A 144,179-nucleotide genomic window follows, 5' to 3' on the forward strand; every position below is an offset into this window, starting at 1 on the left:
TCAGACATGCACACATTTGTATCAGGAAATATTTATTCATGTACATATTCATTCTTTTTTTAAATTCAGCAAAAATTGTGACATATGCTAGTATAATGAGATATATATCATTTAAAGAAAAAAAGATTAAACAAAACAAAGTTCCTGCCCTCGTGGAATTTAAAGTCTAAGGAAATAGGAGAATATTCAGCTATTAAAGGGAAAATTACAATGTGATATGTTCAATGAAACACGATATACAGGGCATTGATATTTTATGTGGGTCAGTCAGAAAACCCTGGGTAGAACTACCTGAGAAAGCAATGTCTAAGATCAAGCCAAGAATATGGCTAGACAGGAACCAATTTGAGGGGCAGGTTGAAAGAGAACAGTGAAATTTTTTGCTAACTTTCAAGTGATATATAATAATCATCAATACAAATTGAAGTTTTCTATATGTCTGGCAATACACTACACAAATTATCTTTCTTAATTACTAAAATGAATTACAACAATCTTTAAACAGATAAAAATAGGTGCAGAGATGTTAATGCAGTTCTGTTTACAAGGTAACACAACTAACGCAGAATTCAAATCATGGCCTGAGAAACTCCAAAAGTATACTCTTTATCATTGAGCTCTTTTAAAACAATCACAGTATTAAGCTAACCTAAACATCCAAACCCAGTATATGTCTGGCTTTTTACTTTGATCATCCAGCAAGGTTCTAAACTGATGCATGTCTAGGACTGTGGTATTATGCCCCAGAAAGCAAGTGTTTGTGAAAACCTACTCTATCATGGTGTAGTATTATGTGGAGTAGGTTGGAGGAATTCATATGGGTTCTGAGGGAAAGTATGAAGGTTTCAGGCTTTCAGGATAGGGTTAGTGTTCAAGAGAAGTAGGAGTCACAAGGCAAATTATAGAATAATCATATATAATAATACCTATTTAACTATTTTGCCTAAAGCATATCTGTTTCTTAAATCAGCTACTTTTTAATGAAAACCAGTTGGTACTCTTATACATTTAGCAAAGTGAAATACTTTATTCTCTACCTAACTAAAAAGTTTCAAGGATACAATATGTTACATTATACACTCTGTTACATTACACCAAACAGGTATAAAGTATTTTATGAGAACACCTAATGTTTATAATTAACCTGTACAATAGATTTAAATAAAATAATACTGATATAATAAGAGCTCTACCTGTGGATTTGGATACTAACACAGATAGATAGATACAGATAATATCAAGATTTATACAGATATCAGTAGCACAGTTTAATATGGAGAATCAGCATAATCTGATTGGTATTCTGACTCACATTTCTAAAGTTTATCTTTAGATAATCATAGCATCTCATTGAGTTCAGTTTTCATAATTATAAAGTGTAAATATGAGTTTCTATCTGAAGAATTAAATAAAAAAAATGGGAATAGATATAAGAAAAGTAGTTCAAAATTTGTATCATATTCAATATCTGATAAATAATATTACTACTGTAAAATTTACCAGCCCTCTACTGAGCAATGTGACACCAAGGTGCATAAAACAAAATATTTGCAAAATTTATCTCTTCCTCTCATATATATATAATATCTTATATTATATATATCTCATTATTATTATGTTTATATATAATATATCTTATAATAACAAAATATATTAGTATATTATATATATATATATATGTATATATATATATATATATAACATCTCTCTCACCTTCATATATAGGGATTCCCACATATATGGCTCAGTGACAGACGATCTACCAGTCAATGAAGGAGCACAGGAGATGCAGGTTCAATCTCTGGGTCAGGAAGATCTCTTGGAGAAGGAAATGGCAAGCCACTCCAGAATTCTAGCTGGGAAAATCCCATGGACGAAGGAGCCTATTGGGCTACACAGTCCATAAGGTTGCAAAGAGTAGGACATAATTAAGTACTGAGCATGCATGCATGCACACACAAATATATATATATACACAACTAAAATTCAATAGAAGACGATGGAGTTAATAAAATATGGAAATATAATGAACAAGAAATTTATAAAAGGAAAATACAAATGACTAATAAGTAACTTTTAAAATGCAAATTTAAACAATGAAATATCTGAAAGAGTGAAAATATCTAATGCTAACAAAGATGTTAGGAAATAAACTATAACGTATTCATTGAAACAAGCTTTTAATTATCTATTAAAATTTTAAAGTGTTTTCTTTTTACTCAGCAATTCTGCTTGTAAATTTCTAATAGAAAATCTTATAGTTTAGGTAGGTACAAAGGTAGTCACTATTCTTATTATTTATGTTGAAAAGGAAGTCTTCTAAATTCCATAAATATAAAATGCTTTAACAAAATATCTACAATGCAGAATAGTATTCATAGATTTGAAATAGATGTACAGATATTAACTGCTTATCTATCAATAGAATTTCTCTTCAAGATAATTTATACTGAAAAATGTACAAAGCTATGATTCAAGAATATCTTTGTAAAAACATACATTCACACACATACACACACACAACTCCAAACTACATTTGTGAAAGTATATTTCTATAAATGCAATGTAAAAAAGGTTGTTTTAACATAGAAGATATAAGAAATGCACAGGAAAATAAATCTAACCCTTGTTAGTGAAGTAAAAGTCTCTCAGTCGTATCTGACTCTGTGACCCCACGAACTGTATAATCCATGTATTCTCCAGTCCAGAATACTGGAGTGCGTAGCCTTTCCCTTCTCCAGGGGATCTTTCCACAACCCTTGTGAAGAGAATTACAATTTACAGTGATGTGGGGTGAAGAAGATATTTCACCTTATACCCTATTTTTTAAAATTAAAAGAAGACTATTAAGTAATGTTTCTGTGATTAAAAAAAGATAGATTTCAGATCTTTCGGGAATTTTGCTGTAATTTTGAAAAGAAGCAGGCTATAAGCTGAGAGCTTGGACATGAACTGTGAATACCAAAATTTATTTATGGTGCTTAACATTCTTATGGCTTCCTTTCTATTTTTCAAATAAAATACTTTGGAATATAAAGACACAATGTGAATTAAAGAAAACTATTAGCAATCTTTCAGTATCTTTAATTATCATTATTGTTAGTGAGAGATTATAAAATGGTAATAAGGCATACTATTGTGTATTTAGTAATCACTCCTAAATTTTGGAAGCTAATAATGAATTGGCTTATTATTCTTGAGTTGACAAATCCCATCCTGGACAAGGGGCTATAAATATATATGGCAAAAGCTGTACCCCTCAGTGAAATGCCATCTCTGGTTATCATAGCAAAGTGAGGTATCTACTTCCTAATCATTTATTATTGTGATTAAAATTCTCTTTTCCACACATCTCTAACTTTTCTTATTTAGGAGCAAAACTGACAACATATCTTGGTTTTGATAACTCCAGTCTTCCAGAGATCCTCTGACAATGCATTTCATCTTCTATAATGCAAGAGACAATAGCTTTGGAATTTGAATCAAAATTTTGATTATTTCCCTTTAGGGAAGGCTTTTCTATTTTATCGATTTGGCTCTGCACTACTTGAAGGCAAGGATGAAGTCTTGGCTATCTTTCAATTCCTGCCACTTAGCATAGTGTCTGCTATTCATTATATGTTAGCTGAATAAATAAATGCTTTACCTAAGATTCAATAATAATGATATAAGGCTAAGGATCTTCAAATTCGGAACCAAGAAAACAACATTAGAATCCTGGACTTATTGTTTATAAAGTAGGCTACATTCAATCTGTCCACTGCCTTGTCTTCAACTAGGTATAAGCATGCTTAACAGATAAGGTTGCTGGTAAGATTAAATGAGAAAACTAAAGGAAATCATTTATATATTTAAGATGATTTTAAACTATATGCCTTGCAATATCTAGTCAAAGGAGATATATTACATAAGTTGGATAGAGTCCCTACTCTAAGGAAGCTACATTCCCATGAAGGAAACAGGCATTAATGAAATAATTATATGATTATTTATAAAGAGTACAAGGAATCTGAATTTTTTTTTTAATAAATGTAGAACATTCCCCTAATAATATAAAGGACAAGTTATGAAGTATGAGAGAGGTTTATCAAAGGAAGAGCAGGGTGATACACAAGAGAGGGCTGATGCACACTGTGCGTATAGCATTCTCAAGGCAAAGTAAAGAAGGGGGGAGGTAGATGAATTGAGAGGGGCTAGATTAAGCATAAGATAATGTACAGAAGACTCGGGCAGGAGATCAGGTCTGTGTTAGATAATAAATTATAAGGAGGACAAAGAGAAAAATTACAATGACGATGAAGATGATGCCAATAATAAAACAATTCTCAGAAAAAAAAATTAACTGCAAATCATCCCTGTATGAGGACTTCCCTTGTGGCTAAGACAGTAAAGCGTCTGTCTACAAATCAGGAGACCGGGGTTCCATCCCTGGGTCAGGAAGACCCCCTGGAGAAGGAAATGGCAATCCACTCCAGCACTACTGTCTGGAAAATCCCATGGACAGAGGAGCCTGGTGGGCTACAGTCCGTGGGGTCTCAAAGAGTCAGACATGTCTGAGCGACTTTACTTTCATATCCTCTATGATATATGCTGTAAAGTTACAATTTATTAGCCTATGTTCTTTAGGTTTGTCTAGCTACTTAACTTCCTGATCTTCACTTTGTATAAGTATGTGTGTATGTTCAGTGACTCACTCTAGCTCAACTCTTTGCAATGCTATGGACTGTAGCCCACCAGACTCCTCTGTCCATTGTATTCCCCAGGCAAGAATATTGTAGTGAGTTGCCAATTTCTACTCCAGGGCATCTTCCTGACCCAGGGATCAAACTCATGTTTCCTGTGTCTCCTGCATTTGCAGGCGAGTTCTTTACTGCTGATCTAACGAAGTAAGGACAGATCCAGCCATCATCACCATGGAAGCAACCAGTAAAATCAATGGTTCAACTCACGGCCATGGTGGGTAATTAGTTATCTTGATAATTCCCTCGACTATGTTTTTGTTTAGAGAGAAGAAGTGGGAAAAGAGGGGGAGAGAGAATAACAGGATCTGACAGTTGATATCATTCAGTCTTGATAAACTGATTCAAAGAAAATAAGTGTAAATTTAATTGATTCCAAGAAATATTCATTGAACACCAGTTTGGAATTTAGTTTGTGCTAAAACCTTTTGCACAAGAACAAAACAAAGTCACATTATAAGGCCACCTTTCTGAATGCAAAGAATTGTCTGAAATGAGATATCGTCTTGGTTAAAGAGACAGATAAAATTAAATTCCTGTTTGCAAATATATTCTCAATTATCTTGATATGTATGGCAAATATTAAGTCTAGTGCTTGTAATATCTAGAAAGGTTTAGCCCATATGACCCTGTCAATAGCTTAAGCGTCATAAGGTAGTAGTTAAATTTCATTTTAGCATAAAAATACGAGAAATTCAAACCAATTATAAAAGCATTTCATCTAAAAGCACAAATGCTCAAAATGTCATAATATTAATAACTAGTATATTGACCATTTGTGGCTCAAATTGTGTGGCTCTGAAAGTTCCTATTAAAGTGTTATCTATGTATATAAATTATATGGCAAATGAGTTACAGTATTAGCACAGCAAATCTTCAATACCAAGTTTCAAGCTTAAGAGAACTGTGGAAGATAAAACGTCAAGCTACCACTCCTTTGATCTTATTACTGAGGTTCGTGATTACAGATCACAATATAAAAATATAGCCACCTATACTTTACACAAAGGAGGATCAAGATGTTAAGTAGCTTCCCCAAACACCCAAATCACAAGCTAAAAGATCACAACTTTATAGCACATAATACAAAGTTTCTCAGAAAAGGGTGCTTTGCTTTAATCATATGCTCTTTCAAATTGTAACTTATCCAGAGGGTGGGGGAGGGAAAGTTGGGTTACATATTCACTCTACACAGTTCTGCATAATAAGGAAAATGTTAATTATCTAACAGCATGTTCACATTTTCTACTAGTTGGCAAGTACAGAATTTTGGCTGCTATCACTTCTCCAATAGGTATTGGAGTTTTACACATTTGTTATCAGCACAGAATTTGTCTTGTCTAGTTGTACTGCCTACATATTCCACTGTTCCAGGAGTCATTTAAGCATATAATAAATTGAGTTTCAATGAGCTGGAACCTCCCGCTTCAGCCTATTTTTCAGCAAATTATTTTCCAGCTGTAGCTTCAGCAGGAGTTTTTCCCACTCTTGAAAAGATGGCTATAATGGCCACATATTTTATATGCCAATTCTAAAATCATTTTAATCGGCTAGTTATTATGCATTAAATCAGTGATGAGCAAATTTAAAAAGAGTTCACATCACTCTATGGATATGGCAAGTATCTTTAATAGACTTCTGTGTTTTGGCACTAAAGCCTGATATGACAAAAACAAGGCCAATATAGTTGGGGCTTTGCCATAGAGCAGGAAAAATGTTGTTTTGCCATTTACAGTATACTTTTCTGCATACTGATGTTCCAACAAACATCACTGGAGTATGAACAAAGTATTGATGTTTGAGGATCAGAAAATTTCAAATTCTGACTCGAGTTTAATCACTTGTATCTGCTCCCATTCAAGCACAAGTTCTCTCCTGAAGCAAACAGATATGAAGGGTATTCAGATTAACCAGACTGAGATGGATATTGTATTGTGGATCACCAGAGTATCCTACTTAGGATTCTATATACACTTGGCAATAGCCTAAATGGACATATAGGTATAGCAGCATCTATGTATCTATGTAAATCTATATATCAATTGCTATAAACATATGTAGGTCTGACTATATATCTATCTGCATGTAGCTATAGTGTATCTGTATACATTTATACAAATATAGCTATAGATATAACTATGTGCTGTGGTGTGCTTGTTTGCTCAGCCATGTCTGACTCCATGGACTATAGCCCACCAGTCTCCTCTGTCCATGGGGATTCTTCAGGCAAGAATACTGGAGTGGGTTGTCATATCCTCCTCCAGGGGATCTTCCAAACCCAGAGATTGAACCCAGAATTGCTGGTGGATTCTTTACCCTCTGAGACACCAGGGAAGCCCAGATATAACTATGTTTATATATAAATAAATATGTTAGGATACATCCAACACTAGTCATGTGTAGAAAGAGATACCAAGCATTTTAGGGTCCATTACTGTCATTTTTCTGCGGTAGTTCTCCCCATACCTTACTTTTCTTTCTTTATTTGAGAAAGTCTTCCCACTTGTAGGTGGATCCATAACAAATGGCAGAGAAAAATGGGAAATATAGACAGAAATTAAGTAGAATATGTGTGCGTGTGTGTGTGTGTGTGTGTGTATGTGTGTGTGAGTGTGTGCATGTGTCTTTAAGTTTGCAGGGCTATTGAAAGAAGTTGCAAGATATATTTCAATCAGGGAGTTGAAGAAAACTGCATTTAAGTACTGACAAACCTAGAAATTAAAAGGAAAACTGATAAAATGTGACCCCAGAATTTTTCTGTGGATGTACCTTAATTATTATGAGGATACTTCAAAGTTTACCAAACATTCCAGGTGCCATTTCAGGCTGCCATCTCGGTTCTAAAGGGAATGCTGTCCTCTGCATGGTTGAGACTGTGGAGCTCTGAATATTAGCCATTTATGGCAACTTGGTCAAGTGGGAATGTAACTTGCCAACCTTGAATTTACATTTCCTTATCAGTAATAAATGTGTTTTGAGTTAAATAATTAAGTTCCTTTCTAGTTCTAAAGTGTTTTCTTTCATTTGGGAAGGAGATCACTCTGTTGCTGATTATCTTACTCCAGTTCAGTCAACTAATAAATTGTATCAGCAGGGTTTGAGTTCAGGATTTTGTCATTGTTGCTTGTTGTTTAATGCCACATGCCTCTAAGAGCCATTGCAACATTACTTTACATGAGTGTTCTCTGTTCTGATGAGTGCAGAGCCTAACCTGCTCAAGAGAATCAGCAAATAGAAAAATTTCCAAAAAAATTAAAGCTTTAAATAAATTGCTTGTTAATATAATCGTTTCTGCATTTTATCTTTCTGAAGTATTCTTCTAAACAACACTGCTTTAGGTATTTTGTTCTACCATCCTACAACCTATCTTCTATATCGTCTTCTTTTTATCATTCTGTATTGCTTTGTTTCATTTTTTCTCCTTGGAGTTTTATGTTGACCAGCTACAACCAGGGACCATATATACTATAATGTCATTCTGCAAGGAATTTCATTCTCTTTGCTTGGTCTTTATAAACTGACTATTACTAGTCCATCTAAATTCTTCAGTTTCAGTTCAGTTCAGTTCAGTTCAGTCGCTCAGTCGTGTCCGACTGAGACCCCATGAATCACTGCACATCAGGCCTCCCTGTCCATCACCAACTCCCGGAGTTCACTCAAATTCATGTCCATCGAGTTGGTGATGCCATCCAGCCATCTCATCCTCTGTTGTCCCCTTCTCCTCCTGCCCCCAATCCCTCCCAGCATCAGAGTCTTTTCCAATGAGTCAATTTGCATGAAGTGGCCAAGGTATTAGAGTTTCAGCCTCAGTGTCAGTCCTTCCAACGAACACCCAGAACTGGTCTCCTTTAGGATGGACTGGTTGGATCTCCTTGCAGTCCAAGGGGCTCTCAAGAGTCTTCTCCAGCACCACAGTTCAAAAGCATCAATTCTTGGCGCTCAACCTTTTTCACAGTCCAACTCTCACATCCATACATGACCACTGGAAAAACCATAGCCTTGACTAGACAGACCTTTGTTGGCAAACTAATGTCTCTGCTTTTTAACATGCTGTCTAGGTTGGTCATAACTTTCCTTCCAAGGAGTAAGCGTCTTTTAATTTCATGGCTACAATCACCATCTGCAGTGATTTTGGAGCCCCCAGAAGCAAAGTCTGACACTGTTTCCACTGTTTCCCCATCTATTTCTCTTAACCAGTTTAATTCCTTTTCATTAGTTTTTAAACTCTCATGTATTATTTAGTTGGTAAATATAGTGAGTGATTACAATATCAACATTTGGTCACTGTTTTACTGACCATTCAATAGCCCACTTTTAACCCACTGTGGGCATATGCCATGTTTTCCTTTAGGGCTTCATTTCCTTCAGCACTTAGTACAATACTGAAAAGTAATCAGTGAATGTTGACAAAATTAAGGAATGAATTCACTTCCCCTCTCAATATTTTCTAACAACAACCTTCTCCATTTCTCCATTTCACAAAGCTGGGAAGAGGAAATCACTGAGTAAAGAAAGCAGAGATGACTCTATGTGCTCCATTTTTGCAGTAATAAATTGGTAGATTGAGAGACACGTTGAAAACCAAATTTAACTTAAATTTCTAATTTACTTTAACCATTAAGAAACCGGATCACTAGGTCTTGATGAAATCAGAGTAATCATTCAACAATGTAACTTTTATCCCACTTAAAACATGCTTGTGGCAACTTTTTGACCCAAATATTAAATGTTCAAAAAGTTCTACTTGAAATTTGTTTGAATACCTGTATGAATTGATCTGAATTCCACCTTTTTTTGTTGTTGTTGTTTTTATGTTCATTCCCTATTCTCCAGATGCACTAATTTAATATTCTCAGTTATAAAAAGTTGAAATCCACAAATTGCCTGGAACTAGTTCTCTCATTCTTGCCTGGAGAATCCCGGAGACAGGGAAGCCTGGTGGTCTGCCGTCTATGGGGTCACACAGAGTCGGACACGACTGAAGCGACGTAGCAGCAGCAGCAGTTCTCTCATGGGCCTGAAATGCTTTTCCCTTTTAATGGCTAGTTTCTGATTATATCCTGGATCTAAGCCTAAACACCATTTCCTCAGAGAAGCTTTCTCTGATCATTCAAAATAGCTACCCAGTCATTATCAATCTTATAGTCTATTGTAAATCTTTTTGTAGAATGTATAATGACTTTGTAGAATGTTTAATGATTTGGTGTTTGTTTCTGTCCCTCTCATCAGAATATAAATTTTGTCTTAAGTGGTGGAGAAAAGTAATTAAAGGCATGGGTTGTAGAGTCAGACTGCTATGGTTAGGATTTAGACACCAACACTTCCTAGATGAATTACTTTGGGCAAGACCATTCCCTTCTCTTAAGATTCAGCCTCCTCCTGAATTAAAAAAATAATAATAATAACATCTATCTCAGAAGGTTGTTGTGAAGATACAATGACATAATGCATAGATCACAATAACGTTACTTGTGATTATTCACTATCAGATACCCAGTACATATAGCAGTGCCTAGGGCCTTATAACTTGATAAATATTTCGGTTCAGTTCAGTTCAGTTGCTCAGTCATGTCTGACTCTTTGTGACCCCATGGACTACAACATGCCAGGCCTCCCTGTCCATCACCAGCTCCTGGAGTTTACTCAAAGTCATGTCCATTGAGTCAGTAATGCCATCCAACCATCTCATCCTCTGTCGTCCCCTTCTCCTGCCTTCAATCTTTCCCAGTATCAGGGTCTTTTCCAAAGAGTCAGTTCTTTGCATCAGGTGGCCAAATTATTGGAGTTTCAGCTTCTACATCGTGATAAACATTTATGAGATCAATAAATGAATGAGCCTAATAACTCTGGATATTATTAATAAATCATGAAGAAAGTAAACATTTCTTCCTATAAGCTTTCTATACTTCCTGTCACATTCTCTCTCATCCACTCAGTGTTCAGTTTTTCTTCATCACTTTCCCCGCTCTCTCCCTTAGCATCTTTTTCACTCTCCACTGGCTCTTAATAGGCTCTGCATATCAATAACCTCATGATTAAAACAAACAAACAAACAAACACACTATTTATCCCTTTCCTCTTTTTCAATGGCTAAACTTGTCTCCATTCATTCCTAAATCTATTACATTATAGCTTCTATCTCATTACTTTCCTGGGATTGCGGCTGACCAGGCCAGCAGAAAATTTCTTTGTTCTTAAGTCCATGAGACAATTTCTAATCTTCATCTTACTTAACTTATCAATTGCAGTTTATTCTTAGATAATGCATAGGCAGTGAAGCCAGAGAGATCTGAATTAAACTGTGCTTCACACATTAAGGAATTTGAGGCCTTGGGCAAGTTGCTTAATCCTGAGCTTCAGTCTCCTCAAATACAAAATGATAATGAAACTAATCTACCTTTTTAAATTATTTACTCAACATACATTTATCAAGATCCCACTCTGTATTAAGCCATGTTGCAAATATTGGCAGCAAATGAGTGAGGAAAAAAGATGAAAATCCTTTCTCACTTGGATCATGCAGTCTAGTGGCCACAAAACAAAATAAACAAACAGTATATAATGTTATTACTTGATAGGAGGTGAAACAAAGTAAATACAAAATGATGAGTTGGTAGGGAATTCTGTTTTAGGCAGGTGTTGCCATTAGAAGGGTGTGTTTTAAACACAGACTTGAAGGGGGTGCAAATGTTGGTGGAGGGAAGGAGCAAGGATGAAGGATGCTCCAGACAGAGAGAACACAAAGTAGAGAGATGCTCAGATGGAGGACAGAGAACCTGTTCAAGGAACTACCAAGAAAAAAAGTAGCTATAGTAATGAAAAACAGAAATAAAGATAAAAAAAATCAGAAAGGTAATTTGGAATGGGAGGTAAAAGAAACGAGATCATTCATGGACTCGGTGGCAATCACAAGAATTCTGATTCTACACTGAGCAAACAGGAACCCACTGGAGTGCTTTGAAAATAATCAGTTTGACTGCTCTCTTGCAAGCAGGACAAGAGAAATAGCAGAATGGCCACCATAATCAATGTGAACGAAAATAGTAGTTTAAATAAGAGTGATAGTGATGGAAATAATAAAGATACCAGATTGATGATATATTTTAAAGGTAGAGTCAACTAGGTTTTCTGATTAGATGCAGTGTTTGATAAAGTGAAGTCAAGGACAACTCGAGCTTTGGGTGATTGAGAGAAAGTATGTACTATTTACTGTAATGGGGAAGATTTCAGAAAGAACAAACTGACTTGGGGGAGGTGATGAAGAGCTCAATTTTGTTGATGTTAACTTTGAATACCTTTGCTAACTCCTATAATATCAGTGCCTACTCTCTAGTTACTCTCTATTAGAAGTTTGAAAATGCTTTCTGGAGAATCTGACCAAATTAAGAGATACAAAAAAATGCTAATCTAAGAAATCCCTTAAAAATGACCTGCCCAGTAAGCATACAGTGAACAAATGGCACTTACCTATACATAGCTTCAAATCACCTCTTAACTTTCTTAATCTAATCATGAAAAAGCAACAGAGATTACCAAATATCTGAAAAAATTCTCAATAGGGAAGGCAGATACCAGAACCAGTCAATTCAATTTAAAAAAATGAATGAAATAGAAATTTTGCAGAAAAGAAAACTGTTATAATTACCTTCAGGTTAATAAATGTGGATGTTAATTTTGAATAATTATTTAGAGAACAAAAATGGTCCTTGTTAATTAAAAACAAAAAAAAAGAAAACAATAGCAATAAGATTGAAAATTAACCTTTACAAATTCATGAAATATATCAAACCTGCAATAACAAGACAAAAGACAAGAAAATTACAGCATATGATATTATCTCACATTTGAATAGGAAAAGCTAAAAAAATTGTGAAAAGAAAAAAAATTATAAAAAATAACAAATAAAATATTTTGAGAAAATTTCCAGCCCTAAATGATACGAGTTTCTGGGTTAAAGGTCCAACAGATTATCTAAAACAACTAGCAAAAATATGAAAATTCCAGAAACATAATGGCAAAGAGGATATTCTAAAAGTTTCCAAAGAAAAAATTATAGGTCAAAATGCAAATTATTAGCAATCAGAAGGGCTTGAGATTTATCACCATCACTTTCACATGCTAGAACACAATGGGGCAATACCTTCAACATTCTAAAGGAAAATAATCTCTAATTTAAGAATCAAAATTTAAGAATTACATACTCAGCACTACATTATATATCAAGAGGAGAGCATAGAAGATTCATTTTAAGTTACATAAGAACTTTAAAAAGTGTACCTTCCATACCATTATTTTTAAAGAAATTGGAGAATGTGCTTCATCAAAATAAAGGTATTAAACCAAACTAGAGAAATATATGGCATGCAGAATAACTGAGCCAAGAGAGAACCTAGTCAGGTTTATTATAATGAAGAATGAATAGAAATATCTTTCCATTATACTTTCTTGCTATTCTTCCAGTTCCCTATTCTCTTAACTGCAGTATATTCTAGCTCCCAGTTTATTCCACAATTTGCCTCTTTATACTCTGCACATTGCTGCTTCCATGACCCAAGCATGTTTATCTATCTCCTTATCATCCTTTAGTATTTAGTGCAGAAATACCCAACTTTCTACCTACTCCCTAAAAAACCTTTAGTGATGCCCTAGCCTGAGAAAAGTGACTGAACTGTTCAAGCCTTGAGGGAAGTGTTAAATATTCTGTACTGTGTCTCCTCAATTCTGACTTTTCCTACTGAACTAAATATTCCTTGAGGGTAGGGGTCATGTTATATTGTCTTATATCTCTGGCATCCAGTCTGATGCTCAATAAGAATTGAATGAATAAATGAAGGAGCAAATTTATTACTCAGAGATATACATCAGATTAAGGAGTTGATTAAGTTCCAAAGTGATAACAGAACTAAAAATAATAACCTATACCCCTATAGCCAGGATTTATTAAGTCCTTATATATTCTGTGAGTAGCTAACTCACAATCTCGTACTTAAGTGATAGATAGGGATTTGAACTTCTGTCTGATGAGCTCTTGTGTTCAAGCTCTGTGTTGCTTTGTAACTCTTCTGAGAAGAGCAGTTCTAGTGCACACATACATAAAGGCCAATTAGGGCATCTTCTTTCAGAGAAAGATATGTTTTATAGCAAAAAAAAAAAAAAAAGGAGTCTATGAACTCCAATTGTATGAGAACAGACAATTCAGTATATTCTTTTTAAACTGTTGGAAAAGGTTAAAACAAACAAACAAACAAACAAAAAACACCTTTCTTCCCTAGATGAGAGTTTTTCTGACAGAACTGATCCTGGAGGTGATTTTATGGCGATGTTATAAACCTCTGTGAAGAATGTAATAGAAATGCTGACAGAGCCCTCCTTATGATGGGTTTGGAAGGTACAGCTATAAAACAGAAGTAATTTCTAGAATTTGGAAATTATGCATGCCTGTAAAGACAAACATATTTACCATAAATTGAAGCCCATACCTGCATGGTGATAGACTGGTTCCCACTTAATTCAAGGTCAGCAATAACTTTAAAACAAATTCTATTAAACTCTCATCAAGCTGTTCAAGTTAAAATTAAGGGAGGAAAACTCTCTGCAGAGCACTAAATCATGCAAAAATTTAAATAAAATCAGCTAAAGGAAACTAGCACCAAATCCTCCCTTTAAAATGCTTCTTCTAAAGCAGCAAAATAATTCAATACTTTGAAAGCAAAAATAGCAAGAGCTTGTGAGTATTTTACAAACAAACACTGAATCTGGTTTTATAGAAAATGATAATAAAATAAGTTATCAATAGTACAGTCACTCGTCAATTGAGGTCTCTGACCAAACTTGTTAAATGTCTGTCTTCTATGGCCAGAGACACAAAAGAGAAGATTTCAAAGAACACAGTTAATCTATTGACACTCCTGCTGTGGGTTTTCTGTTCTACTCAAGCACAAATGAGTATATGTTTTCTACTTACGGGTTTCCTATATGGTTTTTTCTCTGGTTTCCTCCCCTTAAGGTCATGCTCCATAACACTCACTTTCTGGCCCTTTTATCCTCAACCAATCTCATCCATCTCTTGATTTTGCTGCATGCATAATGTATATTTGAAAGATCTTGTAGGATGTGTAAGTAAAGAGAGCTGTATTTGAATTCTGTGTGTATAATTGATTGGATAAGTCTGGGCAAGTTTTTTATATATCTGCAATGCTCATTGGTTTATCTATAAAATGAGGATAAATAAAACTTCCCAATATTAATAGAAATGCCCAGGAAAATCTGATGTTATGGGCCAATGGCCCACTTGTTTGGGGACATGGAAATGAGAGATTTTATTCACTTTAGTCATTCAAATATTTAAATATTATAATTAGGTAAGGTGAATATCTTAAAAGCAGACAGATGCCCTTAGATGGCAATGAAGCTTGATAAAGGTAGATACTAAGGCTAGATTTGAACTCTAAAAGTTTCTCTAATATTTTGCAAAGATTTTTTCAAAGCAATGGTAGTTTATTTGGGTATAGACAAAGTCAATGTATCTAAAACCTAGACATATTTGATAAGAGACAGGACTAAAGGCAGAAAACAGAGATCTCTAGAATTATCTCTCAGATGCACTGTGATAATAGGACACATCACATACAAGCTTTTACTGTAAGTTACTGTTTCCGTGAAGTCTGTGCTGTTCTTTGTTTTAATCCTGTGACAGCACAAAGCCTGACATCTAGCAGGTATCAATAAGCATTTTTGAGTAAATAAAAGAATGGAGTATAGTCAAGACATCCAAGCAGAGAGGCTTTTGCTAGCTGGGAAAGCAAGCTGAATGGTCTGGAAAGAGCTGAGATGGAAATGAGGAGATTTGGAATTTTTTTCCTTTATTTAATCTTTTTTTTCACCCTTTTTTAAGAGTGAAAAAAATGTATATTTGAATGCTGATGAGACTAACAGAGTAGAGAAAAACAGATTGATAATAGAGATGAAGGAGAAAGAACTAAAATAAATATGACTGACTGATCAATCCCTGAAAGGGACAGCAAACAGGATCTCTGTTTGAGAAAGGGGCAGAATGGTCTTTGTTTCCAGAAAATCCACTTTCTCTACCATCAGAAGAGGTAGAGTTCAAGAAGTAGATAGGTTCACATTTTCATTAACTGGAAGCTGAAGTTGTTGTAGAAAGCACAACTGCCTAGGGTCTGAAGGTTATAAACATTTTCGGGTGCTTTTAAGAGAAAAGCTCAAAATTACAGATACAATTTAAGTATAAGTCCTTGGAAAGAATCTGTAAAAGTGGAATTAAATCTTGGAGTCACATCTCATTAGCTATGTGAATTTGGGCGATCTATCAATCTCTCTATGCCTAGACTTTCTCATCTTTAAAATGGGGACAGACCTAGTATCTATCCATCTCGTAGGATTTTGGAGGTGACTGGATAAAATAGCTCATGTAAAACAGCAGTGAAAAATCATGGAAAGGATTAGATACAACAATCCATGTAAAGGTAATTTATGTAAAACACCTAGTTACTTCCCAATAAACACTGATAATTATTATTAGACAGAGGCGCTAAAGCTATGTAATATGAAGGACATAATAAATGTTAGTTTCTACTCCAGATAGATAAGTCATTTTAAAGATATCATGTTATGCCTCATTTGAAACCTAAAGAATTCCTAGCAAATATTAGGCACACAAAATATATATTTTTTAATTGTTATTCCTCCCCTGCTCCTCTTCCCACTTCTCTTGCTTTCCTCCTTCTCCGTTTCTATCACTAGGATGATATAGAAGCAGACAATCTATATGTGAACCCACAAGAATGCCCTCCCTGAGGCTAGGAACTGTGTCAAATCTGAAATAAAGACCATTCATTATGCACATGATAGCTATTCAACAAATTTTTGTTGTTAAGAAAATAACCAGTATTATACTATCATTCATCGTTCAAGAATCTAATAAAATTTGAATATTAAGAATTGCTCCAGAACCAACGGGGAATTTAGTGACTGTCTAGAGTATACGACATAATTCTCTTTCATTGTAGCACTAAGTATGGGCACAATACACCCGAGGCTGACATTGAGTCAACATTCAGCAAATGCTTTACAGATAAATGGTTCCTCATAAGAGAAGGAAAGGTGACTGACTGGAGTTTTTATGCACACCACTAAGTTCTTAAAGAGAGAAAGCCTACTAGGCATTCTGTATCAGAAATTATTAATTTTGATAAGTCTGGCACCAAAAGAAATGCAAAACAATGCTAAAAATTTCTTATTTCCAATACCCATAACCAAAAGGCTGTTCATTCAATTTTCTGTAGTGGCACATACTCAAATGATGCATTAAACATTTAGCACTGTTGTTCTCCAGGTTTTATTAATGCTCACTAACTCATTTATTCTCATGCTGATAATCTTGCCTGAAGCATCTCACTTTTTGTAAGGTACTAAGTGACTTGGGTTGCAACCAAATCTGCAGTAACTAGTGAGCTGAATCTGTAAGAAACTATTGGGGTACTTTATTACAGAAAAAATTCAGAATTCTGAGTATTTACCTCAGAATATTTCTACCCACTGTATGTCTATGCCTGTCCAATTTGAAGGAATAAAGGAGAATCCATGTTTATTTTTTAAAGTTTTTTTTTTTTTTGGTAAACTCTGTTGGGTTGAGTGATCCCCAATATGCTCTTTGTAATAAGTGAAATAAAAAATGAGAAACAAGAAATAAGAAAGTGGTTGCTTCTAATGAAAATATACATTTTTTTCCCACTAAAAGACATTGCAAAAACTTTTATTGAGTAAAATTGGATGTTGGATAAATCTATTTCTCAATAAGTTTGGATAGAAAATTTTAAGTATTTGAGATAAACAAACTTAAAGTCAGTCAATATATAGGAAGGATAACAATGTATAAAATACCAAATCACAATGAAACTGATGCAAGCCAGAGCTAGTTCTCAGTAAAACCAGATTCTGGTCAGAAGCAGTTCCTGCTCTTTTCATTTCTAGTCTTTTAGAGGCTACTATGAGGGTATTCCTAGTGGTGCAATGGTAAAAATCCACCTGTTAATGTATTAGAAGCAAGGGACTTGGGTTCGGTCCCTGGTTTGGAAAGATATTTTCCAGTCAGAAATGGCTACCCACTCTAGTATTCTAGCCTAGAAAATTCCATGAACAGAGGAGCCTGGTCACTACAGTCCAGGGGGTTACAAAAAGTTGAAGTGCCTGAGCATGCACACACACGCACACACACAAACACACACGTACATAAGGGCATTAGTCACTGGAATTATGATTTGATACTTAGCATGCCATCTTATAGTGACAAAGAACCTGCCTGCCAATGCAGGAGACATAAGAGATGCTGGTTTGATCTCTGGATCAGGAATATTCCCCTGGAGAAGGGCATGGCAACCCACTCCAGTATTCTTGCCTGGAGAACCTCATGGACAGAAAAACCCTACGGGTGGGCTACAGTCTATAGGGTCTCACAAAACAGTCAGACACAATTGAAGCAACTTAACACACACCATTACTTTGCTGACTAAGGTCCGTCTAGTCAAGGCTATGGTTTTTCCTGTGGTCATGTATGGATGTGAGAGTTGGACTGTGAAGAAGGCTGAGTGCCGAAGAATTGATGCTTTTGAACTGTGGTGTTGGAGAAGACTCTTGAGAGTCCCTTGGACTGCAAGAAGATCCAACCAGTCCATTCTGAAGGAGATCAGCCCTGGGATTTCTTTGGAAGGACTGATACTAAAGCTGAAACTCCAGTACTTTGGCCACCTCATGCAAAGAGTTGACTCATTGGAAAAGACTCTGATGCTGGGAGGGATTGGGGGCAGGAGGAGAAGGGGACGACTGAGGATGAGATGGCTGGATGGCATCACAGACTTGATGGATGTGAGTCTGAGTGAACTCCGGGAGATGGTGATGGACAGGGAGGCCTGGCGTGCTGCGATTCATGGGGTTGCAAAGAGTCGGACACGATTGAGCGACTGAACTGAACTGAACTGAACTGAACACACACCCACCTGATATCTTACATCAGAAACTAAAAGTAGATACCGTATTGTCCATCTCCTTGATTTAATGAAAAAGTTTATGAAGCTCAGGGAGCTAAGTGTCAACGAGTAACTGACAATGAGTCAACTCAGCTAATTTGAGCACTGTTATGGAAAGTGAGGTAGTGATAGGAGATAAAAAGGTTACACCTTGTAGTTAAGCACTCGAAAGTTGAAATCTCTTACAGACCACCGTGAACAGTGTATTATATGGTGTGTTGTGTACTATTGCTTAGCCAGGAGGGTATTATCGAGTTAATATCCAGCTTTTGTATCAGCAGAGAACTAGGGACCACACTGCCCTTTTCCAGCCTGCTTCAATCTTTACAATAAAAAATCAAAGTTAAAGCAATATTCAATATCTAGGATGCATTTGTGAGTAATGAATTTGATATAGCCAGAGGCTTGAAAAGAAAGTGAAAATGAAAGTGTTAGTTTCTCAGGCATGCCTGAGTCTTTGCAACTCTATGGACCACAGCCCACCATGGGCATTTGGTAGGGTCACATCCTCTGTCCATGGGATTCTTCAGGCAAGAATACTGAAGTTGGTTGCAATTCCATTCTCCAGAGGATTTTCCTGACCCAGGGATTGAACCTGGGTCTCCTGCTTTGCCAGCAGACTCTACTGTCTAAGCCACCAGGGAAGCCAGTTGAGAAGAAAAGCCATATATTTATTGTAAGTCCCTAAATGTGTTTAGTTCACAGACAAGCTGGGGACTTTGTGAAGAAAGGGAGGAAGTCGTCATAATAAGGATCACAGCTAAACAAGTAACCTCCAGGATGGAACTCCATAGGTAACACTAACACATAATGTTGACCTTAAGGAAGTTAATACATTCAGACTTGATCCATGCCAAGGTCAATGTCCAAGAGGATGTTATCTGGTAGACAATAAAGTGAGGGCTTCTGTAAGGTTATAAAACTCAAAGTCAAAGGAATCTAGTCCTTAAAACCTCAGAATAACCTTTTGGGGACAGGCAGAGTTACAGAATTTAATGAGAGAAAAGAGAGAAGCATCCAAGAAGGTAATTGACAGAATAGAGACCACCGTTAGGGCACCACCTAAGGAAGTTGGGGCTTTGAGAGGGACTTAAATTCCTGAGGGAGACAGGAAACCAAGGTAGAAAAATAGCCCTACAAACTGGGATTCAAGCATCAAGTTTGGGGTATTTAAAGTGCTAAGACTGCAAAAGCCTAAGGCACTTCCACTCTGACTCATTTTTATGGACTGTGGAAGCTCATAAAGTGCTTCCTGAGTTGGTCGGGAGAGACTAAGGAACAGAAAGTGACTAAGTCTTTAGGAACAGTTGGAATCCAGTTGGTCCAAGTTGGATAGGGGTTGATCCCAACAACCCACAAATCCTGAGCAAGATTTGGCAGAGACTGGGTCATAACCAGATGAATGAAAATCACTCAACAGAGAAGAAATACACAGCTGAATTTCACTGGAATTGGAAATGAGTTCAATTTTGTCTTATACTGCTTTTAAAATAAATATACTTTTCTTCCTGAAATTCCTTTTGAATAAGTCTTACACATAACAATGATAAAGCTATATCCAGGTATTATCACACTTTTTTCTAGCACTTTCCTGCTATTTCATGTATCTGTTCATAAAATCAACACTTAAAGCCCAATTTGGGTGCATGTGTGTGTTTCAAGGAAGGTTCCAGAAACTTAACATCAAAATGGCAAAGCTAAGACACAGGCATAAGAAACCAATCATTCTTATGTACATTCTGTATGAGAAGCTAGTCAGTAATCTGGCCAACAAAAAAAGTAAAGAGGACTTCAGGGGCAAAACAGATTTATTTTCAAAGTGGAAATTATCTGAATGATGGCCCTAGATGGAAATTACTTTTTCCTACCTAAAAACAAGATAAATTTTGCTAATATTCTTTTACATTTTAAAAAACAACATTACTCAGAATCCTCATCAAGGGCATTGTGAGGAAGTTAGCATTATGTTATAGGATGGAAGCAAAAACTATATATTTTCTCAATGAGAAAATAATAAGATAAAATCCAGATAAAAAGCTACTATGTAATTTTATATAAATATGTATTTTATATAAATATCTATATATTTATCAGAAGGCAGTATGAGAATTATAGGAGGTCAACACTTACAAAGGCAGTAGAGAAAGCATCTTCATAGAAGAATTACCAGGGATCATTTTAATTCTACCTTCATTAGCTGTGAAATCTTGTGTTACTATAACCTTATTTGCCTCAGTTTCCACATCTGTAAAATGGATATTACAAAGCAGCTCATCCCTCATAGAGCTGCTGAAGGGATTAAAATTAAGTAATCCATATAAATAATTCATATACAATAATTTATGGTTGTCATTAAATAACTTTTAGTTGCTATTATTAAAGCAGATTTCAAGGAGATGTTCAGAAATTCACCAAAGAAATTAAAACTCATGTTAACACAGCAGTAAATTAGGAAGTCAGCATTAATATGCCCATCTGTATTCACTTGCTTGTCAAAGACTTGCTTACTAAATAAGATAATCCATTTATCAGACCTCTCTAATTAATAAGAACACTGCTCCTCTCCCTGTGCTCTTTTATCAAATATATGACATTAGTGGCAAAATGACATGAGAGTGATATAAAATTACAACATTAACAGGCGCTGAATAAATAAAACCTGAAGCAAAATCTTTCCTGGTGCCAAGAATAGACTAGCTGAGATGCGAATGGATATTTCAGAACTGAGTTTAGAACAACAGTAAATCATAGAATTCTGGCAGAACACTAGAGAAGATACTTTTCAAAACAAAACTGAAATATTGGTGAGGATACACAGCTCTGCTATTTCATTGTGAATGACAAGGCGAGTCTAATAAAGTAGCTGATTTATTGGAAACCTTACCACATTTTAAGGGGAGGTGGTTTTACTGACTCTCTTTACCCACTACAGAACCTGTGCCATTGTGCCAAAAGAGGGTTTGATCTTTACTCAAGCAAAAATCAATTTCTTCTACATAGGAAATTCAGCCTTCACTCCTTTGAATATAAAGTTTTCAACATATGCACTATAACTAGCATATGTTCATGTTGAAAAAGTGAATCAATTTTTATAACCAATGATCCTGGTTGCTTGTGTTATGTAGGAATGTGGTTCTGTTCCGTTTAATACCATTCTTTCCACCTCATACACCTGCTTTTGCTAAATTGACAAAGGGCACTGGTTTCCTTTCATTTCTCTAAACACAGAACCATAGTACATTTCATGGAAAAGAGGGATGAGGCAGAGAGGTTTGCGAAACTTGGCCATTTCTTGAACTGTATCTTTGTCTACTGTACTCCCAAATATCTCAGCTTAGGCATCCAGTTATGCAGTCACTAAGAAAATTAGCTACATTCACTTTTATTTGTAGCCTTCTTTCTGACTAAAGGAACCATGTTGGGCTAACAACACAAGCATATTAATAAACAGTCCCCAGTTTTCTTCCTAAGAACCGATTCACAATTTTTCCTATTAGATTTGTTTTTCTTGTCCCTGCCTCACATCCCTCCATGCCATCTATCTTAGTTCATAGAAATATATTTCTTATTGTCTAATAGTAAGATTTTGATTCTCCTTTTCAGACCTTGGTTAAATAATGGTCCTTCAGAAATAAATAGACTTTCATTTCCATTTTGGTGGCAACCTGATTTCTTTGAAAAATTTGCAGAAAGTACTGCAAGAAGATCCAACCAGTCCATTCTGAAGGAGATCAGCCCTGGGATTTCTTTGGAAGGACTGATGCTAACGCTGAAACTCCAGTACTTTGGCCACCTCATGCGAAGAGTTGACTCATTGGAAAAGACTTTGATGCTGGGAGGGATTGGGGGCAGGAGCAGAAGGGGACGACCGAGGATGAGATGGCTGGATGGCATCACTGACTTGATGGATGCGAGTCTGAGTGAACTCCGGGAGATGGTGATGGACAGGGAGGCCTGGCGTGCTGCGATTCAGGGGGTCGCAAAGAGTCGGACACGACTGAGCGACTGAACTGAACTGAACTGAACTACAAATGTTTATAATCTTTGCTTTAATGCATTGTCTACTTATTGGACATACCTCATAAATATCCTGCTTCAGTTTTCATGAAATAATGATGTATGGACAACAATTAAGTAATTTCCTAGTTGATTTTGTAACATTTGATAATCCTGACAATATAATACATTAGCCATCAAAAATTACATTATTAACAAACTGTCAAAAATCATACATTGCTGAAAGTAAGGAATTATTTTCATTGTTTTAAATGTTGATTTTTAATCTCAACATAAATTAAAAGGATTTTGATGAAAGAAATGATGTTTCAACAATCTAGTTTAGGAAGCTACTAATTTAAACAGTGTCACTGATGTGATAGATATTGAGAAGCTTTATATTTTATATTTTAAAATTTGATTTTAAAAGGTAGCTATTATCTATGTTACTGATTTTCAATCTTTCAGCAACAAGACTCCTAAGACAAACTGTCACAGTAATATCAAATATAAAGATACATTGTAAATCTGAAGTCTGTTCTATAAGTGTCACCACTGGTCATAACACTGACTAACGCATTCCTAAAATATTTGACAGGATCCAGCATATCTCTTCCTGAATATTACTTGTCTTCTATTTCCTCATTTTGGCAAGTTTCTGGAATTCAGAATTATTTTGCCTATCGTATCATTTTGCTATTCTTGTTTGTTTTTCTATTGTTCTTTCTCACCCTTACAAGATTCCCCTACTTTAATTAAATGTGGATATTTAATATTTACTTGAAAGGGAAAATATAAAGAGACTCTAAAAAGATACTGAGGCAACAAGTTTTCTCTTTGCTAATATAACTCCTAACCTGATGATTTTGCTAATCTTTTGTAGAATGCTGTAAAGCCTTTATTAGTATTTGAATTATTTTTTACATTAGAGAGATGGGGAAAAGGAGAGAGTATGAAAAATAAGATTCAATTAAAAATTGAACTCAGAAAGTCAACTAATGTAGCAGATCATCCCCAAACTGCATAATCTATTACTGTTGAAAAATACTAATCTTCATAAATCTAATATTTAGCTAGAATTTCAGAAAGTCCTATTACTTAGAAAAATCCAAAGCAGGTCCTAGGAAGCCTTAACCTGGTAGGATTTTATGCAAAATCCTTTTAGGGAAAATGGTTCTTTCACAACTATAGCAACTAAAAATGACTCAGGTATTATGTTCACATGGTCTGGCAGACAAATGAGCTTTTAAAAGTCTTATAATGTGACTATCTATGAAAGAGCTTTTATTCCCCCCTTTTAATGAAAACATCCCCTCTTCCTCACCCTCTTGAGCTTTTTATCCTCTTGACATCTACAGACATCCTTAGGATGAGATCATGCTACCTATATAAATGGTGAGCTTATATAATATTATCAAGATGCCATGTCCACTTATCCAGATGGTTTTGCATATGCAGTTTATAAAGCATTTATGCAGCTTAGAGTAAATTCTAGATTTACCAAGTTTCATTTGCCTTACCCTTATCTCTCAATCACCAGTGATTGACATCAAAGTAGTCCTATATGTGTGAATACATAGAAAACACCAAAAATAATCAAATATTTAAAAATAGCTTTATAATGAACTACAATGTCTATAATTTCTGCTAATAAAATAAAATACTTTTCAATTATTATATTTTAATAAAAATAATACAGAAAAAGTTATTAATCTTACATTTTTTCATAATGATATATAAAACAATTCAATTCATAAGGTCTGACTAAGAAAGCATTATCCAAAAACAAACTCATTTTTGAGCAAAAATATTGGCTGTTTTTCTCATTTATTTTCTCTTAAATGCTCCTTTGTTCTTGTTTGGCTTCAAGGTTAGATTGTGTCTTTGCTAAAATTAAAATTACATAAAACAAAATGTCATGCATCTAATTCAGACTATATCTTCAATGTCTGAATAGCAAACATTTTAGAGACAATAGAAATTGGAAAATGCTCCTGAATACCATGAACTTTCGTGCTGAGAAACAGCACGGACTACACTCATACACCACATTATTTCTCAAATATTCATGGATCACAAGTATATCTGACCTAGAAGATTAATGCAGCTTTACTCTATTTTCCCATTATTAAAATCTTATCTCTATTTTCTTTTTCTTATTTCACTTTGGAATAAATATCTCACCATAATTTGAATTGTGAAAATTTAAGGGAAGAATCAGAAAACCAGACGTGAACTGTAAATGAGCCTCTAGTAGCACAATCCAGCACTTGTGCATCGGAAAGAGTCAGGTATCCTGAAATTTGGCAAGTTCTGTCAGTTTGTCTTTTCTCTTATATCATCGCCAATAACAAGAATATGTAATAATTACAATTAGCCCTTGAACAACATGGGTTTGAACTGTATGTGTCCACTTACACAATGATTTCTCTCAACAGTAAATACTACAGTACTACAACTATACACAGTTAGTTGAATCTGCAGATACGGAGGGCTGACTATAAAGTATATACAGATTTTTGATGATGTGAAGGATTAGTGCCCCTAAATCTCATGGGGTTCAAAGGTCAATGGTACATCTATAGTTTTAAAAATCTCCTTTTTTTTTAATGGTTTTGTATTTTTGTTAACTTTTATTTTATATTGGAGTATAGTTGAACAAAAATGTTTTGTGCTTCAGGTGTACAGCAAAGTAATTCAGTTATATATATACATGTATCTATTCATTTTCAAATTCTTTTGTCATTTAGGTTGTTATATAAACTCCTTTATTCTTATCCATACATTTTTTTCAGAGCTACTTGAAGAAAACGATCTCAAACTTGAACTAGATGGTTGCTTGTTAATATATGTCCTCAGGTTAAGGTTAATTGTGCAACTTGCTAACTGAAGGATCACATCAGTCATCAGCCTAAGAAAATTAAAAAAAAAAAAATCCTGCCACTAATTTAATGGCATTTCTGTCTGTCTCTTGTCACACAGCTAGTTTATATTGCTTTAGTCAATTCATTCAAGAAGATTGATTATTTTTGGATGGCATTATGTACTTTAAATTGTAGTACATCAATTTTTTTGTTAAGAACCATAGGTCTTATTAAATACATAAAATATCCTCTTTTTAAAAATCTGAACACAATCTGTACTTTAGTTAGTAATACAGTATCACATGTCAATTTCCTTTTTTTTTAACAGCATAATATTCATTTATATTTTTAGAACTGGATTAGAAGTTTTAAGCCTCATTTAATTTCTTTTAAAAATCACTAAAATAATAAGTTTTCTAAACTTTTAGCAGTAATACTAAATGCTGTTATAAATGGAACTATATCAAAGTTTTCAGGGAATATAAATTAGAAATCTAGCATTCTTTTCATTTTAGTCAAACAAGTGGAACCAAATGTCATAAATTTTTTGTCTGACTCTTTGTGACCACATGGACTAAATCATAAATATTTTAGCTAAGCAAAAATTCATATTTTTTCTTAAAAATATATTGAATGATGTCATACATACTATTCATATATAGGTATGCATACAAAAGCTTTTCTACTACACTTGATAAAGGCTTGAGAAAGAACAACAATAACAAAAAATAGACAGTAACTGAAAAACATAAATTAAATGAAATTGGAGTACTGAATATGAAATAGAATTGGTGAAGCAAATTAGATAAAAATAAAAGACCATCATATAGTCCAGTTGTTTTTAAACATGGCTGCTCATTATAAACATATCTGGAGATTTGGAGAAAAAATACAATACCAGCGCATTTACATTTTTCAAAAAATTCCAAGATAATTCTAATGTGCGTCTAGATTTTAAAAAGTGATTACAAGTTTTTTTTTTATTTAATGTTAGTTTTAGTGATACAGAATTCTATTATTTTCTGTTGACCACTCGATACAATGGTATTAAAACAAATAATAGTTACATAATCACAATAATATGTTTATCAGCTTTCACAATCAACAGTCAGACAAAAAATAAAAGATAATTACAATCACAAGCCATAATGGAAACATGATTAACATAAAACTAAAAAATAATTGGGCATCTCTGGTAGCTCAGCTGGTAAAGAATTCACCTGCAATGTGGAAGATCCTCTGGAAAAGGGATAAGCCACTCACTCCAGTATTCATGGACTTCTCTGGTGGCTCAGGTGTTAAAGCATCTGCTTGCAATGTGGGAGACCTGGGTTTGATCCATGGGTTGGGAAAATTCCCTGGAGGAAGGCATAGCAATTAACTCCAGTATTCTTTCCTGGAGAATCCCATGGACAGAGCAGCCTGTTGGGCTATAGTCCATGGACTTGCAAAAAGTCAGACATGACTGAGAGACTAAGCACAGCACAGAACATAAAATAATTACATATGATTTGGGCAGTTAAGTAATGTGTTAAGTAGAAGTGCATACATGCACAGGTTTTCATTGACCCAGCCAGTCTATGTCTTTTGATTGGTGTATTTAGTCCATTTATATTTAAGGTAATTATCAGTATGTATGATCTTATTACTGTTTTCTTGTCCGTCCCCCCGCCCCCCCCAACCAGGTCTTTTCCTTTTCCTGTATTTCCTGTCTAGAGAAGTTCCTTTAGCATTTGCTATAAGGCTGATTTGGTGGTGCTGAATTCTCTTAACTTTTGGTTATATGCAAAGCTTTTGATTTCTCCGTTAAATCTGAACAAGAGTCTTGCTGGGTAGAGTGTTATCTTCCCTTCTAGCCTGTAGAGTTTCTGTTGAGAAATCAATCAGCAACCTTAAGAGAATTCCCATGTATGTTATTTGTCATTTTTCCCTTGATAATATTTTATCATTGTCTTTAATTTTTATCAATTTGATTACTATTTGTCTCAGTGTGTTCCTCCATGGGTTTATCCTGGCTGGGGCTCTCTGTACTTCCTGCTGAGGCTGCTAAGTCGCTTCAGTCGTGTCCGACTCCGTGCGACCCCATAGACAGCAGCCCATCACGCTCTCCCATCCCTGGGATTCTCCAGGCAAGAACACTGGAGAGGGTTGCCATTTCCTTCTCCAATACATGAAATTGAAAAGTGAAAGTGAAGTCGCTCAGTTGTGCCCGACTCTTAGCGACCCCATGGACTGCAGCCTACTAGGCTCCTCCATCCATGGGATTTTCCAGGCAAGAGTACTGGAGTGGGTGCCATTGCCTTCTCCTCTGTACTTCCTGGACTTGGTTAACTATTTCCTTTACCATGTTAACAAAGTTTTCAGCTCTTATTTCTTCAAATATTTTCTTGGATTCTTTCTTTCTTCTCCTTCTGGGACCCCATATTATGTGAGTGTGCACTTAATGCAGAGGTCTGTTAGGCTGTCTTCATTTTTTGTCGTTTTTCATTCCTTTTTCTATACTCTGTTTTGTGGCAGTGATTTCCATCACTCTGCCTTTCAAGTCACTAATCTGTTTTTTTGCCTCAGTTATTCTGCTACTGATTCCTTCTAGTGTATTGTTTGTCTCTGTTTGCTTTCTCTTTAGTTTTTCTAGTTCTTTGGTAAATATTCCTTGTATTTTCTCCATTATTTTTCCAAGATCTTGGATCACCTTCACTATCATTATTTTGATTATTATCATTATTTTTTTTTCTGAAAAGTTGCCTAGTTTCATTTCATTTAGTTGTTTTTCTGGGGTTTTATCTTATTCCTTCATCTGGGAGATAACCCACTGTCTTTTCATTTTGGTTAACTTTCTGTGATGTAGTTTTCTTTCTGGCAGCTATAGGATTATAGTTCTTGCTTGTCTGTCTACCCTCTGGTGGATGAGACTAAGAGGTTTGTGTTGGCAGATTAGAAGTATGTGTGTTCATCTCCTCCTGCTAGAGCACCAAAATTGCAACTGACTGTTGAACAACCATTGACAGGAGTGTGTTGGAATACAACAACAACAAAGATACCTCTCATCCAAAGACAATGGAGAAGCCACAGCAGATGGTAGGAGGGGCACAATCATGATAAAATCAAATCCCATACCCACCAGATGGGCAACCCACAAACAGGAGATCAATAATGTCAAAGAAGTTCTCCCACTGTGAAGGTTCTGAGCCCTACATCAGGCTTCCCAGCCTGGAGATTCAGCAAATGGACTGGGAATCCCAAGGAAATCTGACTTTTAAGGTCAGCAGGATTTGATTGCAGGACTTCCACAGGACTGGGGAAAAGAGTGATGCCACTCTTAGAGGACACAAACAAAACCCTGTGCACACCAGGACCCAGGGGAAAGGAACAGTGACTGTAGAGGAGGCTGAAAAGACCTACCTGCTAGTGTTGGAGGGTCTCCTGTGGAGGGGTGGGTCACCAGTGGCTCACCACAGGGACAGAAGCACAGGCAGCAGCAGGCCTCTCGGCGTTAGCCCTCTTGGAGGTCACCATTAATCCTACCATAGAGCCTGTAGACTCCAGGGCTGCTTGCCTCAGGCCAAAGAACTAACTGGCAAGGAGGGCAGCTTCACCCATCAGCAGACAATTGGACTGAAGCTTGACTGAGCATAGCCCTGCCCACCAGAACAAGACTCAGTTTTCCCCAGCACTAGTCCCTCCCCATCAGGAGGTTTACATAACCATCTTACCTTCATCCACAGAGGGCAGACTTTTTTATTTTTTTTAAGATAAACGTGCAAAATGGGAATTGTCAAACAAGAGTTGAGAATGTTGTATTTCATAAGCTTATTTGACCTCAGTTTCTTTTACTAGAGGAAAACTTAATAATATTGTCTCAATTTAGTATCTCCAGTTTCTTGTGTCTCAGTACAGTGACTGGTTGGAAGAGACCACGTGATACACTATAGTACTATACAACCCTGCTGCCTGACTGATATTTTACCTTCTCTGTTCCTCAGATTCCCTATTGGCTAAACAGTGAAAGATTACTGATACCATTATAGTATCTACCTCATAGGGTTGTTTTGAGTTATTGAACCTACTTCATAGGGTTAATGATGTGAATTCATTAATTCAATTATTTAGTCACTGTGCTTAGAACTCTATTTAGCACACAATAAATGCTACATGAGTATTCAGTTCAGTTCAGTTCAGTTCAGTCGCTCAGTCGTGTCCGACTCTTTGCGACCCATGAATCGCAGCACGCCAGGACTCCCTGTCCATCACCAACTCCCGGAGTTCACTCAGACTCACGTCCATCAAGTCAGTGATACCCCAGCCAATTCATCCTCTGTCGTCCCCTTCTCCTCCTGCCCACAATCCCTCCCAGCATCAGAGTCTTTTCCAGTGAGTCAACTCTTCGCACGAGGTGGCCAAAGTACTGGAGTTTCAGCTTCAGCATCATTCCCTCCAAAGAAATCATAGGGCCAATCTCCTTCAGAATGGACTGGTTGGATCTCCTTGCAGTCCAAGGGACTCTCAAGAGTCTTCTCCAACACCACAGTTCAAAAGCATCAATTAGCTATTATTATTGAGCAGTACTTACTTTTAGCTCCTTTAAATAAAATCTCATCAAGTTAGAGGTATTTATCTTTCTTTATAATTGCTACTGAAGTTATCTGTCAATGTTGATGCAGTTAAAAAAAACCACACAATTACGATGTTTATACTCAGACATGTAGTTATGGACTACAGCTTCATAACTGTAGACTCATTTATTTCAAAATACCATAAACATAAAATGTTAGAATACATGTTTCTTTTGTCACTCTCCATGTTATTGAAGACCTCTGTCTTTGTCATTACTACCAACAATAAATGACAGTAAATTTGCATTTTGCTAACAAGTGTTTGTATTAAAAGGTTTCTTTGGATTATACAATTAATCATTTTATTTTTCTCTTTGAACTGTCAACATTTGTGGAGCCTTTATAATTCTCTCCAACTTGAAATTCAATTTCTGATATTTTCCCCCATGCTTGGTTAGTTTCTTGTTTTCAAATAACTGATAAGTTTGACATGCCCTATTTAAAATTATGCAGGGATTTCCATATTTTTCTAATGTGTGATATAATGCTAAAATATAAAAATGCCATGTCAGTTGCTCTCCACAAAAATTGTTCTCTCTGTGGAAAATAATATTCCTTTCAATATTTTGAAATACAGCTACCCTAGAAATTTTAACAGTACATTAATGTCATGGAGATAGCTTATAAAATGGATCCTCACAAGAAGAGCAACTGTGATTGAATGTCTTGAGGATGAATGAGTTGTTGTAGTCCTGCACATAACATAAAATTACTTTAACTCCAATCAGAATAAAATAATTGAATATTTTAGCAGCCTAATCACTGTGGGCAAAATGTTGCCTATATTTAAAAAAATCAATTAACCAAAAGGTAGGAGAATAATACATTTTGTTATAACACAAGATACTTCTCAGATCATCTTATATATATATATATATATTTGGAGAACTCTATTTTTCTAACACTTCAAGGCCTACTTTATGAAAAAGTGAAAATACAATACATATATATTTAATATAGGGGTTCCCTGGTGGCTCAGCAGTAATGAATCTGCCTGCCAATGCTGGAGATGTGGATTTGATCCCTGGGTCAGGAAGATACCCTAGAGAAGGAAATACTAATCCATTACAGTATTCTTGCCTGTAAAATCCCATGGACACAGAAGCCTGGAGGGCTATGGTCCATGGGGTTGCAAAGAGTCAGACATGGCTTAGCAACTAACAAAACAATATTAAATAAATATTATATCCTCCAGTTCCTGTGAATATGATAACTATTAAATTTATTAAATTAAATGCCCTCTTTTAATCCAACTTGCACAGAAATATACTTAAAAGAGAGTTCATCATAATTTCATTTCTAAGAGCAAAGTATTAATCAGTTCAGTCACCCAGTCATATAGGGCTCTTTGCAACTCCATGGACTGCAGCACGCCAGGTTTCCCTGTCTAACACCAAGTCCTGAAGCTTACTCAAACTCATGTCCATTGAGTTGGTGATGCCATCCAACCATCTCATCCTCTGTAGTCCCCTTCTTCTCCTGCCTTCAATCTTCCCCAGCATCAGGGTCTTTTCCAATGAGTCAGTTCTTCGCATCAGGTGGCCAAAGTATTGGAGTTTCAGCTTCAACATCGGTCCATTTAATGAATACTCAGGACTGATTTCCTCTAGAATGGACTGGCTGGATCTCCTTGCAGTCCAAGAGACTCTCAAGAGTCCTCTCCCAGCACTACAATTCAAAAGCATCAATTCTTCAGCACTCAGCTTTCTTTATAGTCCAACTCTCACATTCATACATCACTACTGGAAAAACCATAGCTTTGACTAGACAGAGCTTTGTTGGCAAAGTAATGTCTCTGCTTTTTAATATGCTGTCCAGGTTTGTCATATCTTTTCTTCCAAGGAGTAAGCATCTTTTAATTTCATGGCTGCATTCAACATCTCCAGTGATTTTGGAGCCCCCCAAATTAAAGTCTATCACTGTTTCCACTGTTTCCCTGTCCATTTGCCATGAAGTGAAGGGACTGGATGCCATGATCTTAGTTTTCTAAATGCTGAATTGAGCATAGTATTGGAAGTGGTCTAAGTGTTTAACAACAGGGAGTGAAGTGAAGTGAAGTCACTCAGTCGTGTTCGACTCTCTGCAACCCCATGGACTGTAGATTACCAGGCTCCTCTGTCCACGGGATTTTCCAGGCAATAGTCTTGGAGTGGATTGCCATTTCCTTCTCCAGCCAGGGGTCGAACCCAGGTCTCCCACATTGTAGACAGATGCTTTACTGTCTGAGCCACCAGGGAAGCCCTCAACAACAGGAGACCCACACAAATTAAGATAAATCCACACAATGAAAGAAAAAGCAACCATAAAAAGCATACTAAATAAAAATATTTTGTAATTCTTTCAATTTTACTAGCTTACACATATAGCATATATGTATGTCCATATATCCATATGAATTATCTAATATAGTTTTAGAGGTAGACAGAGTTAAAAGTATACATGTGTAAATATAAAAGATTTGTGGCCAAGTGCTTTGTATACACTGAACTAAGAAGCTGGGGGGAATTAATTAATTAACTTAAGTTTACACATCTAAGTTTATTTTGCAGGGCTTCAAAATCACTGCAGATGGTGACTGCAGCCATGAAATAAAAAGACACCTGCTTCTTGGAAGAAAAGCTATGACCAACCTAGGGAGCATATTACCTCAGATATACAGATGACACCACTCTTACGGCAGAAAGTGAAGAGGAACTAAAAAGCCTCTTGATGAAAGTGAAAGAGAAGAGTGAAAAAATTGGCTTAAAGCTCAACATTCAGAAAACTAAGACCATGGCATCTGGTCCCATCACTTCATGGCAGATAGATGGGGAAACAGTGGAAACAGTGTCAGACTTTATTTTTTGGGCTCCAAAATCACTGAAGATGGTGATTGCAGTCATGAAATTAAAAGACGCTTACTCCTTGGAAGGAAAGTTACGACCAACCTAGATAGCATATTGAAAAGCAGAGATATTACTTTGCCAATAAAGGTCCGTCTAGTCAAGGTTATGGTTTTTCCAGTGTTCACTCATGGATGTGAGAGTTGGACTGTTAAGAAAGCTGAGCACCGAAGAATTGATGCTTTTGAACTGTGGTGTTGAAGAAGACTCTTGAGAGCCCCTTGGACGGCAAGGAGATCCAACCAGTCCATCCTAAAGGAGATCTGTTCTGGGTGTTCATTGGAAGGACTGATGCTGAAGCCAAAACTTCAATATTCTGGCCACCTCATGCGGAGTTAACTCATTGGAAAAGACCCTGATGCTGGGAGGGATTTGGGAGCAGAGAGAAGGGGACGACAGAGGATAAGATGGCTGGATGGCATCACCGACTTGATGGATGTGAGTCTGAGTGAACTCTGGGAGTTGGTGATGGACAGGGAGGCCTGGCATGCTGTGATTCATGGGGTTGCAAAGAGTTGGACATCACTGAGCAACTGAACTGAACTGAAGACAGCATATTAAAACACGGGGACATTATTTTGCCCACAAAGGTCCACTGAGTCAAAGCTATGGTTTTTCTAGTAGTCATATATGGATGTGAAAGTTGGACTATAAAGAAAGCTGAGCGCTGAAGAATTGATGTTTATGAACTGTGGTATTGGAGAAGACTCTTGAGAGTCCCTTGGACTTCAAGGACATCCGACCAGTCCATCCTAGAGGAAAGTAGTCCTGAATATTCATTGGAAGGACTGATACTGAAGCTGAAACTCCAATACTTAGGCCACCTGATGTGAAGAACTGTCTCATTTGAAAAGACCCTGATGCTGGGAAAGCTTGAAGGCAGGAGGAGAAGGGGACAACAGAGGGTAAGATGGTTGGATGGTATCACCGACTCAATGGACATGAGTTTGAGTAAACTCTGGCAGTTGGTGATGGACAGGGAGGCCTGGTGTGGTGCAATCCATGGGGTCTCAAAGAGTTGGACATGACTGAGCAACGGAACTGAATACATCTATGTTAAGATTCAACTCAAGTGTGTCTGCTCTCTTGAGTACTATGTTAAACTCCCTATTTGTGGACTAAGAAAAAAATTATCATAAGGAATGATAATTGGTATTTTTATACAGAAAAGTTTCACTAAACATATTGTAAAGGAAAGAAAAAATTATAACAAAATTTAATATTTTTCCTGATAGAAGCTAACATAAATAAAGAATTACTTGGAGGAATAGTTATGCTTACTGTCTCACATCTTAATAGTTTTTATTAAGAATCCATTAAATTCTTCTTACTTCATGTTTCATAAATATCACAGGTTATTTTTATATGTTTTATTATTTCATTATTTCCAGTTTTTCAGTCTTTTGGGACAAGAGTGCAACTTGTAACCAAGTAATTGTTAGGTTTAAGCAATTGTACTACACTGAAATCTAACATCACAGCTTTTAATTTTGGCATTAAGTAAAAATACAATCCCTGTTTGTCAGTTTTGAAATGCATATTTGCATAAGTGCACCACTCTGATGGAGGGTCTTAACAGTGGGGGATGGAAGAAAGGAAAAAAAAAAAGAAAGCAAAGGAAGGGAAAGGAAGCCCCACCCCTCAAAAAACAAACAAACAAACAAAAAACCAAGAGAAAGAGAGTTGAGTTCAATATAGTAAGTGTTTACACTCTGGGAAAAATCATGCCCCAGGATAAAATGTGACCTGTGCAAATGATGGAATATTTTGCAGTCATAAAAAGCAGTGATGTGCCAATTCATGTTACAGTGTGATTGAAGTCTGAATACGTGATGCTATGTGAAAAGAGCCAATCCCAATGTTTGATCCTTGTGTTTGGAAGATCCTCTGGAGAAGGAAATGGCAACCCACTTCAGTATTTTTGCCTGGGAAATCCATGGACAGTAGAGTCTGGAGTCCTACAGTCCACGGAATCACAGAGAGTCAAATACAACTTAGTGACTGAACAACAACAAAATAAGTGAATGCATAGAGACAGAAAGCAAATTGTGGTTGCTAGTGGCTGAGGGAGCGAGGGGTATGGAGACAGATTACCGGATGAATTAATATTAGATTTTCTTTGGAGTGATGAAGATATTTTGGAACTAATTAGATGCTGTGGTCACACAATGTTATGCATGTACTAAATATCACTGTTTGTAAACATTAATATTATGTGAAAGTTAAACTCAATAACCGCTTTCTTATCCGTTCATCTGCTGATGGACATCCAGGTTGCTTCCATGTCCTGGCTATTATAAACAGTGCTGTGATGAACATTGGGGTACATATGTCTTTTTCAAGAAAGCTGTGGTACATATACACAATGGAGTATTACTCAGCCATTAAAAAGAATACATTTGAATCAGTTATAATGAGGTGGATGAAACTGGAGCCTATTATACAGAGTGAAGTAAGCCAGAAAGAAAAACACCAATACAGTATACTAACACATATATATGGAATTTAGAAAGATGATAACAATAACCCTGTATGCGAGACAGCAAAAGAGACATAGATGTATAGAACAGTCTTTTGGACTCTGTGGGAGAGGGAGAGGGTGGGATGATTTGGGAGAATGGCATTGAAACATGTATAATATCATATATGAAATGAATCCCCAGTCTAGGTTTGATGCAGGATACAGGATGCTTGGGGCTGGTGCACTGGGATGACCCAGAGAGATGATATGGGGTGGGAGGTGGGAGGGGGGTTCAGGATTGGTAACATGTGTACACCCGTGGCGGATTCATGTTGATGTATGGCAAAACCAATACAGTATTTTAAAGTAAAATAAAGTAAAAAAAAAAAAAAAACTCAATAACAACAAAAAAAAAGAATTAGAAAATACATAAGTGCAGGTTTGATGTGCAATTCATTGTAAAAATATAGTCAATCTTAAAGAATAATGATATGCTATATAGTGGGTTACATGTGTCTATGTGTCTATAGACTTGTATACTTGAAAGTATAAAGTTGATCAAAATTTACAGTCGTGTAAATTTTGGGCAAATGAAGAATAACATCAATCAATAAATAAAACAGTAATCGAGCAAGTTTAATATCATGTTTCATTTCTCTGTTTTACTTTTACTATTACTGTTCATTATGGCCTCTGTCTTCACTGCTGCCTAACAACAAATGACAATAACTGTGAATTACCATATGTATGACTTTCATAAATTTTGCTGAGCTTTACATGCAGAACTGCTAGTATACTGAAACCTATGATAGAAAGAAAGTCTCACTTTCACAAATTATACTTAACAACATAATATTGAAACCAAGAATAAAATCAACACATGGGGTTATTTTTTTCTTCCTGCTTTGAATACTATTCTTTGGTGACTTATGCTTTAGAAGATCTTAAGTGATTCATATAAGTTGTACCTACCACAGGATAGCCTTATTTCACAGAATATTTTCTAAAGTTCCCATTATTGCCATGTGAATAAAACCATAACTTTTTTCAGAAAATGTATTAAGTATGCTTTTTATAAAAGAATCACAAACTTGAATTCTTGCAGAGCTAAAGCAATTGTCTTAAATGAGTAAAGAACGATTGCTAAAGAGGAGAGGCAGGGAAAGGAATTCAGTGGAAGTTGCCCTTTAAAGGAAGCACCTACAATCCATTTCTGGTCAGTATTTGCTACATGGAAATGGAATGTAAGCTCAATTCCGCTTACTCACAAGACGGATATTCTCATTTCATATGAAAGTAGCCAGCTTCTACATGTTAACAAGTAATTCTCTTTTTTAACATTATAAAAAACCACCAAAATGTATCTGTGAGATGATTGTGTCCAGGGAATTGCTGTTTATGTTTAAAACAAACAAAGGCTTCCCTGGTGGCTCAGAGGTTAAAGCATCTGCCTGCAATGCAGGAGACCTGGGTTCGATCCCTGGGTTGGGAAGATACTCTGGAGAAGGAAATGGCAACCCACTCCAGTATTCTTGCCTGGAGAATCTCATGAATGGAGGAGCCTGGTGGGCTACAGTTCATGGGGTCACAAAGAATCACACGACTGAGCGACTTCACTCACTCACTCACTCACCCATTTGGATGGACACTCCATTCAGCCAGGTTTAAGTCAGTGTTCTACCATAGCAACTACTTTTTAAACTTAAATCCATAGATAGGCTAAAACCAATGGCACCCCACTCCAGTACTCTTGCCTGGAAAATCCCATGAATGCAGGAGCCTGGTGGGCTGCAGTCCATGGGGTTGCTAAGAGTCGGACACGACTGAGCAACTTCACTTTCACTCTTCACTTTCATGCATTGGAGAAGGAAATGGCAACCCACTCCAGTGTTCTTGCCTGGAGAATCCCAGGGACAGGGGAGACTGGTGGGCTGCCTTCTATGGGGTCACACAGAGTCGGACATGACTGAAGTGACTTAGCAGCAGGCTAAAACCAAGTACACAGCACTAAACTGTAAAACAGGATATATTTAAGACAAGAAATATCAACTGTTTCAGAATTAGTCCAGGAAAATATGACTGCATTACTTTAGATGAACAAAGGCAAATATAAGAGGTAACCAGGAGGAGTTTGGTTAGAAAGTAACTGAAATAGCAACAAATTGACCTCAGGGGTAATAGATAATTTTTAAAGAACAGTTATTTGTTGACACAATGCTTTGAGTTGAAAAATCTTATGATACACATTAGATATATTAAAAAAGGAGAGGAGAGATATGCAAATATGTTCATACCAGCTACAATACTATGTAGGTTGTCTGCTTTTATTATGTGTTATTTTATCATGAAATGAACCCATCAACACAACAAAAAGATCACTTACTGAATGGGAAAAGATATTTGCAAATAATATATTCCATGAAACATTCAGAAAACTAAGATCATGGCATCTGGACCCATCACTTCATGGCAAATAGATGGGAAAACAATGGAAACAGTGAGAGATTTTAATTTGGGGGGCTCCAAAATCACTGCAAATGGTGACTACAGCTATGAACCTAAAAGACGCTTACTCCTTGGAAGAAAAGTTATGACCAACCTAGACAGCATATTAAAAAGCAGAGACGTTACTTTGCCAACAAAAGTCCATCTAGTCAAAGCGATGGTTTTTCCAGTAGTGATGTATGGATGTGAGAGTTGGACTATAAAGAAAGCTGAGTGCCGAAGAATTGATGCTTTTGAACTGTGGTGTTAGAGAAGACTCTTGAGAGTCCCTTGGACTGCAAGGTGTTCAAACCAGTAAAGGAGATTAGTTCTGAATTTTCACTGGAAGGACTGATGCTGAAGCTGAAGCTCCAATACTTTGGCCACCTGATGCGAAGAACTGACTCATTGGAAAAGACCCTGATACTGGGAAAGACTGAAGGCGGGAGGAGAAGGGGACAACAGAGGATGAGATGGTTGGATGGCCTCACCGACTCGATGAACATGAGTTTGAGCAAGCTCCAGGAGTTGGTGATGGACAGGGAGGCCTGGCGTGGTGTGGTCCTTGGGGTCGCAAAGAGTCAGACATGACTGAGTGACTGAACTGAACTGAAGCTGATGAGAGGTTAACATCCAAAATATACAAAGAACTCATACAACTCAGCATCAAAAACAAACAATTCAATTTTTGAAAAATGAGCAGTAATCTGAATAGATATTTTTCCAAAAAATGACTAACAACAGATGGCTAACAGGCACATGTAGAGATGCTCACTCATCAGGGAGATGCACATTAAAAACCACAATGAGATACCACCTTACACTTGTCAGAATATCTATTATCAAAAAGACAACAAATAAGTGTTGGTGAGGATGTGGAGAAAAGGTAACCTTTATGCATTATTGAGAATATAAATTGGTATAATCTCTATGGAAATCAGTGTGGAGATTCACAAAAAATAAATTAAATTAGAATTACGATACATGTATGCATCCTCAGTTGTTAACTTTGCAACCCTGTTCACTGTAGCCCACCAGGCTCCACTGCCCATGAGACTTGCTAGGCATGAGTACTGGAATGGGTTGCCATTTCTTCCTCCAGAGGATCTTCCCAACCCAGGAATCAAATTGGCATCTCCTGGGTCTCCTGCATTGGGAGGTGGATTCTTTAACACTGAGCCACCTGGGAAGCCCTAGAACTAATATATAATCCAGCAATTCTACTCCAGAGTATTTATTCAAAGAAAAGGAAAAGACTAATTAGAAACGTATCTATACCCCTATGTTCATTGCAGCATTATTTACAATAACCAAAATATGGAAGCAACCTAAAGGCCCATCAGTAGAGGAATGAATAAAGAAGGCGTGATGCATACAATGGATATAACAATGGAACATTACACAGCCATAAAAAAGAATAAAATCTTGCCATTTCTGACACTATGGATGGGCCTAGAAGGTATTACGTTAAGTGAAATAAATCAGATTGAGAAGATTAAAGCTATACGATTTCACTTATATGTGATATCAATCAAACAAATAAATGAACAAATAAGACAGAAATAGTCATCGATACAGAGAACAAACAGGTGGTTGTGAGAGTGGAGCAAGGAAGGAGAATGAAAGAAATAGATGAGGGAGATTAAATGTTATAAACTTCTAGTTGCAAAACAAATGAGTCATAGGTATAACATGTACAGTGTGAGGAATAAATAATAACCATCTAACATCTTCATATAGTGATATAGCATAACTAGACTTTTCATGGTGTTCATTTTGAAATACATAAAAATACTTAATTACCATGTTGTGTAACAGGAACTAATGTAATGCTGTAGGTCAGTTATAGTTTAAAAATAAACAAATGAGTCTGTTCTCTGTGTATGCATCTCTATTCCTGTCCTGTAAATAGGTTCATCAGTACCATTTTTCTAGAGTCCATAAACATGTGTTAACATACAGAATTTGTTTTTCTCTTTTTAACTTACTTCACTCTGTATACCACGCTCTAGGTTCATCCACCTCAATAAAACTGACTCCAACATGTTCCTTTTTATGGCTGAGTAATATTCTGTTGTGTGTGTGTGTGTGTGTGTATGAAACATACCTTTTTATCCATTCATCTATAAATGTAAATCTAGATTGTTTCCATATCCAAGCTATTGTAAATATTGCTGCAGTGAACAGGGGGTGGATAAATTGAGAGAGTAATACTGAAATGTATACATTATCATATGTAAGATCTATAGCTAAATAGAAGTTGCTGTGTAACGCAGAGAGCTCAATCCAGTGCTCTGCGACCCCCTAGAGGGGTGGGATGGGGTGGGGCTAGAAGAGAGGCTCAAGGGAGGGGACATATGTATAGTTCTTGCTCACTTATGTTGCTGTTGGCAGAAACCAGCACAACATTGTAAAGCAATCATTCTCCAATTTAAAAATACATTTTAAAAGACAAATGCATAGAAAAAAGAAATCAGATGTGTGGTTATCAGAGATGGGGTTGTGGGAGGGAAAACTGCATAAATGCAGTCAAAATGTACAAACTTGCAGTTAGAAGATGAGTAAGTACTAGAGAGGTAGTGTATAGCATGACAAATGTAACTAACACTGCCATAAGTTATACATGAACCTTGTTAAGAGAATAAACCCAAAGAGTTTCCATCACAAGGAAAATTATGTTCTTTTAAAAGTTCTTTTATTTTGAATCTACATGAGATGAATGCTTACTAAAGGTATTGTGCTAATCATTTCATGATATATATAAGTCAAACCATATGCTGTACATCTTAGACATAAGCAGTGCTGGATGTCAGCTATATCTCAACAGAGCTGAAAGAAAAAAAGCTTGTTTGTAATGACAAACTTTGCTTAAGGACTGAAAGTGTGTTTTTTCTCCTTCATAAGTGTGTCTGAACATTTATTATAAGAAAGTATGTTTGTTAAAATATTTGTTGTAGAAACATGTTTGTACTCACTTCAAAGTTGTAAACTGTGTTTACCATAGTAGGTTGATTTTATCCACAAAACGTTTGGGTAATTAATTCACTATGACATCACTGATCTAGCTTTAATTAACTCAACCTGTATAAAGATAGTGTGGAACTATTTTTTTTTTTAATTAGAAGCATAGCTAATGACACATTTACTCTTTTAAGTAAATATTAGAAAAATACAATGTCTAACAAAATAGCTTTAAAAGCACAATACTTAATCTTCATTTGTCACTGTACCTAAAAGGCTGATATGCACTACACATGTAATGAAATAAATTTAAACAGAATCTTGATGATTCAAACAAAGGTATGGTATCAAGATGATGGAGTATAACAATAACAGTAAATTATCTACTGGTAAGATATTCCTTAAATATCATACTCAATTCTGACAAATTTTAAGAAACATTAAATAATAAATGTGTACTCCTAGTAACTCCCCTTGCTCCCACACTCCCTTCTACCTTCTCTCCCTTTCTTCCTCCCTTCTTCCTTCCTTCTAGTTATTTCTTTCTTTTCTTTCCTTTCTTTTCTCATGGCATTACTTTGAAAATCTATTCTCCTTTCCCCAGTTGTATAGAGAAAATTATGACCAGCTCTGGTCAAAATAATGTACCCTCCTAGCTTGGCCTTTTTGTCATGTCTTATTTTCAAGAAGATACTTAATCTATGACACAGTTTGCTCATCTATAAAATGGGAATAAGAGATCTTTGATCATAGAATCTAATTTATTCTTCACAACAACTGTATGATCAAGGAACTGCTTTTATTTGCATCATACATAGGTCATATATTTCTATATCTATAAATATACATAAAGTATATATCATATATACATATATAAAACTACCTGATAATAATAAAGGTTCAAAGTATAATAGTTATTATTATCATTGCTATTAATTATGTTTACTGTTATTATATTGCTTTTGTGACCTATAGGTAGACAAAAGGAACTTCTAATAATTGTTTGATTATTCATAAAGGAGACTGATTCTTAGAAAACTTGTTTAAGTTATCTTCAAAATGTTTAACATCCTCAAAAGTGAATAGTGGAATCAACCACCTATATTTTGTAGATGTTCATTAAAGAATTAATTTCTAAGTAAATATGGACCCTACTGTGCCAAAAAGCTCTTCAGTGTTATGATCCAGATAAGCTGATTCAGAGACTACATTTTCAATTACATGGTGATGGTTGTGACATGGGATTCCCCAGGTGAAGTAAGTAGTAAAGAATCTATCTGTCAAAGCAGGTAGACGTGGGTTCTGTCCCTGGGTTGGGAAGATTTCCTGGAGGAGGGAATGGCAACTCACTGCAGTATTCTTGCCTGGAGAATCTATGGACCGAGGAGCCCAGTGGACTTCTGGTGGGCTACAGTCCATAGGGTCGCAAAGAGCTGGACATGACTGAAGCAACTTAGCATGCATGCATGGTTGTGACATGTCCCAGGTAACTCTGTAAGACAGTGAGCTAAGGACTTCAGTGGTGATATTCATTAACAAACTCACAATAAAAAAATCGCTGGTATTAAATAATGACAAAAATTTAAACATATACTTTGAGTATAGGATTGGGCACAGTTTCTATTCAACAATGGAAATGTTATCTTGTTTATTGTCTGCATCATTTTCCAAAAATGTTTTTGAGGTGGCTTAATTTACACAATTACAGTTATAACACAAATTACCATGTAGAAAACTATATGTAACTTTTGGGAAATAGTTTTAGCAAACATTTGTCCTCTGAATTAGTTTAAAGATTACTGTAAGTTGAGTGAGTAGCTGTAACATTTTACAATCCATCAGCTTAACTCACCTCCCTCAGATCTCCAAATTTCAGCTTCCTCTTTGTTCCATTTCCCTTGGTTTCCTATGCAATGTGACACTGTATGTATTTTGGTGTGATTTTACTCATTTGGAGTTTGGGGGAAGCAGGCAGGATGAGAATCGGTAGACAATTTGATATACACAATGTTCTGCACCTCCCCAGAGATGCTATCAGAGATCTTTCTTCCTTATTTTCTTTCACTGAACTTGACTTTAACATGGTTATTGAACTCTTTTTTTCTTTCTTCCCAGTAGGTGGTATAGGTTTTACACAGGCATTCAACAAATCCTTCCTCCATGCCAAAGAGTTCATTAGATTGAATTCAGAGTTCTCCTTTCAATGGAGTTAGAAAACTTCAAACCATAGATATTTCTGTTATAAACAACACATTTTTATATTTTTATAAATATTCTCAAACCTAGAACAATCTTAATAAAATTAAATTAGCCTAATTTCAATTTCAAATATTACATGACATTGATTCATCAAATGACCACTGTGGAAAAAAATGTAATCTAACAAATTTAAGCTCTTTTCCTTTGGGGAACCTGAGAGAACTATAATTAGGAGGATTAAAAGTTATGATTTTTTAACTATGAGATATAGTTGAAAATAATGTAATTATTAAATAAAATTAAGAGAACAACTTTCTTTCCTTTCCTTTAACTTTAGTCTAGTTTGTCCTTGTCCCAAAGCTATTGGTATTAGAGAGGGACAAAGGAAAAGACAAGAAAAGAGATTCATTCTTTCCATGGAGATCAGAATCTGTACTGCACAGCAGTATTCAAAGATCACAGAACCCTGCTTCTGACTTCTGTGAAAAATCACCAGCTTGTTTTTTTAAAAATATACTGCCAGTTGCAGAGGGATATTTTTGTAAATAATTAAATTAATATAAAAATTATCACACATGAATACTGCAACAATGTCAACATGCTTTATACAAAAGCTTCTAAATAGATACTCTTAATTTTGATATCATCTCATTGCAGATCAGTAATAAACAGTTCTTAGATTGGCATCAGTTAACAGGTCACATGTGAATAGGGAATATGAATATTTGGGACTTCCCTGGTGGCTCAGATAGTAAAGAATCTGCCTGTAATGCAGGAGACCTGGGTTTGATCCCTGGGTTGGGAAGATCCGCTGGAGAAGGGAATGGCAATATACTCCCGTATTCTTGCCTAGAGAATTCCCTGGACAGAAGAGCCTGGTGGGCTACAGTCCATGGGGTTGCAAAGAGTTGGACACAACTGAACAGTAATGCTTTCACTTTATGGTTATTTAAAAAATTTAAGAAATAACTTCTACTAAAAGGCTGCATGTTTCATAATCAATTTTAAAAATCTTCTTGGCGGGGGGTACTTCCTACCACTGAAAAAAGAAATCAATTGAGGTTGATGTATACAATGACAATATCACAAAAAATAACACAACATTTTATTGCTCACAAAACTCTATGACAATTATAGAAAAGTGATTGCCTGACTCTCATCTATTTAGTGGTTGGACACATGGTATAGAAGAGGCTAAAATAGCTTTCTGAACTTGAAAGTAAATTTTTGGTAATTTATCAGAGCCCCTGGAATTTTTTGTATTCTTTGTTCTAGACCAGTCAGCCATTAGCTGAGTATGGTGTTCTATAAAATTTCTGTCAGCTTCCACCCAGAGCTTCCATCTTCTGTCCATGCAGTTAAATGAATGGCATCCAGAGGAAAGTTTACCATTGAAAAAAAAGTGTTTAGTTTCAACTTTTCAAACCAAATCAATACTAAGAAAAATGTTCTTAAAGTTAAAAAAAGAGATAAGTTATTGAGATGTTTTTCTCTTGATTATATGGCTCTCCATAGTTTGGATGTTCATATTAAGTCAATGAATTTTTTAGAGTTATTATTACTATTTCATTATCATTTCCAATTTTTTTTAAAAAAACATGAACTATGTACTGAGATCTTTCAACAGACATTTGTTTTTGATCACATATAATCTGAATATTGAAAAAGACAGCATATTTGTTTAAACTATAAAATGCCTTTAAAAGATTCTCAGAGTTTACTGTAATAAAATATTTCTTATAACTGGTATCAGAAAAGGAACTCCTCTTACATTAAAACAAAATTCACAATAGGAGAGTTTCAAAATGTAGCCTGCTAAAAGGCAGCAGTCTTGACATCAGTGAGAGAACTAGTGATCTGACCAATAGGTCCCAAGGGAGTTGAAATCACACCATAAATATTGTAATGCTCACTTTCCATTATGCATTGCATTCGTTCATTAATTTCAACACTACACAGGGAGGCAGATGCCAGACAAAGAACATAGAACATTGACCGAAGGGAACTCTCAGATGTGACCAGGGGATATGCCTTTACATTATCAGTGGTATTTCCATGAAAATGATGAAATTTGGTTGAATGACTTAATTCTTGTAAGTAAAATCAGTGGATCTTGAGCATTAGGTCACATAGGTAACATATATGATTACTTATTTCATGTCTCAGGTATGTTGAAAAGCAAGTTCCTGAGGGAAAAGATATTTTACTATTTAAGATCAGGAGGGACTTCCCTGGTGGACCAGTGACTAAGACGCTGAACTCTCAACACAAAGGGCCCAGTTTCGATCCTTGGTCAAGGAATTCAATCCCACATGCTGCAACCAAGACATTGCATGCCTCAACTAAAAGAGCAAAGATTCCATGTGCCAAAACTAAGACCCAGCACAGGCAAATAAACATGAAAAAAGAAGAAAAAAGAAAGAAAAAACGTTCAAACTGGAAAGAAAATGTACCACAATAGGTGCATAAAGAAAACCATTTGACATCATTTAAAACCTATTTATAATAAAAGTGCTTAGTAAATTTGGAACAGAAGGCAACTTCATTAGTGTCATAGATGGAATCTCAGACACACTGATAGTAATATCAGTATCAATAATTAAAGACAGAAATGTTTCCTTTTCTATAACAGAAAGTGAGCAAATATATTAGATTTCACCATTACTGTTCAAATTTGCCCTGGAAGTTTTAGCCAATATCATAAAGCAAGAAAAATGACTAAAGGGCATGCATTTTAGTATCCTAGCCATGAGTATTTAGAAGTCAAAATTTAACTAATACCATTTAGAGTATTATATGAGATTCAGGTTCGATCTCTGGGTTGGAAGATCCCCTGGAGGAGGGCATGGAAATCCTCTCCAGTATTCTTGCCTGGAGAATCCCCATGAGCAGAGGAGCCTGGTGGGCTACACAGTTCATGGGGTCACAAAGAATAAGACATAACTGAGGCGATATAGCACAAAGTCCTTAAAAAATGCATTGTCCAAAGTGACATACTGATGTTAGCAAATGGTTTTTTAAAGAGATGTCATATTTTTGCAGAAAACTGAATTAATGAACACTAGAGAAGTTATCTGTAACAAGTAGAAATATCTGGTTTTCTTAAACTTCCACATAGATACTTTTAAAGAAAAGAGCTGATGTTAAGTAACCCAAATTCTCAGGGCTTACTCTGAAACATTTCAGCATTCTATATTTCTTCACACACACCTGAGCCTGATTTCTTTTCTTCTCTATTTCTTCCTCCTCTCACATCTACTTGGCACTTAGTGACTGAAGCATCTAAAACAGGTTATGCAGCAGGTATTTGTTTGGGTGAAGATAAGAGCATCATGATCTAGAAGCCCTCAGCCTCATGGTCCAGATATGTCATTGGCTTCACCTAGCCAATAAACTAAGTTTTCCCTTGGCCTAGAAATAATTAAATGGGAAAGGAACCCATTATCCACTCTCCAAATTCAAAGAGAGTGTAACATACCTGACAAATTCAGTTTTAAAACCAATCGATAGCATACCTTCTTAGAAGAAATAGACCAATAATCAGAAATCTATACGAATTAAGAGGCATACTTAGACACTGTGCGCTTAGTTGCTCAGTCGTTTCCAACTCTTTGTGACCCCATGGACTGTAACCCTCCAACTCCTCTGTCCATGGAGATTCTGCAGGCAAGAATATTGGAGTGGGTTGCCATGCCTTCCTCCAGGGCATCTTCCCAACCCAGGGATCAAACTCGGGTCTTCTATATTGCAGATGGATTCTTTACCGTCTGAGCCACCAGGGAAGCCTTATTTAAGCTTAAGTCAAAGACAATTGTACAAGAATAATTTTTGAATGTGTGGGATAATGACAGCAAAACCAGAAAACATCTAAACCTGATCATTGTTATTTTTCTGAAGCACATGTTTCATTTGTATATATATACTCCAATATAAGGATAATTTAATCCCTCATTAGTTTAGAGCTACATGGAAAAATGCACATGCAGTCTACAGGTATTATTATGGTCATGATGAAATAGAAACTGCCATTACTTTTTATATTATTTATTTTATTGGACTCTAAAATCACTGTGAATGGTCACTGCAGCCACGAAATTAAAGAGTGCTTATTCCTTGGAAGAAAAGCTAAGACTAACCTAGACAGTATATTAAAAAGAAGAGATATCATTTTGCCAACAAAGGTCCATATAGTTAAAGCTATGGTTTTTCCAGTAGTCATGTAGAGATGTGAAAGTTGTATCATAAAGTATACTGAGCACTGAAGAACTGATGCTCTCAAACTGTGGTGGTGGAGAAGCCTCTTGAGAAGCCCTTGGACAATAAGAAGATCAAACCAGTCAATTCTAAAGGAAATCAACCCTGAATATTCCTTGGAAGGACTGATGCTGAAGCTGAAGCTCTAATACTTTGGTCACCTGATACAAATGGCTGACTCATTGGAAAAGTCCCTGATGCTGGGGAAGATTAAAGGCGGAAGGAGAAGAGGGCATCAGAGGATGAGATGGTTGGATGGTATCACCGATGCAATGGACATGAACTTGGGGAAAGTTCAGGAGATGGTGAGGGATAGAAAGGCCTGGTATGCTGCAATCCATGGGTCACAAAGAGTCAAACATGACTGGGCAACTAAATGAGAACAATAACACAATAAATATATCTTATGGAGTCATATTATTTAAATTCACTGCTACTTGACTACTGTTTGTGTAGAGGTAAGCACTTGTAACTTGCACAAAAAAAGATCTTCATGACCCAGATAATCACAATGGTTTGATCACTCACCTAGAGCCTAACATCCTGGAATGTGAAATCAAGTGGGCCTTAGGAATCATCACTATGAACAAAGCTAGTGGAGGTGATGGAATTCTAATTGAGCTATTTCAAATCCTGGAAGATGATGCTGTGAAAGTGCTACACTCAATATGCCAGCAAACTTGGAAAACTCAGCAGTGGCCACAGGACAGGAAAAGGTCAGTTTTCATTCCAGTCCCAAAGAAAGGTAATGCCAAAGAATGCTCTATCGCACATCTCACATGCTAGTAAAGAAATGCTTAAAATTCTCCATCCAGGCTTCAGCAATATATGAACCATGAAATTCCAGATGTTCAAGCTGGTTTTAGAAAAGGCAGAGGAACCTGAGATCAAATTGGCAAATCCACTGGATCATCGGAAAAGCAAGAGAGTTCCAGAAAAACATCTATTTCTGCTTTATTGACTATGCCAAAGCCTTTGACTGTGTGGATCACAATAAATTGTGGAAAATTCTGAAAGAGATGGGAATACCAGACCACCTGACCTGCCTCTTGAGAAACCTATATGCAGGTCATGAAGCAACAGTTAGAGCTGGACATGGAACAACAGACTGGTTCCAAATAGGAAAAGGAGTACGTCAAGGCTGTATATTGTCACCCTGCTTATTTAACTTACATGCAGAGTAAATCATGAGAAACGCTGGGCTGGAGAAAGCACAAGCTGGAATCAAGATTGCCGGAAAAATATCAATAACCTCAGATATGCAGATGCCACCACCCTTATGGCAGAAAGTGAAGAACAACTAAAGAGTCTCTTGATGAAAGTGAAAGAGGAGAGTGAAAATGTTGGCTTAAACCTCAACATTCAGAAAACTAAGATCATGGCATCTGGTCCCATCACTTCATGGGAAATAGATGGGGAAACAGTGGAAACAGGGGCTGACTTTATTTTTTGGGGCTCCAAAATCATTGCAGATGGTGATTGCAGCCATGAAATTAAGACACTTACTTCTTGGAAGGAAAGTGATCACCAACCTAGACAGCATGTTAAAAAGCAGAGACATTACTTTGCCAACAGAGGCCTATCCATTCAAGGCTATGGTTTTTCCAGTGGTCATGTATGGATGTGAAAGTTGGACTGTGAAGAAAGCTGAGCACCGAAGAACTGATGCTTTTGAACTGTGTTGTTGAAAAAGACTCTTGAGAGTCCCTTGGACTGCAAGAAGATCTAACCAATTCATCCTAAAGAAGATCAGTCCTGGGTGTTCATTGGAAGTACTGATGTTGAAGCTGAAACTCCAATACTTAGGCCACCTGATGTGAAGAGTTGACTCATTTGAAAAGACTGTGATACTGGGAAAGATTGAGGGCAGGAGAAGGGGACGACAGAGGACGAGATGGTTGAATGGCATCACCAACTCAATGGACATGGATTTGGATGGACTCCGGGATTTGGTGATGGACAGGGAGACCTGGTGTGCTGTGGTTCATGGGGTTGCAAAGAGTCGGACATGACTGAGTGACTGAACTGAACTGAAGCACTTATAAATGCAGAATGCAACAGACCAACTGCACATTTTAAAACAGCCAGTAGCTGGTTGATTTTTTGGTAAGAGAATCATTGTATTTGATTACATACAACTTTAAAGTATAGCACATACAAAATCCATTTAGATCCATATATCTCAGACTTACTCTGAAGCCATCATCATGAAGGGGTCTGGAAAAAGAGAAACAAGCAGCAAAGGAGATTAAAAAAAGCATCCAGTGAAAGAGAAAGAAAACCAGGAGAAAATGGTGGACTACAAGTCAAGGATGAAAGCTTTTCAAAGGCAATCAGAAGAGAAATGTTGTGAAATTCAGCTTCTGGGTAAAATGTGAGAGGAAATAACTAAGTAAAATATTGTTTAGAGGACTGGGGATCTTGATAAGATAATTTGATGGAGTTGCGGGAGATAATCTGATTGATGGGAATTCAGGGGAATATAGAGAACATCATTTTTTTTTTGGATGAGTTTTGCTATAAAGCAGAAAGAAATGAAGTAATTGTTAAAAAGGCATATGCGGTCAAAAGAAGGTTATTTTAGAAAGAAACAATTGCATATTCATCTGATAGTGAAAAAGATTTGATTGAGGGTGTGAAAACATAAATATTAAATAGTTTAAAAATGTTAATATCATACAAACATATAGTTATTATCAGTTCTTTATTTAACTAAATAATGAGAGAACCTGAACAATGGTAAAGAAGATTCGGTAAAAGGAGAGCTTGGAAAAAAGAGAATATGCAGTAATATTGTAAAGTATAAAATATATGGGGTAAGAATACAAAATTACACACAAACAGATTGATATCTTATAGTAATTAAACTATAATCTTTGGCATCATTTTCCCCCCTATTGGATAGAATTGCTTTTTCCAGATTAAAATAACTTATAATTAATTTCTTACAAATTAACATCAAACTTTATAAGTGTAGGACCATAATCAATGGTAAATAGTACATCAAACAAAATTATATCATTTTTAATGATCTATTTTAAAATGCACTAAAGATCAGTAAATGGATGGATACTGGGGTAAAATGACTGTTCAGTCAGTTCAGTTCAGTCACTCAGTTGTGTCCGATTCTTTGTGACCCCATGAATCGCAGCACGCCAGGCCTCCCTGTCCATCACCAACTCCCGGAGTTCATATTTAAATAAACAAGTATAAGTGAAGTGAAGTGGCTCAGTCGTGTCCAACTCTTTATGACCCCGTGGACTGTAGCCCATCAGGCTCCTCCATCCATGGGATTCTCCAGGTAAAAATACTGGAGTGGGTTGCCATTTCCTTCTCCAGAAAAATAAACAAGTATAGTAAAATATTAATTATAGGATTTTGGTTATACATGTATTAACACTGTAAAATTATTCTAATTTACAACATGCTTCATGTGAAGTGAAGTAAAAGTGTTAGTCTCTCAGTCGTGTCCAACATTTTGCGACCCCATGGACACTATAGCCTGCCAAGTTCCTCTATCCCTGGAATTCTCCAGGCAAGAATCTGGAGTGGGTTGCTATTCCCTTCTTCAGGGAATCTTCCTGAACCAGAGATTGCACCGGGTCTCCTGCATTGCAGGCAGATTCTTTACTGTCTGAGACACCAGGGTTTTTTAGGAAAATGCATTCTCAGGTATGAGGTGATTCTTAAAAGATTCTAGTATAATTTTAGGAAAACACAAAATAATATTACCTATTTCTAAGTTTGTGTTAATTTTTCTTAACACTGAATTATGATAAAAACAGAACAGAGAGGGAAGAATCGCTAAAGATCAATATTCACACAAGCTAGAGAAGAAGGGCTCCTATGCACAAAGATGTCGGCCTTAGCTAGGATGACTGTTTATTCAGAACAGAATCTGGAGAGGGCAGAATACTGGTGCTAATGAAGTATATGTGTACTCAGGATCCATGGTGGGTAGTGTTTATTAAATGTCTCTTCTGAATGCTTCTCTTGGAAGCAAAGACTGAGATTTGAAAAAAGCAGAGATTTAAAATAGTTGGGAAGGTGGGAAAGCAGAGACTGTGTGTCTCCTGCTGTGTTCAACTGTTTAGGCACAGGTGTGATATAAGCAGCAGGTTGAATTTAACTAGAGTCATAGTTTAGCCAGATGAATATAATAGAGGACAAATATCTGCGTGGTTCAAAGAAAACAGACTTTAGTGTTTGGTATTAAGGTTGAGAAAATTATTGATGAGAATTTTTTTTAACCTAGAAAAAGCTAATTCAAGCCAAAATTGAAACGTATGAGTGGAGTAATCCATCTTTTCATTTTAATTATTTAATCTGCATTTCAAAAAAAGATTGCTTTGTAAAATGAAATAATGGCAATCTTTCTACTAAAATATACATCTTCTGGGCTTAGCCTATATATGTACTTCACAATAATGCTGATTTTTCTTCTCCATTAACACTGATAGAAGTATACTAATAAACTTGGTGTAGCAAGCAAAACATAGATAATTACACATTGTTCTAGAGGTATAATATTAAACTCAGAAAACTGAGCTTTTGCAATTAAAGCCACATATACAAATACAAATTTAAAATTTAGCCCACAAGTAAGACTAAAAAATATCCATAATGGAATGTCTTACTGGGTTTTCAGAATATATTTCATGAAACTGCATTTTAAGTGACTTTTATCATAAAACTCCAATCAGCTTTTAATTCAAATCTGAGAAATTACCACTTGTTGTACTTTTGCCTTATAAAAATCAGCCTATAACGTAAAGTTAACTCACATTCAAACTTTTTGTATTTGAACATACACATTTAGCTCCTTTTTGTTATTTTTTTTAAATCACTTCAAGTAAAGTTAATGAAAAACTAGTTATGGTTTCTCACCAAACGATATCCTCAGACAAATAGTAATTGTATTGGTCTGTCTTCTTTTCTCTTTCTCTGAAAAGTTGTGTTCCTCAAATGAATAATTACCTACAGATAATTAAATTTTGCTGATATGGTCTACTCATATCCCTTGTACACAAAAACAGCAGAGCCTGTCTTCTTGGAAATCTATCTTGGTCATATCAGATAAACTTACTGTCCATCACATAACTGGCATCAATCCTTATTCAATTATACAAGATTATAACACTATGTTAAAAGACAGATAAGATTTAATTTTAATAGCCAACAGCCCGTGAGCCCACGTTCCATTATACATTAAGAAGACTAATTATATTTTTTAAATAATGCACTAATAAAAAGTCTTAGGAGTACACAGGAAGCATTGCTCTGTCTGTTGTGATCTTAGGAGTTCTCAAACCATTTAGGTCATCATAAACATGACCACTGTCTTGCTGAAAATAAACCTTTTGAAAGACATGAGAAGTTAAGACAACATTGCAGTTATCTACAACAACTGACACACTCTGGTGCCATCCAGCTGTTGGGCACACAGGAAACTAGGTGTTGTCATGTCTTGGGCTCCGCTGGGATCTTGTCAGAGATGTAACAATGGGCTTCCAACCCAGAAGTGTCTGAGGGAGACTGGAGAACATCAGGTCACAGAAATGAGGATGAGAAGGCAATACATTCAGGCATATTCTCAAATTAGAGACTATGAACCTCTTATAGAGTGTTCACTATTGAGTGTGTGTGAGTGAAAGTGAAGTGAAGTTGCTCAGTCCTGTCTGACTCTTTGAGACCCCATGGACTGTAGCCTACGAGGCTCCTTCATCCATGGGATTTTCCAGGCAAGAGTACTGGAGTGGGTTGCCATTTCCTTCTCCAGGGGATCTTCCCAATCCAGGGATCGAACTCGAGTCTCCCGCATTGCAGGCAGACACTTTACCATCTGAGCCATGTGTAACTATGCTTGACCTTCAAAAGGATCAAGGATCTCCTCGAACTCCAAAAGTCCAAGACTGCCAAATCTCCCTTCCTTGGAGCCAATAAGGATGCCACTCTAGGGTATTCTAGATTCTCTACAAAAATCAGTCCTTAGAAGACCTTTTTGCCTCTCATCATTGAAAGGATACCTACAATATAAAACACTCCAACAAGAACTGAGCCCAGTGAACAATATAACAATACCAGCCAATCTCAGGGATCCTAACATCAAAATAAAAATAAGGTAAAATCATCACTGTATTTAGGGAAACAAAACTGCTGGACTGTTGGAGCAGCAAGATAAATACCTATTGGCAGCAACAGCATATACGTGTATCCATGTTATACATACATGAGGAGTAATTTAAAAGACTAAAATGTAGCACACACACACAAAAAAAAAAAAACTTCCTCAACCTCCTCATTTTATCTACCTCAATCTTTATATATTTTAATAGCACTATTGAGGTATAAAGAAAGCTGAGTGCCAAAGAATTGATGCTTTTGAACTGTGGCTTTGGAGAAGACTCTTGAGAGTCTGCTGGACTGCAAAGAGATCCAACCAGTTCATCCTAAAGGAGATCAGTCCTGAATATTCATTGGAAGGACTGCTGTTGAAGCTGAAACTCCAATACTTTGGATTGTGATACAGATGCAAAGAATTGACTCATTTGAAAAGACCCTAATGCTGGGAAACATTGAAGGTGGGAAGAGAAGAGGATGACAGAGGATGAGATGGTTTGATGGCATCACCAACTCCATGGTCATGAGTTTGAGTAAACTCCGTGAGTTGGTGATGGACAGGGAGACCTGGCATGCTGCAAGTCCAAGGGGTTGCAAAGAGTAGGACATGACTCTGCAACTGGACAGAACTGATTGAGGTGGGAATGATATACAATAGATAGAATACATTTAAAGAGCAGGATTTGTTAAGTATACACCAAGGACTCTAACATCATTAGTAAATAAATGAATATGTTCATCACCCCCCAAAGTTATTTCATGCCCCTTAGGAATTACCACTTCTCACCATTCTCAGGGGCTTCCTTGGTGGCTCAGATGGTAAAGAATCTGCCTGCAATGCAAAAGACCTGGGTTTGATCCCTGAGTTGGGAAGAACCCCTGGAGAAGGGAACAATGACCCATTCTAGCAGATCACATCATCATTATGGTAAAAAGCAAAGAGGAACTAAAGAGCCTCTTGATGAAAGTGAAAGAGGAGAGTGAAAAAGTTGGCTTAAAACTCAGCATTCAAAAACTAAGATCATGGAATCTGGTCCCATCACTTCACAGCAAATAGATGAGGAAAAAATGGAAACTGTGACAATTTTCTTGGGGTCCAAAATCACTGCAAATGGTGATTGCAGCCATGATATTAAAAGATGCTTACTCCTTGGAAGGAAAGTTATGACCAGCCTAGACAGCATATTAAAAAGCAGAGACATTACTGTGCCAACAAAGCTCTGTCTAGTCAAAGCTGTGGTTTTTCCAGTAGTCATGTATGGATGTGAGAGTTGGACTATAAAGAAAGCTGAGTGCCGAAGAATTGATGCTTTTGAACTATGGTGTTGGAGAAGACTCTTGAGTCCCTTGGACTGCAAGGAGATCCAACCAGTTCATCCTAAAGGAGATCAGTCCTGAATATTCATTGGAAGGACTGATGTTGAAGCTGAAGCTTCAATATTTTGGCCACCAGATGAGAACTGACTCATTAGAAAAGGCCCTCATGCTGGGAAAGATTGAAGGCAGGAGGAGAAGGGGAGGACAGAGGATGAGATGGTTGGATGACATTACCGACTCAATGGACATGAGTTGAGTAAACTCCAGGAGTTGGTGATGGACAGAGAGGCCTGGCGTGCTGCAGTCCATGTGGTCACAAAGAGTCGGGCATGACTGAGTTACTGAATTGAACTGAACTAAATAGTTGATGGTCATTACTTTTTAATGATAAGTACTGCTCCATTGTATTTACCATATTTTGTTTATTCACTCATCTATTTAGGGAAATCTGGGTCATTTGCAATTTTGGCTTATAAGTTACAAAGTATTTGTAATTATGAACAAGCTTCTCTTAATATAGATGTACAAGTATTGCATAAACACATAATTTCATTTGGGCAAAGAGTAGGACTGCTAAGTCAAGACATATGGTGAATGTACACTTAAATTTTAAGGAAACTACCAAACTGTTTTCCACGTGATTACATCATTTTACATTCCACTACAGTACATGGGGTTATCAGCTGCTTCATGTCCTTGTCAACACTGGGTATGGTCATTCTAAAACTTTAGACATTTTAATAGGTACTTCATGTTATTTCATTGTCCTTTTAATTTTTATTCCCCTGATTAATGAGCATTAATTAATTGAAAATGTCTATTTTCTATTCAAATATCTTCAATGGTAAAGTATCTGTTCAATATTTATATGTATTTAAAAATTTGTTTGATACGTTATTATTGTTTTCAGAGTATTTATATATTGTGATACAAGTCCATGCTTATTGCTTATCTTTTAATTCTCTTTTTTAATGACTAGATATTGATTTTTATTAAGTCCAAATATTTAAAAAAAGAACATTACAGACCAAGCTTTTCTTTTTAACAAGAAAAGACCAACCTTTTCTTGTTATACCAAATATACATATTTGCCTAACAGAGGCCATGAAAACTTTCTCATATTTTTCAACTTTAAGTTGTATAATTTTAACTCATGTTTATGATTCATTATGAGTGAATGTATGCATATGGTTCACTCTTGCCATTTCCTGTTTGACCACTTCCAGTTTACCTTGATTCATGCAGGTTCCTATGCAATTGTTTTTTACAGCATTGAACTTTACTTTCACCACCAGACACATCCTCACTTGGGCATTGTTTCTGTTTTGGCTCAGCCTCTTCACTCCTTCTGGGGCTATTTCTCCTCTCTTCTCCTGTAGCATATTGGACACCTACTAACCTAGGAAGTTGATCTTTCAGTGTCATATCTTTTTGCCTTTTTATACTGTTCATGGGGCTCACAAGGCAAGAATGCTGAAGTGGTTTGCCATTCCCTTCTCCAGTGGGACACATTTATTCAGAACTCTCCACAATGACCTGTCTGTCTTGGGTGGCCCTACACGGCATGGTTCATAGTTAATGAGTTAGACAAGATCATATGTTTGTTAGTTTTCTGTGATTGTGCTTTTCATTCTCCCTGCCCTCTGATAGATTAGGTTAAGAGGCTTGTGGAAACATCCTGATGGGAGGGACTGGCTGTGGGAAAAACTGGGTCTTCCTCTAGTGGGCAAGGCTAAGTTTAGTAAATCTTTATTTTTTTTTTAAATTTATTTATTTTTTATTTTACTTTACAATTCTGTATTGGTTTTGCCATACACTGACATGAATCCACCACAGGTGTACATGCATTCCCAAACCTGAAGCCCCCTCCCACCCCCCTCCCCACAACATCTCTCTGGGTCATCCCCGCGTACCAGCCCCAAGCGTGCCATATCCTGCATCGGACATAGACTGGCAATTCGATTCTTACATGATATTATACATGTTTCAATACCATTCTCCCAAGTCATCTCACCCTCTCCCTCTCCCACTGAGTCCAAAAGTCCGTTATACACATCTGTGTCTTTTTTGCTGTCCTGCATACAGGGTCATCATTGCCATCTTTCTAAATTCCATATATATGTGTTAGTATACTGTATTGGTGTTTTTCTTTCTGGCTTACTTCACTCTGTATAATTTGCTCCAGTTTCATCCATCTCATCAGAACTGAGTCAAATGTATTCTTTTTAATGGCTGAGTAATACTCCATTGTGTATATGTACCACAGCTTTCTTATCCATTCATCTGCTGATGGACATCTAGGTTGTTTCCATGTCCTGGCTATTATAAACAGTGCTGCTATGAACATTGGGGTACATGTGTCTCTTTCAATTCTGGTTTCCTCAGTGTGTATGCCCAGTAGTGTGATTGCTGGGTCATAAGGTAGTTCTATTTGCAATTTTTTAAGGAATCTCCACACTGTTCTCCATAGTGGCTGTACTAGTTTGCATTCCCACCAACAGTGTAGGAGGGTTCCCTTCTCTCCACACCCTCTCCAGCATTTATTGCTTGCAGATTTTTGGATCGCAGACATTCTGACTGGTGTGAAGTGGTACCTCATCGTGGTTTTGATTTGCATTTCTCTAATAATGAGTGATGTTGAGCATCTTTTGATGTGTTTGTTAGCCATCCGTATATCTTCTTTGGAGAAATGTCTATTTAGTTCTTTGGCCCATTTTTTGATTGGGTCGTTTATTTTTCTGGAATTGAGCTGCAGGAGTTGCTTGTATATTTTTGAGATTAGTTGTTTGTCAGTTGCTTCATTTGCTATTGTTTTCTCCCATTCGGAAGGCTGTCTTTTCACTTTGCTTATATTTTCCTTTGTTGTGCAGAAGCTTTTAATTTTAATTAGGTCCCATTGGTTTATTTTTGCTTTTATTTCCAGAATTCTGGGAGGTGGATCATAGAGGATCCTGCTGTGATCTATGTCGGAGAGTGTTTTGCCTATGTTCTCCTCTAGGAGTTTTATAGTTTTTGGTCTTACATTTAGATCTTTAATCCATTTTGAGTTTATCTTTGTGTACGGTGTTAGAAAGTGATCTAGTTTCATTCTTTTACAAGTGGTTGACCAGTTTTCCCAGCACCATTTGTTAAAGAGATTGTCTTTACTCCATTGTATATTCTTGCCTCCTTTGTCAAAGATAAGGTGTCCATAGGTGTGTGGATTTATCTCTGGGCTTTCTATTTTGTTCCATTGATCTATATTTCTGTCTTTGTGCCAATACCATACTGTCAAAGAGGACACTAATAGATGGAGAAATATACCATGCTCATGGATCGGAAGAATCAATATAGTGAAAATGAGTATACTACCCAAAGCAATTTACAAATTCAATGCAATCCCTATCAAGCTTCCAGCGATATTTTTCACAGAACTAGAACAAATAATTTCAAGATTTGTATGGAAATACAAAAAACCACGAATAGCCAAAGCAATCTTGAGAAAGAAGAATGGAACTGGGGGAATCAACCTGCCTGACTTCAGGCTCTACTACAAAGCCACAGTCATTAAGTTTAGTAAATCTTTAATTCAGCTTCCTGCCAATGGGTGGGTCTGTGTTCCCTCCCTGTAGTTTTGCCTGAGGCCAAACTATAGTAGAGGTAATGGTGACCTACTCCAAATGGACTATGCCAGCACGCTGTGCCTGCCAGGCCTGCTGCCGTCAGTGCCCCAGACCCCATGGCAGGCCACCATCAACCCAATCTGTTGCCAAAGATTCTTAAGTACACACAGGTAAGTCTGGCTCAGTCTCTGAAGCAGAAGTCTCTGTTCCTTTATCCTGGTTCCTGGTACACACAATGTTGTGTTTGTGCCTTTCGAGAGTCTCTGTTTCCCCAGTCCTGTGCAAGTTCTGTGATCAAATCCCTTGACCTTCAAAGTCAATTTTCCTGGGGGTTCTTAGTCCCTTTGTCAGATTCTCAGGTTGGCAAAACTTGTGTGGAGCCTAGAATTTTCACAACAGTGTGAGAACTTCTTTGGTATAATTGTTCTCCACTTTGTGGATCAACCTCCCAGTGGCACTATAGTGGGGATAATGGCAACCTTCTCCAAGAGGACTTATGCCACACACTGCACCTCTGAGGACTGCTGATGCCAGAGCCCCTGTTCCTGAGGCAGGGTACTGCTGACCTGTACCTTTAAAGGAGATCCACCATCAAGGCAGGTCTGGCTTAGTCTCTTGGGGACATCACTGCTCCTTTCCCTGGATCCTGGTGAGCACAAGGATTTGTTTGCACCCTCCTAGCATCTCTGGCAGTATGAGGTTTTGTTTTATTTATTTATTTATTTATTTAAAAATATAAATTTATTTTAATTGAAGTTTAATTACTTTACAATATTGTATTGGTGAGGTTTGATTTTAAATGTGATCACATGTTTTGCAGCTACCACCCTGTTGCAGCTACTTTTTTGCCCTTGGATGTAGGTTTATCTTTTTTGGTGGGTTCCTCAGCAGCTAGTTGTGATTTTGGTATTCTTGCAGGAGAACATTCTTCTACTCCACCATCATGGATATGCAAGTCAAGAAGCCAGTTAAAACCAGACATGGAACAATGGATTGGTCCAAATTGGGAAAGGAGTACATCTAGGCTGTATATTGCCACCCTGCTTATTTAACTTATATGCAGAGTACATCATGTGAAATGCTGGGCTGGATGAAGCATAAGCTGGAATCAAGATTTCCAGGAGAAATATCAATAATTTCAGAAATGTGGATGACACCAGCCTTATGGCAGAAAGTGAAGAACAAAAGAGCCTCCTGATGAGGGTGAAAGAGGAGAGTGAAAAAGCTTGCTTAAAACTCAGCATTCAGAAAACTAAGATCATGGCATCTGGTCCCATCACTTCATAGCAAATAGATGGGGAAACAATGAAAACAGTGACAAACTTTATTTTCTTGGGTTCCCAAATCACTGTGAATGGTGAACGCAGCCATGAAATTAAAAGACCATTGCTCCTTTGAAGGAAAGCTATGATAATCCTAAACAGAGTATTAAAAAGCAGAGACATCACTTTTCTTATGAAGCTCTGTACAGTCAAAGCCATGGTTTTCCCAGTAGTCATGTATGAATGTGAGAGTTGGACCATAAAGAAGGTTGAGCACCAAAGAACTGATGTTTTTAAACTGTGGTGTTGGAGAAAACTCTTGAGAGTCCCTTGGCCTGCAAGGAGATCAAACCAGTCAATCTGAAAGGAAATCCATCCTGAATTTTAATTGGAATGACTGATGCTGAAACTAAAGCTCCAATACTTTGGTCACCTGAGGTGAAGAGCCAACTCTTTGGAAAATCCCCTGATAATGGGAAAGATTAAGGCAGGAGGAGAAGGGGATGAAAGAGGACGAGATGGCTGGAAAACATCACTGCCTCTATGAGCGTAAGTCTGAGCAAAGTTCGAGAGGTAGCAAAGGACAGGGAAGCCAGATGTACTGCAGTCCATGGGGTAACAAAGAGTCAGACACAACTGAGTGAGTGAACAACAGCAATGTAAATGGTACAAGTTTGAATTGAAATGCTTTCTTTTTTTTTTTTTTTTCTTTCTTTCTTTTTTTTTTTTTTTTTGTTGAGCAGAACTTTTTAAAAGGATGATCCTTTCTTCCATGAATTTCCTTTGCATTTTTGACATAAATCTATTGAACACGTAAGAAAGGGTCTATTTCTGGACTCTCTATCCTCTTCCATTAAACTGTTTATCTTGTAACTAACACAGCATTTATCAAGGAAACTTTAAAATAAACTTGAACTGTGAATCCTCCAGCATCATTCTTTTTCAAAATTGCTTTGCCTAAGTCATTTGTATTTCCATATAAATTTTATAAGTTACTTGTCAATTTTATGTAAACTCTGCTTGAATGTTGATCGGAGTTGTAATGAATCTATATATAATTTCAGGAATAACTGACTTCTGAAACACTGTAGAATCAATCTCTCATTCATTAATACAATATATCACTCCATTTATTTAATTCCTCTCAGCACTCTTTTATAAATTTGGTCTACAAGTCTTACATATTTGGTCATATTTAGCCCTAAATATTTTATGTTTTTATGTTATCACCAAATAAACTAACAATTCTACTCTTAGGTATCTACCTAAGAAAATTAAAAATACATGCTTACATAAAGGCTGTATGTGACTGCTCACAGTAATGTTATTCACAGTAGCCAAAAAGTGGAAACAGCCCTAACAATCACATACTGATGAATACATAAATACATTATGGTATATCCATACAATATAATACTATTTGTTAATAAAATAATTAAGTTGCTAATACTTATTACCACATTGATAAGCGACAAAAGCATTTCACTAAATAAACTGAGCAGGTCACAAAATACTTCATATTATATGATTCCACTTACATCAGATGGTGAGAATAAATAAATCTATAGAGAAAGATTAGTGGGGCTGGAAGCAAACTAAAGGTCAGATACTGACAGATTATTGGCACAAGAGATCTTTTTGATGTGATGTAAATATTTTCAAATTGAATTGTGGTGGTAGTGTACAACTCTGTTAATTTACTAAAAAGCATTGAACTGTATATCTAAAATGAACAAAATAAATGGTTCATAAAGTATATCTCATTAAAGCTATCTAAAAGAGTATATATAAAATAAATACAGAAAACAGAATGCATACCAAATATTAGATGCTGTTAGGGTAATAGTAATTTTCTTAAGTGCAATAATTATATTTTGAATAAAAAAGTACTTATTATTAAGATATCCATGAAGTGAAGTATTATGATGTCTGCCACTTTCTTTCAAGTGGTTCCCTCTTTCTATATATAATATATATTGCACATATGTACAACACAAGAAATACAGATATTAAGCAAGTATGGTCAAATGTTCATAGCTATTGAATATAAGTAGAAATTATGCATGTGTTCATTGTACTAGTGCTCAAGTCTAACTGAAAAATTCTATTTAAAACTTTGGAAAATGTGTTAAATCATATCATTAGATGCTTGAAAGGGCTCAGATCAAATTCAGCAGCCATTCTTTGTGACAGTGGAAATAAGGGAAATGGCTTTAATATTAAAAAAGAAAAAAGACCAATTACTTCAAACCTTCAGCAAATATTATTCTAAGTGCCAAGACACTAATCTTCTCTTATTTTAAATCAGATACTAAAAAGTGATGCCTGTTAGTACAGGTTTTACTTAATATTGTATTGAAAATTTTCATAAATGCAACAGACAGAAAGTTAATAACTGGAAAATATATTAAGTTCTTTATTTTGGGCTGAACCCAACGGAATCTAGTGAAAGTGACTAGATTTAATAAGAAATTTTGTAATATGGCTGGATAAAAGTCAAATGTAAGAGCATAGATAGATTTTTCTCTACTCCTGTAATAAGTGTAATAAACCAAAGAGAGAGAGAGAGATCTCATTTACAGTCATAAGAAAAATTTAATTCATAAGAATATGTGTAAAGGAATATATTATGGAAAATTATATATAAATATATCATAAAATGTCAATCCTTCCACATTTAATATAAAAGTTAATTGCAATTCTAATCAGAACACCAAAGAAAGACCATTTGTGTGAAGAACTAGATAAAATAACTTTACATTTCAAATGAAAGAACAGTGAGGGAGAAAAATACCTTGCCAGCAACAATATATGCTATAAAGTCACTGTGATCAAAACAATATAGTATTAGTATAGAAAATTACATATAGGATCAGAACTGAGTAGCTAATCCAGAAGCATAGCCCTGTGTATGGATGTACATGTGCTATGGTAAAGGCTGCCATTTAATGGGAAACTGTCTCAGTAAAATAGTGCTAGCAAAGTTACTAATTCTTCTGGAAAAAAATCCCCAGATACTCACACGTATAAAATTAAATATTATAGATATATTAAAATCAAATTCAAATAATATAAAACATTAAGCTCTTCGAAAGTAATCAAGACTATGTGTACAATCACAGGTTATCTCATGGTTCATAGAATATGAGTGATTTCTGGAATTTCAAAAGCCACAAAATAAATAGAGCCAAGTATGGGAATATAATGGAGAAAAAGATCAAAAATGTTAATTGACCAAAACTATGATGAAAACAGCTCATAAATAGAAAAAAATGTAAACTCAATGCCCAGTGTTACTGTCTGTGGTACACAAAGACATCTTGCCTATTGAAAGTTCAGTTCAATTCAGTTCAGTCGCTCAGTCGTGTCCAACTCTGCGACCCCATGAATCGCAGCACGCCAGGCCTCCCTGTCCATCACCAACTCCCGGAGTTCACCCAGACTCACGTCCATCGAGTCAGTGATGCCATCCAGCCTATTGAAAACTGACCACAAATATTTATTTGAAATATGGAGAATATAAATAGATATTTCACAGGAAAAAACAGTCAGATAAAATTAAAGTGGCAGTTTTTTTTTTAAATAAACTCTTGTGGGCTGCCATCTATGGGGTCACACAGAGTCTGAGACAACTGACACAACTTAGCAACAGCAGCAGCAGTCCTGCAAAGATTTTTTAGAAAGCTGTAATAACCCATTGGGTTAATAGAAAAGTGGAACAAAGGGTGCTCAACCAGTGATGGTGAAAACATAAGCTACCTTTAGAGACTATAATCTGGAAACATCAAAATTATATGCACCCATACACATACACACAATCTTTCTCACAAAAAATAACATATTAAATAATATAGCCTTAGCTAAGTTTCCTCCCCAAACAGAGGATATGGTATAATTTTACTTCTAAAAGTTTAGTGGAGATGCAATTCAGATGCAATAGAAAATCAGGGTAGAAGAGAAAGGGTGTATCAAATGTTGTTTAATCAAGGTAACTACAGCTTCACAGGAAATGCAGCCCATTGCTCAAACATAAATGATGGTTATTGAAAAGTTTTATAAACTACTGCCTTCTGAACAGTTATCAAGGGAAAGACAGGAAGAGCAAGAATTTTCCTGTCCACTTCTTGTCTGCATTTTCCATCCTACCCATGGAACCTGTATTCTGAATTCTTCTGGTAGCTGCTAGGGAAAGTTATCACTTTGGAAGTTAGTATCAGGTGTGACAGATACTGCTTACCTCTAGAGGTAGGATTAAAGAATCAGTAATAGAGACATGAAATAATGGTGGTCATTAGGCTTTCTTTGTAGCAAAAGCCAGTTGTTTAGGTGGGCATATAGATGGGGCTAAGAGTGGCTGGCAAGTCCCATAATTAGGTCATAGATAGCCATGAACAAGAATGAGTGATGCACCATTGTCCACAATGGCGAAAAAACTGGAGACATAGCCAGTGTTCAGAAAAAAAGGATTGTTAAATAAATTTTAGGATATCCATTATGTGAAAATTTGTATAATCTAAGAAAGGAATTAGAAATATTATAGATAACCCAAATGGTTTGAGTAAGGTATTAATGAATGAGAAAACAACAGTTTCAAATATTTATGTATAATTTGATTTCCTCTTGAAAAACAATTTTAAAAACTTTGATGTGTATTATATGTGTACATTGTATACAAGTGAGTACCTGAGTATACACGCATATACGTGAGCACATGTAAAGATAGATAAGATTCTTTATATATGGAAGGAAAATATATTCACGTAGGAACTATGGAGGGGGAGTCAAAGAAAATACTATTCTAAGAATAAAACATATAATCACTTTCTACATTCATATATACTTTGTCCTTATGTATCTCTCTGAATTAAAGTAAAAGAATAAACATGAAAAGGGAAACACACACACACACCAAAAAAGGAAAACACAAAAACAGTATTGACATGAAATTTAATACAAATCCCAATATCATGTCATATCTCTATTATTCCAGTTGCCTCCTTATACAACTTAATTTCATCGCATGCACTGTAGTCAGGTTAAGCTTCTTCCAAAACTATTTTTGCATTACCCTCCCCTCTTAGGCGAATGGCACCATAGGTGTTATACCATCTGCAAATCGAGTCAAACACATTCAAATTATGATGCAAGATTTTGTTTATCACCCTGTGAGATCCACCTTCTTACTTGTCTGTGTATTTCATGAATGCATTTCCATCCTCAACTTTCCAAAATTATCATCACTCCTACCAAACCAATGTTTGCTGTGCCAAGTTGTATATTAGGCTTACTGCTGTTTCTTTGATCATTGCAATTCTTTCAAATAAAATATTCTCCAGTCTCCTCTTTACCAGCTCACGTCACTCAATTCCCTTAAAATACCACTTCATTGCAAATTAAGACTTAAACCCATCCGTATTCATTGATTTATTTTTGGGAATAGTCAATGAGGGTCAACAAGATTTAGTGACAAGGATGTTCATTGAGACTTTATAATAGCAATAACATCAGAAACCTTGGTATGCTGAGCAGGAGAGAATTAGCGAAATAAATTATAGCACATCAATATAACAAAAAATGAGGTATTAAAAATCATGTTGTTGAAAACTTTATGATCTCACAGAAAAAAATATATAGTGCTTATCCTTGAATTTAAAAAAAGGTTTCAAAACATAATAATTGTTTAATTGATGAAGTTTTATATTATGCAACACTGCAGATATATAATTTGTAAGAAAACAGGCAATTAATTTCACAGTGTGGTTTCTTATAATATTCTTCATGAATGGATGATGGTATCACTGCCAAGACCAATTTGAGAAAAGCAATTTAAGGACAATTTAAAGCAAAAAGAGAGAAACAGTAGAGTGCATGGTGCTGGATGTTTACTTACAGAGCAGAGCTTAAAGTATTTGGAATGGACAGTCCATATCTTCCAGTAAAGTCTTCCTAATATTGGTTCTCTCAGCCACAATCATGCATAATTATCTAGAGGCAGTGAGTTAGACATTCTATTCTCTGGCAAATGTCTAGAGTACAGATACTTTGTTATCAATTAAACACAATCAACAAAATCTACATAAAATTTCAATCATTAGATAAAACATTCAAAACCTGTTATGATAGATGTTGACCCAACTGCCCTTTACATTTTTCCCCCTGTTCCACCTAAGTATAAAGTTTGGAAAATTAAATACTAATTTTCACAACCACCCTTACAGGTTGCCTTGCCCATGCAACATAGTTATATACAGTGAGATGCAAGCAGATTTTTCTTGATGGGTTTCTGAGAATTTCTTATTCAGTAATAAAAACTGACAGATACAGCTAGTGCCATTCCTTTCTACTTTTGTCTTGCCTTCAACATAGATATGATGCCTGAAGCTTTTCAAGCCACCATGAGGGTAGGACCAAGAGGATTAAGCAGACTTTCTCAAATAATTTCAAGTGTTATAAAGTTTAGCTAGGTTCCTCAAGTAAAAAGAGGGTCTCCAGTTATTACTAAAATGTTTGATCTTATAAATAATAAATATATTTATCAAATTAAACAAAATATATGGGAAAATTTCCCTTGTAAACATATCAAAAAATATGTTAAGTGAAAAACACACAGCATCCACCTTTCCTCAACCTCAGTTGCGATTCTCTTTTTAAGACTATTTTTTAGGACAGTTTTAGATTTATAACAAAATTGGGAGGAAGGTTCAGAGGTGTATTTTTCTTTCCGAAGAGAATCATTATAAATAGCGTGCCCTTTGTTCTTCAAAACCTTTGCTTAAATATTTATATACATATACATGTAGCATTCAAGTATATGGCTTTGTTTTAGATGATATAATTAGAAATGGTACTCTGTGTATTGTTCTGAAATATTCTTTCCTCACTAATGTGACATGGAAATCATTCCAGATATGTCCATATAGGTCTTACCTCACTCCTGATTTTATCTACTGTATTGTAAGACAGAATATGAAGATACCATGATATGGTATTTCAATTTTCCTTGTTGAAGGGAATAGGTTGCATTCAACTTTTTGACTGTTATAAATGCTGCTATAATATACATTCATGTATATGAATTTTTGTGCATATGTGTCAGTAATTATCTGGCCTAAATATCTAGGTTTACAATAGTGGCCAAAAGAATAGGTAAGCAAATTAAGTTGTGTTCGACTCTGTGTGACCCCATAGACGGCAGCCCACCAGGCTCCCCTGTCCCTGGGATTCTCCAGGCAAGAACACTGGAGTGGGTTGCCATTTCCTTCTCCAATGCATGAAAGTGAAAAGTGAAAGTGAAGTCGTTCAGTCCTGTCTGACTCTTCACGACCCCATGGACTGCAGCCTACCAGGCTCCTCTGCCCATGGGATTTTCCAGGCAAGAGTATTGGAGTGGGGTGCCATTGCCTTCTCCGATAAAGTTTGATAGCTATTGTCAAATTAAATACATAAGAATGTTTTACAAATGTATATTATCATTGGCAAATGAGACATGTTTCCCCACAACCTTACCTAAAATTGATATCATTAATCATTTTATTTATTCTTACAAATGTAATAGGAAAAATAAATCCATTTTAACTTGCATTCCCTAATTATTCAGTTATCTTGACAGACATTTATTGAAAAACACATTATATTCTTTTTTGTGATTAGGTTATTCATATATTTGTCTTTTTTCTATAAATTATCATTTTGGTATTTATTTTAATATTTATTTTTCTATTCCTGATATTAATTTTTAGTCATTTTACACAGCAGAAATAAATATCTTACCTAAGTATTCAACAGAAAATTTACCTTTGCTAATATAGTTCATTTCTGCAAAGCATTTAATTTTTATACAGTTAAACATCATTTTTTCTTTAAGGTGCATTCTCAGGTCTAGGCAGGTTTGCTCCTACCAGGAAATTATAACAATTATTCAAAACTTCTTTCAAATTGCTTTTTAATTTGGCCCTACATTCAAATATTTAGTCAACTTGGGAAGTATTTTTGTGTATACTAAGATTTTGTCTTCTAACTTTGTTTTCTAAATAGAAAATCAGATCATTATTTATTAGTTTAATAAATCACTATCATTTCTCCCTTATTCACTTGTTTATACTTTCATTATATTTTATGTTATTGTGGAATATTTCAGACATCTATAAAACCACAATGAATAAGCATAGCACCCAATTAGTGGCCACTATTCAGCTATATCTAATCTTAACCTTTCTTTGTTTTTTTGCATTGAGATTAGAAGGGAAAAAATCAATACAGATAATACTTTTTTCTGTTCCTAATGTTATTCCTCTCTGTCTCACTTTAGAGAACACATTAATTTCTTGAAATTATTGTGTATCATTCTTAATTGGTTATAATTTTTATGCCTGTATGGAGCCATAAACAATAGATAGAATTTCCATGTCTTATGTTTGATATTAAGTGATAGTGTATTCTAACATGACTTTACAATTCCCTTCCCCACCATTTTATTTCAGATTTTTCTCCATATGATTATTATATTTTACAATCAAAAATTTTTTGTATTTAATCATATCACTAACTGGTTTTTCTTATGTTATTTCTTTTAATATGTATATGATTTTTGAATTTTAACTCTATCATGCTAACTTATATTCTATTGAAATGTCGGAATATGTCTGTGCATAGTTAGAATTCTCAGTTCTTGTATTACTGAAATGATTTCTCCTCTCTTGAGCACTGCTATAGCTGAGTAGAGAATTTTTTATTATCTCTTTATAGTCATCTAACAGTCAGTGATCCTCTTGATTCTCCTGGGATGCTGACTCTTATTTTGTAGTAAATTATGTTAAATTTCCTTTAAAAAGCAAAAGATTTTCTCATCAGCTTTATTTTAATATGTTGTCTGAACAACATGTGCGATGCACTTCTTTTTTCATGTATCCCACTTGAGAATTTGCAGTCACTTCCTCTGTGAATAATTATAACTTTATTAGCTCTTGATATTTTCTTCTATTGCCTTTGATTAGTTCCTTCCATTTTTCATTGATTTTTCTTCTTTATATTAGGTAAATATGGTTTTACATTGCCTTTTCTTATAAGCATTTAAATCTTTCATATTTTTAAATATTTGTCTTTTACTGTATTTTCAGTAAGTTTCTCCCAGTTTTAAATTTTAAAAAATCTGTCCATTCTACCCAAGTACCTATAATGAATATTTTTTTCTCCTTGATATTTTCCCATTTTCAAGGTATATATTTAAATACTTTTAAAACAGACACCCCCAGTAAATATCCAAAAATGTAATATTCATTCCCACTTTCTGAAAATATAAAATGTTTTGCCTTATTAACGCTGTGGGTTTGTAGGTTAGTTTTCCATTTTCAGTTTTGTTGATGTCTTTGATACCACCGATTTTTCTCAAATGCCTATTGTTTAGCTATATGTTATATTTTTATTTGGGATTCAATATTCACCAGTTTTGAGGTGCTATTTCTATTTACTATGAATTGTTTTCAGAAGAAAATGAGTGAGCCACAGAATTGCTGTTAATACAATGTGTTGGTAGTGTGACTACCCCTATTGAAGCCCCCTGACTCCCTAACCACTAATAATACCAATTGGCCTTCTGGATGCAGAGAATTTTACCTAATTCTCTAAATCCAGAGTAAGTATCTCTGCTATTCACTGCTTAACATAAAGAGGGAATAAAGATTCAAACCAGGCAGATAGCTCAACTGGGCTATTTTCTCAAATATGTTGACAGTCACCTTGGGGACTTCTAATCTACTTAAATCTACTGCCTTTGAGTGACTAAATGATTGTGACATCAGAGTCATGTTTTTGAGTTCCAGGGATTCTGGATTCATGGAAAAAGCATCCATTGAAAACATAAACATTATGATATAAATACTCTTCGTGTTACTTGGGGCTTGGGGCAACCATGTGGTCATAGATCAGTCAATTAACCCTTTTGAAGGCAAATTTCCATTTATAATAAGGATGATGATAGCATTATCACAGATTTATACTGAGGATTAAATACTATGTGCAAAATACATATATGAATAGTTGACACATAGTATCTGCTTTAGAAGTGATAGTTTACTCCATAATATTTAAAAGCATTAACTATGGTAATTGGTGAACACTTATCTAGCAAAGAATTAACAATTCAGAACTTCTGTTTAGCTGTTATTTAGTAAAGATAAAATGTTTAAGAAAATGAGGGCACCAGATAGCTAGATTTTATTGGATTAAAAGACTAGAAAATATTAATTGTATGAAGTGCTACAGTGGTAGTTTCAAAGAGTAAAAGCTTAATTTGGAGAAGGCAATCAAAAAAAAAAATCATGCTTTTCAAAATTGGCCTTACATACTGTCTCATCGAGATGCAAATATAGGTGATTAGCATTATTGCTGCTTCAACTTCAGATTTTATGAAGATAAGCAAGTACTTGTGATCAAGCATTCTTACTGAAATCTAAAGGAATTCACAGCTCACCTAGCAACTTTGGATATCAAGTTTAAAGGGAAGAAGGAGAGAAGTGTTGTGGAAGCAGTTTTATTTACAAAGTTAGTTTATTTGGAATACAAATATAATTTTCTTACTATCATTTGGATCCTATGTTTTACAGGTGAGTGGGTAGCCAAATATGTGACCCCAAAATATTCCACTTTGATACATGGATTATTTTAGCTGAAGGTAATCAGCCTAATGGACCCAGAAAGATTTTTTTTTCCCCTAACTTCTCCCTTAACTTCCTAAATTAATTTAAACAATGGGTCTGTACCAGGAAGAGACAATACTTATCAGAAATTTATCTGCATGGCATGGCAAACATGTGCTTTCTAAACATTTGTTCTTCCCATCTGCCTATAAATTATCTTCCTCCCCTAGAAGTCCCAGATCCCTACCTCCTTTTCTTTATATCAGGATGGCAAATAAGCCTTAAATACCTATCTGAGAGCTGAATACTTTTGGATACCTATATGCATACAAAATTAATTTTTCTCCTATTCATCTGTCTTATGTCAATTAGTAGTCCCATTAAAAAAAAAAAAAAAAAACTAGAAGGGAGTAAGCAAAACCTTTTTCTCCTCTCCAAGACAAGGGTGAGTTTCTGAGGTTGCAAATTAGGTCAAATACCATGGGATAAAATACTATGGTAGTAATGATTCACCTGTTCCATGGTTAATTTTATACATGTTTCTACAGAAAACAAAACAAATGGACCAATTAGCAGATAATTGTTTCCTTGATCATCTTACTGTCTAAACTAGAGTAATACTTTAGTTTCTAATATTTTACATAATGGTTTGAAAAAAATCAACCAAGTTTCCAATTTACTGGGTTGTGTTTTATATGGATTCAATCATATAAATTGAATATGATTCAATTATACTTTGCATTATTCTAAGCAATTAAAAAATGAGCAAGAGAAAGTGAAAACTTTGCCTAGTGCTGGTAAAATGCATAAATCACTTGTGTTAGAGGGTGCATGCATCTCTTTCTTCCTTCAATAATGTTGCAAAAACTAATTTTTAAATTTTAAAGAAAGAAGGGAAGTAGAATTATGGGCTGCTTATACATGCTAGCTCTGGAGAGAAATTATGTGAAGATGAACTCTAATTTACCCATTTCAAAGCTGCATGACTTTAAGCAACTTCTCTAACCTCTCTAGGCCAGTTTTTCATTCTGTCTGTGAAACAGAGATAACAACACTGACTTCATAGGGTTGGCCTGAGAGTTAAAGAAGATAAGGTACCCAAGCACATTAATACAGTGAAAATAATAAGCGCTGAGTAAATATTAGCCATGATGATTTTACTTGCATCTATTAAGCCCTTACATCCCACATTTTAAAGTAAGAATAACAGACAAGTTTGATACATTTTAAACAGATTTTGTTTTGACAAATGCTTAAATCTGGCAAGGAAATCTCACTCAAAGGCATACTGATTCCCTGTGTATTTTTGTTCACCTCTAAACCAATGTAGTACAGAGCAGTGAAGAATAAAACAAACCCTCTAATTTGTTTCTCATTTAAATCAAGACTGTGAAAATTAGGTCAGTTTTGGAAAAATAATGAATTTTAAAAAAAAGTCAATTGATTAGCAAGTCAATAGAGACATCAACCCTTTTAGTGTGTGATCCTTTTACTTGCATGTTAACTTAGAGGTGATCAAAGAAAAGTAGAATTTAGAATCAGAAAATCCTTATTATTCTTAATTATAATATGGAAACTTACCTACTACCTGACCTCATGTTATAAAAAGGCGAACTACTCTTTAAGTTAAATTTATGCTGATTGGGCCCTTTGATTGTGATTGTATTCTGTTGTTTTCTTCCTTCTAAATAGAACTGAACACTCAACCTCTAATGAAGGAATAATATGGCTTTGAATGCATTCAATGACTGAATAAAAAGCCAGTCAAATGAATAATTTCTTTTACACATTTTTAAGTTTTAAAGGAATTGCTGGATGAGGGTGTTTGAAACAGAGCATAAAACTGTGATGGGCTGATTCCACAGTCTCTTAAAATTTTAAGCTTTTATTCCTTTCTGTTATTTTTTTCTTTGTCAGGAACATATGTTATTTATAAATGATAATGAACTTCATCTTTATTTTAACACTTGAGATGAAAGGTAAGAGGACCTGAAGGCTGTCAAGATGATGTAAAAAGGTATTTATCCCAAATCAGTAGGTAGAGACATTCCTTCTTTATTCATTCCACTGTTCACTCCACCAGTTGTTTGTTCCATAGAAACCACAAGAATGACCGAGCTTGGGACATGGGGGAGTGGAACAGAAAAGAGGGATTTGCAAAATAGAAAATTACAAATCTCAACTTTCTTGAGCTTTCCTTACTTTTTAGAGAAACTAAATCAACCACTATTAGTCATTTAAAAATACTTTTAGGTTTACTATTGTTACCTTCTTAACATCCACATCTTTCATTTTGGTGGTTAGCTCATCAGACTCTGGCTTTAAGTACATTAAATAACTACACTTTATTTTAGCCTATGATAAAAGTTTATAAGGTATTAAAACTTCTAACAAAAAACATGAAATTTTGAATACAATTGTATTATTTTCTTTATTGAAATAAATTTGATTTGCAGTGTTGCATTAATTTCTGGTGTACAGCAAAGTGACTCAATTATATATATATATACACACACACACATACACACACACATATGTAATTAACATACACACACACATATATATAAACATGCACATATATATATAAACATGCACATATATATGTGTATAGATATATATATGTAATTGACACACATATATACAAACATTCACAGCACCTATTTATATGTATTATGTGTGTATACATATATGTTCTTTTTTATATTCTTTTGCATTGTGTTTATTAAAGGATATTGAATATAGTCCCCTGTGCTGTACAATAGGACCTTGTTATTTATTTTATATATAGTAGTTTGTATCTGCTAATCCCAAACTCCTAATTTATCCTTCCCCCAATTCCTTTGGCCTTGAAGTACAAAATGAAGCAGGAAAAAGGCTAACAGAATTTTTTCAAGAGAACACACTGGTCATAGCAAACACCTTCTTCCAAGAACACAAGAGGAAACTCTACACATGGACATCACCAGATGGTCAATAACAAAATCAGATTAATTATATTCTATGCAGCTGCAACAACAAGACAAGGAGACAACTAAGGCTCAGATAATGAACTCTTTATTGCTAAATTCAGACTTAAATTGAAGAAAGTAGAGAAAACCACTAGGGTATTCAGATATTACCTAAATCAAATCCCTTATGATTTTACAGTGGAAGTGACAAACAGATTCGAAGGATTAGATCTGATAGAGTGCCTGAAGAACTATGGACAGAGGTTTGAAATATTGTATAGGAGGTGGTGATCAAAACCATCTCCAAGGGAAAAAATGCAAAAAGGCAAAATGGTTGTTTGTGGAGGCCTTAGAAATAGCTTAGAAAAGAGAAGTAAAAGGCAAAGGAGAAAGAAAAAAAGATATACCCATCTGAATGCAGAGTCCCAAAGAAGAGAAAGAAGAGATGAGAAAGCCTTCTTAAGTGAACAATGCAAAGAGATACCAAGGGCACATTTCATGCAAAGATGGGCACAAAAAAGGACAGAAACAGTATGGACATAATAGAAGGAGAAGATATTAAGAACAGGTAGCAAGAATACACAAAAGAACTGTACAAAAAAGAACTTAATGATCCAGATAACCACAATGGTGTGATCACTGATCTAGAGTCAGACATTCTGGAATGTGAAGTCAAGTGGGACTTAGGAAGCAGCACTATGAACAAAGCTAATGAAACTGATGGAATTCTAACTGAGCTATTTTAAATCCTAAATGAGGATGCCGTGAAAGTGCTACACTCAATATGCCAGCAAATTTGGAAAACTCAGCAGTGGTCACAGGACTGGCAAAGGTCAGTTTTCATTGCAATCTCAAAGAAGGGCAATGCCAAAGAATGTACAGACTACGACACAATTGCACTCATTTCACAGGCTAGCAAGATAATGCTCAAAATCCTCCAAGCTGGGCTTTGACAGTATGTGAACTGAGAGCATCCAGATGTTCAAGCTGGATTTAGAAAAAGGCAGAGGAACCAGAGATCCAATTGCTAACATCCACTGGATTGTAAAAAAGCAAGAGTATTCCAGAAAAACATCTACTTCCATTCCATTGACTACACTGAAGTCTTTGACTGTGTGGATCCCAACAGACTGTGGAAAATTCTTTGAGATGGGAATACCAGACCACCTTACCTGCTCCCTGAGAAACCTGTATGCAGGTCAGGAAGCAACAGTTAGAAACAGACATGGAACGAAGATCTGGTTCAAAATTGGGAAAGGAGTACATCAAGGCTGTATATTGTCACCCCACTTATTTAACTAATATGCAGAGTACATCATGTGAAATACAAGGCTAGATGAAGCACAAGCTATAATCAAGTATGCTGGGAGAAATATCAACAACCTGAGATATGCAGATGACACCACTCTTATGGCAGAAAGTGAAGAGGAACTGAAGAGCCTCTTGATGAGGGTGAAAGAGAAGACTTTAAAAGTTGGCTTAAAACTCAACATTAAAAAAAACTAAGAGGGATGGAATCTAGTCCCATTACTTCATGGCAAATAGTTGGGGAAACAATGGAAACAGTGACAGACTTCATTTTCTTGGGCTCCCAAATCACTGCAGGCAGTGACTGCAGTCATGAAATTAAAAGTTGCTTACTCCTTGGAAGAAAAGCTATGACAAACCTAGACATCATATTAAAAAGCAGAGACATTACTCTGCCCCTAAAGGTAGATATAGTCAAAGATATTGTTTTCCTAGTAATCAGTGACCAAGATGAAAGTTGGACCTTAAAGAAGGTTGAGTGCTGAATAACTGATGCTTTTGAAATGCGGTGTTGAAGACTCTTGAGAGTCCCTTGGACTGCAAGAGATCACACCAGTCAATCCTAAAGGAAGTCAGTCCTGAATATTCATTGAAATGACTGATGCTAAAGCAGAAGCTCCAATACTTTGGCCACTTTATGTGAAGAGGCAGTTCAGTTCAGTTCAGTTGCTCAGTCACGTCTGACTCTTTGTGACCCCATGAATCGCAGCACACCAGGCCTCCCTGTCCATCACTATCTCCCAGAGTTCACTCAAACTCACATCCATCGAGTTGGTGGTACCATCCAGCCATCTCATCCTCTGTCATCCCCTTTTCCTCCTGCCCCCAATCCCTCTTAGCATCAGAGTCTTTTCCAATGTGTCAACTCTTCGCATGAGGTGGCCAAAGTACTGGAGTTTCAGCTTTAGCATCAGTCCTTCCAAAGAACACCCAGGGCTGATCTCCTTTAGAATGGACTGGTTGGATCTCCTTGCAGTCCAAGGGACTCTCAAGAGTTTTCTCCAACACCACAGTTCAAAAGCATCAATTCTTCGGTGCTCAGCTTTCTTCACAGTCCAACTCTTGCATCCATACATGACCACAGGAAAAACCATAGCCTTGACTAGACGGACCAACTCACTGGTAAAACCCTACTGTTGGGAAAGACTGAAGGCAGGAGGAGAAGGGGACAACAGAGGATGAGATGGTTGGATAGCATCACTGACTCAATGGACATGAGTTTGAGCAATCTTTGGGAGATGGTGAAGGACAGGGAAGCCTGGTGTGCTGCAGTACATGGGTTTGCAAAGAGTCAGACATGACTTGGCAACTGAACAACAATATCTCACAGCTACTGGGAGCCAGGGGTTTGTAGGTAGGTTGGACTAATTTAGAAAGTGAACAAAAGTAATTTTGTAGATGATGGAAATATTCTTTATCTTGATTATGATGTTCATCATACAAAGTGAATATCTTTCTTAAAGTGTATCAACCTAGAGTTTAAAAGTTTACATGCCATTTTGTATAAATTCTTTACTCTCTGAGCAACCAGTGTAGGCTGGTGGCTCGAATGATAAAAGAATCTGCCTGCAAATTGGGAGAACTGGGTTCAATCTCTGGGTTGGAATGATCCTCTGGAGAAGGGAACAGCTACCCACTCCTGCATTCTTGCCTGGAAAATTCCATAGACAGAGGAGCCTGGCAGACTACAGTCTATGGGGCTGCAAAGAGTTGGACATGACTGAGCAACTTTCACTTTCACATTTTCACTTGTATGTAAATTATCACAATAGAATTGATTTAAAATAAAAATGATTGAAAAGCAATGTGCATAACATTCTACCATTTGTATATAGATAGATGATGAAAATAGGTATAAAGAATATAAAATAGATAATTGGAAGACTGGATAGGTATTGCTACATATTCATTGATGCATAGAATACTTCCAACTTTCACAAGAAACTGGTAACAGTGGTTGCCACTGGTGAAGGCAGCTAACTGACTTGAAGTTGTGTAGCAAGGTTTACTTTTCACTATAAATCCTATGGAGTTCTTAGATCAGTACCATGTGTATAGATCACCAGATTAGGAAAAGAATAATTTAAAATAATAAATTAGAAGTAAAATAAAGATGAGTTTCCCAGGCTGCTCAGTGGGAAAGAATCTGCTTACCAATGCAGAAGATGGGGATGTGATTCCCTGGTCAAGAAGAGCCCCTGAAGAAGGAAATGGCATTTAAATATAAATCATTTATATGCCCAAATGGCACATATAAGTTTGTTCTTGTCTGCACCATTTGTAATAGTAAAACCTGGAAAACAATTAAAAGTCCATCAATAGTAAGATGAGTAAATAAATTGTATCTTCATACTGACTCTTGTAAAGTATGACAATGAAAAGAAAGATACTTAATGCAGCATAGGTGATTTTTACAAAAATACTATTTAATATAAAAGTCAAAGAGCAAAATTTATGAATAAATAGAACTAATCTATAGACAGTAACATCAGATATCAGGGTAATGGTTCCCTTTGGTTTAAACAGGCTAGGTGATCTAATGGTAATGGTCTAGCTTTTAATCTGGTTGGTAATTGCATGGTATGTTCACATTATAAAACTTCACTGAAATTATGCTGAGTAAACTCTTCTGTATGTGTTATATGTCAGTAAAAAATCACTGATAAAAATTAAATTAAGTATATCCATTGATATATATTTACATTAAGCTTTTAAAGATTTTATCTTTATCATCAGTCTCTTTAATGAAAAACCTCATCAATGATTTAATAGTGTTTTGATGTATATTTAAAGTGGTTACTAGTGAACAAATGATGAAATAAACTCTCATGGTTTTATTACCATCAATATATCTATATTAAGCTATTTAAATATAGCAGGCTTCTGTAAAAATATCAAATGTATCTATACATATGCTTCAGCAGATATTTTAAACATTATAGAGTACTTAATTATAAAATCAATTTTCCTTAAAATTAAAATATTTACCAAAATGCATTTTAAACAGTATTTTCAAACTAAATAAATCACATTGCTTCATGATCCCTAAAGAGAAGTGATAACGAAAAAAATAATTAGTTCAATAATACCTGTGTACTAAGAAAAGTTTCAAAGTTGCAGAGACACACGTTATAAGTAATCCAAATATCTACTTGTGGGAATATTCCCTGCTTTTTAATTATAATTTCTATTATAATAGACATCACAAAGAGAATACAATACATTATATTCATTTTTTTTTGTCTGTCACTTAGTCATACCAACTCTTTGCAATTCCATAGACGCCCATCAGGCTCCTCTGCCAATGTTATTAACCACCTCCAAATAATTATTTTGCAAAAGTAATATTCAATGGTAGTTCACTGATCCCTATCAAGTTACCAATGGCATTTTTCACAGAACTAGAACAAAAAATTTCACAATTCATATAGAAACACAAAAAACCCTGAATAACCAAAGCAGTCTTGAAACAGAAGAATGGAGCTGGAGGAATCAACCTTCCTGACTTCAGATTACACTACAAAGCTACAGTCATCAGGAAAGAATGGTACTGGCACAAAAACAGAAATATAGATCAATGGAACAAGATGGAAAGTCCAGAAATAAGTCCATGCACCTATGGGTACTTTGTTTTTGACAAAGGAGGCAAGAATATACAATGGGGCAAAGATAGCCTCTTCAATAAATAGTGCTGGGAAAACTGGACAGCTGCATATAAAAGAATGAAATTAGAACACTTTCTAACACCATACACAAAAGATAGACTCAAAATGGATTAAAGACCTAAATGTAAGACCAGAAAGTATAAAACTCTTAGAGGAAAACATAGGCAGAACACTCAATAACATCAATCAAAGCAAGATCCTCTATGACCCACCTCCTAGAGTAACAGAAATAAAAACAAAAGTAAACAAGTGGGACCTGATTAAACTTAAAAGCTCTTGCACAGCAAAAGAAACTATAAGCAAGGTGAAAAGACAACCCTTGGTATGGGGGAAAATAATAGCAAGTGAAACAACTGACAAAGGATTAATTTCCAAAATATATAAGCATCTCACACAATTCAATACCAGGAAAACAAACAACCCAATCAAAAAGTGGGAAAAAGACCTAAACAGACATTTCTCCAAAGAAGACATACAGACAGCTAACAAACACATGAAAAGATGCTCAACATTGTTCATTATTAGAGAAATGCAAATCAAAACCACAATGAGATATCACCTCACACCAGTCAGAATGGCCACCATCAAAAAGTCTACAAACAGTAAATGCTGGAGAGAGTGGGGAGAAAAGGGAGCACTGTTGCACTGTTTGTGGGAATGTAAATTGATACAGCCACTATGGAAGATGGTATGAAGCTTCCTTAAAAAAAACAGGAATAAAACCACCATATGACCCACCGGTCCCACTCCTAGGCATATAACCCGAGGAAACCAAGGTCGAAAAAGACACATGTATCCCATTGCTCATTGCAGCACTATTTACAATAGCTAGAACATGGAAGCAATCTAGATGTCCATCGACAGATGAATGGATAAAGAAGCTGTGGTACATATACACAATGGAGTATTACTCAGCCATTAAACGGAACACATTTGTATCAGTTCTGATGAGATAGATGAACCTAGAACCTATTACACAGAGTGAAGTGAGTCAGAAAGAGAAAGATAAATATCATATTCTAACATAGATATACGGAATACAGAAAAATGGCTCTGAAGAATTTATTAACAGGGCAGCAATGGAGAAACAGACATCGAGAATAGACTTATGGACCTGGGGAGAGGGGAGGAGGGGATGAGATGTATGAAAGAGTAACATGGAAACTTACACTACCATATATAAATTAGATAGCCAATGGAAATTTGATGATGGCTCAGGAAACTCAAACGGGGGCTCTGTATCAACCTAGAGGGGTGGGTGGGAAGGGAGATGGGAGGGAGGTTCAAAAGGGAGGGGATATATGTATACCTATGGCTGATTCATGTTAAGGTTTGACAGAAAACAACAAAATTCTGTAAAGCAATTATCCTGCAATAAATATGAATTAAAAAATGTTTGATGTGTCGAGTTATAAAATAACTGGCAAGCAACTCAGAAAGAGCTCAAAGAATTGAGTGAAATTTGCAATTCCTTTCATTGCCATGCATCTCTAAGACCAATACTTGTTATTATTTACTTGTATAAAGAGGAAAAATAGGAATAGAATTATTTATTTTTTTTTTTAGAAAAGAGTAGTTCACTTATCTTTTCCCTTTTCTCATTCTACCTCTTTCCCTTCTTCCACCTTTTTTTTTCTTTCTTTTATCCATTTTTCTCCATTTTTTTCTTTTATCTTTAATAAAAGTAGTCTCCAGATGAGTTGAAATATCACATTTAGCACAAACAATGACTTTCTATAAATTATCAAAGTTACCCTTGACTCTGAGTGGACACAGTTCAGATTATCTTAGAAAGCAGAAAACAGACTGGATTTCAGATATATTTGCCCCTTCATCTGGGTGACCCAGTACAGGACATAAAGCTACCACATAAGCTACCAACTATTCATGACCCTGATGAAGGAAAGAGAAAACAAAAAATTAAAAGAGATCCAAACTAGGGCTCTGTGACAATCTAGACAGGGGGTGGGGGGTCGGGGCTGGGAGGGTGGTTCAAGAGGGAGGAGACGTATGTGTACCTATGGCTGATTCATGATGATGTATGGCAGAAACCAATTATTCTTCAATTTAAAATAAATGAATTTTAAAAATAAGAAAAAGGAAAAATCTAAAAAAAAAAACAACAACAAAAAAAAACGACAAACAAACCCACAGAGAGAGAGACACCCTTTCCCCTCAATGTGTGACTGTTGTGGTGAGAGTCACTCAGTCGTGTCCAACTCTTTGAGACCTCATGGACTGTAGCCTCCATTCATGGAATTCTCCAAGCAAAAATACTGGAGTGGGTTGCCACGCCCTCCTCCAGGGGATCTTCCTGACCCAGGGGTCAAATCTGAGTCTTCCACATTACAGATAGATTCTTTTTTTTTTTTTTTTTAACTTTCCACTGTTTTTTATTTATTTATTTATTTTTTATTTTACTTTACAATTCTGTATTGGTTTTGCCATACATTGATATGAATCCACCACGGGTGTACATGCATTCCCAAACATGAACCTCCCTCCCACCGCCCTCCCCACAACTTCTCTCTGGGTCATCCCCGTGTACCAGCCCCAAGCATGCCGTATCCTGCATCGGACATAGACTGGCGATTTGATTCTTACATGATATTATACATGTTTCAATGCCATTCTCCCAAATCATCTCACCCTCTGAGTCCAAAAGTCCGCTATACACATCTGTGTCTTTTTTGCTGTCCTGCATACAGGGTCATCATTGCCATTCCACTGTTTTTTAAAAAGTAAAGTTTTATTGATATGCACAAAGTTCACCTATAACAGAAATTTCCAACCAACAATGACCTTAACCTCTTGAGAAGAGAAAACTTCATTTGTCTCTCATCTAAAATTGGAAGGAGGCCATGCAGAGCCATTCTGTAGCTCTAAGATCCATTCCTGTTTCATGTTTCCATCCTGTCATCAAGTATCGGTGGCTCAGGATGGACTTTAGCATCACACTCATGTTCCATGCATGAGGATAATGAAAGGAAGCAAGAAGGGGCAAATATTCATGCACGTGTTCTCTTTCATTATTTCATCAAACAATTTCTTAAGCATCCAGTATATGTGGGGCTTTCCAGGTGGCACTAGTGATACAGAATCTGCCTGCCAATACAGGAGACATAAGACTCAGGTTCGATTCCTGGGTTGGAAAGATCCCCTGGAGGAGGAAATGGCAACCCATGCCAGTATTCTTGCCTGGAGAATCCCATGGGCAGAGGAGCCCTGCAGGCTACAGTCCATGGGGTCACAAAGAGTCAGACATGACTGAAGCGACTTAGTACGCACTCATGCATGTGTTAGAATTTATTCCAGGTTCTGATCATACAACAGTAAAGAAAACAGATAAAAATATCTGCCCTCATGAAGCTCCCTTTTCAGATTTACTCGACATAAGGGAAATCCCAGAAGCTTCCAGATGATACTTCTCCAGTTAAGATTCTTTGACAGGTGGCTCTGGGTAGGAGTTTGTGTAGGAAGTATGCTCTTTCCTCCTTGCTGTGCAGAGATGTGCTTAGACTGAGACGAGAGCAGGCCATCATCATGTCCCTTCCTCTTAGATGACCTCCCAGCCCCATTTTTCATTTATACACATTATTGGGTGCATCTATCTCCCTCATTGATTTTCATGTTTCCTTGCAAGTAGGGAACACATCATACTCATGTGTATATCTCTTTTTACCAGTAGCCTCGTAATATCTACTTGTGGTAGGATCCACCTTTCAGGGTAGGTCACAAGATAAGAGCACCCTCACAAACTCTCACTGACTGGTTTTGAAGCAGTGTTACCAAGGAAGCTGTGTCCCCTGAGGCCAGTGAGATGCTGCTGCTACTCAATCAGGGAGAAAGTCCTTCAAGCAGTAGACGAGGTGAGAGTGGATTTTGGCGCCATGTTTGTTTTGTTTTGTTTTCTGTTTCTTTTAACGCGCCCCAGCGCTGGGGGCGCAGAGGGTCGCAGCCTGCAGATAGATTCTTTACTGTCTGAGTCAACAGGGAAGCCCAATTCAGGTAAAGTATATAGAATAGTGTCTGTACCTATCCAGCACTCAACAGATCAGCCCCTGTGATTTTATGTATCCAGCAGAATTGCTATCAAGTTTCTAGATAATGTCTATTAACTGTCTAGCATACTGCATACCCATGGAGTATATGATTAATTAATGAATCATTTTCATTATTGCCTTCTATTTTCATTTTAGAGCTCCTTTCAGCAAATATTGTTACATAAAATAGACACAACTAAAAAGACCCAATTTATTCTGGAAATAACATGTGACTAGCAAGTAATTAAGTCACTCTAATTCTTGGAATGTGAGAATGGAAAATACCATAACTAAATAAGGGCATTAATTAGAAGAATACAATTTATAAAAAAAAAGAAAAAGAAAAATAGGAGACTTAAAGAATGTATGAAAAAGTTTTTGGAAACCCTGGGGAAGGGGACCATATGATACAGGTCGCAAATGACTTGAAAGTTTCACAAAGCTACCAAATGATTATGTCAAGTGATAAATATAACACTTAAGGAGGAAAGGTGGTCAAGATGAGATGAATAATCAAACATATATTGTGAGTAAGTGAGTTCAAATTAGATATGAAAGATGACAAGGTTATTTAATAGTAATTTTGCAGATATTTCAAAATTAGCAATACGTCTTCTAGGGAAACTGTGTGCCCATTCAGTGATCCTTAAATAAAAGATGCATTAAGATAAAAAGGTTATAGTGTGAAACCAAATAATTGAGACGTCCCTGGTGGCTCAGATGGTAAAGAATCTGCCTGCAATGTGGGAGACCTAGGTTTGATCCCTGGGTTGGGAAGATCCCCTGGAGAAGAGAATGGCAAGCCACTCCAGTCTTCTTGCCTGGGAAATCCCACGGACAGAGGAACTTGCAGGCTATGGTCCATGGGATTGCAAAGAGTTGGACACGACTGAGCAGCAAACACACACACACACACACACACACACACAGAATCTACACTGTAAAGACTTTAGTGAAATTTAAGTTCAAAATGTTTTGAACTGGGTAGGTAGAGGGTACTGATCTAATCATGCTAAAAGCACAGAAGACCAAGTAGATGAATAGGCAAACTTGAAGTAGATAAATCACTACCTGTGCATGCCACCCAGTCAAAACTTTTGAGGAAATTCAAAATTACTTTTTAGTAAAATAAACAGCCTGCCCTATGAAAAAACTAACAAGCTGGAAAAATGAACAGTTCCAATACAATCCTAAATGGTTCTGGAATGACTCTTCAATGCCAAAGAGCTCTTCCACACGACATAGTTGGTGGGAGATATTTTAAAATTTAGAAGAAATAGTGACATACTTTTATAAAGGAAAATTATGCTATGCATATTTAATAATAATAATTTTAGGTTATTAATTTACTTATGTCATTATAATATTATTAAAACAACTTTACAGTCAGTGCTACTGTTATCTTCATTTTGTTGAAGAGAAAATTCTAAATACCAAATGAAATGTATATTTATTATACAAATTTTTAGGGACTGTATTGACAGCAAGGGCATGAACTCTTGTCTTCTAGTACATAAAAGAAGTTAAATATAAAAGCACAACACACAAAAGAAAAATTCTATAAACTCTGAGAGGTAATATGATATCGATATTTCTAGAAAGAGGATATTACTTATTGTTGATATTAGTGGACTGTTCTTCATTATAGAGAAAGTGTTCGACCTGGTTCTTACAGTATGCATAGGGTATGTTCATATTAGGAAGGTCTGAGAGGCATCTTGGCAAATAATAATGATTGAGAACATAAGGGAAATACTAAAAATAAGAGCTTAAACATTTTTAATTATTATCCATACACAGATAATATGATTGTATCTGTGTAAAATGAATGAATTCAAATCTTTCACAATTAACAAAACAATTTAAAAGTTACAAGATTTACAGTCAGTAGCTTTATTAATATCATCAATATCCAGTTAGAATATGTGTAAGGAAAAGATTTTATTCACAAGAGCAACAAAATTTAATGTCACAGAAATAAGCTAAATAAATGATCTATAAAATAGGAAACTATAAAACTTGAAAAAAAAAAAAGGATTTGGATCAATAGAGAGCCTTGGATGATGAAGTCGCTCAGTCATGTCCGACTCTTTGCAAACCCATGGACTGTAGCCTACCAGGCTCCTCCATCCATGGGATTTTCCAGGCAAGAGTACTGGAGTGGGGTGCCATTGCCTTCTCCAGGGGATCTTTCTCACCCAGGGATCAAACCCAGGTCTCCTGCATTTACCATCTGAGCCGCCAGGGAAGCCCCAGTAGAGATCCTCACCAAGGTAAAAATGGAAATAATCAAGATGGGAATATTTCAATTTTCCCTCAATTATTTAAACGATAGAAATATGTATTAGCCAAAAATATCATTTTTGGTGGAATATGGGGAATGGCAACCCACTCCAGTATTCTTGCCTAGAGAATTCCATGGACAGAAGACCCTGGCAGGCTGCAGTCCAGGAGGTCAAAAAGAGTCAGACACAACTGAATGACCAACACTTCATAGGGAAATACAAATTATAAAATGTATACTAAACTTTACAAGGAAGAATGAGTATATAAGGAATGCCAAGGACATTTTCAAAATCAATAATAATGAAAAATTGTCTTCCATACTATGATGACATCAGAAACAGCAATATTGATCAAAGGAAAGTTTCTCCAACTGGTGGGATGATGGAAGGAAGATGGGTTCTTTTTTTAAATTTATTTTTAATTGGAGGATAACTGCTTCACAATGTTGTGTTGCTTTCTGTCCTACAATGTGAATCAGCCATAAGTATAGATATAATCCACTCCCTTTCAAACCTCTCTCCCACTCCCTACCCCCATCCCATACCTCTAGGTGTCACAAAGCACCAGGTTGAGCTCCCTGTGTTATACAGCAACTTCCCACTAGCTGTTTTATACATGGTAATATATATATGCTTCAATGTGACTCTCCCAATTCATCACACCCTCTCCTTACCTCACAGTGTCCACAAACCTGTTCACTCTGCCTGCACCTCTATTCCTGCCCTGCAAATGGGTTCATCAGTATGATTTTTCTAGATTCCATTTATATGCATCAATATATGATCTTTGTTTTTCTCCTTCTGAATTACTTCACTCTGTATAACAGGCTCTAGGTTCATCCACTTTATTCAGTTCAGCTCAGTCGTTCAGTCGTGCCTCACTCTTTGCGACCCCATGCATTGCAGCACGCCAGGCCTCCCTGTCCATCACCACTTCATTAGAACTGACTTAAATGTGTTATTTTTCATGGCTGAGTTATACTCCATTGTATATACGTGCCACTACTTATTTATCGATTCATCTGTCAGTGAACATCTAGGTGGTTTCCATGTCCTGGTTATTATAAATAGTACTAGAGTGAACAATGGGCTACATGTGTATTTTTGAATTCTGCTTTTCTCATGGTATATGCCCGGCAGTGGGATTGCTGGGTCATATGGTAGTTTTATTCCTAAATGAAGAAGGGATGCTGGTTCTATAGAAACAATAATATCCAGAACAGATGTGTTCACTGACCCCTGAGGCTAGAAGATGCTTTTAATAAGCACATTTAACAATGATTTTTAAAATGTTACTTTAAACAAGAGTCCATTTAAGTTACCACCAAACTGGGAAGTGCTTAAAATATTTATCTAAAATATTTACTCTTTATGTAAAACAAAAAATAAAATAAAGATAAGCTAGGATATTGGGGATACTTTCTTGAAATGCTGATCCCAGTGGAAAGGAGATTAAGAGGACTTCTTATCTCCTGATACCCCATCAAGAATGGTTCCAGAGATTAGGTGTTTCTTCCTTTAGGATCACAGTGCAGTGGGAATGTCCTATAATACTTGTAGGCTAAGCTCAGTGGGGAGAAAATATCTCAATGTGTCCCCCGTACTTGGCAAGAAAGTGATGAGGCATTATATTTAAATTGTGAAACTCATTTTGGCTGAGAAAGCCGAGTCTTGAAGTATGCTTGCCAAGAGAGTAAAATGATACAAATATGCATGCTGAATTATACATAAATATGCATATATACATAGTTATCCACACACACCATGTTTCGATGATAAATAGACCAAAGATTGGTACTGAACCATTTAGACAGATAGGCAAAGGGTAGTCTAGGAAGGCTCAGGATGCACTGTACTTCAAGAGAACATTACAGCCCCACACATGGTAGCATGTTTTCCAGAACCCATTTAATCTGGGTTCAAAGGGATTTGAGGCTCTTGAACTATTAGGACTTGAAGGATGAGAATGGGCTTCCTGTGACACAAGCCACAAATCTTGAGCATATGGAAGGGGCTGACCTGCTGTGCTCCATAAATGAGAAATTTGTCTCTCTTGGCTTTTTAGGAGGTGCTATGTGCTGAGAAGCTGGGAAGGAAGAACTCTACCAGCCAAGCCTGAAGTGACTCACACATTATCCGTTATACCTTGCAATTTAAGTCTGAGGCTGAATCTAATGTGCTGGGAAAGAGGTCAATTGTAACAAAGAGGAAAAGAGCCCCACAGTTGTACCTTTCACTGTCAAAGCTTCTCCACCAGATTTATATTTAATAGGAGGAAGAAAAGGATTTGAGGAAATAGTCTAGTTTCCCTCTAAACAAAACAAAATGAAAATATTAGAGTGTATTCTACCTTGTAAAACTGATAACTGACACTAGGAATAGTTAGCTTTGAAAACCTTGGGGGTGACGTCAGGGTGGGATTTGGTTCACATAAAGGGTTACTTGAGTTGACTTTATTTTTTAACTATAATAAAATACTGGTGCTGTGCTGTGCTTAGTCATGTTTGACTCTTTGCCAGCCCATGGACTGTAGCCCACCAGGTGCCTCTGTCCATGGGATTTGCCAGGCAAAAATACTGGAGTGGGTTGCATTTCCTTCTCTAGGAGATCTTCCTGACCCAGGGATCAAACCCACGTCCTGTATCTCCTGCACTGGCAGGTGCGTTCTTTACCTTTGAGTCATCAGGGATGCTCCCAAGTAACTAAAGGTCAAATGCCAAAGGATCCCTCACTCACTTCCATTTACTCCTTCACTCATGACTTTTAGTTACCAATGGTTTGCATCTCTCACCTCTCCTCTCTGAGGCTGTGAAATACACAAAATGCCAGTGAACTGAAGAAGCTGAGCAATGTTTACATTAATAGTGCTGGGAATTAACCTCATCAGGTGACACTTGTTGCCTTATTAGGTAACCGTGGAAATAATCTGGATCTCTTAATTGCTCTCAGGAACAAGAGGAAACACCTGCATCCTCAGTCCTCTCTCATCTCCAAGACAGGCTTATGGACTCTTCACAAACTAGCTGGTATTACACCTCCTCAGATCAATAATTGCAGTCCTTAAATTCTTCTCTCTAGGAGAGCATCTTTCCCTCCTTGTAAAAATCATCTTTCACTTGTCCCCCTCAAATATATATCTTAATGAAATAACGGGTCCAAACCAATGAGTTTCTCTTTGGATGACACACTGGTCTGGCTTGCTGGATAGAAGATGCAGTAAAACCTGAAGGCGGTGTTGATGATAGTGATTAAAACACCAGCTTTGACAGGCAATAACTATAAAATCTTGCTGCTAGTAATAATCTCTACAATACAACCGCAATACCAGCACACCACATGTCACAGCACAGCAATCCATCTCTACGAGTGTCACTTACTTAAGCAGGTTCCAGAAGAACCTATCATTATTTTTAAGTGGGGGGGAAAGAAGGACACAGTTCCATTGCTATACTGCATTAGTCACTCCAGTTCAATCCTTCAGCTGACTTATTTACTCTCATGAAAGGGAATCCATATATACTTCAAACTATTAGATCAGATATCATGAGATCCATAGTTCACACTTTTGTTATTATTCTTTGGATCATTTATTTCTTATCCTGCAGGCTTCAGGAATGTGAGCTTGATTTTTAAATACTGATTTTACTTTGAACAACAGAAACATTTCTGAAATGTATTAGCAATTATTCAATCATACATATGTGTGTGTACTATATATACATGTATATACATAATTTATTATTATTGTTTGTAAGAAAAACTCAGTGCCTACAGTTGTAGTAGCAGATGGAATGTAAGGTCAGAACAGAAACCACCAAAAGAAGGTCAAACAAAAACTGATGAAGAGAATCTTAAGAACTTAACAATAATAGATAAGTTGTCTTTAAATTATTTTGGACCTTGACAAAGAGAGACTTTTGTATTATAGCAAAGGGATAGTAACTAAAGTAACTATTACCAGGTTCCAAGTTTGCAAAGCAAGAAATATTGATAATATATAAATTAACTGTGTTGCTAGAGTGAAAAGAAGAAAATCGCCTTCCCTTGCAAATATTTTTTGGAAATACCATCTATTTGGTATTGAGGAGTTATTATTTATCTTATAAATGTAAGATTTTAGTTTCAGAAAGGCTTGCTTTAGTTTGTGTGCTATATCTCACACTAAAAAATTATTGAGGTCAGTTGACACATTGCATTATGTTTCTGCGACTCAGTTTTACTCTGTCAAATGAGGATAATAATAATACCTACCTCAAAACATTCTTGTGATTAAATGGTTAATATATGTAAAGTGTTTAGAACAGACCCTTGATCATAGTAAATGCACTGCAAGTGGTTGCTACTACTACTTTATTATTGTTATCTATAGGAGTTAATTATGGAGTCAGAGCCAATTTAATTCAAATCCTAGGGGGAGCCTGGTGGGCTGCCGTCTATGGGGTCGCACAGAGTCGGACACGACTGAAGTGACTTAGCAGCAGCAGTAGTAGCAGACCACTAATTACTAGCTGGGTGATAGTGAGATCCATTGACATATTATTTAACCATTTTAGGTTCCTATAAAATAGGGACAATAACAGTGTCCTCCGTATGCTAGGAAGAGCATTGAGATCATTTATGGTAAGCCCTTACACCTGTGTCTGACACAGAGTAAGTTGCACTGTTTTTAATAATCGTGAATGTATGATCACATTCTTTGTCATGTTAAGATAAGAAACTTAATCTATTCAGGTTTCTAGAACTTGCTTGTGTTTCCTAACTTTTTAAATTTAGGAATTTCACCCCAATCATCTATCTATTCCCTGAATATATCCAGACAATCACTGATTGCTTATACCTGATATGGGGTTTTCTCAAATTTGATGTAAAGATCTGACACAAATAAATGATTTTAGAGGAACAGGTGAAAATATTTCTTCTCAAATGTAAGGTAAAATGGAGCTGGCTTGTAAGGATGAGACAAGTGGTAACATACTCTGCTTTACGCACTTCGCGAGCAAGGTGGTATTTCAAACTCCACGGCAGATGGGTAAAAAAAAAACATGAGGACAGCTTGTTAGAAAAAGACCCAGACTGCTAAGTCCATCACATCTCTCTTTTTCTTTCCTCATTAATTCTCGGATCCTTATTCCATTGTATAACTTAACTATCTCTATAGGCAAAAAAAGAAAAAAAAAATCTAGTACTCACTGCCACTCTTTGGAGGCTTGTTCAGTTCTTGAGGCGTAAGCCAAGAGGTTTTCCCTAAATGAGAAGCCGGCAGGAAACTTTCACCTGCTCGGCAGGCGGGCAGCACTTTTCAGAGAATCGCAATGAACTCAGAACAACTGCTCTTTGTTTCAGTGTTTGATGTTGCAGGGAGAGAAGATATTTCACTCCTATGAGCACTATAGGTCGGACTACCTCATTCAAACAGAAAATACCACCAAAGATTGAAAAGAAAAGGATGAAAGAGAAAATATGGCTATACACAGAAGGGAAACAATGTGTTTTATTTGGTCTTTACACAGATAGAATATTATCTACCTAAATCAGACCTACAGAGATGCACAGTACATCTGTTATGTACTCCTCAATCTTTCTTACTGAGACTAAGCCAGCGGTGTTCCCATGGAGATATCTCACACTGTTCACTTAGGGTTTCTTTTCTAATTAATGATTAATGCCATCCCCTAATTACAGAGAGTGGCAGACTCAATAACATGAAGGATAGTCAGAAACTTTGTATTCCTGTGGTTTTCTTTTCAGTCTGTTACTAATCAGCCTGGGACTAATATGCAGCTTTGCCTTACATTATCCTTAACTAAGAAACTACAAATTCTAAAACAAAGAAGGGAACTTTCGGACGTGAAAACCTCAGCCAAGTCTGGGTGGCCCGAGCTAGTCCAGAGTGGTATTTCTGCTTGCAAATATTTTTAAAAGGTTTAGATTATAATGCCAATTTTTAAAGAGCATTAAGGAGTTATGGATGCACATTTTCAGTTTCTCTTGAAAAACTTGAAAATCTGGCATCATTACACTGGAACACCTGCATGGCCAAAGTTGGCTAAATATCTACTGTTCCTTTCATATGGAGCATTTGCTGTTCAGTTTACCAGAGATTCTATAGTGCCCATTTGTCTAATCCATTCTGACTCTCATCATTTACTATACCCTACCTCTGATTATCAAAAGCCCAAACCCTTTACCATCAAATAAGCTGAAAACAAAATAAACGAAAATGACCCTGCAGGTCACTCTGTTACTGCTGCAGGGGTCACACTGACCAATATGATCATCTCTGTTCTCAAGAAGAATCTACAAGTGGTGATCAAATGTACTTCAAAGATAATGTGAGTGGTGCTATAAACCTACGAGTGCAGTTCACAAAGGCTGAGGATGTATTGATAGTATGGACACAGGAGAGGGGAACAGAAAAAAAAGTCTATAAACTACTCAAAGCATGTTTTTAGATAAAGTCTGTCCAGAGAAATATAATGCAAGCCAAAAATCTAATTTAAAAATTCTAGTTCAGTTCATTTCAGTTGCTCAGTCGTGTCCGACTCTTTGCGACACCATGAATTGCAGCACGCCAGGCCTCCCTGTCCATCACCAACTCCCAGAGTCTACCCAAATCCATGTCCATTGAGTCAGTGATGCCATCCAGCCATTTCATCCTCCGTCGTCCCCTTCTCCTCCTGCCCTCAATCTTTCCCAACATCAGGGTCTTTTCAAATGAGTCAGCTCTTCGCATCAGGTGGCCAAAATATTGGAGTTTCAGCTTCAACATCAGTCCTTCCAATGAACATCCAGGACTGATCTCCTTTAGGATGGACTGGTTGTATCTCCTTGCAGTCCAAGGGACTCTCAAGAGTCTTCTCCAACAACAGTTCAAAAGCATCAATTCTTCGGTGCTCAGCTTTCTTTATAGTTCAACTCTCACATCCCTATATGACTACTGGAAAAACCATAGCTTTGACTAGATGGACCTATGTTGGCAAAGTAATATTTCTGCTTTTTAATATGCTGTCTAGACTGGTCATAACTTTCCTTCCAAGGAGTAAGCATCTTTTAATTTCATGGCTGCAATCACCATTTGCAGTGATTTTGGAGCCCATAAAAATAAAGTCAGCCATGTTTCCACTGTTTCCCCATCTATTTGCCATGAAGTGATTGAATCAGATGCTTAGTTTTCTGAACGTTGAGCTTTAAGCCAACTTTTTCACTCTCCTCTTTCACTTTCAACAAGAGGCTCTTTAGTTCTTCTTCACTTTCTGCCATAAGAGTGGTGTCATCTGCATATCTGAGGTTATTGATATTTCTCCTGGCAATCTTGATTCCAGCTTGTGCTTCTTCCAACCCAGCGTTTCTCATGATGTACTCTGCATAGCAGTTAAAGAAGCAGGGTGACAATATACAGCCTTGACGTACTCCTTTTCCTATTTGGAACCAGTCTGTTGTTCCATGTCCAGTTCTAACTGTTGCTTCCTGACCTGCATACAGATTTCTCAAGAGGCAGGTCAGGTGGTCTGCTATTCCCATCTCTTGAAGAATTTTCCACAGTTTATTGTGATCCACACAGTCAAAGGCTTTGGCATAGTCAATAAAGCAGAAATAGATGTTTTTCTGGAACTCTCTTGCTTTTTTCAATGATCCAGCGGATGTTGGCAATTTAATCTCTGGTTCCTCTGCCTTTTCTAAAACCAGCTTGATCATCAGCAAGTTCTTGGTTCACGTATTGCTGAAGCCTGGCTTGGAGAATTTTAAGCATCACTTTACCAGTGTGTGGACTTCCCTGGTAGCTCAGACAGTAAAGCGTTTGTCTACAATGCAGGAGACCTGGGTTCGATCCCTGGGTAGGGAAGATTCCCTGGAGCAGGAAACAGCAACCCACTCCAGTACTCTTGCCTAGAAAATCCCATGGATGGACGAGCTTGGTGCAGGCTACTGTCCATGGGGTTGCAAAGAGTAGGGCATAACTGAGCAACTTCACTTTTACCAGCATGTGAGATAAGTGCAATTGTGTGGTAGCTGGCACACATTGCCAACTTTGGCATTGCCTTTCTTTAGGACTGGAATGAAAACTGACCTTTTCCAGTCCCGTGGCCACTGCTGAGTTTTCCAAATTTGCTGGCATATTGAGTGTAGCACTTTCACAGCATCATAAGCAAAAAGATGTACTTGAAATTGATTTTAATCATCAATGTTTTCCAGTTTTCAATGGGCAATCAATATAAAAATATTAATGAGATATTGCACTTAAATTTTTCATACTGAATCTTTGAAAGGCAGTGTTCATTTATGTCCATTTATGGAATCTCCCAATTGAGACAAAACACATTTACAGTATTTAGTAATTATGTGTACCTAGTAAAGAAGAATACTACAGAAAGTTGCAGAAAGTTCTGATAGCATAGCACATTCCAAGTGGAGGAAACAATAGAGATATAGGCACACCAGATACATGAAAGCCCAAATTATTTTCTGGAAATACTATGTCCATTTCAATTTGATTATGGGTCAGATGTGAAAAAGTAACAGGTATAGATCAGACGCTTGGTAAATTAGTCAAGTTTTTTGGCTCAAAAGCACTACCAGAAAGTATGCAAACTATCTTAAGCAATGTAAATTATTGATGCTGAATAATGAATGCGTAACAGCCAAAAATTTTAAACTCCTAAGAAAAATTTCCAATTCAATTGTGATAAATTCATTTTTATGTATGAAATTATTGGCTTACATAACTGAATAGGCCAGTGATAGTTCTAGCTTCTGGAATAGGTGGATTTAGGTCATAATTCCAGAACTCAGTCTTGTTGCCTTTTGCTTTATTTCATCCATTTATTAAGTAAATGTCTCCTTGATGACAAGATGGCGGGCAGAGTCCTTAGACTTTCTTCCTATGATCTTAGGTGTCTCAAACTTTACTTAAAGCAGTTCTGTCTAATCAATGATTTAAGCTCACAGGCTCTGATTAGTCAGGTTTAGATTATCTGGTGGTGGTGATTTAGTTGCTAAATCATGTCTGACTCTTGTGACCCCACGGACTGTAGCCTGCCAGGCTACTTTGTCTGTGGGATGCTCCAGGCAAGAATATTTGAGTGGGTTGCCATTTCCTTCTTCAGGGGATCTTCCCGACCTAGGGATTGAACCCAGGTCTCCTGCATTGCAGGCAGATTCTTTACCAACTGAGCTATGAGGAAAGCCCCAACTACTCATCCATAAATTAATTACTATTTAGCCAAGGGAATATCTTCTCATTGAAGAAGCCTAAGGTGTGGTCAAGCTAACTGATCACAAGTAGGTCAACTGATAGTTATTGTGTAAAGAAAATATGAAATGTTTTTACCTGGAAGGTAAGATGTGTATATGAAAGATGTGTAGGCAAACTCAACTAATGTTTACTAGGTTAAATTGTGAAGAATTTTGGACTCTGTATTGTAACTTTTAGATCAATAACTCTTTGCTAATACCTGGTTTTGCTCCCATGATAAGTTGAAGCCTCTAGAAAGTCTGCATGTTGAACAGTCCTCTGGTAGTTAACAATTTAAGGCAATGATTTATGCAAGTATAACCTGCATAATATGCAGACATGAGTAGACAAATTCTTCAAAGAAACACAAAACTGCTAAAAATCTGCAATAAAAGTGGTTGAAAAGTGGAGAAATTGTCTTTCAAAAGATTGACTACTCTGAATAATTTATCTCAATGTTTGAAATGATTAGTTAAGATATCTAACTAATACAGCTAAATTATGATTGCTTCCCTTACAACTGTACTGTACTATTTCCAGGTAATTTGTAATTCTTTTTAAATTTTTTCACCAAATTTTTTCTTGAGTATTTTATTTAAATTTTAGCTCAGTATATTATCTATGATTAAATGAAACATATATATATATAATTTTTTTTACTAACATTTTTAAGAAGTAAAGAATAAAAATGAAATGGTAAAGGTGTAAATAGATAAAACACCGTGTAAAGGTATTCTGTGCAATATCTACACTTAGGTTTTACAAGTCTGAGTTTATACAACCATGAAATATTAATAAACAGAAAAAAAAAGATTTATTAATTCCAAATGACTTTTTCCCAAAGGTTCTTAGGTATTCACTTGATTTCAAAGTTATTTTACTTTTAAAAGGTTCATTCTATTTTATAACTCCTTTTTAAATTTAGTCATATACAACGATATACATGCATGCTCAGTCAATTCAGTCATGTGTGGCTCTTTTTGACCTCATGGATTGTAGCCTGCCAGGCTCCTCTGTCCATGTGATCTCCAGGCAAGAACACTGGAGTAGATTGCTATGTCCTTCTCCAGGGTTTCTTCCCAACCCAGGAATCAAACCCATGTCTCCTGCATTGCAGGTGGATTCTTAACTGCTGAGCCACCAGAGAAACCCCAACAATGACATATTTAGCTTCAAATAAAATATTCAATACTTTGAGATAAATATAAGCATTAGTGGGAAAACAGTTCCAATTTATATAGCTTGAATTTGGTTAACTCATAATAGTGTTTGTAATAAGTACCCAAAATGTTCTTTATTATATCACAATGTAAAATCTAATTTTAGTAAATTTAAAAGTGCTGCACTGTACTTGCACCATTACATATGATATACAGTTAGATTTTTAAAATAATACCATCATAAATTTATACCATATTCCAAGTGATCATTTTTCTAGATAATTGTCATAAAATCATTTGTCTTTTGATAATTTGCAAATGCCAACTATTATTCTAATAATAAATATAAGTATAATATAAAAGCATACAGTTGTATAGAAAGAGACTAGGTCTACAAAATTTCAATTACTTAGGAAATTTAGAGCTTTAAAATCAGCTTCTGCTAAGTCCTAATTTAATTCTCATTTAATAGAAAGTGAAGAACCCAACAAACTGCTTTACATATTTGTATAGGCAACTAGAATTAAAGTCACAAAATAATTTTAAAATTATATTTTTATTCTATTATACCCAAATAGTGTCTTGAGTCTCTCATCTTAGAGAAGAAGATTATTGAGGCAATTTTGCAGAAGAATCAGTGAATACAATATTTTAGCCTAAACTATCAAGAAAATTAAGGGCTCTTCATGTGCTTATTGAATGAATTACCGTAAAGCTTTACTATTAAGAAAGTGAGGTAGAATACCAGTCATTTCACCTTCAAAAATGCAGCTGTAATATTAAGAATCCATTATGTGCATTTTAGTCACTTAATAGACAATTGTTGAATGAATGAATGTGTATCCAGTAATGGTTATATTTTGTTTTGCTTTTATTTGTTATCATTGTTTCTGTTATTACTATTCTGTTTTAATGCTGAGTATTGTGCTAAGATAGAATGGCTTTGAATTAAGACAAGTCAAAGTAAGAGGTTTACTCTTGTTCAAAGGTACTGAATGCTAACATTTCCTGCACGTCATAAAAGTTAATATTTTGAATTGTGTACTTCGGAATACCAGTTTGAAATTCTGGAAGTTCTAAATGTTAGATATCAAAGTTTATAGTGCATAATTTTAACTTAGATCTTATAAAAATTCAAATTCCCATACTCCATACTTGCAGATTCTGATTTCATAGGACTGAGTCTATTAATATAATGGGCCTTCCCTAGTGGCTCAGTGGTAAAGAATCCACCTGCGAATTCAGGAGATGCGGATTTGATCCCTGATTCCAGAAGATCCTCTGGAGAAGGAAATGGCAACACAATCCAGTATTCTTGCCTGGACAAAGAAGTATGGTGGGGTATAGTCTATGGGGTTGCAAAAGAGATGGACACAACTTAGTGACTAAACAACAATGACAATTCTATCAGGACTAAGAATCTGTAATTTAAACAAGTAACCCACATAACTTTTTAGCTGGCAGTTCTCAGGCTGTATAACAAACATGTTATCTAGCCACTTAAATATATAATAATCTTTCAGTCACACTGGTTTTGTATCCTACCTCCACTCCCCACCCCTAGCCATGTTCAATGAATTACATTTAATGTTATGTTAGCTCTACTCAAAGGTAGTGACATAAAAAATTGACTACAAAATATTACATATATTTCTTAAAAAAACTATTAAAGATGCCATAAAATATTGTACTGTATTAAACACATTTAACATATTTAAAATATTGATTGCTCCTGAATGTCAAAAGAAAATTGTGTTCAGCTGCAATAAATATAATAATTAACATTAGTATATTTCATCCTTCTGTTCATCATGATAAGAGTGTCTGTGTGTCTCTCTCTGCCAATAACAAATGCATATCAGAATTATCAGGGGAATAGTTTGAAAATTCATGGGCCTATCCATTCTACTGGAATGGAATCTTATTGAAGGTATCCTCTAATACTAATTTTGAAAGTTGTCTAGGCATTTCAGACTTTGGCCCCTCAATTAAATTGAGAACCATAACTATAATCAGTGGGAAGCTCAACTAAATTAAGAACCATAGCTACAGGCAAGAGAAGAAATCATCTCTACAGTGCAGATTAATAAAATTTTTACCCACTCTTAACCAGTTCCTGCCATCAGATCTGCATGCATTTATAAAGAAAATTAATAAAACAATTTCCAAATTCTCCTCTAAAAGAAAAACTTCTGCTTCTACTTATAATATTCTGACATCAACTGTGAGGAATTTTCTTGCCCATTGAGAAATTCTGACATTAGCTACCTGGAGTTACCTCGGAACACAGAGAAAAAGGACCTAGTCCCACAAAGACTGTCCCTTCCTGCAGATACCAATCGTAAGTCCAGGCCTCCCATACTTCAGTCAGCTGTAAAGTGGGAGTTTGTATGACCCTCTCTTCTGGTTCAATAATTTGCTTTAAGAGCTCACATAACTCAGGGAAACACGGACATTTACCACTTTATCATAAAGGATCTAATAAAGAATACTGATGAACAGTCAGATGAAGAGGTAAATAAGGCAAGACAGGACATGTGTGCACAGAGTGTCATGACTTGTTTGGATGTGATTCTCTCCCAGCACCTCCACCTGTTCACCAACCTGGAAGAGGTCCAAATACTTTTTTTTTTATGGAGGTTATATTACTTATTCATGGTTGATTTGATTAAATCATTAAGTCAAGGTTGGAAGTTGGCACTCAAAGTCCTAACCCTCTAATCACATGATTGGTGCCTCTAGCAATTTGCCCCCATCATCTAAGAGTCACCTCTCTATCATAAACTCAGGCATGAGCTTCCCTGGTGGCTCAGATGGTAAAGAATCTGCCTGCAATGCAGAAGACCTGGGTTCAGTCTCTGGGCTGGGAAGATCCCCTGGAGGAGAGAATGGCAACCCATTCAGTGTCTTGCCTGGAGAAGCCAATGGACAGAGGAGTCTAGTGAGCTAGTCTAATCTGGAGGGTGGCAAAGAGTTGGATACAACCGAGCGACTAATATTCACATATACTTGAAAGGGGCTTATGAGTAATAAAAGATGCTCTTCCCACTCCTATCATTCAAGACACTACATGGATTTGGGGAGTCATGTGCCAGGAACCAAGGATGAAAAAAAAAATATATATATATATATACATTTTATTATATCACAAAATCACATTCTGCAATAGCATTGTTGAGAAATTTCTGATGAGAGTTTTTCCAACTAATGGTTTTGTGAAGACATAAATGGAAGAGTGTTATACCTGACATTCTTTATTTTGATTGTACTTTTTCAAAGTTTCTTGCTCTCTTAATCAAGCCATTCCTTTATCCTAAGCAACTAATCCCTTCACCCTATATGCTGACATTTCTTTCTGATGTGTAGTAACTGAGTTCTCAGATTGATATTCCACTCATTCCCATTCCTACAAGAACAAAAGCTGCACTTCTTTGGATCTGGATCCACCCTCTCTTTAGAAGAACAAATTAATTTTTCTTTCTTGTCAATTCACTAATACAGAGTTCACTAAAACATGCCTGACATGAACATAGTGAAGTCAATTATGTTATTATGTTTAAAGTGAGGCGGTATCAAAGAAAGAAAGTTGTTACATAAACGTGGATCAGAAAATCTGAGTTTCAGAAAGAGCATGGTTCCTTTACATTACCTGAAACCCCACTGAGTCTGCTGGGGTTAAAGTGGGTGGTGGTGTCTCTCGGGAGACTTGCTGTTTAGGTCAGGCCTTTAGATCACATAACTCAGTGCAGCTGACAGACAATGAATCCAATACAATGAATCTATTCATTGAATTGGTAAATATTTATAGTAACATTTGGACATTTTGGAAGAAGCCTCAGATATCGTGATCGTGTATGAATTTCCGTTTAAAAAAACCTGCAGAACGATGATTCTTAATCCTGAGTGAAGTATGCCCTGAAAGCTTCAATACCTTAATTTCATTTATGTTTGTAGAATACATGTCATATTGAAACATCTTGCATTTCTCAGCACTCCTTTGTTTGGACATTGGTTCACAAGGTACTTTTAAAACAGTCGCTAAATACCTACATTCTCAGGAAAACAGAGATGCTCTAGACTTGTATTTTTTACCAAATAAATTAGAGTCTATTATAATGATAACACATAAGACAAACACATCCATAAAGAAAGAATGAATTATTAAAGAAATAAAGATTTATTTCAAATACATTGTTATATCTTAAGTAATCAAGCACTTAGGCAAACACTTCCTTTGTTTAGGCATAAGCACTCATTTTGCTATGCAAGGTCATGTGTTTGGAAATGATAATCGAAGTCAAAGTATTTTTGCCCCTAGAGTCTTCATTCAGAGTATTTTCCAGTGGTGTCACAAGTAGATAAATGCACCTAATTACTAGATTGTACATCCTGATATATGTTTATTTGACTATGCAAACAACCCACCAAATGTATAATTTTCCCTTCTTAAAAAAAAAAAAACACAGTAATTTAAATGCAAAAGATATGTTAATCAGCATTATCACTGAGATTTTTCATATGTCAAGTTAGGATGCTTGGAGTGATCATTTTGCTGTCAGCAATAAAGCAGCTTACACTGGAAATTCATTATAGAAACCGTATTATAGTCATAGCAAGCACGGTGCTGGCTTTTATATAATAACAATGATAATATGGTTCCTACAAACAGTTCACAAGCATAGGCAAAGAAAGGCAGAGTTCAGACTGTAATACCGTGAAAGAGTTGATACAACAATAAGAACAAAATTTGAAAATGAAGGGAATAAACAGCATATACTCTTTCAAATTACTCTACAAATTCTTTGGAAGTATAAGTAGTCATTACAGTAGAAAAATTTGAAGTTGAAGGGTTTTAATTATACAATGAGTGGTGGGAATGCACCAGCTTAAGGGTATTCCTATTAGCATTTCTTGCAGCAATTGTTTTAATTGGCTGAAATAAACCATAAACCCCCAGGCCCCTGATAAAACTGTGTAGGTTGGCAGCTTTTTTTTTTCCTTCCCTTTATGAAAGAGATGCATTAAGAAAGCTTATATTTTGATTTTTTTTTTAAAGACCATTGTTACTCATTTTTATCAATGCAATAGTGTCTGGAAACTCTTCTTGTCATGCCCCCTCCATCAAACTATCTCACGTCATATGTGTATTTTATCTTTAGGAAGAAAAGTTTCAGTTGGGAGCTTGTTTTCTAACTAGGAGTTTACTCAAAAGTACCTCCAACCTCCACCTCTGTCTTTCCACTTCTCTTCCAAAGTCTCGAAAATCCTAAGGCTTTATAATTTGTTTTAAATTCTAAAATTAACTAATGAGTTAAGTATGTAAAATATACTTAGATCCTTTAAAAATGCAATCATTTCATTCCTGATACATTTAACTATGCATTTTCTAAATAGAAAATGATGTACTGATTGTATGAAGTTTCAGTGTAAAGGTTATTCCCCTCAAGTTTAAAATTAACATAATGAAATACATCTAAATTTTTATAAACTGGTAGGAAAAATTGAAGTGCTATTTGAGAAATCTGATTATTTTACCTGGGTGGGCTAAATTTCAGCTTAGGTGGCGACCACTTAGGGATAAAATGTGTTAGTTCAGGAAAGAGGCCATGAAAGCTTGAGTAAGGGGAAGGCTGCAGTGGAATTCTGCAAGGAATGGGAAATAGATTTGATTTGAAAAAAAAACAACAGTGTAAATGCCTAATTATGTAATCAGAACAACAACAACAACAAAATCACAGAGGAATCAAAAAATAATGATATAAATGGTAGAAAGCCTGGGAGACCTCGAGAACAGCAGAATTAGAAAAGAAATAACAAAACGAAAGATGGTTAGCTCACATTGACGTATTTTAAATCAATGGCAAACATATTTGTTTAATACACAGACATCTACATTTCTAGACACATGAGTGAGAAAGCATGAAAGCTGCAGAAGAGAGATATAGTTACAGATTTACTCCTCTGGGTTTCAGAGACAAAAGAGTACTTTGGCCTCTCAAAAGATACCAGGCAAATATTATACAGAAAACATATTATGCACATAGCAGTTCAGAAAATTTTCTGTTATAAATACTTATGAATTATGCCAAGGGATTGAATATTCAAGCAATATGATAATGTTGATAAATAGTTCTGCAGTTTCAAGCACTGTGGTTTGATAACGTGAGAGATTCTGTGATAAACACAACCAAAGCTTTCTCATACCTTCAAGAAAATTGAACAGTGAAATAGTCTCAGAACAAAACTGAAGTTTGATAGTCTAGATACATCTATACATTTCCTTGTACTAGTTTTAATAAGAACCCTGGTAAGTCAGTTTAATCATAACCCCCAACCCTTAATCAGGTCCTTCATCCTCCACCGTTTCCCAGATGATGTCTATTCAGCACACACTGCTGGTCACTAGGTCATTTTATCTCCCTTACTTCTGATGTTCCCTCTTGGTAGTTTTCTATCCACTGACACCCTGACCCTGCTCCTTGACAGTAACTTTTCACTTGCCCATGCTGTATTAGAAGTTGAGTACAATCTCTATGCCCCACAATGAAATCCCTCAATAGTGGTTCTGAATCTATGGCTGTGATTCTTAACAAAGTCTGCCTTGCCATCTTTAACAAGTGTCATTGCCTAAGTTTTTTTGCTTTAACACCCTCTGTTATGCTGAATCTATCTCCCTCATGACGACGATGAGACAGTAGTAACTAAAGTTATATCCATTTTACTCTGTTTCAATTTTCATGACCTGAGGGCGCCCTGTTCCAGAGAAACAGAATACTTATGCTCATACAGATTCAGCAGCTAGATATAGAAGTATCAGAAAGGCTGTTGCCAAACAATGTCATTTAAAGCAAACCTCTTTGGAATATATGTCATCTGCAGAATTCCTAAAGAAGAGACAATAGAGAAGATACTATATTTCCTATCAAAATTATTCAATTTAGAAGAACTCTGGTAGGATTGTTATAATTTTGAAAGTTAATTTATGTGTTTTTACACTTTAGATACAACAGAGAAACAAAACTTTCTTTCCTCTGAAGGACATTTGTAGAAAATCTTAAGAAATGTAGGTTGAAGGACCTACCTTAGGTAAAGAACAGGTTTTCTGATGATTGGAGCCAAGATGAGGATTTCCTGCAGACTGGGGTTTCTTAAAGTGCTTCAGGGTCCCTGTCTGCTATTTTCTTATCTAATGTATCTTCACCTCTCAGCCCTTAATGACAGTGTTCCAGGGACCTAAAAGGGGAGAAAAAGACATTTTGAAAAGACTGCTGAGTTACAGCAAAGTCACCTTGGACTTGCTTCAGATGTGGTGCACTCAGGAATATAAAACAGAAACATCTTGTTAAAGCAGTCAACTTGCTGAATACATGGTCAGAATGAAGAGGCTAGAACACATCCAAGTAGTGTAAAACATGGGGGAAAAAAGACACTGTATATACAAGACTAGTTTGGCTTCAGGAATTGCTTTTACAAAGGATGCTGCTACATTTTATTAGAGGAAGGAAGTTGAAGGCATGAGAGAAGATGGAGAAAGACACATTAAGCAAGGTCACCATTCAGTACGTATTTATGGATTGCCCACTATGCACAGTTACAATGATGAACAAGACTTAGACTGTCTTTCCAGAGTTTCCAGTGCAGCTGTATAAAAGATAAGAATATACACCATTTTAATGCAATGGGGAAAATGTGATGGTCATAGATTATGCTGGAGTCTACTTATTTCCTATATTTGGGAGGAGAAAAGAGAGTAAAGAAAAAACAAAATTTTCAACCGGAAAGCTGAAGGAAGTGTTCAGTTCAGTTCAGTTACTCAGTCGTGTCTGACTCTTTGTGACCCCATGAATTGCAGCACACCAGGCCTCCCTGTCCATCACCAACTCCCAGAGCTCACTCAAACTCACGTCCATTGAGTCAGTGATGCCATCCAGCCATCTCATCCTCTGTCGTCCCCTTCTCCTCCTGCCCCCAATCCCTCCCAGCATCAGAGTCTTTTCCAATGAGTCAACTCTTCGCATGAGGTGGCCAAAGTATTGGAGTTTCAGCTTTAGCATCATTCCTTCCAAAGAACACCCAGGACTGATCTCCTTTAGAATGGACTGCTTGGATCTCCTTGCAGTCCAAGGGACTCTCAAGAGTTTTCTCCAACACCACAGTTCAAAAGCATCAATTCTTCGGTGCTCAGCTTTCTTCACAGTCCAACTCTCACGTCTATACATGACCACTGGAAAAACCATAGCCTTGACTAGATGGACCTTTGTTGGCAAGGTAATGTCTGTGCTTTTTAATATGCTATCTAGGTTGGTCACAACTTTCCTTCCAAGGAGTAAGCATCTTTTAATTTCATGGCTGCAATCACTATCTGCCATGATTTTGGAGCCCCCCAAAATAAAGGCTGACACTGTTTCCCCATCTATTTCCCTAGTGCATAATCAATTGGCACTGTACACACAGGTATAGAAAATTATTTAGAAGACAGAAGTGAAAGAGCTTAAAAATATAAGAGAGAGCTAAGTCTGGGTACATGTGAGGAGACAAATTTCACCTAACTTCTGGGCTCTGTTTAAGAGAAGGGACCTGAATACAGAATATAAATTACAATCAGATTTTGAGCAATAAAAGCAAAGCCTTGTAGAGTGTCAGGCTCACTGAAGGCCTTAAAATCTTACTAAATTATTTTTCCCAGTTTACTTCAAACTCATTAATATAAGTTTTTCTAAAGTTGATCTCAAAGTGTTTTCATTCACATGTTCACATGTGTTTTTGGATCTAAATCAAATGAATATATGTAACATATGTATTTTTTTTAAGAAATTGGCTTTTATTTTTTAAAGACTGAACAAAGAAGTTTTTCTTTGGGTTTGTTTAAGCTGGGATGCTGATAAGATGGCTCTTTGCAAATGGGCCAGTTTGTGTCCATGGAGTAGTATATATAGGCACCCATATAAATATGCATACACATATGTGTACACATATATGATTTTCTTTTCTTTCTTTTTTTTTTTGTTTTTGACCCTTCTATCTTTTGGAACTAGGCTGGCAAACCTAAATGTTTAGGAATTTGTGATACTTTTACAAAATGATTTATTTCCATCTAATGAACATATGCAATAGGCAATTCAGCAAAATAGTAAAAAAAAAAAAATTGGTATATATCAAGTATAAACATCTATGTGATCTAAAGTTGTGAAACAAAGTCATTCAAGTATGTCATTGGTTTAAAAGTCTATTTGCAAAATCCTCTACGTAAACTGGGTTTTTCAACTAGTGTTCCTAGGAGAGACAGAGGGAGGAGAGGCCCATGTTTGAATGCATAAGCATGTGGTAACTCTTCAAATTTCAGTCTTCATAAAGAGGGAGAACTAGACACCAGGTCTATCTGCTTCCCTCCCTGATAACTTCAAAGCTCCATCCAATTATATTTTACCTTAAACACAAAACAAAAAGAGCTATTAGAGAGATGATGATGTAGGTGGTGTGGAAACATGAATCCTGTGCTTTACTTGCCTCAAGAACTGCTGAACCTACAAGTAGGTTTTGTTCCCATAAATCAACTGTGTGCAGTAGGTTTAGGCTCCTATGCCATCAACTTGGATTATACTGAATTATGTGCATTTCTAGACCTAATCAGTGGTCTAGAAACAGTAATTCTGAATGAACAAAACAAGAGTTCTGCTGACTAGAACTGAAAAATTTAGTTCTGGCCAGTGAATGTATAGTTACACAGCAGTTCTTACAAATTCTTAATCGTTGTTGTTCAGTCACTAAGTCGTGTCCAGCTCTTTGTGATGCCATGAATTGCAGCACACCAAGCTTCTGCCCTTCACAATCCCTTGCAGTCTGCTCAAACTTTAGTTCATTTAGTCAGCAATGCTATCCATCCGTCTCATTCTCTGTCACCCCTTTCTCCTTCTGCCTCAATCGTTCCCAGCCATCAGCATCTTCTCCAACAAGTTGGCTCTTCAGGTGGCCAAAGTACTGAAGCTTCAGCTTCAGCATCAGTCCTTCCAATGAATATTTAGGGTTGATTTTCTTTAGGATCGACTGGTTTGATCTCCTTGCTGTACCAGTCACCCTCAAGAGTCTTCTCCAACGTCACAGTTCAAAAGCATCGATTCTTCGGTGCTCAGCTTTCTTTATAGTCCAACTCTCACATCCACACAAGACTACTGGAAAAATCATAGCTTTGATTACATAGAACTTTGTTGGCAAAGTGATGTCTCTGTTTTTTTGATACACTGTCTAGGTGTGTCACATCTTTTCTTTCAAAGAGCAAGTGTCTTTTAATTTTGTGGCTGCAGTCAATGTCCACAGTGATTTTGGACACTAAAGTTAAAAAAAAAAATCTGCCACTGGTTCCACTTTTTCCCCATCTATTTGCCATGAAATGATGGCATTGGCTGCTGTGATCTAGTTTTTAAGTTACAGTAATATAAAACCTGATACCTCAGTTGGTAAAGAATCTGTCTGCAATGCAGGAGACCCTGGTTTGATTCTTGGATTGGGAAGATCCCCTTGAGAAGGGACAGGCTATCCCCTCCAGTATTCTTGGGCTTCTCTTGTGGCTCAGCTGGTAAAGAATCCGCCTGCAATGAGGGAGACCTGGGGTTGATTCCTGGGTTGGGAACATTCCCTGGAGAAGGCAAAGGCTACCCACTCCAGTATTCTGGCCTGGAGGATTCCATGGACTGTATTGTACATGGGGTCACAAAGACTTGGACATGACTGAGTGACTTGCACTTTCACTTTTCACTTTCAATATAAGACCTGAGTGGAAAAAACAAATCTCTGCTAAAAGTCTAAAAATCCCCAAAGAAATGAGGCAGTAAAACAATAACATCTGTTTTATAAAGTTTTAACTCTATTTTTCATGGTTTTAGTCATCAGAAAAGCATGTTTGTATTGTTAAACATATGGTATATTTTATTATGTTCTTTAATTGGTCAGGTTCTTTCTCATCTCAGTGAAGCTTGCCATAGCCAAAATTGCTTTGTGTTTGCCTACTCATAGTTACTCTCTCTCTTCTGTAAAGAGATGACCTCAATTACTTGTTAGAGACCACACTCCCTTCATTGGACTGTAATTTTGGTGGGACATTTATTCCAGGTGTTGATTATAATATTAACATGTTATGGGTGGAAAATAACCTAAATTAGGTCAACCAAAATCTCTCTCAGGAGTATGAATCCTGAATACAATGAGCTAATAGAAAACACTTTATTCATTCTGTGACAGTGGAAACCTGATGATTCTTTTCATTTGTTTTAAATTCCTAGCTCTAGAAGTTACCTTATTTCAGTCTTTCTTGAAGCCTGGTGGTTGTATTTTTCATCCATTCCATAAACTGCCTCATGTATTGCAATTTTTTCTTAACTCAACTTACCCATGCTGCTGCTGCTAAGTCGCTTCAGTCGTGTCCAACTCCGTACGACCCCAAACACCGCAGTCCACCAGGCTCCCCTGTCCCTGGGATTCTCCAGGCAAGAACACTGGAATGGGTTAAGTTACCCATAGATGGCTTCTATTGTTTATAATCAAATTATCCCATCTGACACAAACTGTTAGAAAAGTTTATATGGGATGAAGCGAGGGCTAAAAAAAAAATTGTATTATGAGAAAAGTAATGAGTACCCAAAGGGAGAAAAAGATAAATATATACATATACATATATGTATATATATGCTGCTGCTGCTGCTGCTAAGTCGCTTCAGTCGTGTCCAACTCTGTGCGACCCCATAGACAGCAGTCCACCAGGCTTCCCCATTCCTGGGATTCTCCAGGCAAGAATACTGGAGTGGTATATATATATGTATATATGTATGTATATATGTGTGTGTGTGTGTGTGTGTGTATATATATATATATATAATTGTGGGAGGGATAGAGGAGGGAGAGCTTGCTCATGTTTGCTTAAAAATAGTTTCATGGATGAGATTTTCATACAAGATGATGGGATCAGAGCCTGTCTAAGGAGGAGAGAGCAGTATCAGTGAAGAGATCAAGGGAAGACAAGTTCAAGACATGACTGGGGGTTAGGAACAACCTCGGTTCATACATATAACTTTAGATAGAAATGAAAACTCTAGGAAGAACAGATTATCCATTTTTAAAGTAAATGTTTATTGTGTTCTGTGATGCGATGGTGAATAAGACAGACATGTTCCATGCCTTCAGGAAACTTGCATTCCCTTAGAGGACAGAGACGAATGGCTAACAAAAATATTATCCAAAGAGAAAATAAAATACTTTAGAAATGCAGTTAGTTCTGTGAAGGAAACAAGGGCCTAAGATACAGAGGCTAAGGGCATGCATGGAAAGAGATTGAGGGAGAGCTGGAAGAAAGTTGTGATATTTTAGGTAAGCACTGAATTACAGGAAAAGTGGAGGAATGAACACTCCCAGGCAAAGGAACAGAAAAATATGAATGTCTTAGGGAGAGAGGACTTTATTCTCAGAACTGATAGAAAATGACTTCAGCCAGATGAACAAAGGAGACTGCAGCAGAGGACACGCTGGAGAAACAGGCAGGGGACAGAGCCCACAGGTTTCTTACGCCCCAGAGGCGGGCTTGGGCTTTATTTCAAATTCACGAGGAAGCTATTTACACTTAATAAAGATCAACTTAGTGGCTAAGAAGAGAGGGCAATAGTCTTGAATGATGATTTACATTTGGGGTAATAAAGAAATGTGAGAAGTCAAGAAGGGCATATCATGATAACAAAATGAGAGATTTAAACATGAGTGTGAAGTAGTTTTATATTATTATTACTCAGTACAAAATTCACAACTACTGAAAGTATTTACTGAGGTGACAACTACCTTCCATAGGAACATCATCCATAATACATGTTTCCACCTCTAATCTGCTATATTGCTTACACTTCCTACCATGTAATTTAGCCCTTATATCCTGGCTAGATCCATACATTTTATGTAATATTTTGTTTCCCAGCTAGATAGAAAACACCTCAAGGATAAGACTTCTGCCATATATTTCTGTATCATTCACTTACCTAGCTTATATTTTAAATGAATGCTGCCTGTGTTTAGTCACTCAGTCATGTGTGACTCTTTGTGACCCCATGGACTGTAGCCTGCCAGGTTCCTCTGCCCATGGGATTCTTCAGGCAAGAATACTAGAGTGGGTTGCCGTGCTCTTCTCCAGGGAATCTTCCCAACCCAAGCATAGAACCCAGGTCTCCTGCATTGCAGGCAGATTGTTTACCATTTGAGCCACCAGGGAAGCTCAAGAATACTGGAGCGGGTAGCCTATCCCTTCTCCAGGGGATCTTCCTGATCCAGGAATCAAACCGGGGTCTCCCGCATTGTAGGTAGATTCTTAATCAGCTGAGCTGCCAGGGAAGCCCTCTGTCCAGTATAGATTATGTGAATACGAATTTGTAATCATATTTAATGCTTACTATTTTAATCCACCAGCCAATGCTGGGGACACCAGTTTGATCCCTAGGTTGAGAAGATCCCTTGGAGAAGGAAATGGCAACCCACTTTCGTATTCTTGCCTAGGAAATCCCATGGACAGAGGAGCCAGGCGGGCTATATAGTCCATGGGGTCACAAGACTGGAAGATGACTCAGTGACTGAACAACCACAAAAACATTCTCTAGGCACTGTACTAAGGGCTTTACATATACAATTTAGTTTAACTCTCATTCTAAATCTATAAAGAAAGCCATGTTATCATTTTATAGACAATAAACCACAAGTTACCACAATTAAGTCCCTTGCACAGTTGTTACTAATTGACTTACAACACTTTGGAGATGAAAAATATATCTGGTCAAGCTAAGCTATTTACTGGTCAAATTATTTTGAAAAAATACCTGTGAATGACATTTGTACAGTATTAAACCACTTCCTAGCCCTACTGGGAATCAACTGTGAATCTGTTCATTGTGACAGAATCACACATGGCTTCCTCTATCTGCATTTGCTAGCTGTTTCTGTCATTTAAATGGAAAGGTTTATTTAACACAGAGACACTGTCTTACTCTTGTCATCTTTCACTTAATTAAGCTAAAACCGTATTTTTCCCACCACAAAATCAAAAAGATGAGTACAGACTCTACAAAAGATGTGACTGGTTCATTTTGTCTAGATTCTGAGCATTTCTAACATCTAAATATATATGCAGAAATACCTATCACATAATGATTGTGACACAGATTATGATTGTGGCCCAATTATCTCAACAGATACAGATGCCATAAAATTTAAAAGAGAAAGGAGACAGTGATATGAAGGGAAAAATAACAAACACATGCTAATGGGAATTAGAAGAAAACATAAAGACTGTCAAGGAAAATTACTGTTGGGATCACTACAGGAGGATACAAAAGGGAAAACAAAAATAAAAATAATTTAAAGTCTACCCTGAGGCATACAAATATAAAGAAGAGTAGAGGAATTTTAATTGGGCGGAAGTGCGCTAAATATTTGCTTAAAACTATTTCTCTCCTTAAGACACAACCACAGCGATGACATACTTGACATTTGATCACAATCCATTTTCCTCATCCAAAGTTTAAATTTTGTAAACAGGCAATTCCAGTTTCTATTTTGGTTCACATTCTGAATGCATATAAATATGGCCCACACACCCTAAGGAAGAGAGCATTTAAATTGTGAGTGAAGGATGGCATTAGAATAAAAATCAACACACCAATTTGTATACAAAAAAAATCAGATCAGACATTTGGCAATTGGAGTAATAAAGAAGAAGGCAGAGATGGAGAAGGAGTAGGAAGAAGGGGAGAAAAGAAGTATACCATCACTACTCACACACACACACACACACACACAGACACACACACACAGACACACACACACACACACACACACACACACGCCCTCATCCTTTTGAAATGTTTTAATTTCCCCAGGAGAAATCACTCCCTGGCCATATTTAATATCTCTTCCACCTGCACCCCCAACCCCCTACCCCCAGACTGACTCTAATTCGGTGGAGGTTTCTTGACTTACAGAAAATTGTGTCATTCGGAAGTAGGATCTCAACAGGCTGATTAATAACTGTGTTGAAAAGCTAAATTTTGGTGATAAACCACATAAATCTCTCTTAGATGTCGGCTCTGCTGCCTGTAGGGTTGATAGAGTCTAGATCATGGTTTCAGCTGAATTTCTTTAGGAGTTCTGGCTAAGGAGGGCCACAAGGAAAATGCCATTAGAGGCATTTGTATGTTTTTAATGGACAGGCAGAAACTTAGATTAGGAAAACTCTGCAAATCATCACTGATTATTTGGGTAAAGTAGGAAAAAAGTGGCATAACAACAGGTGAATGAAAATGCTTTTAAAATATTATTTAAATGCAGTCCTCAATTCTTCAAAAATTTAGAGAATTAATCACTTTGTTTCCTCATGTAGTACTCAAAATTCAATTTAGCCTAAAGCATTCTAATAAATATAAAAGACCTTGGAAATATACAAATACAATATTTTTGTAAACATCATATGGCTTCACAATGTGGGACCAATTTACATATTTTACATTCTTTTTCTTATATGTGTTACAAAATATTATTTTTATTTTTAACTTTTTACTCTTCTTTTGTTATACACTGTTTCCACCACATAAGCTTTTTCTTTTTTTTAAAGGAACAACTATCCAAATGTCATGGGACACTGCTCCTGCTAAGTCACTTCAGTCGTGTCCGACTCTGTGCAGCTCCATAGACGGCAGCCCACCAGGCTCCCCCGGCCCTGGCATTCTCCAGGCAAGAACACTGGGTAAGTGTAATTTAAAAGTTATGACTTAAGGGCCTTCTCTGGTGGTCCAGTGATTAAGTCTCCGAGCTTCCAATGCAGTGGGTCAGGGAGTGTGGGTTTGATCCCTGGTTGGGAAACTAGGATTCCATATGCTGCGTGGAGAGACCAACAAATAAATAAAATAATAAAGGTAACAAGATTTTCTTCTTCTCTGAGTAAAACACTACTACTCAGAAATTTTGTCAGGAAAGAAAGGCATCAGAAGATGTGAAGGCATTAGTTTAGAAGCTGAAGATTAATTGTAAAGGGAAACTGTTCTAAGCGAGGCCACAAAACTAAAGCCCTGAAACATTCTGGAACTTTCTGAAAACAAGCCACTTTTCCTATAAACAGACTAAATTGTGGTTCTACCTCAAATATTGTAGTTCTTCATTGTTAACTCTGTCTTGATAGCTTACAATAAAGTCAGCAATCGATTGTGCTAGTAGCATGAATCTGGGAGCTTGGCTGTCTGGGCTCTAAACACTCTGCCTCTTACTAGCTTTTTGACTTTTGGCAAGTAACTGAACCTCCCTATACTTCAGTTTCTTCATCTGTAAAATGGGAATAACTCTAATGCCTATGTCATAATGTGGTTAGATTAGTTAGTGTTCATAAAGGGGTTAGAATAATGACTAGGTTATAATAATACTACATCAGTGTTTAATAAATAAATACATGACATTAAAAATTACATTGTCTGTAAGAATCAGTTAGGCACCTATGCTATTCCAGTTCATTTGAAATACAATGGATCAGGTAGAATAGCTCACATCTTTGGAATATTGAGCTTACATTGTAGAGACAAATTACAGAAATAGGCATGAGAACAGATAAGCAAGATATTGTTTAATGGAGCTAAGTGTTGTTAAGTGATTGTGATAGAGGACAAATTCTGATTTGGGAAGGCTCTTGTGGGACCAAGGGGTTGGAGATGAGAAGCCATGAGAAACAAGATGAGAAACAAGAACTCTTATGGACTCAGGGACTGGAATCCTTGTCCTATTTCTGGACAGAACAGATGCCTGAACAAGGAGCACAGAGAAGGATGGGAGAATGTCAGAGAAACAGGCAGGGGTTCCACTGGCCAGGGCTTGGAATTTGACTTTTATTCTAAGTCCAATGGAGAACTATTGCAGAATTTAAAACCAAGACGCACATTGATCTAGTTTAACTGCCAATAAGCTCCTCCATTTCTAAATGACTGAAATTCAGTGCCCCGTTGTTTGACTTTTTTTTTTTTTTTTGCATTGGCTTATGCTTTTGACCTTACATTGTACCCTGTTTTTCACTGACAAACACAGGAGATACTTGCTGGAAGCTTTAAGTATATCTGTCACTAGCAGATTTTTGCCTCCTAATGGCTTGGTAGCTGAACTCTTCTAGCTATACTTAAAACTAGCTATATTTTTTTCTCTCACTATATTTCATTCATCCAAATTTTGGATGATCATTCTTCTTTAGTTTTTCAGTAAATCCTGAGTAGGACCAGCTGTATACATTAGCTATAGGCAGCTACCTACATTTTTAAGTTGTGTATGGAGGTAGCGGGTACTAGCTACCTTCATTTTTATGATATGTGTTGGGGGTGGGGAACTAGACAACTTTTACATGATATACACCTCTATTACTAATCTATTGCTATGCCTAATGTTGTTAACATTAGATTGATCTCATTGGGTTGCAAAGGCTAAATATCTGAGTAAACAGTGAATATTTTACTGAGAAGATAGAAAAATATTATCAGAGGATAGCAACCTGAAAGAACGAGACAGGGAACAGAAGAAACTGAACAGAATAGGACTTCTAACCCATGGTCCCCATCCTATAAAAAGGGTTTACCTATGGGATATCTGTTTTTGTATCCTGCCTTGATCTACACATAATTTGAACCTGTAAGTGGATGTCTAAACTTTACATTTACAATTATTTTCCAGAACAATTATACAATTCTATTTACCCCATCCTATTTTAGATGAATTCTACATATTTCTACTAGTGCTAATCTTATTTTCTAAATTTCTAAAAAAAAAAAAAAAAAAAAAAACTTTTTTAAGAAAACTGAATTTTAAAAAACTGTCTTGAAATAATAAGAGAGGTATATAACATTAGGAAAACACTCTTCAAAACTGAGACTTGAGGGGACAAAAAGCCAATTCAAACAAAGACCCTTTGTGCAAAGTACTATAATGAGGAAAGTGAGGAACAGTAAGACAGGGCCCTTTCTTTCCAGGAGTTAGTAATGACATTATTTTTTTAGACTCAATGTCTTCATTTCTTCTTTTCATTTGACTCTCTCTGGCTTTGTAAACATTAGCTGCTTGCTTGCTTTTAAAAAATGGTGAAAGTGATAGTCATGTTCAACTCTGTGCAACTCCATGGACTGTATGTTCCTCATTCCATGGAATTCTCCAGGCAAGAGTAGTGGAGTGGGTAGCCATTCTCTTCTCCAGGGCATCTTCCTGACCCAGGGATTGAACCCAGGTGTCCAGAATTGTAGGCAGATTCTTTTACCATCTGAGCCACTTCAGTTCAGTTTAGTTCAGTTGCTCAGTCGTGTCCAGCTCTTTGCGACCCAATGAATCGCAGCACGCCAGGCCTCCCTGTCCATCACCAACTCCCGGAGTTCACTCAGACTCATGTCCATCGAGTCCGTGATGCCATCCAGCCATCTCATCCTCTGTCATCCCCTTCTCCTCCTGCCCCCAATTCCCCCCAGCATCAGAGTCTTTTCCAATGAGTCAACTCTTCGCATGAGGTGGCCAAAGTACTGGAGCTTCAACTTTAGCATCATTCCTTCCACAGAAATCCCAGGGTTGATCTTCAGAATGGACTGGCTGGACCACTTAGATATCTTTAAAGTTTTGGGCATAGTTTGCTGGTTGGTTGAGGTTATTAATCATAATATTCAAATATGTAGTATTTAAGTCCAGGACAATTCTGTTTCTCCAGTAAAACCAGGTAGTAGAAACCACATTTTCCATGAAAAATTCCTGTTCAAAGATTCAATAAGGCACCAAACTGACTATGTTGGACTTCTAAACACAAATAAAACCAAATTTTATACCAAAAATAGGCTGAAGTTAGCATTTTTAAAATGTAGTTACTGTGATCCTATCAGAATGTTTTCTCTGCACTCTGTGTCTCCAAAGTCAATAAATACTATTATTCTGTCTTCTGTGTGAGTGGGTTTTTCCTTAATTTTTAAAAGTCCTTTGCCACTTAAATATCCATTTGAAAAAGCAATGTTGGTTAAGCATTAATATAGTTCCTTGGCATGTTCCAGCTCTAACAAGAAATTAGGGAGCCTTGTTTTTGGTTTCCAAGTATTTCTCTACTTAGATGAGTAAGCTGATTAACTGCACGCATGTATTAGCCTTTTGAGGTTCATGCCTTTTAATACCTTGATTTCTTTTTTCTTCTTTTCAGTTTTTATAATAAAGACACTTATTTCTTTAAACTTAAGCCATAGAATTATGTGTATGTATAGTGTAGTTTCCCTGAGTCTATGTTAAATTAAATATTGACTTTGCAAGCTCTGTATCATTTATTATTTACTGTTCTCAATCTGTGGAATTTATTAAAAAATTGATAAGAATGCCTGGTGGTGAAATCCCCACAGGTGTCAAATTGGATGACCCAACCAACCCAATTACAAAATTGACAAATCTATGGGTACTTCTATAAAAATGACACAATTTGATTTTAACAGGGACTGATATTTTTTAAGGACACTTTGAGACATTTTCTTTGAAGGAATAATGTTCTTCAATTTTACAAAACTATGAGGTTTTTTTTTTCTATTCAGAAAATTGCTTTCTTGTGAGGCTTGTTAGCCTTTCTGTTCTTTCTTTCTTTTTCTAGAAGTTGATTTCTCATTCTTCTGCACTTTAGAAAATGTTGGGAGAGAATTTCAAGTATTTAAAAAAAATATTTTTAGCAGATTTACCTTTTGTGCAAAGTGTCAGACAGTTCAAGGGGGCACCCTGAGCTTTCTCACATCTTTTGTAAGTGGAACAGAATTTCATTCCTAAAGAACAATTGCTCACATTACAAAAATAAGTCTCCTACGTAGGAGCTCTTGCTGATATCCTCCAGAGAAAGGATAAAAAATAAATGATCCTATAGCCTGATTAATCTACTCTCTCCCCTCACCAAATCTAGGGCTCTCCAGAAGGTTGAAATGAAAGGTAAAAATGCTTTGCAGTTTCCCAAACAGTTTTTAAACTTCTACCATAGGACTGTTTTCTAACTTAGTTTCTGTGAGCAGAGGTCATATAAGAACAAGTCAAACAAAACACTCTTAAAGGTAGTGATTAAAATATTTGCCATAATTCTTAAATACAATGTTAAGAATATCCATAGCCTCAGTTAAAGGAATGTGAGGAGAGAACTGGTTACTTTCAATTCTACACAATTATCAAGAAAACCTTGTTTCTTCTATCACTCAATCTATCTGTTCACACATATACAGGTAGTGCAGTTTCTCAAGACTAGCTGCACCTTAGAATCACTGAGGGAGCTTCTAAAACCTAGCACTCCTGCAGTTGCAGCTGTGGAGAATCCTCTTTAATGGTCCCACAACCTAGAGCAGGCATCAGTGTGTGTTAGTGTCTTCCCAGAGGACGCTACGGTGCAGCCATGACTGAGAAATACTGGGTTAGACTGACACTCTTCCTTCAGATCTACCCTTGAAAACAACGGAAAAGTAAAATTATTAGGAAGAATTTTCCTTTCCAATGAAAACGAAATTTGTCTGGGGATGGCTGGTGTGTGCTTTGCTGGCATTTCTTTTTTCTAGATATGCAGTCACTCACTCCCTGTCTTTATTATTCACCTCAGGGTCATTATTGGTAGTGCTACCACAGCTTCTGGAAGCCAAGTTTCAATTAATCAGTAAATTGACAGATACATTTAGACCCTATGCTCCGTGGATAATTCTGACCAAAAACGTTTAAAACCTCATCTCTGACCTCAGGGTACTTACCCAGTTTGTGATGAAGACCATTGGGCTGAGGAATGTAGATGACAAGAAGAAAGGAACTGACTTTATACAATGTTGCGATTGTAATATTGAGGACTGACCAGACCAAAAGCCCAACCGCCTCTTCTGTGGCAGGGGGAGGAGCAGGATACTGCGCATTCAAGCGGTGCCCAGAGCCCCCGAGGGGGTGGACAGGCCACCTGAGACCGCACTCTGGCCCAACCCACGGATCAGCCCTACCTGCACCCCATTTTGGGAACTGCTAACCCTGCAATTTATGGGGTCGCAAAGAGTCGGACACGACTGAGCAACTGAACTGAACTGAACCCTCCGGGAGTGAACAAGGAAATCTGTTACTTGTTTTCACTACCATGGGCTGCAGCAGGAGTCCCAGGAAAGGCTTGCCTGAAATCAATTTCTATTCATTACAGAGTTCAAGGACCTGCTTTAGTAACAAGGTCATAAATAGATACAGGTGATGTCTGTTAAGTGCTCAAGTACTGTGTTCTATCATTGAAGACATTATAGCCTTAAATTATTTCCACCTAGGATAGGTAAAAAAAACTTTATGTTCCTCCCACTCCTGCTTTCCAGTTGATTCAATACTCAATGACAAGGAACTTGGGATAGCAAAGTACCTGTTCGGTAGCGTGCCTTTTACAGTAGGGAAGGGCTATTTTGTAATGAAGTGTCAGCATACCAGTAATTGGCAGCAAGCTGTGGTTACACCTGTTTAACTACAGAGCTTAGGAATGCATACATGCTCAGGCGTGTCCGACTCCACTCTTTGTGACCTCGTTTTTCAGGAAAGAATACTGGAGTGGGTTGCCATTTTCTACTCCAGGGGATCTTCCTGATCAGGAATCAAACCCACATCTCCTACCGGGTCCTGTGTTTTCCTTACCACCTGGGGAGTCCACAGCTTAATAATAACAGGTGGTTAATCTTTGAAGAGTAGTGCCTATATGAACTGAATATTTTGTCATAATTAAATGAATTTGAGTATTAACTCTGAAATCAGATTCCCTAGACTCTAGATTTCCTATTTCTGTGTGCTTGGATTGAGAATTCAATCATTAAGCCTCAGTTTTCCCTATCCCTAAGATGGGAAATATGATAGTACCTATTTCACATTTTTTTTTTTTGGTAAAATCATATTCTGGAATCCATATCAAGTGCTTAATGGTAAACCTGATACATGTGAATCCTCAAGAAAATGCTAATTTATATTGTTTTGCTGCCTTGCATTATTATTATGTTACTATGAAGTAAAATGTTAGTTGCTCAATCATGTCCAACTCTTTGTGATCCCATGGACTGTAGCCCACAAGGCTCCTCTGTCCATGGAATTCTCCAGACAGGAATACTGGAGTGGGTTGCCATTTCCTTCTCCAGGGGATATTCCCAACCCAGGGATTGAACGCAGGTCTCCTGCATTGTAGACAGATTTTTTACCATCTGAGTCAAATTGGGAAGCCCATACATTACTACACATAGTATTAAATATGCCTCAGTGCATCCTGGTGTACCCAGGTAACACAATAAATTGCAAGTGGTGAAATTCAACTAACAGAACCTTTATTTTGAAAGCTATTAATATATTGGTAGAAAGCCACACACAGTGTAACAAAACGTTGAAGATGCATAAATGACAAAATGTTCTTCATAAAAATGGAAACACTGAGTATTCTCACCATCTACTGCTACAAAGTGGCAATATCACCTTTGGTAATGTTGACAAAACTTGAATGGTAGTCAGACTGTTCAAGAAAATTAAATTAGAAATGTTAATGTTAGCTTTTATACATGTATTTTAGTGATTAAGAGTAATTCCATGAGCAAGAATTAATGAAGAACACTTAGGCATTACATTATCAGAAGTTTATGGAGTTCTATAAAGAATATTTTATAGTTCAAATCCAAATACTAGATACAGTAGAGGATATTTCAAGATACCTTAACAGGAACATTTATTATTAAATCTAATATGTAATTTTAACATTTTGAAGGATCAAAACTAAAACCAAAAGGAAAAAGTTCTATTCAATCAAGTTCGTATCAGGAGTACTCTCAAAGTCCATCAAAAAGCTAAATGTATTTCTTCAATAAACAGTTTCTAGAGAGAAATGTACGGAGAAGGAAATGTCAACCCACTCCAGTGTTCTTGCCTGGAGAATCCCAGGGATGGGGGAGCCTGGTGGGCTGCTGTCTATGGGGTTGTACAGAGTCAGACATGACGGAAGCGACTTAGCAGCAGCAGCAGAGATAAATGTAACATTCCAGATGTTCAGAATCTGTTTAAATATTGAGCTATGATTATACCATACTTAAGAGACTGAGACACACACAAGTGTGACTGGTCCAGGTGATGTGAGAGGCAGAGAAAGTCCATTTCCATTGGTGAGTAGGCAAGAGTTTGAGGATAAATAGTATCTGCAGATTAGGCCTTTGAAATATGGGCCATGGCACTGATCACAAGGGTGAAATGTTGGATTGGGAGGTAGCAGAACAGATTTAAATAAACAGGGGATGTGTGCATTTAGAGGGGGATGGTTGAGGTTCTCTGGAGGGCTATTTGAACAGAGAACACAAAAGATGAAAATGAGATTGTCATCAGAACATAAAGAGCTCTTCACTGTGGCTGCAGGGACAGTGCCATAGAAAGTCCTTGATTAAAGATGCCAAAGATTGGAGTCTGAGTCCTTAAGTTTGTTGTTTAGTTGCTAAGTCATGTCTGACTCTTTGTGACCCTATGGACTGTAACCTGCCAGGCTCCTCTGCCCAAGGGTTTTTCATGCCAGAATACTGAGTTGTCATTTCCTTCTCAAGGGGATCTTCCTGGATCAGAGATCGAACCTGTGTCTCTTGGGTGTCCTGCATTGGCAGGCAGATTCTTTATCACTGAGCCACCTGGGAAGTCCTCAGTTCTTATGTACATTACCTTTAACACTAAGAAATCTGGACAATCATATGATAGATATGCAATAATCATTTGGTGAATGGAATAATAAATAATGAAGAAGGAAGTTATCAAAAAAAAAGCATCATGGAGAAAGGAAAAGTGAAATAGGAAAAATTCAAATTGATCCAAAGGAGGTAGAAAACGGACACTATAAGTAAGGAGAGATATATACAAAAATCATGTATACAAATATTTAGAAACAATTACTTTATTCCATTTCCATGTGGTCAGTTTCACCAAAAGGTTTCCTTGATACTATCAAGTAATTCTCCAATAGCATTTGATCAGAAGCAGTGTGTTTTAAAGTGCCTCAGAGGTAATGTTTATAATTTAAGTGAACAGATCTTTACCAGACATGATTGACTTTGGGGGAAGGAAAAATGATATCAAAAACCTTACTTATTTAGGCATAATATTTGACTCAGGTTTTGCAGTGATCCAGATGAAACAAACAGCATGGCAAGCACAGTTTATGGATTTTCATTATGCTTGGGTATGCTATTAATAAAGCTTTCTCTCTGGTAGATTCATTGCATGTCCTATCTATCAATAGCAGACTTCCAACACGAATGCCATCAACAATAAAAGAGTGATCACAATTTCACAACTGCTTATAAACAGATTATAAGCTTTTCTTTGGTAATAAATTACACAGGTGGCCTGTGACTCTCTTAATATGTACTGTGTGTGAGAGAGTGAGAGAGAGAGTTTTCCAGAAACCAGGATAAGAATTAGGAGATTCATCTTAAATGTCTATGTTTTGCTCACAACTTAAAAGTGCAGAAGAAAATCCATTATATAAAGATGTTAGTAGGAAACTTCTAAGAGAACAAGTGCAAGAGTCTGATCTTTTAAATCCTCAAGTAATTATTGCGTGGTTCCAACTACAGATGTTTAAGGAGAAAGGTGAATTTGATGCCTGGCCTTTCTACATGATTCTATTTTATTACTTCTCACTGTATGATAAAAGACCAATTTTAACTCACTTAAATCCATAAAATGGGAAATTCATCTCACCTCAGCTGATTCATTTCCTTCAAAGGAAACATTTTTACCATAATGCTTTTTATTGTTGTTGTTGGGATAAAACTGAATTCTTAAGGGAATCGTTTAATTCTACAGAGAATTTTGATATTGGGATAAGGTCTCAGACTATGCAATCAAAACTAACAATAACGTGATTAAAATAAAATAACCAACATGTTATTTGAAATTACATACTCATAGGAGGATTCCAGGACGTGAATCATCAGTGCTTCAAAATTTTATCTAAGAATAGATTACTAGGAATTAGGATAAAATTGCACCTTCTAAAGTAAATTATAAAGAGCATTTAGCTTGACAGGCACATCCCCCAAATTTAGCTTACAATATATGATTTTGTGAAGAAAGTACAACATACTCCTGTTGTTACCCTAGAAACAAACATTTTAAAATAGAAATTAGTTTTTATTCATGTAGGTTTTGATTGCTTTAGGCAACATAGTTTTAGTTAGATAAATAAGAAATATCTGAGGATATCTATGACTATTCTAAAGAAAAACTGAGTGGCCTTTTCTAAGTTCCTCAGTTAGGTCGGTTGCTCAGTTATGTCCGACTCTTTACGACCCCACGGGCTGCAACACGCCAGGTTTTCCTGATCATCACCAACTCCCGAAGCTTGCTCAAACTCATGTCCATCAAGTTGGTGATGCCATCCAACCATCTCATTCTCTGTCTTCCCCTTCTTCTCCTGCCTTCAATCTTCCCCAGCATCAGGGTCTTTTCCAATGAGTTGGTTCTTCGCAACAGGTGGCCAAAGTATTGGAGTTTCAGCTTCAGCATCAGTCCATCCAATGAATATTCAGGACTGATTTCCTTTAGGATGGACTGGTTGGATCTCCTTGCAGTCCAAGGGACTCTCCAGAGTCTTCTCCAACACCACAATTCAAAAGCATCAATTTTTTGGCACTCAGCCTTCTGTATAGTCCAACTCTCACATCCATATATGACTACTAGAAAAACCATAGCTTTGACTAGACAGACATTTGTTGGCAAAGTAACGTCTCTGTTTTTCAATATGCTACCAAGTTTGGTCATAGCTTTTCTTTCAAGGACCAAGTGTCTTTTAATTTCATGGTTGCAGTGACCATTTGTAGTGATTTTGGACCCCCCCAAAAATAATGTCCATCACTGTTTCCACTGTTTCCCCATCTATTTGCCATGAAGGGATGGGATCGGATGCCACGATCTTAGTTTTCTGAATGTTGAGCTTTGAGTCAAGTTTTTCACTCTTCTCTTTCATCTTCATCAAGAGGCTTTTTAGATATTCGTCACTTCCTGCCATAAGTGTGGTGTCATCTGCACATCTGAGGTTATTTATATTTCCCCCAGCAATCTTTACTGCAGCCAGTGCTTCATCCAGCCCAGCAGGTCTCATGATGTACTCTGCATATAAGTTAAATAAGCACGGTGACAATACACCACTTTGCTGTCTTATATACTACTGAATATTAGTTAGGTATTGATAAAGTTCCATTTGGAGCCACTTTCTTTTGTCAGTAAATAGGAATAAAAGTGTATAGAAATCATATTTATATTTTTATGTTCATGGTTTTCACAACAGAGATAAACTTAAAAAATAGGTAACAGTGTCAAAGTTTAAAATGATTCTAGTATTATATTTAAAAATTGTTCTAGATTGGGTATGTAATTTAGGCTCAATTCTGCTAGCCTCAGTTTTGATGTCTACATAAGTGGATGATACTGTTAATTCTTATGTTGTTCGTGTGAGAAAGGCATGAGTTAAGACATGTGACACATGTAGCAAAGCCTCTGGCTCATATTAAATGTTCATAAATGCTATTATTACTACTACTACACCAATGAAATATAATGTGTTTTTATTCTACACTATTTATAACTACTTCCATATTTTTGATCTGTCCCTGGTGGCTCAGAGGATAAAGCATCTGCCCACAATGCGGGAGACCCGGGTTCGATCCCTGGGTAGGGAAGATCCCCTGGAGAAGGCAATGGCACCCCACTCCAGTACTCTTGCCTGGAAAATCCCATGCACGGAGGAGCCTAGTAGGCTATAGTCCATTGGGTTGCAAAGAGTTGGACACGACTGAGCAACTTCACTTCCATATTTTTGGAACAATCTAATATACAGAAAAAAAGTTTTCTATGTACTCGGTAGCAAGAAAATATGTTGTTTTATGAGTTCAAAGTGGATATTGAGAAAAAAAAGAAAGGCTAAATCTCTGTATTCTTGAAACCACTCAGATTAGATGGGCCATGGACACATTTGAGGTTTTATTAAACAAGAAGAAGGTCTTATGCAGATGGCCAACAGGTACATGAAAAGATGCTCCATGTCACTGATTATTAGAGAAATGTAAATCAAAACTGCAATGAGTTATCACCTCACACTGGTCAGAAAGGCCATCATCAAAACATCTACAAAAATCAAAGAGTGTACATGTACAGTATCCTAACTGCTACACAGGCCAGCCCTGTTCACTATAGGAGAATGCTGCATAAGGCTGGATGTTTACGATTATTATCTCATCCTATTTTCTAACCTCAAATTAAAATGTACATTTTACAATAAAACAACACTTGAAATAAGGACAGTTCCATAGAATTTGAGGTATATATTTCCTACTACATTGCTAACAACTTGACATTTTAAAGCCATACTTCTCAAGTTAATTTACTCTGTAGAGGGAATCCAGTATAACAATATCATACTTGTTACACCCATCACAAAGGGATCTCATGTTATTATCCCTACATTTCTAAGGAATTTCATAAAGATATTCTTTCTTTTTTTTTCTTGCATGGCAACTGAGATGTGCAGGGAATTATTAACTACTAAGAATTCCTTTAATTGGACAAGATAACAAGGTTACTTAAAATAGTTGCTTCCAAATTTCAGTGCTCTAAGAAAGCCAATTATTTAGCTGGATTTTATTTACATATTTTCCCCTGTGGTTTGCAAGTTGAAAGGTGCTGACATTTTTATTTTTTACAGTGTTCTTTTTAAAATGATTCTTGAATCTAGTTTAGAGTAACTGCATGTGAAGTGAAGTCGCTCAGTCGTGTCCAACTCTTTGCAACCCCATGGACTGTAGCCTATCAGGGTCCTCCGTCCATGGGATTTTCCAGGCAAGAGTGCTGGAGTGGATTGCCATTTCCTTCTCCAGGGGATCTTCCCGACCCAGGAATCGAACCCAGGTCACTGGCATTGCAGGCAGACGCTTTACCATCTGAGCCACTACACAGAATTAAAAGTAACTATGGTAAAGACAGATTTCCCTGGTGGTTCAGACTGTAAAGCGTCAATCTACAATGCAAGAGATCTGGGTTCGATCCCTGGGTCAGGAAGATCCTCTGGAGAAGGAAATGGCAACCCACTCCAGTACTCTTGGTAAAGACAATGTATGTTCTTAAGTCTTTTTGCTCTTAAAGCAGGGGAACAAATTTACAAATATATACTGATCAGAATTATAGAATATCTCACTTTGTTTTTGCACTATTTCATATATATCTTTTAGAACTCACCACATCATCTTCTCCATTACTTCTCATTTTTTTGTTACACCTCTGTGCTCTCCTAGCGTTTTTGTATCACTCTATAATTTTAGAATTTTACTGAATGATCTGGCTTAATATCTAGACTGAAGCTTCTTATGGACTTGTGGCCTTTATCTCTGCCTGTCTCAACCTAGTGTAAAACATTGCAAATTATAGACAGTCAGTAAATGTGGGTTGTTTACTAACAGCTGGAAAGGCTATACAATGTCATCTTTTCCCACCTCCTGCACTAATGCAGAGATGTCTTATACAGCTATCCTGGCAGATGACATTCAGTTTCTGTTTGAATAAATTCACTGATGAGAAAAATGCTTGGCATCTTATTAAATAACTCATAGAAAGTTGTTGGTTTTCTATTTTTGTAATGATGTTCAAGCAAAATATATCTCTCTTTGACTTGCAACTATTTATCTTACTAACATTATTGATAGCAATAAATATAGCTTTAAGACTTCTGAGTAGTATCATTTCAAATATTGAGCAGCTCCATCATAACTCAAATGATATTATTTATTTGATATTATTATTATTCCTTTGAATTATATTATTCCTTTGTCTCCAGCTCCAGTCCTTTCCAAAGCAACCTTCATGTCTTTTAAGATTGAAGGATCTAGATCTCATTTAGTTTAGCTCTTAATAATTATTCAATTCATTTACATAAAGCATATTGATTTATATCATTGTTATATAGAAGGGACAGCTATAACTGAAAACTATGGAGTGGTATCTATGTAATTCAGTATCATTAATACCATTCTTTTTAAAAATTTTATTTAACTGTAGATGATCTACATATTGTGTTGTTTTCCAATGTACAGCTTCATATTCTTTCCCATTATAGGTTATTACAAGAGATATAATTCCTTGTGCTATACAGTAAATCTCTGTTGTTTATCTATTTTGAATATATTTGTGAGTATCTATTAAATCCACACTCCTAGTTTCTTGCTCCCTTTCTCCTTTCTGCTTTGGTAACTGGTAACCTTAAGCTTGTTTCCTATGTCTGTGCATTGTTTCTGTTTTGTAAATAGTTGATTTATATTATTTTTTTCATACCATGTAGGGCTTCCCTTGTGGCTCAGCTGGTAAAGAATCCGCCTCCAATGCAGGAGACCTGGGTTCAATCCCTGGGTTGGAAAGATCCCCTGGAGAAGGGAAAGGCTACCCACTCCAGTGTTCTGGCCTGGAGAGTTCCAGGAACTGTATTGTCCATGGGGTCGCAAAGAGATGGACAGGACTGAGCGACTTCACTTTATATACCACATCATATTTTCTTATATATCCATTCATTTGTTGATGGATATAATTTGCTTCCATGTCTTGGCTATTATGAATATTGCTGCTATATACATTAGTGTGCATGTATCTTTTGAAGTAGAGTTTTTGTCTTTTCTGGATATATGCCCAGGAATGAATTATATGGTAACTCCATTTTCAGTTTTTTTAGGAATCTCCATAATGTTTTCCATAGTGGTTGCACCAATTTACATTCCCACAAACATTATAGGAGTGTTCCATTTTCTTTACACTTTGTAGAAGTGATAATGTATGACATCTGAAGCTAGTTCATAAGGAGACATTGTGGTTCCTGCCTTCCTCTTTTGTATCATTTGCTTTGGGGAAGCCATCTTCCACATTATGAAGATGCTTGAGCTGCCCAATGTAGAGACACAAAGTAAGGAACTGATGCCTCCTGCTAACAGCCATATGAGAGAGCAACATTGCAAATGCACCTTCTAGCCTGATAAGGCTTTAAGTTACTGCCATCTCAGATGACATTTTGATTGCAGTATCACAAAGGACACTATGTCAGGACCAACCAGCGAGGCTGCTCTTAAATTCCATAAGCATGAGAAGCATAAGAAAATAATTGTTGTTTCTATTGTAAAATCTCTATTGAGAAATAAATTACATATCATAAAGTTCACCACTTTGAAGTGTTCAATTAAATAGTTCTATGACTCTTATCATAATGTAACTTTAGAGCATTTTCATTATCCTAAAAGTAAACATTTATCTAATATCAGTTACTTGTTACCCCATTATCTCCCTACCTCCACCCTTCCATCATTTATTACATCCCACTCCTTAATCCTACACAATAGCTGATTTACTTCCGTCTCTATACATTTGCCTATCATGGTCATTCCGTATAAATGGAATACAATTTGTGCTGTTTTTGTGATTGGCCAACTTTATTTAAAATAGTGTTTTTGAGGGTCATCCATGTAGTAGGTATTTTTCCATTCTTTTTTATTTAACCAAATCATATTCCATTGTATGAGTATCTTTGAGGTTATTGTGCTTCATCCAGTCCAGCATTTACCATGATGTACTCTGCATATAAGTTAAATAAGCATATAAGTTAAATAAGCTAAATAATCTCACATAGGCAGATGACCCCACCCTTATGCCAGAAAGCTAAGAAGAACTAAAGAGCATCTTGATGAAAGTGAAGGAGGAGAGTGGAAATGTTCGCTTAAAACTCAACATTCAGAAAACTAAGATCATGGCATCTGGTCCTATCACTTCATGGCAAAATAGATGGGAAAACAGTGGAAGCAGTGCCAGACTTTATTTTCTTGGGCTCCAAAATCACTGCAGATGGTGACTTCAGCCATGAAATTAAAAGATGCTTGCTCCTTGGAAGAAAAATTATGACCAACCCAGACAGTATATTAAAAAGCACTGTAAAGAAAGCTGAACACCAAAAAATTGATACTTTTGAGCTGTAGTGTTGGAGGAGACTCTTGAGAGTCCCTTGGACTGCAAGGAGATCCAACCAGTCAATCCTAAAGGAAATCAGTCCTGAATATTCATTGGAAGGACTGATGCTGAAGTGGAAACTCCAGTACTTTGGCCAACTGATGTGAAGAACTGACTTATTTGAAAAGACCCTGATGCTGGCAAAGATTGAAGTTGGGAGAAGAAGGGGACAACAGAGGATGAGATGGTTGGATGGCATCACTGACTCAATGGGCACGAGTTTGAGTAAACTCTTGGAGTTGGTGAATGGACAGGGAGGCCTGGCATGGTGCAGTCCATGGGGTCGCAGAGAGTCAGACACGACTGAGCAACTGAAGTGAACGGGACTGATGGTTATCTTTTCATCTGTTGACAGATACTTCCATTTTTTCTTTTTTTTTGGCTATTATAAATAATGCTGCTTTGATCATTCATTTATACATTTTTAGTGGGCATATGTTTTGGTGGACATATGCTTTTTCCTTTCTTTTGGATATGTGCCTAGGAATACAATTGTGGATCAAATAACTCCCTGTTTAAATTTTTGAGGAACTGCCAGTCTGTCTTCCAAAGTGGCTGCCCCAATTCAGATTCCCACCAGTAGTGTGTGATGGTTCACATTTTTCCACATCCTTGCCAAAACATATCTGCCTTTTGAAACTTGTCATCCTAGTGAGTGTGAGGTGGTATCTCAGTGTCGTTTGACTTGCATTTCCATAATGACTAATTATGTTGGTCATACTGTATTTATTAGCCACTTGCATATATATCTTCTTTAGACATGTGACTATTCAAATATTTTCCCAATTTAAAAAATCAGGTCTACTTTTCTTATTATTAAGATGTTTATTATTTAAAGCCCTAAATTTTCAAGTAATTTGGCACATAATAATTGATAACTAATACAAGCAGTACTTCTATATTTTCTTAGAGAAAATGTGATATTGATTATATTTTAATTGATATGAAGGAAAATAAACTGATGTTTTCTTGAGGGTGAAACAATGGCATTATTTCATTCTTACTCTGGAGAATAAATGCACATAGTTAAGAACCAATAAATAAAGAAAATTTCATCAGAAATAGAAATGAAAACATAATTCAAATTAATTTGCTTGCCTAATTACTATAGTAATGATTATGATGATCTAAGGAAATGTATCAAGCCTCATTATCAACCAGAACAATTTCCTCCAACAATCTAGGATAGAATGACAATGTCCGAATTTTCTTTTCAACCTTCCTATTCTAGGCATTCCTTTGTTTATTCAAAATAAGAAACAATTTAGCATAACACACATAACTGCATTTTATAGTGCCTTTATAATACACATAACAGACTCATGTGTTTTTTTTTTTTTCTTTAAAAATTATAACTCAAACTAGGAGTGTTTTGAATGGCATAATTTATTTAATGAGTGGATACTCATTGTGGTCAGATTTAGAAACTAGATAAAGTTAAGCACTTTGTAAACTTTTACTGCCATACCCTTCTCCAGGGGATCTTCCCAACCCAGGGATCAAACACAGGTCTTCCACATTCTTTACCATCTGAGCCACCAGGGAAAGCCCAAAGGAAAAAACATGCAGTATGATTTTAAAAAGTTTTTTGTTGAAAAAAAAAAATGCGTCTTGTATTTATTGACCTAGTTCTTTCAATGAGATATAAACACAGGTTAGAAATGGACAGATGGCCTAAAATAAGACTGTGAAGTGAGTGAATATATATATTTTAAAGCAACATTGGCAAATATATATATGTAGTTAAGAGATATGTTTTGCTATTTTCCTCAACTGATAAGAAAGATTCTTAAAATCGTGCTGTCATATCAAAGGGATTTAATAATCTTCCAACTATATATATTATCTCTCAACTATCTTATTTTTAATATAATTTACTTCTACTATTCTAGACACATGACAAAGAAAATTCAACCCATATACGTGGAAGTTCCCATTGCTACACAGTACTGTATGCTTTTATTTCTAAATGGCTGTTGTAAATAATAAATTTAGCTCAGCACATATACACCCACATGCTTTCAATCTAAAATTACTGTCACATATTTGGAGAAAATGGCATCACTAATTGTATTTATTTTAAATAAAAATTCACTAAAGTATTTTTAAATTTTTTAGCATCTGGATAAACATAAAGAATTAAACTTCAGAGACTGATTATATTATAAAGAATCCACAATAAGTACAAAAATATCAAAAGTAGCTCCCTGTAAAGATATAAAAGGTTCACCCTGACAAAGTTTGGCAATAAATTACCCTCATTATTTAAAGAACAGATGTAAGTGATACAATACGGTCTCTTTTATATAGGAGTATGAATTCAAAAGGCAGCTCCATAAGCAAAAGAAGAAACTCAGGCTGTATGAAATTTGTCACTATAAGTGTTTTCAGGATTTATTTGACAGAAATAACTTTTAAATTATTTATGGTAGAATTTTATGCTTTTTTTCTTTTATGAAGGTATTACAGTATTGTTGATAAATTATGCTCCAGATGCTTACACTTTATACAAACATTTCCCTTTTCAGCACTTTCAAAGTGCTCAAAATGTAAACCTTACTTTTACACTGAAGCATGATGGTGAAACCCGCTGTGTTTCTAAGCTGAATGGCATATTTCCTGTGCTCTTTTAATGAAGGTGAATTTTTATTGGGTGTCCGATGACTGTGTGTAGCCAATCTTAAAAACACTGAAAGAAATCTAGATTGTATTTTCAACTTTACAGATTATTTTTAAACACAAAAATCTCTGGCAATAACTAGATAAAACAATGAGGTTTTACTCAGTGATTTTTTTTTTTTACACTATATAAGCTAGAGTAACATATTTTTGTTATAAACATCTTTCCACTCGTGCCATCTTTCATATAATATTTTTCCCTTCTGTATACCATACAAATGTATTAATAAACATTTAAAATTAAAACTGATAACGGAGGTCTAGAAAGCTCTGCAAAATCGAGCCCTGTACCCTTTATCCAAATTGATATAAACTTGTGCACACTGTCTGCCATGTGACTTCAACAAATGTCCTTCTATTAGTTTTCAACATAGCCAAAATTACTTTTTTTCCCAAATTAGGACATTGACACTTTTGATACAAAGACTTTTTCCATATCTGGGTGTTCTATAACATTCATGGCTCAGCTTAGCTTAAACAGTATTTTCACTATTTTCTCAGAGAGGCCTCCTTACCCCTTTAAATAAACCCTCTGCCTCTATCCTTAATCACAGAATCATATTTATTTCCTTCATAACAGTTATGACAATCTGCAATGATTATTTCTATGCTTTTATTTTGCGAGTTCCCCTAGTCCCAGCCCCAGATTCAAAATAAGGTGCAGGAGGGCAAGCTTTGCCTGTTAAGTTCTTAGTTGTATTACAGGAGAAAGACAAATATTTATTGAGGGAATAAAGCTACTTGTACAAAATATTTAGTTGTAACTAAGACCGTCTGCACTGAAATGATCTGTGTACTACAAGTCATGTCCTCACTTTCTTTCCAGTTATAAGGCCAATAAGTGATACATTTTCAAAAACTTTATAGTAGACAGAGTGACATTTCAGAGGGAGCTTCCTAAAAAATTCAAATAATATAATAATGATAAAATAAGCAAGTAATCTCTAAACCCTCCATATCAGCAGTTGTTTTCCTTACAAATTAAACTTAGCTTTTAAATATTTCACTTGTGTATAAATGCAACATGTAGGTTTCAATCAAAATATCAAGAAAACTTCTCCCACAGGTTTACCTCATGACATGCTCTTTGCTAAATGTAGTTTTTAAAAAAAAATTGAAGAAGAAAGTCACTTTTTAAAATAAGTAATCAGAGGAATGGATTCAGCTGTTCTTTTTAAAATTCTCATTGTATGTAGAAGAATTTATTTTTAGCTAGAAACAAGGCTAATAACCAAGGGGTCATCTTTTAAATTTAAATTTTAGCAGTGACATGAATTTGAGTAGCTTGACCACATTATCAAATTTGTTTAAGTAGCAAAGATGAATTTAAAAGTTAAGGAGATAAAGAGCTCTTCATGGAAAGTCAAGATATGTATATACATGTATCCATCAAAGTATGTATTTCAATAATGTTTTTCACGATATTTAAATACAAAATCCAGAATTTAAAAACTAATCACTGGAAATTCCATACATAACCACTTATATACAAGATATATAAAGAGACAAAAATAAGAAGTTAAAAGATATACGTTCTTCAATTTTTCTTTTGGTTTAAAAATTATTGGACTAATTGTTGCAAATAGAAGTCTAACAACAGACCATCATAATAAGTCTTCTGGGAAAACCCCTCTGTCTGCAGGATCCTGGCATTGATATTTTGGGACAAATAACATTTTCTTTCTCAGTACACAGAGCCAAGTGAGAAGGAAGAAAGAGAAGAAAAGAAATCAGGGTAGACATACTTTATTTCTTATAAACAAATTACATACTGATAATTTTATATGCCTAAAGAACTTTACAAATTTAATCCATCATTTCTTAAATGAAAAAACTGAGACCCCTTTTTTTCATAATTTATACCACTGATTGTGATATTTCATATATTTTCCTTCACACTGACATTTGTATAAAGGAATGGAAGGTGAAGAAATAAATATTTTTGTATATTCTCCTTTGGTTATCCCTTCACATAACAGGATAGTTTAAGAATAAACAAACAGATTCATTGATCTATTTTGTACATACAAAAAAAGAAAAAGCAAAACAATTAGTGGCTGGTATCCCCAGGTCCTAAGCAGTTTTTTTTTCAATTAAGAAAATAAAATATTCAAGAGAAACACACCATTCATCCTCTCTTTCTCCACATACCTCCCTCTAATCCTTTCTTTTTAATCCTCATTCCTCTTCCCCTCCTAGCACTGATTGTAGGACTTGGCCCACTGGAGGGTAAAATTAAAACAAAAAAGCAAAGTAAAATGTCGTTTAAAAAAATTAATGGTTTTTTGCTTGAAAGAAAGTGCATGGTTAATTGTAAAAAAAAGAAAGAAAGAAAACTCCTTTCCAGACTCTTAAAATTTACAATTGCTCCATGGTGTGAAACCTCAATTAAATGCAAAGGTTTAATAGGCACACGTGACTTTAATGACGTGAGATGTCCCAACATTCTTTTACATTTATTAAGAAGCATATAGCAGCATTCTATTAAATATATTGAATGATTATTTTTTTAAAGTTTACCATATGCTTTTTCACTTATTCCGAACTTCAACTTTATTCAATTACATATAAGTCTCCTTATTAATATTCTTAATAAGGAGAAAAACTTTACTAATAAAATTGCAATTTAGATGAATTTCTTAAACTGGATAATGAAAGTGGTACCATCAGGGGTCACGTATCTTATAAAGTAAGCAATTAAAAAACTCTAGCATCACATAAATGAACACTGTCACATTGTCTAACAAGGAAAAATATACATTCATAGGAAAAATCACAGGTCCAAAATGTCAAGGCCATACAGATATTGAGAGGTTACAGGACTATGAATTTATAAGGGAGAGCATTAAAATTAAAAGTTAAACGTTAAGTCTAGTCAGAAAACTTGGACATTAGATCATACTATACCAGAGCAAATTCAGTGTATGCGTCTGAATCCTTTTACTCAGTTCTTGAAACTAAAGTGGGCTGAGAAGAGCAGATCTGGGATGAAGACAAATACTTGCAAAGCACACAAATGGGTGAGGCCAAATAGTGTAAGTAATATTTTCCTACCAAACAAAAGCAAGCATCCCAACGCAACTGGAATGGCATGAACTCCTCTAGTCAGTGTCAGGCAGAGCAACAGGGAGTGCGTGGCTAACTGGAGAGCATCTGTCTGGCCCTGTCTATTACACAGGCCCGCTGATGCTCCTCTCCTGAAATGTGGGGCCAATGGGGCCAAATATCCAGGGTTCTCTAGAAGTTCTAAGTTTGGATTTAAGGGAAAACTTCTGATTGCCATCTCAGTGTTTACTCCTTTATAAAAGCAACGTTTTTGCCAGCAAAACATATCTTAACTGCTGGTTTGAGAGAATGATGGGAGAAAAAAAGAATATACTTTCTTTTCAACCATAGAATTTTCATTTGGAAATGACCTGTGGCATTTTTTACTCCAGTCTAAACATTTTTTTGAAAAAACAAGTCGTACATAGATCATATTGCAGCTCAGTTGCAGAGCTGAATAAAAGTATTCTGCTTTCTTGTCCTGTTCTTTGGTATATAAAATGCATTAAAGATATACAAATGTTGGTCTTTCTCTCTCTGAATATTGATGGGTAACAGCAAATAACAGCTTGGCTACTCTCTTTATAATACTGTAATGTAAATATATACTACCAGTAGAGTTTGGAAAAGTAGTTTCTTAACTAACATAAATAACACCCAAATATTTTCTTTCCTTTGGCTCAGTTATTCCAGTTCAGAATCTCTCTACTAAAAGAGTAATACCAAATTTAAAAATTAATTTTACATAAAACTAATCACAGTACTAGTTATAACAGGAAAAATAAAAAAAAAAACAGAAAAACAGAAAGATTTAAATCTCTAATGATATGAACACTGTAAAAAAAACAACCTGAGAATATATAGACAATAGAGAAATGCCAGTATTTTTTTGGACAGTTTTCTGATTTTTAAAATCATTTGAAAAACACAGACATATATACAGGGAATACAGTGCCTTTAAGCCTCGCTCCTAGATACAGCCACTCTGCCATAACAGTTTATTACACATAATGAATGTATTCATATTTATATATACATAAATGTGTATATATATATATACACACATGTTCACTATGCTTTAAATATATTGGATAATTAATAATACTATGAAATATTTAAATACCTGCAACTTTCATTTAAATATATGCATAGAATTCCTTTATGTTAGTAAGCTTAAAATTCTAATTTTTAATGACCAATATAAATAGATTATAAATTCATCACTATTTATTTATTCAACCTATAAATGATGGAACTATGCACTGCTTCTAATTTCCTATTAATAAAAATATTATAAATGAAAACATTTAATAAACATAATTTATATTTACTCATTTATTATTTACAATGGTGACTAATTATTAAGTACTATCAGTTGATTTAATTTTTATAGGTTGAGTTTTGAAAAATGTCATTTTTAAGTTTGCATTTCCTAAACTGCTAGTAAATTTTCCCACCATTTTATACATTTATTCTAATTTAAATATTCTCTTTTATAGGAAATTTAAATTACTTATAAGTTTTATAATTGGACATTTAAAAATATTCTTTATGGTTTGTAAGTAATTTACTTACTAAGGTTACTAATCTTCCCTATATGTGTGGTAAATATTTTTCTCCAGCTTATTGTCTGTTATATCTTTTCCATCATATATTTTATTATAAACACATTTAAAATTTTGATGTCATATAATCTGTCAGTTTTATATGCTTTTTAATATTGATAAAACACTAAAAAACTTTCAGAACCAAAGGCTACAAATTCATTTAAAAAATGATGGACTAAAAATTTGAACATGTGATATTTTACATACTTAAATACAGATGTACAGTAAAAAAAACTCATATTTTGCCACTAAATGCTTGCCCTTTAATCTGAAGGTATATATTTGTCAAGAAATAAAAACTTGACAAGTATATAATTTAAAAATGAATTTCCACTGTATATCAGGACTAGTGAATTAATAAGCAATATTGTGAAAAGAACTGCACACTTCGTTCTCTCCAATTTCAGATTAGTTCTACTGAAATAGTGGATCTAACAAGCAAAATGATTTTTAAAATCCTCAGTACACTTACATGTGTGTTCTCATTTTTCTACTACATTAGAAACTTATTCAAAAATTACACACACAAAAAAACATATACATACGAATATCACATACCACCTAATATCATATTTTTTATACTTAAGAGATTGCCATATAGATCATTACAGTCCTCAACTGATTAAGTAGACAAAATAAATCAAAATTATATTTACAACATAAGCAGCACGGTCCCATATATTGAACCAGATGTAGAAAAATATTAATCATACTTAAATTAAATATGTCTTTCTTTAAGAAGGGAGTAATCTCCATGGTACAGGAATAAAGAGGACAAGAAGACCAAAAGAAAAAAAAAAGCCTTCTCTTTTATCATCTAGTAGAACACTGGCACATATTACTGCATTAAATTATTATGCCAAAATTTAGAAAGGTGAGTTGGTAATTTTAAATTTATACTAGGACAATATTAAGGGCATTTAACCTAAAAAAAATTTGTATAGTTCTTTCTAATATTTCATATTTATGTTAATCTCACCCTTGATTATAGAAAACTAGCAACATTCTATTTAATATACTCTTTTTGTTAAAATATTATATTGTTTCAAATTATCAGTCAAATTTAGATCAATTTTAATAACAAGGCTTTTTTCTTTCTTTCTTTCTTTCTATTCCTGATAGCTTACAGCACTTAACTTTCTTTTCCTGCCCCCTCCTGTGCATTTTAAAAATGAAAGCCCTTATTCCCAGACTGAAATATTTGTTCTCTTTAGTAAGATTCTTTCTGGCTTCAGGGAGAATAAATTTACAGAGATGTCCTGGGACTTTGAGACTCCAACGATTCAAATTTTTACCTTGAGTATCTATTCTTGACTTTTCCTTCTTTTAAAATAAACATCCCCTAAAGAGAATACTGGCTTTGTGACTTACTTTATTGAATAAATTATGCACTGCTTCTGTCTGCAACTCATGTGAGTGATGCAAAATAAAGCAGACATAGCTGTTGGACATCATTTTAGCCCCTCCGTCTGATTGGCAGATCACAGGAAGCAAAAAATGTCCCATGAGACCCTCTGTGAGGTCGTTACCAACTGATTGAGTATTCGCCTTAAATATCTGAAACCCAGGTGTGTTGTAGATTAGCACAACTTACAAGCACTGTGTGGAGATTTATTATGATAATTGTTGCTTTTATTTTTTATTTCCCTGAACTCAAAGATAATTAATGTCAGTATGTGTCCTGGTATCTGACTCTCTTAATTGGTCCTATGGTGCCTTGGGTGTTTGAAAATCCACTCACTTAAAGGCTTTTTTTTTTTTTTTTCCTTTTGACTTGTTTTCCTGGAGCTGTTCATTAGTGCCTAAAATATTTGATTACATTTAATTGTGATGTCTTCAATTTTGTGCACCTGCTGCAATTTACATGAGGAGAAAAGGCTTGCAGAAGCAGGAAAAAAAAGTGAGAGAGGGAATTACATTTTTAAAGAATTCCCCTGCACAGGGTAATTGGGGTTAAATATGGAAACAAAATAAACCTAATAGGCAGTTAGATTTTTGTAACTATTATGGTTATACAAAAAAGATTATAAATCAAAACTGTTCTAACATACATACCCTTAACATATATTTTCACATTTTTCTTCAAAGGCTTTCATTTCCAAGAGACATCCATATTTACTCTAAGATTAGTATCTTGTATTAAAGAGCCCACATGGAGATAAGAAGAAAATATTGAGTCAGAATCCCAGTTGGAGGTGTTTTTTTGTTTCTTATGCACTTTTTAATGGAGCGCACCACTGCTTTTTATTTCAACAAATATGAAGCATTTTGTCACCCATTTCACTAATCGTTTTGTTTTTTTTAATGCTACTTTTTCATGAGAGTTGAAATGGGCAAAAGTTTCCTGGGAACCTGTGAAGTTCCTTTTAAAATGTCTTAAAGTAACATATAAGGAACAGATTATATCCACAAAGAATTACCAGTTTCAAAGAATGACTTTGACCTGAATATCAATTCCAGCTGACCACACTATAATTCAACAGAGGCAGAGGCAGCAACAGGGTATCTGCTGCATTTTCAGTAGAAGAAATAAATCGCCATTCTTTCTCTTTTGTAAAACCATCGGTTTCTTTTCCATTTCATTTTAAGGAGCAGTGAAATCTCTAAATCTGCTTCAGAGCCATGCTTTTAGAGGAAAAGTAATTAGATCTAGTCCTTTCAGTTATAATGGCAGTGATACTATGGGATCTCTATGTTAAATATATCAAAACAATGCACCGAGTTACCATGGATATTCTTATTCATGAAACATTCCAAAGGTCAGAGGGGCAGAGAAATTTCTCTGTCAGTCCCTCAGTCTGTCAGCTCAGGTTTTATCTCCTCCAAGAAAGCTCTCTGTTCCATAGCACTTGAAATGTCTGCTTTGCAATCTTACTACATTTGTGGACTAGAGTATGAAATACACCACCTGGCTCCTCTATCTTTCCTGGTAAATTTATTTTTTGTGTTTTATTGATGTTAGCATTGTTGCCCTGAAACTCTTACGAATTGCTTCACCATGAGAGTGAAGAATAAAATGATTAATGCATGTGTATTTGTCATTTTCAAAGTTCTTTCACATGTACTGCCTCAACTGATTCTCTATAATTTCAATAAATGTGGGACCCAAGTTTGTTTTTTCACCATTGTATCCCTGGGACCTCTATTACCTTATAGAAGACACTTAAGAGATAAAATGAATAAATAAACGGATAAGGTAGTATCCATACTTAGTATGTGCTCAGTAAAATCTTGGCTCATTTTAACATATTTGGGACTTATATTACAACATGTGTTTTAGAATGGAAAGCTGAGCTGTGAAAGCACATCACAGGAGGTGGTGGAAATAGGGGTGTATTAAGTTTAATGGTTTCACATAAGTATATTTATATATGACTGACACTGAGGAGACTGATGAAATTCAAATGCCTACATCCAGTTAAGATAGAAAGAGCGGGCAAGTTTAGGGCATGGAAACTGGTGACTGAATATTGTTTAAAAGATCCGTTACATAAGATGGCCCCTGCACAATTTGCACAAACATTTGCAATGATCCTAGCAAAACATATTGCTCCATGCCAGTCCCAAGCAACAATTTTTAGAATTCAACATAAATACCATTTTTGTGATATAAGGCATTATAATGCAAATGAAACTGAAGATGATTTTTCTACCTCCTTAATCTCAGTTTCCATTTGAGCATAAGAGGAACTAGGAAGTAGCAAAGGACACCTGTGAGAAGTCAGAGTCAAAAGAAGCCCACTTTGACCTGGACACCTAAGGCCAACATGTGCTGACTTAACAAAGAACCTCAGGACAAAGTGACTGAAAGAAATTTGAAAACTGTTTTCCTTGTTATTTGTATTGCATTCCACTCCTTTATACTTAAATTATTATGGTTAGGGCTGAATTGCGGAAATGCTGTTTGGTTTGCTTTGATAGACGGTCATTGCCATACCATGTATCCAAGGAAACTTAGGTTGCCCGCAGTCTCTTCCTGATCTTTCTGTTACATTTTCTGCCCTCCAGACACACTGGGTGAGTTCCCAGAAAAAGCCACGCCCTCTTTCACAACAGTTGCTTCATCCTCAGCTTTTGAGTCATCTTCTAGATTTCAACTCTCATCGTCTCTTCTAGAGAAGTCTTCAAGACTTCTTTCCCCAAATCCATTTTAGTTTAGGTTTCTTTGTTTTATACTACTGAGTATTTCCTAATATGTTCTGGGTTTGTGTATTATTCTGTCTCTTCTACTAGACTGTAAACTCCATAAGTAGAGGTTACAAGTCTGTACTTATTTTTGCTCCCTTAGGCTAGAACCATATGTTGGGTCTACTGAATAAAGCATAAACATACATTTATAGGAACATGTGTTTATATCACCTCTGGCCCAAGTAACCTCTACCATTTAGAATATAAGAAAAAAATATATATATAAAGGTATATAAATTTTATTTAATTAAGTGATTTTTATTATCACACACAATCCTGCTGGCTTTATCTGATTTGGATGAATCTACTAGTAAGTGCAGTGATATTTATATGGACAATCAGAATCTGTGTTAACTACACTCATACAAAATATACAATATAAATTTATGCAGTGATGAAGGGGTTGCAAAGACACATGCATGCCCACATGCATTTTCTTCAGCACAGTGATGAAAAGTCATTTTTTTCTATTTTCACTACACATGTATAAAGAAACTTAGTGGTCCAGTATCAAAAGCTTATAAATATAAAAATCATAGCAAGAAGAGTTGGAAATTATAGGCTAGAAGCCAAAAGTTAGGTCTTGTTAGGACAGAGTCTGAGTGGAAATGGTTGTATTTGCGTGGGAATGGTTGTTTTTGCCCATGACCCCTGACTTCCTCATTATTCTCTAAGCTATATGAGGTCAGGGCTCGCAATTTGTTGTTCACCCCAGTGCCTAGCACGTATTCAGTTCAGTTCAGTTCAGTCACTCAGTCGTGTCCGACTCTTTGTGACCCCATGAATCGCAGCACACCAGACCTCCCTGTCCATCACCAACTCCCGGAGTTCACTCAAACTCATGTGCATCGAGTCGGTGATGCCATCCAGCCATCTCATCTTCTGTTGTCCCCTTCTCTTCCTGGCACATATTAGATCCTCATTAGTATCTGTTGTTATCTGACCCCTGCACTATTGTTTTCCAAAGAAGAGAACTGAGAGCAAGATTTTGGGGAATGAAGCCACGGGGCAATTGTGTAGCAAAAGCAAAGTATCCATGGACTAGGTCAGCCAATGATGAGTGACACACATTGTTCCTAGGATGAAAGAGGTGAAAAACCAGGTCCTGGGTTTTCCTAATTGTCCTATTAACAATTCTCATCTCCTGGATTCTGAGGCCTCAACAACATTAACCTCTGTGGTCTTTTGGTTTATCTTCCTTCCTCTTCTCTGCTATGTGTTTCCTCTTTTCTCCTCTCTCTCTCCTTTTTGCTCCCATTACCTCTTTTTCCTTTCTTAATGTTAGGCTGCTATTATTTTAATAAAAAATTAATTCTACTGATGTTTCACCCAAGAAAATTAACTAGTTGGACAAGGTAATATGCTCTAGACTAATGGATGGTCAGACTAGAGATCTCTTGATGAAAATTAGAGATACCAAGGGAACATTTCATGCAAAGATGGGCACAATAAAGGTCAGAAATGGTATGGACCTAAAACAAGCAGAAGAGACTAAGAAGAGGTGGCAAGACTACCCAGAAGAACTATACAAAAAAGATTTTCATGACCCAGATAACTACAATGATGTGATCACTCTCCTAGAGTCAGATATCCTGGAGTGAGAGGTCAGGTGGGCCTTGGGAAGTATCACTATGACCAAAGCTGGCAGAGGTGATGGAATTGCAGCTGAGCTATTTCAAATCCTAAAAGATGAAGCTGTGAAAGTGCTCTACTCCATATGCCAGCAAATTTGGAAAACTCAGCAGTGGCCAGAGGACTAGAAAACTCAGTTTTCATTCCAATTCCAAAGAAAGGCACTGCCAAAGAATGTTCTATCTACTGCACAATTGTACTCATCTCACACACTAGCAAAGTAATGCTCAAAATTCTCAAAGCTAGGCTTCAACAGTATGTGAACTGCGAACCTTCAGATGTTCAAGCTGGATTTAGAAAAGTCAGAGGAACCAGAGATCAAGTTGCTAACACCTGTTGGATCATAGGAAAAAGCAAGAGAGTTCCATAAAAACATCTACTTCTGCTTCATTGACTATGTTAAAGCCTTTGACTGTCTGGATCACAACAAACTGTGGAAAATTCTGAAAGAGATGGGAATACCAGACCACCTTACCTGCCTCCCAAGAAATCTGTGTGCAGCTCAAGAAGCAGCAGTTAGAACCAGACATGGAAAAACAGACTGGTTCATAACTGGGAAAGGATTACATCAAGGCTGTATCCTGTTAACCTGTTTATTTAACTTATATGCACGAGTAGATCATGAGAAATGCCAGAGTGGGTGAAGCACAAGCTGGAATCAAGATTGCCAGGAGAAATAGCAATAACCTCAGATATGCAAATGACACCACCCTTACAGCAGGGAGTGAAGAGGAATTAAAGAGCCTCTTAATGAAAGTTGAAAGAGGAGCATGAAAAAGCTGGCTTAGAACATTCAAAAAACAAAGATCATGGCATCCGGTACCATCACTTCATGTCAAACAGCTGGGGAAACAATGGAAACAGTTACAGAGTTTATTTTGGGGGCTCCAAAGTCACAGCAGGTGGTAACTACAACCATGAAATTAAAAGACCCTTGCTCCTCGGAAGAAAAGCTATGATAAAACTGGACAGCATATTAAAAAGCAGAGACAAAGTTTGCCAACAAAGGTCCATCTAGTCAAAGCTATGGTTTTTCCAGTAGTCATGTAAGAATGTGAGAGTTGGACCATATAGAAAGCTGAGCAGCAAAGAATTGGTGCTTTTGAACTGAGGTGTTGGAGAAGACTCTTGAGAGTCCCTTGGACTGCAAGGAGAGCCAACCAGTCAATCCTAAAGGAAATCAGTCCTGAATATTGATTGGAAGGGCTGATGCTAAAGCTGGAGTTCCAGTACTTTGGCCACCTGATGTGAAGAACTGACTCATTAGAAAAGACCCTTATGCTGGGAAAGACTGAAGGCAGGAGAAGAAGGTGACGACAGAGGAATAGATGATTGGATGGCACCACTGACTTGATGGACATGAGTTTGAGCAAGCCCTGGGAGCTGGTGATGGACAAGAAAGACTGGCTGCTGCAGTCCATGGGGTCACAAAAAGTTAGGCACACCTGAGCAACTGAACTGAACTGAGCTGAGTTAAAAAGTCATATCGATAAAAGTGAGAATTGCTTGAAAAGAATATTTCTCTGAATGGCACAGAATTTGTGGAAAGAGCCACACATTTGTTTGTTTGCCTCCAGGAGAGGAGAGAGACAAGCCATGGTCATACTTCTTATGTTTAATGGCAGGTGGTGAATAATTGACTATCCTTCCCTTCTTCTTGATGTAATCACTAATTATCTTTGATGCAATCACTAATTCTCTTAATGCTTACTTCTACACAGGTCATGTTCATGATTAAGCCAGCCAAGGATCCTGAGGAACCCAGGAGACTGCCTTCTCTTTGAGATGCCATTTATAATCCAAATGAAAAATTAAATGGAAAAAGCAGGAAAATGCCCCTGAAGGTTTACTTATTAACTTTTTTCCCTCCATCTTTATTCTACCCTCTATTGGTTGATAAGGCAGGTCATATATTCTCCAAGTAAATGCCATACTCAAGGTGCAAACCGAAAGGGCTTTGCAAAACAAGACAGAATCTTCTAGTAATTGGTGACAGCTCTGCTTTAAAATTTTTTTTTTAAACTTCTACTGTGTTTTTAAACAGTACTAACTCAACCCATTAACATTCCTTAAGTGCTTGGTAATTTTAGATTATCTCAAATGCAAAGGAATACATAGCTTTGTGGCTTTCAAAAAACCATATCACTTGTGGAGGGGCTTATTTTCAGGCTCATATTTTCGGTGGTCATATTATGTATCAGTGACTTGCTGAATAAAAACATTGGAGGCAAAAGAATCACTTTCAAATGTGGAACTTCATTTCAGAACTTAAGTGTCTTCAGAAAGATTTCTGAACCCTGCCTAGGAATTGGATATGACCATGTCACTTTAAGGACAATTCCCTGTCTTTGGATTTTTGCCCTCAATTGAAAAGGACAAATCCTGCATTGCCTTCTCATTAAGGAAAAACTAACTGCAAAGACAGCATATTTCTAGAGTAAACAAATCTCCCAGAGGCTGTATTTTTGATAAGTATTTTTGCAGTGCTAGTTTGAAGGTTTAACGGTCTGTAGTGTTTCACTTTAATAGTCAGACCAGCAAGCTATAACAAATGCACTTTACAAACTTTACACACCGTGAGCCCTGCTTTGACAAGACTTCCCTGGAATCAGGAGGTAATACAGCTTCTCAGTGAGCCATACTTACATTTCGAGCTGAAGAGGAAATTATTCTTGAGCCACCAGATCTGCTGGTAATTCATGGCTCAGTTTATGGTGGCCTTTTAAATTCACCCTGTCTCACCTGGTTTGCCTGGATAGAGCCCTGAGTGGAGAGATTATGCAAAAGTGATGACTGCTTACAGAAGGCAGCAGTCCAAATTGGGGATTTGGTTCAGAGAGGTCTGCATGAGCCTGAAAATCAACAGTAGGCACTGACGGTCCAATTATGCCCATTGTACAATGTCACATTTTTTACTTAGAGCTGTAACAAATGAAAGTATTCCAAGAAAACATAGCAAGAAACAAAAGTTATGTGAATTTTTTCATAATAATTTCACATAAAATTTTTCATTTGCAGCCAACAGCCTGATACAGTTTGGATGAATGAGTCTCCACATATATAAAGATATAAATACACACATATACAAATGAACGAGGACACACATAAACACAAATCTTTTTATTGTCACATTTACATATTGTTTTAATCCCTGATACCATGTACTGGATGGGGGCTTCCCTGGTGGCTAAGCTGGTAAAGAATCTTAAGACGTGGGTTTCATCCCTGTGTTGGCAAGATCCCCTAGAGAAGGAAGTGAAAACTCACTCTAGTATTCTTGCCTAGGAAATCCCATGGACGGAGGAGCCTGGTGGGCTAGAGGCCACAGGGTTACAAGAGTCAGACACACTTAGCGAATAAACCACCACCAGCACCATGTACTGGGCATAACCTCTATCATTATTGTTTTATTTTCCAAACTGAATTGGAGTTTAAGATATGAGCCCTCTACAAAATTGCTTGCATTCCATCTCCCATTTCATCACAATGACTCCCGTAATAGTCTTAACCTGTTTGTGCCTCAGTTTCATCTCTTGTCAAAGAAGGGGGATAAAACAGGACACACTTTAAAGTCATGAGAATTTGATAATGCAAGCAATTTGCTTCATATATGAAGTGCATCATAATGATATTTGTAAATAACAGTATCTTATTTAAAAAAAAAAATGTTTCCAGTACAGCAGGTAATAGAGACTTAACTGCTACTTAGTGTGTAAGAGTTAAGATTTTTCTGGCTTCAAATAACTGAAGTTTACCAATCCTGGTTTACCATGTTCAAGTATCAAGGTGTGCATGATACAATTCAAGAGCAGAAGGTAGAGCTAGGAAAGCCCAGAATCAGGAAACGACAGAGCCCTGGGACACCAAGCCTGCAGACCTCTTACTCTCACTCATAGGGGTCACATGAGCATTCTTGAATGGTGTGCTTCTGTCTGCCCCCACCACAGTATCCTCACAGCTACTGAGAATGTGTCCTTGGTTCTGGCAATGTACCACCAGCCAGCCTGAGACAGGGGCTGACTGTCCAGCTTGGACTGAGTCTCCTCCCGACTTACCCACTTATGCCAAAGGCTTCAGGCATATAGAGCCTACTCTTGCTAGTAAACATATGTTATCAGAGTCAGGAAACACTAACAGCTGGTCATATTTCCCAGAAGATTCTGAAGATAATGGACAAAAGTGTGAAACAATCATAGTATAGGCCTCATAATGTTTCCTGTTTAGTGTGTCATGAAATATTTATTTTTTTGTCTTCTCCTTCCAGAGGGTGAAATGTATCTTAGATGCCTTTGTCCATGTATACCTTGGATATTACATTGTAGAAGACCTAATTTATATTCTCATGATTCATGAGTGGCCTCAGAGCTAAAAATTGGTTCACCAGAGATCAGAATTAATCTTGACTGATCCTAATCACATTGTAGAAGAAATTTTATTCAATTACAATATAATTTTTTTGTTGTTGTCATTTTTATTAATATTAAATTCTTTATCCTTCAACTGGAGCTCAGGAAAAAAAGAAAACAATGCTGATTAATTGAGTTTTTCAGTTAACCAGTGGTTCACTCTATTTAGAATCTCAGTGGGTTTTCTGAGGAAATTCACAAAGAAATCTTGTTGGGTATGATGAAATTTAGTAAGCATGATGCAGAGAGTGTTTGAAAGAAAAATATTCCATGGGGAGTTTTTCAAAACATCATTGACTATAGATGGTACTCAGATATTCATGGATTTGAATGCTGTCTGTGTGTGATAAGAAAACTTCAATTCAGAGAAAGATCAAAGAACCAGTAGTAAACATATTTCTTCCTAAAAATGCAGAGGCATGTAGGGATGAGTGTGTCCTTAAGAGTCTATGGTATGTTCTTGATCCTAGAGCC

Source organism: Oryx dammah, unplaced genomic scaffold, assembly GCF_014754425.2.
Source record: "Oryx dammah isolate SB20612 unplaced genomic scaffold, SCBI_Odam_1.1 HiC_scaffold_5, whole genome shotgun sequence".
Taxonomy (NCBI): Eukaryota; Metazoa; Chordata; class Mammalia; order Artiodactyla; family Bovidae; genus Oryx; species Oryx dammah.